General features: G+C 46.8%; 1 protein-coding gene and 1 non-coding gene across 3 annotated transcripts; both read right to left on the minus strand.

Moving 5' to 3' along the window:
- Positions 1-7,507: 7,507 nt before the first annotated feature.
- epha7 (eph receptor A7) lies at positions 7,508-98,510 on the minus strand. Of its 2 annotated transcripts, none has more exons than XM_056294582.1 (17): positions 98,350-98,510; positions 96,596-96,660; positions 95,148-95,817; positions 76,333-76,488; positions 62,082-62,417; positions 26,811-26,935; positions 25,220-25,388; positions 19,560-19,668; positions 18,279-18,334; positions 16,240-16,353; positions 15,578-15,763; positions 14,422-14,483; positions 13,986-14,195; positions 13,485-13,634; positions 9,185-9,378; positions 8,299-8,454; positions 7,508-7,622 (listed from the first exon to the last, which is right to left on the minus strand). In XM_056294582.1, exons 1-17 carry the CDS (start codon positions 98,504-98,506, stop codon positions 7,508-7,510), a joined length of 3,030 nt encoding a protein of 1,009 aa, XP_056150557.1. In that variant the 5' UTR covers positions 98,507-98,510. The 2 variants fall into 2 exon arrangements, with proteins under 2 accessions (XP_056150557.1, XP_056150556.1); XM_056294581.1 differs by having other exon boundaries at positions 16,240-16,365.
- A 24,140-nt stretch (positions 98,511-122,650) lies between these two features.
- trnas-gcu (transfer RNA serine (anticodon GCU)) lies at positions 122,651-122,732 on the minus strand. The gene has a single exon. It is a non-coding gene; the product is annotated as a tRNA-Ser (tRNA).
- Positions 122,733-144,179: the final 21,447 nt, after the last annotated feature.

Below are 144,179 nucleotides of genomic sequence, written 5' to 3' on the forward strand. Positions count from 1 at the left end.
TCCGGGGAGGGTGACGACTGTAAACTACTAATAAGACCCATTAGCCCTTCTAACCCTTTAGCCGAGCGGTTAGTGACGTCGCCTTGTGGCGCAGTACACCTCGTATCGAATCCCGCACCGGGCAAGAAAATAACCGGTTACACAGATTACACACAACATTAGATCTACTCAAAATGGTCTATTTATGTTTGGGTACACACACACAATCTACTCACAATGATGTTAACTGATTCAGTAAATGACACAACAGCAATAATATTTTCCTCATTTTGACAGTTCCCCAAATTCCAGTTATTGGCTTTCAAATTAATATTAATCAAAAGTATTTTGGGAGAGACCAGAGTCCCACATGTGGTGACGTGAGAGATGAATCCCTGTAGTTTGACCTTACATGTACCACAAAGCGGTGCTGGTTCCAGCATGTGTATGCATACTGAGTAACGGGAGTTGGAAGCCATTAATGGTAATGATTTTAAATCGTGTAAACAGGCACTTCAGACTGAACTTGCTTTGTGAGAACCGTCTGGAGTCAAAATGACTGTAAACAATAACATCTGCAAAAACCATCATTGCTCTCATGTGGCAGCAATGATGAATCTTCACAAAGCACGCACAACACATTTGAGGATCTCAGCTCCTTCCCCGGATCCTCGGATCGCCTCTGTGTGACGGCAGCTCAGCACCAACAGAAAAAGTGTGCAAAGCCAACACTGCATCTGTACATACCAAATTATACACCGATCATTCAAAGCATTAACACCACTGACAGGTCAGTGAATAACACTGATTATCTCATGACAGTGGCACCTGTCAAGGGGTGGGCTATATTAGGCGGCAAGTGAGCAGTCAGTTCTTGAAGTTGATGTGTTGGAAGCAGGTCAGCTGTAAGGAGCTGAGCGACTTTGACAAGGGGCGAACTGCGATGGCTGGACAACTGGGTCAGAACACCTCCAAAACGGCAGGTCTTGTGGGGTGTTCCTGGTATGCAGTAGTCAGTAGCTACCCGAAGAAGGACAACCGGTGAACCGATGACAGGGTTATGGACTTATGGACGCCCAAGGCTCATTGATGCGCATGGGGAGCGAAGGCTAGCCCGTCTGATCTGATCCCACAGAAGAGCTTCTGTAGCTCAAATTGCTGAAAAAGTTAATGCTGGCTATGATAGACAGGTGTCAGAACACACAGTGCATCACAGCTTGCTGCGTATGGGGCTGTGTAGCTGCAGACCGGTCAGCGTGCCCATGATGATGACCCCCGTCCACGACCGAAAACACCTACAATGGTCACGTGAGCGTAGCAACTGGACCTTGGACCAATGGAAGAGGGTGGCCTGGTCTGATGAATCACGTTTTCCTTTACGTCATGTGGACGGCCGGGTACGTGTGTGTCATTTACCTGGGGAAGAGATGGCACCAGGATGCACTATGGGAAGAAGGCGAGCCGGTGGAGGCAGCGTGATGCTCTGGGCAATGTTCTGCTGGGAAACCTTGGGTCCTGGCATTCATGTGGATGTTACTTCGACACGTACCACCTACCTAACCATCGTTGCAGACCAGCTACACCCCTTCGTGGCGACGGTATGCCCTGATGGCAGTGGCCTCGGGTGGTTTTAATGTTCCGGCTGGTTGGTGTATTTCCCCCACAGATCACACAGGAGCTGTGGAAGGTGTTGGCTTTGCTGTATCTCACTGTGCTGTGATCCGTTCCCCCCTCACCATCCAACAGGCACACCATTTATTCACACAACGGTCAGTGTTATCGAATCCTACGGGGTAAACCCATATCACCAGACAAAAGACATGCAGTCGGGGACCCCCTACAGGTCGGCCGCTCCTACACCTTCCCACGGTGTGTGGCCCACGTGAGGAGAAACATCTCAGCTTGGGACCACCGATCACCACGCGCAGTAAGATCAGCAATTCAGCGTCATCGCCTGTCAAAAGGCGAGGTGATTAACAGCCCGCATCAAGACACAATATAATATAATATAATATAATATAATATAATATAGCCCTGTGATTGGTCTGGCAGCCTGTCCAGGGTGTCTCCCCGCCTGCCGTCCAATGACTGCTGGGATAGACTCCAGCATCCCCGCGACCCTGAGAGCAGGATAAGCGCTTTGGATAATGGATGGACAACATAATATAATCCATCTGTACCATTATCTTCACTGACTTTTATCTGACACTCATATCCAGACCAACTTACAAGAAAAAAGAAGGGGGGTCTTGCTCATGGGCACGTGGGCAGGACCGTTGCTGAAGTAGTCAAGTCTTCTTCGACTTGCGTTACTAACCAGTCAGTCAGTCCATCTGCAGAACCAGACACCGGCCCTCAGATAAGAAACTTGGACCGAAACGTTTTTTTTTCCTGTTCTTCTCTTGCTGCGAGCGTCGCCTACCCAGACATTCCTCTCCCCGCTGTAAACGCTGCAGCGCGGAGTAACAGGCTGCACCATACCAGTTTATGGGAAGTGACACACGTGGGAGGAAGCCACATTTGTGTGGGAGCCAAAACACGTTCCCTGTTGTGTTCCCCCGCCACGGCCGAGCCGTCTCCGAGACAGGATGGTGGGATTCGGAAAGACTTGTGAAAATAAATATTAGAATAGCTGAGAGATATAATCTGTGGAAATCCATTAGAGCGCCTTCGTTAAATTCTCGTTGCACGAGGTTTAATATGCAAGACGGGGAGGCTTGCAAGACTGTTCAGGGTTTCTTTCTTTTTTTTTTGGTTGTAAATACTCAGACGTGTCTTATGTATGAATGTACTTACAAGTGTGCAAATATGCATACACATGCACAAACACTCGCACTGTCACTCACACACACACACACACACACACCACCGACACGACTGTTTGCACTCGTGATTAACCAGAATATGTTCGACAACACAAATACTACAATGGATGCCAAGAAATTCTATAGAGATTGTATTATATTTCCAAAAATATATGTACAGTCTATTACAAAGGTTACAAAGCAAAAAGAATTGTCTATGTAACAAGAAATTGTCTAATTAAATGATTTAACAGTTCTGCTGTTGGGGAAAATACTTTTGACCAGTGAATATTTCTCAATACTTTCATCACAGAAAAATAAATAATAAATTGAAAATTTGCAATTACTGTACAATAAACTAAAAATGTCAAAGTCAAAACAAACTAGAGATGGAAATCCTATCGGCTGTCTTTGGTCCTAAATGAAACATTATGTACAACTGAAATCTTGTGGGTGACAATAATCATCTGCGCGTGAGATAGAAAAATATAGTGCATTTTCAATGTATTCAGAGCTCACTACCGAGTAATATGTGTAAAAAAACAATATAAATAAAATGTACAGTTTTTACAATTAGAACATATACAAAGTTTCCCTCGAATCTCTTGATCTTTCTGACACAATCAACAGTGCTGAACTCTTTGGAAATACCCCATCGACCTCGCCGGGCGGCGTGCGCGACTTCCAACAGTTGAAGCACATTTTGAACAAAAACAGCCTGATATTCTGTCGTTTCACCGTTTAATCCTCAACCCCATCCACCTTTCACATCTTAACAGGTTTGCCTTTCGCCGTTTTTTTGTTTGTTGCTGAAATAGAGCCGTGACAACCCCCCTTCCACCCCCAGGACCCCCCCCCCAATTGTTTCCCAGAGTCAAGCCACCTGAACTTCAAAATGGGTATGAAACAAACTAAAATAGCAGCGTGACTTTATATATATATATATATATATATATATATATATGGTGAATCGATCGTATCCTGGTCTTAATCTCAATTTGGCTCAAATGACTGTCTCTGCAGGGCCCCCAGCACAGACAGAGGGACGGAAAGGCATTCAGCCCAGGGGTGTGAGAGCCACCGGGGGCCAGCGATTTAAGATCAGAGCCGGTGGGGGCAGAAGCGAGAGAGAGAGAGAGAGAGAGAGAGAGAGAGAGAGAGAGAGAGAGAGAGAGAGAGAGAGAGAGAGAGAGAGAGAGAGAGAGAGAGAGAGAGACTGACTGCTGCCTGTGAACTGGGGGCGTTTAGTGCTGACTGAATGACTTTACGCTGGTATTCAATTCAAAGGTTTGGCCCGGACCCAACTGCTGAGCTTTGCTGTATGGATAAAGAGTTGGGTGTGTGACACGGGCCCCGGAGCCGGTCAAAGCTGATTTCTGGCGTCCCTCATCCTGGGGGGGGCTGAGGAGGGAGGGGTCCCCCTTTGGATAAACCACAATGACAACAGATCTGTGAGAGAATGGAGGCTAATGGTTTTACACCTGCACAGAGCCCACGAGCTCAAGGTTTGACTTTCGGAAGACTTCCCTGCTTCCTCTATGAATGGGAAATTTAAAAAAAAAAAAAAAAAGAAGAAGAAAGGAATGGGAAATGAATTTTGCTTTGAAAATATTAATTTGTCTATCAGGTCACAGCAGCAGCCAGCTTTTTCAATATGAGAAGCTATTATGGCGTTCTGTGGCGAACACCAGCCCTCTTTACATGAGAATTGAATTAACTGCCTTTGCCTCCTCCTAATGGAAACGAAATGAGAAAACCATCTGTACGAGTAAAGAACGTTAAAAACATATTCACAGAGATAACATTCATTTTTTCTGAACATTAGAAGTGGAGATGGATGGCACCATATAAATTGATTGGCTTTTACAGCGCAACATTTTTTCTTCTTCTTTAATAGAGCCCCCGCTCGTCTCTCCGCTCCGTAGAAAACGGACGGGAGAGACAGATGAGGAGTCTCAGGGGACACTTCGGTGCAGGTCCCATCACACTGGCACCGATGAGGGATGAGCGAAGACACGTCACATGACACAGGAGCTCAACCACCCGCTATAGAGTTGGTATTGGTGGGTTTTTTTTATTTTTATTATTACAGCATAATCTGGGCTACCAAAAACAAAACAAAACCGTCTGACTCGGGCTGAAATCGGTTGGTCCTGCCGTTTCATCCTGAAACATGGTGCAGAGCCTCGCTTATAAGGGAGCGCGCCTCCCAGATCCCCACAACATGGCGAGGACAATGATGATGACATCACCGGCGTTGTCATCAGTGTCATCGAGCGTTCGAGCATGCCATAGGCCGCCGAGTCGCCACCGTTTTTTGATGAGACAGCAGCACACCTGCTTACCTACAACACTCCCCGCCCATCATGTTTACAAAGGCCCCTGATTCTTCGTTGTTGTTTGTTTTTTTATTATTATTTTCCCCCCCAAAGTGTTGTCACAGCACAACACGCTCAATACCTAGCACCTTAAAATCTCATTACGAGGACCAGGTAATTATTGCTCTGTTTAGTCGACCCCGTCTCCCTGTCCCCCCACCCACCCACCCACGACGCTGACTGTGTCAATCGTGGCATCAAATCACGTTCACGCACTTGATTTCATTGCTTCGAGTCCCAGACTACAGGGTACACCAGGCTGAAAGTCCCAGACTAGAGGGTACCATGCTGCAAGTCCCAGACTAGAGGGTACCATGCTGCAAGTCCCAGACTAGAGGGTACCATGCTGCAAGTCCCAGAATAGAGGGTACCATGCTGCAAGTCCCAGACTAGAGGGTACCACGCTGCAAGTCCCAGACTAGAGGGTACCACGCTGCAAGTCCCAGACTAGAGGGTACCATGCTGCAAGTCCCAGACTAGAGGGTACCATGCTGCAAGTCCCAGAATAGAGGGTACCATGCTGCAAGTCCCAGAATAGAGGGTACCATGCTGCAAGTCCCAGACTAGAGGGTACCACGCTGCAAGTCCCAGACTAGAGGGTACCATGCTGCAAGTCCCAGACTAGAGGGTACCACGCTGCAAGTCCCAGACTAGAGGGTACACCATGCTGCAAGTCCCAGACTAGAGGGTACCATGCTGCAAGTCCCAGACTAGAGGGTACCACGCTGCAAGTCCCAGACTAGAGGGTACACCATGCTGCAAGTCCCAGACTAGAGGGTACCACACTGAAAGTGAACTAACAACACCAATAAGGAGCTCGCTCCCGTCACCCCCCTTTGAAATAAGACCACATTCCTAACAGGACCGCAAAAAGCATTGCCATTGAATTGCCTAAAATAGCGGCAATGCTAACTGACTCTAGAACACATTTTAAGGCAGGTTTACTTCTACGGCCGACAACCCCCCCCCCCCCCCAGGAACGCCCTCCGCGTCTGCAGCCGGACAACACGGTGTGCAACATGGTATTTTAGGCAAAATGATGGCAACAAAATTCACGGTGGCCAAAGACTTGATACAATCCTTTCCAAAATAGTGCCAAAACGTTTCACTGAAGAACCGAACAAAGGACATCTGTTTCTGATCGAGAACGGCAGACAGCAACGTCAAGCATTTACCACGTCCAAGACCAAGACGAAGCAGACCGGTACTCTGATATAAAAGTCCACGTTTCAACCTGAAAACAGCTCCCGCGTCCAAGTCCCGTCGGTTGACGCGTCACTCCAAAAAACGCCAACGTACAAAATTCGTCACGTTTTGTCACAAAACTTGGAGCGTCCGCGTTGCGGGGGAGGACGACCCCCCCCCCCCTTAAAAAGAAAACCCACGTGGATCCCCCACCCGATCCCCCCGAGCCGAGGAGCGGGGCGGCGCTTTTTGCGACACCACATGGAGGAAAGCACGACTCGCTCGCCGCAAACAAGTAAAAGAAAGAAAGAAAAGAAAAGACGGCCCCGAGCATGTCTTCGACGCAAATGCCGCCAAAAAGTACCTTTAAAGTCAAGTCAGTCGCCATCCAAAAGTTCATTTTCCACATTCTCAGATATGAGAGAGAGAGAGAGAGAGAGAGCGAGAGAGAGAGAGAGATTACCCTGTTGTCAAGTCCAAGTAGAAGAGAAAAAATTGAGGAAGATAAAAAGGAAAAACTATCGTATGAACCACGACACGTGGCCGGCACAAAAATTAACACGCTAGAAAAAAAATACTGAAAACCACCGCAAGGGGACATGTTGTTTTTGTTGTTTTGTTTTTTTTAAGCTTTTTTTCTTTTTTTTTCTTTTTTTCTGTAAAGGAAATCCATATTCATGGTGTGCACGTAAATCAGTCATTAAGTTAAAGGATCAAGGTAATAAGCGTCAAAAACTCCTCTGCGTTGCTCCGTTTGATATGTGGCTGAGTTCCTAAGCGCTTCCACACGAGTCCTCTTGTCCAGGTAGGTTTATCCCGTACGTTCCCCTCTTTTTCTCTTTGCCCTTTTCCTCTGCCATACAGTGCCCTCTGTAGGAGGAGAAGGAGGAGGAGGAAGGGGTTGGAGGATGTGGCGGTGGGGGTTTTGTTGGCGGACCAAAATCCTTCGGTGAGGAGGCGGCAAAGGAATGATTTCACTCCAGACACACCCGGAAGAGTCAGACATAACAGACGCCGTTGCACTTTGACGGCTATCCCGTTTTTCTATCTGCCCAAACACTGCTGCAGAAAGCTCTGGTAGCCTCGTTGTCCAAGGCGGGGCGGCGGCGGGGAGGGGGACGGGGTTAAGGGGTGGGGTGGGGTGGGGGGCGGTGTGTTCCATCACACCTGGATGCCCGTCCCGTGGAGGTGGAGCATCTGCGCTCTCATAGTCTGTATGCTGCTCATGATCTTCTTCTGATGGCCCACCAGAGTGATTCCCAAGCTCATCACATCCCTGCAAGACAGGACGTAAGCCCATACATCAGCGCACTGTACCATACACCCGTGCAAAACCAAGTCAGACTCATAGCTGGGGGTATTTAATTAATTTTGAAAAATGAATCAGAGAAAAAAATAAACAGGATTACTACCCAGCGCAGGCGTTGGTAAAATGAATCACAACGGAGGATGCTCAAACGTATCCTCACAACTCTGAACACACATCTCTTATTTTCTCTGTTCTTATCAATACTGCAGACAGGGCTGGGCGATACTGCCACAAGTAAGTATCACAACATTTCTGACTGAATATGTTCAATATCGATAATGTGATTATAATGACTACTGCCCCTTTCGTAAGATATTTACACAGAAGTAAATTGATGAGAAATGGTCATTAATAAAGTGGATATGATGTCCAAGCAGGTAGAGACGTTCATTGCTCATTTCAATGGGCTAAAACAGTCGAATAAGTTCAGAAAATTGTCCCACTTTACTGTAATGCAGCTTTTAAGACCCGGGACTGACAACATTTATGTCGTATCACCATATTACCAGAACCACATCACGATATTGATACGATATCAAGAAATCGAATACGCAGGTCTAACTGCAGACACTATCAACATTATTATTAACTACCATTAACCGCTCCTATTGATGTTTAACACCTTAAATAACCACCAACGTACTCAATCGACATCCTGGCCACGGACTCCAGGGAGCTGTAGCCGGCCGCTGTGAAGTTGTCCCGGTACCTCTCCATCTTGATGGCCTCCAGCCACTCGCCCACCGAGCAGAACGCGGTGAAGTCGGGTGTGCTCTGATCTAACAGTGGACTGATGGGTCTGCAGGAAGAGCAGAGATGTTCAGCGTACGTCTTTACAAGAGGAAAAAGGGAAACGTTTGCCCAGAAAACACCATCAAGTCGCAATTAGACAAAAGAAGGCGTGCAGCGGTGCAGTAAATTATGAGCGGGGAACCAAACAGCTGATTTTGAGGCTTCAATCAACACCTAAGTTCACAAGCGATTGCAGCCCCTCATCTCTCCTTCACACTATATCGGTATATTATTCACAAAATATCTGTTGAATCAATTCTGGGTTTTTCCCAATGGTCATTACAGCCTCCATGGAAGGAAATGCTTTTTTTCTTCTTCTTTAAACCAGTTTCCAACTCAATTCTGTGCAAACAGTGCGAAGAGCAGAAATCATTTGACAAGCGTCTGCGTGGGGTTCGGAGCTACGACAGCATGTGAAAGTCGCAGGAACTCTTTACAGGGGTTGATTTATAAAGCCTGTCTATTGACTAAAAAGCCATGGAAGCAGCTTTTAGTTATTGATTTTCTGGGGTTGGGCTTCCATCTGTGATCTACTGTAGAACAGGCCAATGATCTGCAGATGCTCTGGATCACCCGCTGATGCAGTCCAATAAAAGTCATGAAGTTTTACCTCATAAAACTACGTTTTAAAAAGGAGGACATGTCAGTCTTCGGTTCATTCAGAAATGATTTGCTGTTTCTATCACACGCCGCGCTGTGCAGTCGGTGGTGACGTCTAACCGGCAAGGGCGCCTCACCTTGTGCATGTTCCCACTGGGGTTTTCAGCGTGTTGGGGTTACGAATCATCTTGTCGAGGATGCCGACGATCTGGTCGAACTTGGGCCGCTCAGCCCTGTCTTTCTGCCAGCAGTCCAACATTAGCTGGTGCAGGCCTGGGGGGCAGTCCATGGGGGCGGGGAGGCGGTATCCCTCCTCTATCGCCTTAATGACCTGGAAAAATCCAAAACAGGACCGAGTGTTAGGTATCGGTTGCTGCCAAGCTGGCACAGTGTAAACGAGTTACCACCCTCTGTGCACATTTCTTTTTTTGGGGGGGGGGGGATTCCCCCCCTTCTTTTTCTCCCCAATTGTATCCGGTCGATTACAGGACTCTTCCGAGCTGTCCCGGTTGCTGCTCCAACCCCTCTGCTGATCTGGGGAGGGCTGCAGACTACCACACGCCTCCTCCGATACATATGGAGTCGCCAGCCACTTCTTTTCACCTGACAGTGAGGAGTTTCACCAGGGGGACGTAGCATGTGGGAGGATCACGCTATTCCCCCCCCCCCCAGTTCCCCCTCCCCCCCCGAACAGGCGCCCCGACCGACCAGATGAGGCGCTAGTGCAGCAACTAGGACACATACCCACATCCGGCTTCCCACCCGCAGACACGAACCGCCGATCCCCGTTGGTAGGCGATGGAACAGACCGCTATGCTAGCTGGACGCCCCCTCTGTGCACATTTCACGTTGTTTAATCACAATATTTGAAGAGAAGGCCTGACGGGATGTGACAGCTCTGTGAAGGTCTTGTTACAGCGACTGGGGACATATTGTCTTCTTAATACTTAATCTCGAATAATATCCGATATGAATGCTAGTGTACAGTATAAATACTGTAGTATTGACACTATAGTTTTGTGTTCTAATGCAATGAGCATACATCTAATGAGATGCGAAGGCCATAATGCACTAAATAAAAGCAGGAATTGACACAGCAAAACAAACAGAACTGAATCCATCTATGCTGGCAGCTCCATCATATTAGATAGTGAGAACCAATATCTAATTTTTTGGTCATAACTTGCCACTATCACTCAATTCTTATGGACATCGATAGCATTTTTTCCCCATCTGCTACCCTGTAATACTGCACTTACATACAGTTCAGTTATTTATTTTCTATTGTTCTGTTATCAGGAGTGCATCTATCAACATCACTATCAATGTTATCTACAGAAGTACTTGCAGCATGAGGTTTATACACAGAAAAGTCCAGATTTTTTATTTATATATGTATAGTGATTTGTTGCCTTCTTAATTTTGTGTTACGCCTAAGTGTCACACGTGAGCATCAGTCCAGCTCAGATTCCTCGTCTGTGAAAACCCACCTTGGCGAACAGAAAAGACTGCGATTTGATTTGATTTCTGATTCGGCAGGCACGGCGGAGGGAGGACGGCGGTTTCAGGGGAGCGTCCCGTGTCTATCATACCAATGGATCAAAGTCAAATTAATTAAAGCAAACAGCGGGGCCTGTTTTCCCCCTGACTCATTTCCCGCGTTGTTTATGTGTCTCTGCAAAAGGCTGCATTTACGCAGCTCTAATGAATAATAATAATAATAATAATAATAATAAAAGAGCCATCTGCGTAGTCTTTAAACCCGATCTGATCCTGCACCGCATCCTGCACACAGTTCAGCGCCGAGTTCATTGACAGTCTATACTGTGAGAACACCGGGTGCAGCGGGCACCTTTGGTTTCAGCCCGCACCCCCCACCCCACCCCCCCCCTTTTTTTCCTGTGGATGTGAGGCCGTGTTTTCCTGCATATATATTCGTCGGCTCTTCCTGTCAGGACCGCTCAAAGGAGAACGAGCCAAGGAGGGAAACGTGTCAAAGCCCCGCAACTGCTGCAAAACACACAAAAAAATGCAAATATTGTTCTTCCCGCGTCCCCCCCAGAGGAGATGTTTGCCGACGTCTTGACAGAGCACAAAAATCTCTGACATTGACGTCTGTCAAGAAGCGGAGCGTCAACCCCCCCCCCCCCCACCACACACACACACCACACACCCCACTTTATAATGCCCGGTAATCTTGTTTAGCATCTCCAACACGTGACTGCTCAATCAGCAGTGTCTCGGGCCGGGAGGGGTTGAGAATCATAATCATACTTGGCGGAGGGGAGCGCTACTTGTCCTCTGCGTGGCACCTTGTGTGTGTGCGCTTGTGCGTACATCTGTGTACATGTGTGTCATGCAGGGCTCTTAAGGCCGACACACTTACCCAGCCATCATCGATCAAAATGCACGGGCGTCTGACAAAAAGAAATGGTTTCATGCGGTGTGGCTCAGTCGGAGTCCCGCGGCAGCTGGTACGAGCCCGCGGGTAAAACGGGCGACGGTGCCCGTTGAGATCTGCTGACTAAATCACCACTGCTCTTCGTGACATTTTGTAAATAGAGTTGTTGTTGTGTCGGTCCTGTGCTTTGGAGGATCTGGAAAATGCAGCGAGCTGCAGGAATTATCCACTACAATTTACCACAACCTTGATTTTTTTTTTTGGACCCCCCCCCCACCTTTTTTTTCTCCCCAATTGCACTTGGCCAATTACCCCACTATTCCGAGCCATCCCGATCTCTGCTCCCCCGCCTCTGCCGATCCGGGGAGGGCTGCGGACTACCACATGCCTCCTCTGATACATGTGGAGTACACTGTACAGTGAGGAGTTTCACCAGGGGACGTAGCGCATGGGAGGATGATGCTATTCCCCCTAGTCCCCCCCCCCCCCCCGAACAGGCGCCCCGACCGACCAGAGGAGGCGCCGGTGCAGCGACCAGGATACATACCCACATCTGGCTTCCCACCTGCAGACAGGGCCAACTTTGTCTGTAAGGGACACCCGACCAAGCCTTAGGTAGCATGGGGATTTGAACCACCGATCCACATGTTGGTGGGAGTAGACTGCCAAGCTACCCGGATGCCCTTTTAATATATTTCTGAAGTTTTCGAAAACAAACAGAGCAAGTCTTGTGTATGCATTGCTAGTGCTTGATGTGCACCACTGAAGGGTTACCCCAGACGGTGTAATTTCCCCTTCTGCAGGCGGTGAATGTGTTTTACCTTTATCTATTTCGGTTTCTCTTAACAAAGCAATGAGAGCAATTCAAACTGCAGTTAATGCATGACCAAGAAAATAGCTGTGGGACTGTTTCAGCTCTGCCATTCACGTTGGTCCCCATTTTCACAAACTCATCATCAGTGTTCAAAGCTGTTCGAATAAAATCATTTTTTGTGTCATTATCATTATTGTTGTTATTTTTATTATAATCTACACTGGCTGTAACGTTTCTTTTTTATGCAGGATTTTTACAATTAGGGGCTCATTTCAAGCCAAACCCTGTGACTATGCCATATAAGGGTGAAAGCAAAGTGCGAAGTCATATCAGGACTTTTAAACTAATTACACCCAAGGTTATCGTCTGGCCGCTTTGTCCCCATCACGGTCCTCTGAGAGCTTAAAATGTGAGATTTTTTTTTATTATTATTATCTGTGATTTCCTCACTTTTGTGCGGGGTGGCTTAATTGGTGTTTAATCTAGTCAGATCACACACACGGCATTTTCTCTGGAGGATGGCTGTCATTTGGTTTGGCACTGGGACTGAGTTTGTACTTGTTCACATGGCAATTCCTGAGCAAAATGTATGAAAACCTATTATAACTTTGTCTTTTGGAAATTAATACGCAATATATCGGTTAGGGCAAAATGCCAACTGAAAAAGACGTAAGAGCCCAACGCTAAATTGGTATGAAAATTCATAATTCATGGTGTTGGCATCAAAGTGCTATAATCCAAAGCCCTCAAAACACCTCGACTCTCCTTTTCCGTCTCCAGCGCCATGCTACCGCACTGGAATTACAATTTCTTACATGTGAGATTTCTGCACAAACGAAGCCCAGTGAAAAGCACGTGGTCAAGGGTGATAAATGGACATTAAGTGGTGATGCAGTGAAGAAAGGTTACCGTCACACGCCTCCTTTTACCTCTGTGACAATCTCACAAACACATACGCGGGTCGAACAGAAGACTGTTCATCTTTCAGCGATGCTAAATAAAAGCATCTTAGTGTTACCTTGGGGGGGGGGGGTTAAACATGAACAGAATTTGTTTATGTCCTGCACTTCCTACCATTATCAAAATTTGGGATGACCCGCCAGGTGACAAACAACGCCCTTGACGCCCTTGGAATTATGTTTATGCGGCAGTCAGTCACTCGGCATGATGGGAGACATGTCGTGTGGGTAAATAAATGACTTTGTATCAGGTGGCAACTCACGTCTTGATTGGACATGTCCCAGTAAGGCCGCTCCCCATAGGACATGACCTCCCACATGACAATGCCGTAACTCCACACATCACTGGCGGAGGTGAATTTACGATACTGGATGGCTTCTGTCGCAGTCCACCGGACAGGTATTTTTCCACCCTGTTCAGTGAAATACAGGTCAGTGGCTGGAGTAAAGATCACACTCACAACATCCTGCATCTTCCCCTAAAACATCAATTAGAGAGTTTCAACGTTACACACAGGGGTTGGGGGTAAAAACCAAAAGCAAACAGCCTCTCTGACAAACTCTGGCAGGATATATCACTGGTCTTGCATTCTGAAGGAGTCGGAGAGGTGTGTATAAGCATGCCCACACACAAACTTGGGCTCTATTTTCATGCATTCGCTGTGTCTCCATTTGAAAATTCCAGGGGAGCTGTCGGTGTCTGGGGAGGGGCGGGGGGGGGGGGGAAGAGAGAAAGCAATATGGGGCTTGTTTAATTGACTCACAGTTGTTGTGTAGACAGCCTCAGGATCGTCGTCTATCACCCTTGACAGGCCGAAGTCCGACACTTTACATACAAGATTACTGTTGACGAGGATGTTCCGGGCGGCCAGATCTCGATGGACGTATCCCATATCGGAGAGATATCTCATTCCAGCTGCAATGCCCCGCAGCATCCCCACCAACTGGATGACTGTGAACTGTCCATCGTGTTTCTGCATGGCACAGGGAAAAACAAGCCGGGTCAGCCATCTTCACTGACCACGAGGGGAATTTAGGTCATGGCACTGCAGCAGGCGCGAGGACAGGATTCATTAAATTCAATGTGATGTGCGAGTCCTGCTGCTGAGCTGTTCTTGAGTGAGACTTTCGAGAAAAGACAAATGCAAAGAGCAGTCTGTGTACGAATGCGGCCTCCTGTATTTTGAGAGCAAGACTCACCCTGAGGAAGGCATCCAGCGAGCCGTTCTCCATGTATTCAATCACTATCATTACCGGCTTTCCTGAAAAAGGGCAGATAACAAATGGAGTGTTTTAATTGACACATAATTATTGTTTGCTTGTACAAGCATCTCCGTAAATGACTGTATTGAAACACTGGGTTAGTTTTCAAGTTATTCTTAGCTGTGCGTTTCATTAGCTTTTAATTAAAAGTTACCATCTGTTACTTTTATTACTGTCTCAATGAGAGAATGTAAAACAAGGAGTATGGCTCATCTAATTAGATACAATGTCACTCTTGTGGTAATTTATCCTACTGCAACTAAATATACTTTCACCCAAAACACTATCTTATAGTATTTTTAAACATCCTTTTGGCATCAAAATGGCTGTTTTTGACAAAACTGCAGTAAAAGCAAGGTGAAAAAAACTATATAATTCAATGTATATTCATTGTGGATTTAATTGACTTTGTACCGTAACACAATATGTGTCACTTAAAACACTTCCAACAGGAAATTGAAAATACCTATAGGTTGCAGTAACTTCGCTTAGCGTACATTCTTGATAACAGTAAGTCTAGACCTAAGCCACTTCAGACTATCTGGTGATCCTGGAGGTGGATTTTTGGATTTACAGAGCCAAAGTGGCACAGTTCAATATCATGGGATGATGGGAGTAAACAAAAGAACTGGTTAAACACTTTGACATTCGATTTCACAGCATTACAATGGGAATGAGTGAAGTTTGATCGGTATAAGTTGGTCGTCCTTTGTGTGGAGTTTGCATGTTCTCCCCGTGTCTCCGCTGATTTCCTCCCACAGTCCAAAGACATATAGGTCAGGTGAATCGGCCGTATTAAATTGTCCCTAGGTGTGAATGTGTGTGTGTGTCGGCCCTGTGATGGCCTGGCGGCCTGTCCAGGGTGTCTCCCCGCCTGCCGCCCAATGACTGCTGGGATAGGCTCCAGCATCCCGCGACCCTGAGAGCAGGATAAGCGGTTGGGATAATGGACGGATGGTTAAGTTGATCCCTATGGCCGTGATCACTATGGTATAAGTGGTCTGCGCTGCAGATGTCAGTAAAAATGTGTGCAGTATATCTGCATTGACGTCACCTTCAAAAGTGCGCTCCCTTGCATTTTTCAGTTAATTACCTCTTGTCACCACTCCTTCCAGGTGAACCACATTGGGATGGTCGAACTGGCCCATAATGCTGGCCTCGCACAGGAAGTCCCGCCTCTGTTTCTCTGTGTAGCCCACTTTCAACGTCTTGATGGCGACTGACACGTCCCTCTTCCCGGGGAGCTTCAGACGGCCACTGCAGACCTCCCCAAACTCTCCTGTGATGGATAGAACAAGTCATGATAGGGAAAGGGGGGTGAGATGAAGAAGAAAAAAAAATCAAGCACTTCACAATGACAAATTTACTGGTGTATTTTGAGACAAAACAGCTGTGCTGGTGGAGAAAATAAATTGGTGTGTGACATCTTGTTGTACTCGGGGGAGAGTAACCAAGACCTATAATGAGACATGCGAGAGATGCATAGATGCTGTCAGTGACCAACTCCCCCCAAAAACCCACGTGGCAGCAGTTTTTCAGCTCTAGGTATCTTCTCATCAGCCTCCACAAAACATGCAGCCCACACATTAATTGCAATGAACCCCCCCCCTTTTTTTTTCAAATTGTGCTATCAATACAGAATGTACAGAGCCGCGTCCCCGTTCAAGGTGTAAATATCTAGCTGTCACTGTGATGTATGAGAGCTCGGCGGCACTGAGCAGAGGAGAGCCCAGAGATGTGGCGTGTTGCGCTCACCTGCTCCGATAACCCGCTCGATTTTAATGCAGGAGGCGTCCAGTTCCTTGGCAAACTGATGGACAGCCCGGTTCGGGTCCTCGTAGGTTTCGGGGTCAATGTACGTTTTGGTGCCTGGAAATTTAACTGTAGAAAGGTAAGAGGATTACTGTTACGATTAAATATGCACACCGCACAACGCCGGGGGCGCTCGACAGGCAAGCGATTACCGAGACCGGCGATTCGTACAGCCAACTGACGCAAAGCAGCTACGCCAGTCAGAAAGGTCCGTGTGTGCAGGAAAATTCATTACAAAAGAGGAGCTGAGATTTAAGCGCCCCCCCCAAGCTGGCATTTTTTATTGTCTTTTATTTTTCTGTAAGGCTAGACAGCTACCTTGTGATTCAAATGACCTCAATCCAAAAACATATGCCTCTTAAAAAAAAAAAAAAAAAAAACTCAGCAGGAGGTCAACATGCCAGCCATGTTGATTTGTAGACCAGTTGTTTTACGGTTTCACATTGTCTGATATATATCTGCACTTGAATGTACGGCCAATTTTAAATCACTGGCAAGAAAACAGAGCAAGTGATGTTTTAGATTTTTAGTGGCAGAGGAATATTAAAAGCGGCGAAACAGACGTGGTAGAACAGATTACAGAGAAGAAGAAAAAACGAACGTGGCAGTGTTTTAACACACAACTGAGTTAGCCGCCACATTAGGCGCTATTAGATTAACTCCCTCCGCCTGGGGACTCAAACGCCACGCGTTCTATATTCTTTTCAAAACAATATCACCTGTCAGCGTTCACATTTAATGAGCTACTACAACCACGATGCACTGGGTATAAGCAGGAACGGGCAGGCCAGAACAATGTAATGGAATTGCTCGTAGCTCCCGGCACACCGGGCCAGCCCGACGGGCATGGTTGCCGCATTTGGCAACGCCACGGCGGCCGATCCGACGGCGTAAATACGACATCGTGCTACGGCAAGGAGCGCTGCCAGCTGAGATTTCCCTCTACTCGCTCCTATAATTGCTCCGTCCATCTGAGATGTCAGCGGCTCTGACAGGAAACAGCTTACTGTGACCCCCCCCTCCCACACACACACCGAACAAATTGGGTCTACATGTTGGATTCGCGAACTGTCTAGCTCGCGCTGCCCCGGTGTACTCTCGTCATCTGATATTGTGATATCGCTGCAGAGTACCCCCGCCCCCATTTACGGCAAACCCTTCTTGTTTCGGTACCCGCAGTGTGTTTTTTAGCAGGTGGACCCATGTGTGGCTGAGGGCCGATCTGTCAGATACTTAGCGGTGGCAAACTAGGGCTCGCCCAGTACTGGCTGCGGCTCACTTTGTGACACCCGGTGACCTTTTCATTCCAAATCAGCAGTTTGCCTACAGCGCGGATCATTACGGCTCCACTCGGGCAGCTGTCTGCAGCCGCATCTCCAGGGGCATCATTAAGGGGGTTGGTGTATCGGTGTGGGGAAAAAAAGCTCTTCTTCTTAACGGCTATAAGGAGCCAAGAAGGAACCCTTGGAAACTGAGCAAACTATGCACACGCCTCAGCCCTGCCAGGAGCCGTGTGTCCCTCCTGGAAAGGAGTCTGTGTTGAGACTTTTTACATTTTTAATGCGGGTTGCATCCTCAAGGGGTCGACCCGTGCTCTGTCTATATATGATGGGCAAACATATTCTTGTTGGTTTTTTTTTTTTTTTTTTTGGTTTAGTGACTTCACGTCTTCATCTGGAAGGACTGGCATGTCCCGATCAGCGGACAGGTTTTAGTTAGCCTGGTTGTCTCCAGATTTGACTCGAATTCAGATCATAAAATGTTAAAAAACACACAAACTAATGTGATTCTCTCCAGTGTGTTGTAATTGAGATGTTTAAGTTTGTGTGCATGTGCATATCCGTGTGCATTTGCATGTGTTTGTATGTGTATCTTCTTGTTTGTGTACTTCTCTGAATGTGTATTTGTGTGTGTGTGTGTGTGTGTGTGTGTGTGTGTGTGTGTGTATGGTGGTGTTTAAACTGATGAAAGCAGGCACTCACACTGAAAGTAGAGCTCTTCATCTCCCTCCTGATCTGCCTTGCTGTACCCGCAGTGCCTTCACAGGGGAGGAGAGAGAGCGAGAGAGAGAGGGAAAGAGAGGAGAGAGGAGGGGGAGAGAGAGTGAGAGGGGGGAGAGTGGGGGGGGGAGTGAAGGGGGGGGTGAGAGGGGGGGGGGGGTCACAGAATCAACTAATTGTACGGCAGAAATAAACACCCTATTTAACAAGAATTTCAGTGCTGCAACTAATGCCAGTCAAGACAAGTCTCTTAAGACAACCAGCTGAGCGGGACGAGCTATGAATCATGGGAAACCATCTCAGCAAAAGCCCGCTGCTGTGATCCACTGTGGGTCGCAGAGTTGGGCTCCCTTTGGCAATACCATCTAACATATAAAATGATACACACATGCGCTGTAAAGGGCTGTTCAACATGTCTGGTGATATTAATTTGTAATATCACAGCCCTGAGGGCTCCCTGCAGCATGCAGTTTAGTGCACAGGGCTGGTCTCTGAAAACAAACTGCAAAAAAAAAAAAAAAAAAAACCAAGCTGTGTGGGAAGGCCTATAATGAAGCAGGAGTGACGGACATGCAGTTAGACTGATGTATTGTGCATGAAAGTGCACATGTGTAGTGTGTGTCCACGCCGCCTGGATTGCACATGCCTTGAAAGAGCCCCGTGGGAGGCAGGCTCTGATGAAGTGATATCCACGGGGATGAAAACAACCATGAAGCATGTGAGGGAATGGCCGTAATGACTGCTGAAGGATACTGAGGGGCTGAGGCTTGGTCAGGAAGTGTGTGTGTGTGTGAGAGTGTGTGTGTGTGTGTGTGTGAGTGAGATGGGGTGGGGTGGGGGGGCAGAAAGCGCTGCTATACTTCAATCTGACTGTCCAGCACGCACGCACGCACACACACACACACACACACACACACACACAGATGGACACATGTGGAGCTAAGCTCTTATCATTCTGGAGTACTTGTACCATAATGGCTGCATTTCACAAAAGAAGGGAGAGTGGAAAAAAGAAAAATAAATAAAAATACAGAAATGTGTTTTTCTTCACAATGCGTGCAGGAAATGACCCCAAAAAAAAAAAAAGAAAAGAAAAGATGAATCACAAGTCATTAGCACAGCATGCCACAGGATGACGGGTGGGTGGGTGCGGGCGGCCCCGCGGCTGTGTGGGGGTGGGGTGTTTCTGTGAGTGACAGAAAAGCTAACCGACAAGCGGAGACTCACAGGAGCGGAGAGTCAATGGGGCCCGCGAGAGCGTACCTTCTCCCGATGATGAAGCCGAACACCATGAACACCAGGATGATGGTCCCCGCCACGGCCACCACCGCGATGATGATGACGGGGTTCTGCTCGCTGGAGACGATGGCGGCTGGGGAGAGGGGAAACAGACACACACACGCACGCACACACACACACACACACACACACAAACAGGGGGATGCAAAAAACATGAATTCACAGCGACGCACAGTATGAACTTTCAGTACATCAAAGGCAGGGATCTGCAGGACATAATGGCGCCCAATGAGCGGCGGAGAGAGACTGAGCATTTCCTCCCTCTCTCTCCTATCCTCTGAGAGAGAGAGAGTATGAGGGAGTGAAGAAGAGGAGAGGAGGAGGGACAGTTCTATTTTTGAACCTTCCTCATACACACGGCTCTACTGTTTCAGAAAGTGGGCTTAATGGTCCCAGACGGCGACGGCGTTGCCCTTCATCTCAAACAAAGACACATTCAGGTTGGAGTGTTTCCCACTCAGCGCTCTTAGAGCGGTCAGACTGTTTGCATTGACAAACTGCCGATCGGCTCAGAAGAACGGGTTCCACCTGAGCACCGTATATAACACCACGGTGTGTGTGTGTGTGTGTGTGTGTGTGAGAGAGTGTGAGTTATTCATGCATTTTAAATCAAGCGGGTCGACACTGTATAAATATTTTGGAAAGTGAGTAATGACTTTTGTGGCCCAACGTCGTCTCGAGGTTCGTAAGAGAGCGGCGTAGCCTCGGCGAGGAGAAGGAATGTAGGACGGTGCGGCCAGCTGCTCCTCATATCAGCTCGGAATACCTCACCCATCATCAATGTTGGGAGGAATTCAAGGCCTTCAATTGTCGTGTAGTGTCACGTATCGCTCTCTGGACCCCTCGTATGTTATGGATTTCACCAGAGGAGAGGACTCTGTTGCATGGTAACTCAACGACGGCGGTAAACTTCCACTACAGAGCAGGGTGGCGCCGTTCTGCTCTGCAGTGCACAGCTCTGCAGGTTGTATAAATGTGTGTTGCATGTGTGAATAAATGCATCCGTTTCCCCCCCTTTTTCTCCCCAGTCGTATTCGCTCAATCACCCCACTCTTCCGATCCGCCCCCTCTGCCGATCCTGGGAAGTCTGCAGACCACCACATGCCTCCTCCGATACATGTGGAGTCGCCAGCCGCTTCTTTTCACCTGACAGTGAGGAGTTTCGCCAGGAGGGGGATGTAGCGCGTGGGGGGAGATCATGCTATTCTCCCCAGTCCCCCACCCCCCCCCCCGCCTGAACAGACTCCCTGACTGACCAGAGGAGGCGCTAGCGCAGCGACCAGGACACACACCCGCATCCGGCTTCCCACCCACAGACACGGCCAATTGTGTGTGTAGGGATGCCCGACCAAGCCGGAGGTAACACGGGGATTCAAACTTGTGATCCCTGTGTTGGTAGGTAATGTATGCCTTTTACCATGCGGCGTACGCTTACCTGCTGAAGGAAGGAGAGAAAAGGAAAGAGAGAGCGAGAGAAAGGTGCAGCAACTTAAAAACCGGAACGATTTATGCATCCCATTTTTTTCCTTCCACTACGGTGTTGTGAACTGTGATAACCCACAACAAGTGAAATGCAAATACTTCAGCCGCTTACCGAAATCCACGACGCCGAGCGAGACAAGTACACCACATGTAACGGGACGGATTCTGCTCCAGATGAGCTTATTCTCATGACTGCACTTTGAGCTTCTGCTTAGTCATTTTCCCCATAAAGTTTTATTAGTGTGAAATAGAGGCAAATTGTTTCTGCTTACTTGAAAGCTCACCGTTTCCTGGGCTATTATGGCAGTAGCGCTCCATTAAAAAAGAAAGAAAGAAAGAAAAGTGTTTTCAAATAGTCACAATTTGTCTTAACCGGGGATGTCTGGTTGTTTGACACCCTGTGTTATTCATTGCAGTCACACCTCATGTCAACTTTGTGTCACTGCCGGGGCACCCGGGTAGTGTGGCGGTCTATTCCGTTGCCTAGCAACACGGGGATTGCCGGTTCGAATCCCTGTGTTGCCTCCGGCTTGGTCAGGCGTCCCCACAGACACAATTGGCTGTGTCTGCGGGTGGGAAGTCGGATGTGGGTAAGTGTTCTGGTCGCTGCACTAGCGCCTCCTCTGGTCGGTCGGGGTGCCTGTTTGGGGGGGGGGGGACTGGGGGGGAATAGCGTGATCCTCCCACGCGCTACGTCCCCCTGGTGAAACTCCTCACTGCCAGGTGAAAAGAAGTGGCTGGCGACTCCACATGTATCGGAGGAGGCATGTGGTAGTCTGCAGCCCTCCCTGGATTGGCAGAGAGGGTGGTGCAGCGACCAGGATGGCCCGGAAGAGTGGGGTAATTGGACGGATACGTCCATCCATTATCCAAGCCGCTTATCCCAATCTGGGTCGCTGGAAGCTGGAGCCTATCCCAAGAGTCAAGGGGCGGCAGGCGGGGAGACACCCTGGACAGGCCACCAGTACATTACAGAGCCGACACATTCACACCCAGGGACAATTGGGGAGAAACGGGGGGGGGACAACTTTGTGTCACTGCCTTTAGAGCGGTTGTATAAAACCCCTGGAAACATTTATACATATATATCAGGCCTGCACAATGTTGTTACAGCATTGTCATCGCAATGTGGGCATGCAAAATAGTCACATGGCAGCACGTGCTGCATCTTTCTGCTGCTTGATGGTACAAAAGGGAAACTCACACGAGTCTCATTTCCCACTGCTCATCTACAAGAGAAGTCTTGCAGATGAGTAAGGGAGGTTGTTGCTCATGAGTGGCATGCAGGCTCATGCACAGCTAACCACCAATCACAATCACTCTTGATCGGTTTATCAAACAGCCAAAGTAGGCCCCGCCAACTGCCGACCACAACCTGAGAGTGAGCGAGGAAGAGGGGGGGGGGGAAGAAAAAAGATTTGTCTGCAAAACAAAAAGCAGTTTGTTCAAATCATCTTTAAGTCCAGGTGTTTTTTTCCCCCCTCTTCTCGCATTCATTGATGATTTTATTTTGGTGAAGTGAAGACAGACTACATAGTGTGAACTGTGGACTGTGTGTATTTTGGAGCGTTTATTTCCAACCCGTATCAGGATGCACGTTTGTCCGCTGTTGATCGTTCTCTGCCTGCTGTGCGCCGGGCGTGCACAGCAGTTTCCCTCTCTCACGGTAGGATGGCCAGATATTTACACACTAATCTCTACAATTCAGCTTTTATTATTATTATTATTTTCTATGCAGATGCACCCCCTAAAAAAAAAACCCAATCCCAAATCATCCTAGAATGATTAAGTCTTTCCAAATAGAGCTATTCCAAGTCATCTGGGGAAAATTCCTGTATTTTTTCATATCACAATCGTAGAAAACATTGCAGAAAAATAAAATATCAAAATGTGAGTTTTTTCAATGACATATAGTATATATATGTGTGTGTGTGTGTGTGTGTGTGCGTGCGTGTATATATATATATATATATATATATATATATATATATATATATATATATATATATACACTACCGTTCAAAAGTTTGGGATCACCCAAACAATTTTGTGTTTTCCATGAAAAGTCACACTTATTCACCACCATATGTTGTGAAATGAATAGAAAATAGAGTCAAGACATTGACAAGGTTAGAAATAATGATTTGTATTTGAAATAAGATTTTTTTTACATCAAACTTTGCTTTCGTCAAAGAATCCTCCATTTGCAGCAATTACAGCATTGCAGACCTTTGGCATTCTAGCTGTTAATTTGTTGAGGTAATCTGGAGAAATTGCACCCCACGCTTCCAGAAGCAGCTCCCACAAGTTGGATTGGTTGGATGGGCACTTCTTTGAGCAGATTGAGTTTCTGGAGCATCACATTTGTGGGGTCAATTAAACGCTCAAAATGGCCAGAAAAAGAGAACTTTCATCTGAAACTCGACAGTCTATTCTTGTTCTTAGAAATGAAGGCTATTCCATGCGAGAAATTGCTAAGAAATTGAAGATTTCCTACACCGGTGTGTACTACTCCCTTCAGAGGACAGCACAAACAGGCTCTAACCAGAGTAGAAAAAGAAGTTGGAGGCCGCGTTGCACAACTGAGCAAGAAGATAAGTACATTAGAGTCTCTAGTTTGAGAAACAGACGCCTCACAGGTCCCCAACTGGCATCTTCATTAAATAGTACCTGTTAGAGCCTGTTTGTGCTTCTGGAAGCGTGGGGTGCAATTTCTCCAGATTACCTCAACAAATTAACAGCTAGAATGCCAAAGGTCTGCAATGCTGTAATTGCTGCAAATGGAGGATTCTTTGACGAAAGCAAAGTTTGATGTAAAAAAAATCTTATTTCAAATACAAATCATTATTTCTAACCTTGTCAATGTCTTGACTCTATTTTCTATTCATTTCACAACATATGGTGGTGAATAAGTGTGACTTTTCATGGAAAACACGAAATTGTTTGGGTGATCCCAAACTTTTGAACGGTAGTGTATATATCAGGAACACTACTTGTCATTTCACTTCATATAGATATGTGTGTGTGTGTGTGTGTGTGTGTGTGTGTGTGTGTGTGTGTGTGTGTGTGTGTGTGTGTGAAATATACATGAAAAATTGTATGAAAATAATATATATTAAATATATATGCATATACATTATATAAACACATGTATATACATTATACATAATGTATGTATACAATGTGTATGAATATATATATATATACACATTAGCAGATGATGAGTGCGCGACACACGAAACAAGCTTGTACTGCTATGTATTAAAAGTTTTTTCCCTATATATACAGTATGTTGTAGGGATTACACTCCATTAGCAGCCATAATACTGAGCAGTCTATCGTGTGTCTCTGAAGTGATGCTAAAACTGTATGGAATGTGGTAACTACAACTTACTTCCTGGTCTGCCTCAGCCGTCGGTTTGGCCACATCCAAATCAGCTAAATTGTATAAGAAAATGTGAATAACAATGCGACATACAGCTGTCGTATCAAAAGCCACTGAATGCTTGAGACAAAGAAACCGATCCATAAATTGTCCAGCACAGGTTCAGACACAAATAACCTCTCGGTATCATGGCTGCTAATGGCTTGTTATCCCTACAACACATGTACAGACATTATGTGGGACATTGTGTTCTGTTTCCCTTTATGAAAAATTAAGAATGTCAAAACAATATACTATTCCATCAGGGTGAACTGGCCGTGTTCTGCCTAGAGCTGACAGTTCATGAACATAGGTAGGGATTGGCAGGAGGGGGGAGCAGGAGCCCCCCACCCCTACACCCATGCCCTCTAGTAGTACACATGAAATGGCAGCATCATTCTGTTCTAGGTTCGTACTGCACGTCCCAATGCCAACTATTCTTTCTTTACATGCTGCCAGTTCGAACCCAGTGGCCACGTTATAAAGCAAATCTGTGTGACTCAATCAAACTTCTTCTGACATCACTCCTTATTTTGTCCACCGGCTTAGAAGACAACACAGTGTTCAACTCTCCACCAATGGCTAGGGCAGCGCTGCAGCAGCAGTACTGCAACATGCGATGGAAGGGCTGACTTCTAACATGACTGCAGACTGTGTGTGTGTGTGTGTGTGTGTGTGTGTGTGTGTGTTTGTCTGTGTTGTGTGTGTGTCTGTCTACCTGTGGCTTCTTCCTTGGTGGTAATCTCTAGCCTGGGGCCGTAGGTGCCGTAGCCCGCTGCTGTAAAAGCCCTGATCTGGAAGACGTAGGCTGTACTTGGCTTCAGGTTGTTCACCGTGGCTGATGTCGACTTGGACTTGACCGTCGAGTAGATGCGGTCCTTCTGGTCCTGGACAAGAAACAGATGCCGTTTTATATCAAAACATGAGATGGCCACATATGTTTGGGGAAAAAAAAAAAAAAAATTGACAACCAACAACTTCATATATTTGCTGGTGTGTATTTCAAACATGTTACTGGATATAATTTGATCTTGAGCTGTTTTTCAGGTATTTGTTGAAGGAATTAAGTTTAAAAATGTTATACTGTATGTCAATGTAATATGAGACCATTCAAATGAGCGAGCTTGAAGCGTAGTGGCAACTTTGGCTGGGTGGTTATTCAATATTATTGCATATCGTTTTTCAACAGATGAAATTAGGATATTGTCATAACACGAGACACGATTTTGTGGTTTAAATTAACAATTGCACAAATATTTTGCCTAAAACTTCTCACAGAATGAGTTCTGAGATATTTGAGGGGGTATTATTTGAAACCAGGTTTTGGCTTTCTATTACACTTTACTGTATCAGATACATATCATGACCAATATCGACATCATGGAGACAGCCCCTGTGATTATCATGACGATAATAATACCGTCCATGCTGCACAACACTAGTGGTAACAAAACTGGTTGTTATTTTGGCACCGTGTTGTGTTTCAATTTTCGGCGTTTCAGTTCATAATCCACGTCGGACTCCTCGCCGCAGCTCAATAGCTCTGTCATACACAGCAGTTAAGGGCATCAGAAAACGTCTTTTTCATCAGGCGAGAAGCAGTTGGACGCACAAGCCGCATGCACTGTGTGCTTTGCCGCTGATCTGTAAATGGTTTGCTCGGCAAAAGCCCAAATAGAATGCCAGGCTCTGTTAGCGGTGTTGTCGGCGTTTCCAATTTTCCACTTCTGCAGCTGGGCAGAACACGGCCGACGTACGTGACGGAGGAGGCTGAGCGTGGGAGAGAGAAGTCGTGGCGAGCAGGAGTCGCAACGCAGCCTCGCTGCCATCGCCGCCATCTCCGCCTTTGATTGTCTGGGTTAAGATTGCTCCATAAAACCCCGCTGATATGTTCAGTTATTAAAATAAAAAAACAAAAGAGAAACAGAGTGTAGTCTATGCGACAGGAGAGCAGATAACGATAATAGATTGGCAATTCTCGCCGTGAGAGTGCATGCGCAAGCATGTGCGTGGGGGCGGCGGTGAAGGACTACAGGCTGATTAAAATCTTATGAGCATCTCATTCATTATTGCAATTATAAGACAAAGAAGGTGCTCGCAGATTCTTGTGAATTCCACTCACAGATGCATGCAGATAGAATACAGAATGAAGCATTGGCAAAACAGCAACTGTGAAGCTGAGAGATGGGGGGGGGGGGGGGGGGCTCTGAAAGAATGGCGGTTGTTCAGGCGGGCACAGAGCCATCGACACAAACATCCTAAACAGACTGCGTATCGGCGGAAAAGAGAGCTTATTGTAGAAAACTCACTTTTTCGTAGTACTTGATTTCGTATTCTGTGATGACCCCGTTGGGCTGCTGGGGCTCCTGCCAGGAGAGCTGGACGCTCCGCTGCTGCACCTTCTCCTTGATGACCTCGCTGACCTGGGATGGAGCTGTTTAAACAAGGACACGTCAACGAAAGGCAGGGTGGAAGATAAAGCCTACTCCGCACACACATGCACACACACACACACACACAGGGCCAATCAGCTCTGCACACAGGGGCTCTACACTCCTCCATGATTGCCCCACACACACACACAACACTCAGCGGCCCTGTGTGCCTCCGCCAGTTAGCTGATGAATATTCACACGGACACTCCTAAATGTTTACAACACATGATCGAAATTTTAATTACAGTGCAAACAGTGGAGGATAGCGTTATCCCAGTCAGAGTAAAACTGCAACACGTAGATTATGAATGACAATTGGGCCGAATTAATTCCAACAACGCGGGCAGAACAAGCAGAAACTTATTCTCCCTAATGACGGAGGTATTCAGAGCGCCGTTTAGAGAGACACAGATGCACCGGCGACCTTATGGCACCAGCTATACGCATGGCAATTATCTGTTATTCTTTGCATTTCTATTTTGGCTTACTGCCTGGATTAAGTGGTGGCCTACTTAGAAATGTTAAACATACACACTACCCTTCCATTTTTTTTCTCAAATGTGCCAGAGCAAAGGAAGCTAAGGTCGCTGAACTCAATCGACTTGTGCAGATGAAGCCTTCGCCTACACTTTCATGCATTAAAGATAGCCATATGGCTCTATCACAAGCTCTCTATCTGCTCCCTTTACTGCTGCTGCAGCTACCAGGAGTGCTATCGCTAACACGACAGTAGTGGTATTACTAGGGATACTGCAATTAGCTGTAGCCTACTGTTATAAAAACTAGTGCTTCCACTGTTGATGCTATTACTACTATTGCTGTTTTGGTGACGACTGTCGGTACTACTCCATCAAATACTGGTGCTGCTGTTACTAATAATACTGCTTCGAAGGTATAATCCGTAACGGCATGCACCACCACAGCTATGTGGAGCAATACGAGTGCTCTGCTGGCAATAGGAAACAGGACATGTCTCGCCATCGGGTCACCACTGTGTGTTTGGTTGAGAAATGGAGACGACTGAAAGCAAATTGAAAGCAATATGACACTGACTGGCTTTTCTCATTTGCATGTAATAAAGTGAGCGATGGTTATGAAGTCTGACCAAAACAACTGCACAAGTGGAGGGGACAGCTGCTGTGTGCACCAGCTCCAGACTGTACCTTTAAAATGGGGAAAAAAGACAACGCATACCAAATTTCTTATGAAGTACAGATTCTTTTTTGGGGGGGGGGGATTTTCCCCCTTTTCCCCACCAAGTGTATCCGGCCAATTACTCCACCCTTCCGAGCCATCCCGGTTGCTGCTCCACCCCCTCTGCTGATCCGGGGAGGGCTGCAGACTACCACATGCCTCCCCCGATACATGTGGAGTCACCAGCCGCTTCTTTTCACTTGACAGCGAGGAGTTTTGCCAGGGGGACGTAGCATGTGGGAGGATCACGCTATTCCCCCCGGTTCCCCCTTCCCCCCAAACAGGGCCCCCGGCCGACCAGAGGAGGCGCTAGTGTAGCGACCAGCACACACACCCACATCCGGCTTCCCACCCGCAGACACGGCTGATTGTGTCTGTAGGGATGCCCAACCAAGCCGGAGGTAACACAGGGATTCGAACCGGCGATCCCCATGTTGGTAGGCAATGGAATAGACCGCTATGCTTCACCTTTTCGATGCCGACTACAATTATGCTCAGTAGAAATCTGTCCTACACCAAAATCCTGTCAGTACACACACAACAGGATTTTGCCCAACTGTATCTGGGAATATCAAGAGGACAAGGATGTAAAGGGATTCAGGCAATAACAGACATCTTTGTACAGACTACCATGTCTACAAAGGCAGCAATAGTAAATGTGCATGTATAAAACACGTGCACAATAGACATTCTGTGGATAGTGGGTCTCTCCTACACACTACTCACAAACTTGGTCTTGCATTGGTCTGCATCATATCACACTGACAACAGAATATATTAAAAGACTTTACACAGAACCGAGTGATGACCTTCGTAGGTGGTATTTAGCTTTCAGGTATTTTCAAGCTGCCTCATCCAATGCAACTTGTAGTGAGTCCAGCAGCGGATCAAACTTGAGTCTCGACATTGCCATATCACTATATCCAATAACCGTTTAGTCTGACACTATCAGTAAAGCTTCATAATGTGTTTTTATCTTCTAATTTGAGGAGTTTCATGGTTTTTGAGGAACCGCTAAAGGCAACAGAACATTGCACACATTAACACTCGAGCAAACACACGGGGAAATGAAGAGATTGTTAGAAAGGCGCTCTGTGGGACATACGGAGCTGCCGATATGTCTGTGCCATGTTCAGTGACCCGGCGGGAGCGGACCTCTGCAGCCCCTAATGCGGCCTGACCCCGGATTGTTTTAAGATGACCTGCCACTAATGACTCCGGCTGGATTAAAGCCTCCTTAGGCCTCGCTGGCATCCTTGACAGTAATGCTCACGACAGTGGACACCAGAGACTTTGTCAAAGGGGGGGGGGGGGTAAAAAATGACTGTTGTGACATGTCCCTCATAATCCACCCAAAATACGCGAACAATGTATCCTTTTCAACAAAGCTGGGCGGTCAAAAGGGGGCATTAAGTTTTCATTCCCGAGGCACAACAAGCGGTTAACACAGATTAACCAAGTCAAAATAGACCGCTCGCTCTGCACTTGTTCGGGGACAGTAAGAACCAGTAACACGGGAAGGGGGGCTGCAGCTCCCCCTAGTGGTGGGTGCAGCCCCCCCCCCCCAGTAGTAGCAGGTGGCTGTGTAACGTCTTAGACCCAACAGTATGTCTAACTTTTCCTAACGTACAAATGCTAAAAAATAAAACATACCTTTATTTTATACAGCGGGTTCGGGCTGCGTGGAACGTACATGTTTAGGAATAAAGTGAGTAAACACTCCGTTCCAAATCTGCTACACACACCTTACAAACAAAACAATGACGTCATACTGTAGCGACCGGGGGAGGCGGTCGCTCTGACTGTTGGCGGTTCTGTGCTGGGGAGAGTGCAATGGCTGATGGGACTGTTAATGTTAAGATTTAAAATTCTGTTTTAATGGTGTGGTGTTCATGTTGTGGTTATTCTTGTGTTGTTGTTTTGTTTACTGACTAACTGGCTGTAGGACCATGACTGGTGTCGCCACTTGGGATATGGGGGGGGGACTCATTACGTTGTTGTCAGTTCTGGTCCGTTCTGGCCGGTGTGAATAGAAGAGCATTCCCGGGGTTATGCGGTGTATGGGGGCACGGGAAAAGATCTCTGCCCCTCGACTCATTGTTCCACGCCGGCTCGCCACAATACCTTTCGTTTTAGTTGGCAGCCCCCCTACTTAAAACATCTTGCCGCGCACCTGCTAAGAACCTTGTTTTTCACCAACTTGTCTCTAGTTGGGAGTTTAGAGCAAAGAGAAGATGTGCCATGCCTGGTTATTTTGATTTTACTGCTTTTATGATCGACCAATTGCTCCTCCCCCCATTCTACAGAGTGCTCTTTGTACAGGCATTAATCATTCTCTGAAAGACGTGGGTAGATAGACACTATTTAAAGTTACACTCATGCAGGTAAGACCGTCTGGGCTATGATAAATGGAGACTCCTACCAACCCCGCCTCTTTGGTCAGCGGGTCACATCGACCGTGTTTGTTTTTGGGTTTTCATCATGTAGTGCCGGCGCCCGTCTCTGCTCTAAGTGGGACACTTCGGCTGATGTTCCTCTCAGCGCTTCTACAAAATCTATTCAGGAAGTGTGAAATTGGGAGATTTTTTTTTGGAAGCCGTTATCTCTTATTTTGGTTTTTTTTTTGTCGCAATGAAGAAGCAGTTAAAAGTTGAGAAGAAGAAAGTTAATGCGGTCATGCACAGGTCAAGCGAGTCTTGTGATCGTTGGCCCCATGAAACCTGCTAAAAACAATCAGTGTTCACTTTCAAAGCAGCACCAGGTAACTTTTGGGACTCCAGAAACGTCTTTTGCGTCAACTTTGCTCTTTTTTTTTTTAAATTCACAGTGCAATAATAACATTTATCTAAAGACTATCGTGGATAAAGAGGTGTGGTGTTCAGAGATAATAATAATGATAATGTATAGCGCTTTTCTAGACACCCAAAGTGCTTCACATTGAAGGGGGGGAAACTCACCTCACCACCACCATGTGTAGCACCGCCTGGGTGACGCACGGCAGCCATTTTGCACCAGAATGCTCACCCCACATCAGCTTGAGGTGGAGAGGGAGGAATCATTGAGTCAGTTACACTGGGGATGATTAGGTGGCCAGATGGAGAGCCAGGTTGGGAATTTTGCCAGGACACCGGGGAACCTCCTGCTCTTTGTGATAAGTGCCATGGGATCTTTAATGACCACAGTGAGTCAGGACCTCGGTTTAACGTCTCATCCGAAAGACGGCATCTCCTACAGCACAGTGTCCCTGTCACTGCGCTGGGGATTTGATACTTGTTGTTTTTATTAGGGCCAGAGGGAAGACTGCCCCCTACTGGCCCATCAACATCACTTCCGGTAGCAACTAAATTTTCCCGGGAAGTCTCCCATCCAAGTACTAGCCAAGCCCACACCTGCTTAGCCTCCGTCACTCGGCAGAAGTAAGTTACATGCTGGTATGGCTGCCGGCAAATGAGAAACGAGATGAGGTAAAGTTAAACTGCTATGCTTGTATGTGTGCATACAGAGAACAAGGCCTCTGGGGAACTGATCTGAACGGCGACTGTGTCATTCTCCTATAGCTATCATATTATGTGGCCAAAATGAATTTAATGATGACATGTTAAAGTGAAAAAAATTACCTGGCACCGCTTTAAAAAGGGGCATAGATGAGTGAACAGGTTCCATCTTAATATTTAACAAAAAATACCCCAAACCGGCAGTAATGACTTGAGCCATCAGAAACAGCGAGATGTATGCCGAACTACTTAAAAACACAGCTTCTTCCTCCCTCCTGAGTGAGACGCAGCCCCAGTCGCCAGAGCTGCCCTATTTGCCCCCCTTTGGCCCCACAGCTCCGGCGGCAACGAGGTAGCCAGTTCCTCTTCCTCATCCTCTTCCATTAGTCCTCCGCGGGTGACGACTACCGTGTTTCCTTAGTGATCATTAGATCGCTGAACAGTATTAGCAAGTGAGAGGTTTCACCGGGCCGAGTGGCGGGACGCTCCGGAAAAGGTGGTTTTCAAAGCGAGCAGGAGGAACTTCGCCAGATTTTATAAAAGCAGACATTTGTGTTCCGTAGGGCTGAGAATGAGGAACTCTATGGGACATTTGTGAGCAGATTCCATGAAATGAAATGGAAAAATGTATTTTTATGTTTTTGCCCTGTTTTTATCTGGACTTAACTTACATCTGTTTAACTCGATAGTTGAAGAAAATGGAAAAAAAACTAAAGAACCTCGTGAACCCGGCTTCTGAGTCATTCGCTCATAAATTGACAGTTTGTATTTTGACTCGCACTTAGCTGTTCCAGCTTGATTTTCTAGGTTGTCGGTTAGCTAAAAACATGACTCAGATGAGCTAACTTTAGCTCTGTTGAACCGGTGCAAAGGCATCTATTTTAAAATGTCAATGCTGAAGAAAAAGCAGGAGCAGAAGAAGAAGAAGAAGAAGAAAGCCACTTTATTTTGTCAATGTAGGTTACAATGAATTTGTTCTCTGCATGTAACCAATCCTATTGTATAAGAGCAGTAGGCAGCTGCAGCGCCCGGGGACCAACTGCAGTTCTTCTTTGCATTGCCTTGCTCAGGGGCACAGACAGGAGTATCAACCCTATCATGCATGTCTTTTTGATGGTGGGAGGAAACCGGAGCACCTGGAGGAAACCCATGCAGACACGGGGAGAACATGCCAACTCCACAAAGAAAGGACCTGGGATGACCTGGGGTTCGAACCCAGGACCTTCTTGCTGTGAAGCAACAGCACTTTGTCATTGTAACCTATGACATAATAAAGTGGCTTTCTTAAGTCTGGCTATGATGTAAATAATACGTAATGTTAGCTATTCAAGTGAAAATTTGTAGTCAATACTAGACCTACCTCCAATTACAAACTTAAGACAATGATCCCGTATCGTTCTGTTCACAACAACATCACACAACAGTTGTGCTTCACATCTATGACGTTACGTGTCCTTGTTGTGTTAATAAGAATAACATTTTTCCTTTTCTTGACAAATACAATGATGAACGTCATCTCGCAGTTGTGGGCATACACTATTAAAAATATCCAATGATTAGATTGGGAGCTAGATTGAGAGAAGATGAGCAATCTTCTGTCGCCAAACTGAAATTAGACAATAGCATATCAATGTCCACATTCTTCTAAAAAGGCCCAGCCATTATTGGCTGTCAGCTAAATCAAACTCCCTCCCCTCACAAAAATCCCACCCAATGGGACCATTCTGTTTCATTTGGAAATATGACATCAAAATCGTGGCAGTTTGTGATGCACTAAATGCGGTTTTATGAGACTTTTTATTTCTAAAGGAAGCCTTTCCTTTCAGGTCCTCTGGTGCCGCCTGTCACCCCAGTGGATTAGCCAGCCAGCGCTCTGTGACAGCCATTAATGACACAGTTAAATATCATGGCCACCAGAACCAATCAGCCACTCGCCGACTTTTAACATACCTGTGGGGCTTAGTGTGGCAGAAAATTGCATAATTGTTATGCCAGCCTTAAAGAGACTGTTTGGGAAAAGGCATTTGTGCGTTCATCTTGCAGTATTAAAAAATGTGCCAGTGACCCCTTAGACTTTTTCCTGTAAAGCTAACTGATCCAGAAGCCAGCCGGCTCTGCATTTGAATATCTTATGAATACATTAGATACTGGTGGTTTTTTAATATCCTCTCCTTTCACTCGGCTTGCTGATTACAGCTCGGCGTCGGAGGAGGGAGGAAATGCAGAGCGGAGGTAGTTCATTACATAAGCACCGTTCTCTGGCTCTCTGCTTAGCTCATGGACCATTCTGATGCGATAAACTCGCACATTAATTGCTGGCGTATTTCAGTTGTGCTCGAGGATCTCTCGCCTACGCCATACCGGCTGGGTCGAAGTGCACAAGATGGCGTTGCGTCTAAAAGCTTTCGAGAAGGTTTTCTAATTAATTTGGGTTAGAGATTGCAGTTTCTTTTCAGAAAAGTGATACGAAAATTTTGAGGCTATGATTGTGTGCACAAGTTTACTTTAGGATATTAACCAGAGAATGAACATGCCACAGACTCAAATATGCAACAAATTGGTGTTATACACCACAATCTGTGATCGGTGAAGTATTGTCACTTTACTCACAGCTTCTATACACTTCAAGTTACTGGACTGAAGACATTTTTTTGGTTCCTCGTGTACCTGAGTAATCTTTCAACCAAAGGACTAAAAGTACGACACGGATCGACATGAGCCCTCAATGTCCTCCAAGGCTGTAAATGTCTACAGCATTTTCGCCATATAACACAATTAGATCCACAGTTTGTGTGATTATACTACGCCAAATACCCTCTGGGAAAGGGGTTTGACTGCAAGTCTCCTCAGTTTCTTCTTGTTGTACTGCAAAGTTGGACATATACGATTCATTTTGTCAGGGCATTGGACTTTAATGGGTTTGAGCTCTTTTTTTTAACCATTTTTTCCAGAAGCCTATGAACACATCAAGATCGGCGACAGTATATGGTCCCAGCCAGGGCTGACACTAACGAGGTATGACATAATCAAGATTACTTCCACTTGACACCGTGGCTCCCATAAGAGAAAAAAGGGCCTGGTATTAAACGGTGGCAGCTCAAGAGAAATGGGCATTCGAGCGGTTGGTGAAAGGACAAAACTATAACGCCCGTGTGTGTGTGTGCGCGCGCGTGGGTTAACACATGTCGGTGTGTGTCCATTTAAGTGGTTCTGTCTCTTTTTTGTGTGTGAACGCTCATTTTTGTGCCAGTTTCTTTCAGCACCTATATGTATGTGAGTGAGTGCAACGGTGTATGTGTGTGGCTGTGTGTGTATATGTGTGGACTTGTCAGTCTGCCTGTATGTATCTTTGTGTGCAGGACCCCATAGACATTGTTTATAAAGGCAGTTCATGCTATTGTCACCCCAGGTACTCACAATCTGCCTGGCTGAGGAGCTAGGAGCAGACTGAGGCCAGCAGTGAATGCTATTCGCTCACTCACTCACTCACTCACTCACTCACTCACTCACTCACTCACTCGGCCATGTACCTTGAACGAACACGAATACAGAGAAGGAAAGGAGATTTCCCTTTGGCGCTGTGTGCACTCTGAGCAGGCTCAGTGAGTCAGGTAATAAAATATGGAGGCCAATAATATACCCAGGCTTTGATGAATTTGGCGGGTACTATCTGGATAAGCATGACAAGTTTCCGACTCTTGGGCTGCCAAGTCGGTGTCTTCTTTGCCGGTGGCAACAAGTCTCCGAGCAGCAATGTATTTCACCAGCTTCCACCGCCCGGTGCTCTGTCACCTTTGGTTAGGCCCATGCAGGGAGATAGTGAAGTGGACCGGCGCAGACTTGAATTGTTCAGCCCCGTTAAGTAATGCTTTCATTTTGCGACGGATCAAGGCTTCAGCTTTCATGCGGCTGACATCCCTGAGTGGAGTCTTTTGTAACAGAGAAATTTCCGAGGCTCTTCTACCCGCCGCTATATCGGGGACGACTAGCACTGCCACTCCGATCTGATCACTCAGCGTGCTAAGTCTCTTTCAAGGCATTCATTAGGAAGATCATGTGGATTTTAGCTGTACATAGAGGCTACAGCTGCGCTGTCTCATCCATCAAAGCCGAACGGCATAATTTATTGGAACACTTCTAAAGCACAGATGATTCTAATTCATTGTGAACGCTTCAAGTGGAGGTGTATGAAATACCCTTGAACCGAGCGTGTTTGAAAATAGAGTTTTAAATAGACTGGTGGCGGACAGAGCACACGCTGCATAACAATGCTGGTCTGGGCAGGGACACCTTTAGTGGCCATGCAGGGGGAGGTCAAAGGCGGCTCAATTTGAAAGCAATTAGCCGGGCGTGATTTGGAGGAGACCCAGGCGGGGTCTTTCATGTTCCATAGGGCTGACAGCACCGGAGCTGATGGGATGATTATTAATACGTATCTGATGCTTCACTACTGACAGCTCGACGGGGCCATCAAATTTCACCTCATTATTTCCCAGTTCAAGGACCTTTAAAAAGCTCCACCGCCATATATTCATTTCTATTCTCTGGATCAACAGAGAGATACCAAATCCAATTTTCTTTCCCCCTGGAACTCTTATGAAGTCTAATAGTCTAGTGTGTATTTTGACAGAGATGTGCTTATTTTTCAGTGTCCTCAAACAGCAACGGCATATTTTTTTTCACTTTTACAGGAAACGCATTAATCTATCATCAAGAATCGCTTCAAGTAATCATAAACTCTCTCCGGTCCTTCCTGTGTTGCAGAGAGGAAATCTGTTCCTTTTTTTTTTTTTTTTTTTTGTGCAGGTGGCTGAGTGCATCACCCACATTGAGCAGCATAAGTATAGCCTTGTGCATGACTGCAGAGCAAAGAGCCAAGAGCCAGAACCACACTGGAGGGTCAGAGAGGGAAACTGCATTCATGCTACACTGACATGTATGCACAATGTGCCCCGCACATGACTGCACCTCCAGTATTTCCTGACAAGGAGTTCGTTTAACACCCGCGGTGACGTTTCCCCATTCTTTGCTCGTCCATCTAATATCAGGAACGGCCGACTGCTTGTGTAGCAGATGCAGAAATCATCGGTCAGCTTTGTTACATAATTGTTTTAGCCCAGCAGGGCCACCCTGTCTATTGAGAAGTCGCTCAATTCCACTGCGCCAGTGTCCAAATTAGGGTGCAGGTCTGGCAGGCTATCATCAGAGGCTCTTAGCTACTCTGCGATTCCTTCAAGTAGACGTGAATGGGACAGGAACAGACATATTTATCTTCCCTCATGTAGGGCAAGAATAATCTCAACCTTCTTGTATCATGGCCTTAATTCCCATCATCATGTAGCGGTAATGGTGATGTATAGGAGAAGAATAATGTCATGTCAACCTCTTCCTAAAAAGAGTCAGGCGTTCAACGCATATTAAGGGAACAATGGTACATTATCCTCAAGTGTTTTGGTGGAAAATTGGCGACGTTTTAAAAGGTCATGTTAATTTTCGTGACTGATGGGAAACAGCGAGATGACTACAGTTACAGTGAAATATTAAGGGAAGCTACGCAGTGACATGCAGTTTAAACAAGGCTGCGTACTACTGCTTAGCCGGGCCAAAACCCCGCGTTCACCACCGATGCAAAATTGAGGCTTTTTATGTAAAATCCTCAAATAAGGAAACACAGAGCCCAATTTTATGTAATGAACGTCACCAGCTGCCAAGTCAGGGTTTTTGTTGACTTATTCTGGCAATCATAATTATGGTGACACTAAACAGCAGGACCACATGTGTGTGTGTGTGTGTGTGTGTGTGGGCGGGCGGTGGCACGGAAGAAAGTGGGGCTGTCAGTATAGTGTAAACTCTGGGAGACGCCGGCTCGTTTCAGGGAGTTTATTAAAGATAACCCACCAAGTATAAATTCCTTGTATGTATAAATTAAACTTGGCTGATAAAACCAATTCTGATCTCGACTTCGATACTAAACGACAAAATCAAACATCGAGAAGCTCGGTGGATTTGTAAATAAATCCCCGCTTTCGCTCGGAGGACTGTTTTCTATCTGAACCCACTTAATTAGAGAAACTGGAAGATGCACGGCCAGATAGCTCCCCCGTTCCTAATTGCCGAATTTCCCCAAGATCCAAAGAATTCACTTGACTAGACGGCCCGATGAAGTCACGGAGATGTGCCACGCTTGTCCAAATCCTCTTTGCCGGTGAGCCGTACGATGATGACACTATCTTACGCCGGCACACAGAATGCCACAGAGAATACACGGCGAAACAAACGCATGGCGGCTGGATGAGAAATGAAAGTGCCTGGCCTTGCACTAACACCGACGCTTGGCTTCGGTTATCCGCCGCCTCGCTGACCTCTGTGGTACGAGCAGCTTCGGGGCATGTCTTTTCAAACACACGACCGGGCTAAGCAGAGATATGCGCCTGCATACAAAGTGGCTTCATCGTTTATCTTAATAAAACAAATATTTCCCTGTGTGAAAAGGCACGGCGCTGATTATGACAGAAAATCCCGGTGCAGTGGCTGTTGAGTATTTACAGGGGCAGGTAATCAGCCAAAAGGCCCTCTGCCTCTCTGCTGCCGTTAAATGTCAAAGCGTAGCCTGAGGCCCGTGGCGTTTGCGTTTCAAGCCCTGATTGGGCATCTTAGCGGTGCCGGGATTGAAAAGTGAGATAATTCATGAGAAAAAGCAGTGTGCTGCCGACTGACGGGGCACAGCGGGTCGGAGTCTTGCGGCACTGCTATTATTCTAAGGTTTCGTGCCTTATAGTCACACTTATCTGTGGCTTCCTGCAGAGGCCGACGCTTTCCTCCCCGCATTCTCATTCCCTTATCGTCAGCACATAAATCTCTGTTTGGCATCAGACGTGAACAATATTAAGATTTTTGAATTAAAAACTAAGCCAGCATTGCGTGGAATGGGGGGTGAGGAGTGGAAGGGGATGGAGGAAGCCGGTGGAGTTGGGTGTGTGTGTGTGTGTGTGTGCGGGGGGGGGGGGGGGTGTCTGATTGCTGAGGGTTGGCATCATAAACATTCATTTATTAGAGAAATACCTCTGTCATCAGGAAGATGATCATATTAATCAGCGCTCATATGCTCTTTAATCACAGTCTTGGACAGGATCCATCCCAGGGAAATCATATCCAGGGTCCTTCCAGCCGTGTCCGCAATTTTGCATGGAAGTAGTCTGGCTTGCTTGGGCGCACTCTCCTGATTGCCAGCAGATCTAGGCCGAGCCCGCAGCTCTCCGAGAAGCCATACAATGCATGAGGATTACAGCCCAAAAGGTAAGCCGGCACAGAAAACGACCTTGCTCCATAGTGCTGTGGACAGCTTTGTGCGTGCACGCGTATGTAGTATACACAGTGTACGCCTATAAGCGATGCATAGGTCGACCCACAAACCGGAGGGTCCCGCGGGTTGACCTGTGGTTCAGGCGGGTTCGGGTAAGCTTACTAGAAAATACCACGTGTTCGGGCGAGCGGGTCAAAAAGTGACAAAAGCAGCATTCCGAGTAAGTTATAAATAATGTACAGAAACACTGTGTGCAATAGGCTAGGCTATGGGCTATGCATTACTGGCCCACCTCCCCCCCTCCTGGTCAAACACACATACACACGCAAGCGGGCAGCTTTATCACCAATTTGCAATGTGTTTTTGGTCAAATAAATGTGTTTTAGAGCGTTGAGGCTTCACCAACGAGAATGAGTTTTTTGCCTCAGTGTAATCTGTAGCTTTTGCTTACACCGCCAACGCTTGTTTTTTTTGGTCAGAAAGAAGAGGCTTGCATGTGTGTGTGAGAGAGGAAGAGAGAGGAAGAGACAGAGTTAACGTCTTTAATGATAGGTTACTTGCAGAGTCAGTGTCAAGGGGGGGCATTTGTGAGCCATGCCCCTCCAAATTAGTTATTGTGCCCCCCCAAGCAGCAGGCCAAGGCTTTGATGCCAAACTTTGTGTTTTATTAATTAATTTATATTTACCATATTAAAAGTGAAAAACGTTTCGCCAAATGAAATAAAAACAAAAATAAGAAAAGAAAAACAAACACACCTTGTTGTCATATTTGCATAAGGTCACATTTGGGGAAGGAGTATGCTCATTGGTCTGGTACCATCTTGACCTATGACCTGCTGGTTTCATTTGTTGTCATTACGTCAAGATAAACAGGTAACGTACAGTGAGCAAGTCAGTAAATCAGCAAATCAGAAAAATCAAATCAGCAAATCAGACTGCACTTCGAACAGAGAAAAATGAACGGAAGAGATTGGTGACTCGGTGCCGCTTCTTCAAGGCATCCTCCGGCTCCACCATCTAAAGAGGGCGCAAATGTGTCCAGCACCTCCACCTCTGAAGAACAAGAGCTGCCTTTTGTGAGCAGCCATTACCACAGATGACTAGACTTGCTAGCCCTTGGCTAACAGGTTGGACTCTAGTGGCACAGTGGTTAGTGCTGCTGCCTAACAACAAGAAGGTCCTGGGTTCGAACCCCAGGGTTGTCCAATCTTGGGGGTCATCCCAGATCATCCTCTGTGTGGAGTTTGCATGTTCTCCCCGTGTCTGCGTGGGTTTTTCTCCAGGTGCTCCGGTTTCCCCCACCATCAAAAAGACGTGCATGTTAGGGTTAATACTCCTGTCTGTGCCCCTGACCGAGGCATGGCAAGACAAACTGGAGTTGGTCCCTGGGTGCTGCACAGCGGCTGCCCACTGCTCCTAGCTACACAGCTAGGGTGGGTTAAATGCAGAGCATAATTACCCCACGGAATTAATAAAGTATATCAAAATCAAATTATGCACCTGCTAGCTTAAGCGCTAGCTGTGTAACTTCCACATGTTAGGGACCTGTCATGATCGCCTATAATTGAGTGCGAAGTTGCTAAACAGCTTTTTAGCTCACAAAAACAATCACAGCCAATCGAGGGGGACCCTCTCAAAGCACCACACACATTGGATCGTGATGCCTAGACCGCTTTCAAACATGCCTTAACATTTGGCGCCCCCACAGCAATGTGCAAGAATTCCACTCTGAGAATCGTACTTTCAGACCACAGACGAGCAATGCTCCAAAAAAGAAGGGTCCCGGTTGGGCCAACTAGCGTTGGAAAGAGACTTCACCTGAAAATAACCAACTGAGTGGAAGGACACCATTCTTAGGAGGCTCAGTACCAACACTCGCTGCCTGCAACTCTTGTAAAGGTAAGCCATGTGTTTAATTCACTTTATGATGCCAGCCTTGGCTTTCATGATCACACAAAGGGCTGAAATATTTTTGGGTATGTCTGAATTTAGTCGGTAAGAGTTGAATATGTAGTCTATTTCAAATGATGTTCTAATGGCGTGAACAGTGCAGTGTGTATGTGTACATGTGTGTGTGTGTGTAAGACAGAGACTTTGCAGCATGTTTTGAATTTGGAACTGGGTTGGTGTGTTGGTTGTTGATGGCAAACTTGTATTATCAAGCATTTATATCATAGATTGAGTTTTTGTACACCCCCCCTCCCCCCGGGCGGTTCCCTAATGCCCCCCAGATTAGATTTGCTCTGATGCCGGCTCTGTTTGTATTTAGTAGCCTAGACACAGATGCTATTAGGCTAAGACACAATAGGCGATGCCTCGCAATCAGTGTACTGTGCTGGGCAAACAGCCCAAACACAAAATAGTGCAGCATTGCTCACTTTGCTGCATGCAGCCTCGGCTAAATTTGGAGGTTTGCAGGTCGGGTTGGGTTCGGGCAGTTAATTAATGCATATTTTAGCGGGTCAAGTGGTGCGGATTGGCTCTCATAACGGGTCGGTTGGGTGCGGGTATTAAAAAACCCTGACCCCGTGCATCACTAACACTGCTTGGCCCTGCATCTTGAATATGTCAATAGGTTCAGACTGGCATACTGTAGTTACTACGGCCACTGGCAAATAAACAAACTGGATGACACTACTATTCACACTAAAACGGGGCAAAAATTTACTGTATATTTAGGCGGTGGACCTTAACCAAGGGGCATATATAGTGTCATTCTGTTGTTGTACTTATTCTAATGCCTTATTGATGCAAACAAACTATAGAAATGAGATGCAATATATGAATAATGCTGTATTCCTGGACTCCAACTGTGTTTACTGTAATGGAAAGGTTTGTTTTTTTGCTATATGTCTCAGTAGACCTCTTCGTCAAATGAGTTTGAGGGTATTTGTGCGTTCGTCTAGGAGGAAAATCCCCGAAAAACTATTCAGCATAAAATTTTATATATATATATATATATATATATATATATATATATATATATATATATATATAAAAAATCAACTCAACAACAATCCACTGCACAGACACAAGCTGTGACAATCTAACCGTCATTCTCGGGGAGATTGCCTTTTCCTTTTCTTGTTTACGGAAGCGGGGGAAATTAGAAAGTAAAATCGGAGCCGGTCTGGGTAACCCTTTCAGAATCGTAATGACCGGTAAATGCTGGGTAACAGAGTCACAGAAAAGAGCCCGACATCCAATATTCACCTTTTATTCACGTTTAACAGCTGATTACTTTTATCCTTGTGAGGCCGACAATTCAAAATACCTGTTTGTCACAATATGATTTGTGAATTTACCTCATACAACGTCCCATGTACATTATATTAAACACCATATCATAATGACTAGGAGGCAAACTAGAGAAACCTCAATTTACTCAGTCATTATAGTCTCAATGGCATCTATTTAACGCGTACTATAGTATCATTTGAGTATCTGAGTAATGCGTGGCCTGTAATTAAAATGTTTACCAAAGTTTCTGATGACGCAACAAGCCCCGACATCCCCACGAGTCTGACTTCCCAACATTCAAAGGTGTGTTATGCAGGTAAGCACAGGCAATAACGCTTAGGTCACACTCGCGCTAGTAGTTGGGAGATCTGCTCCAGCTTTATTGGTCTCGCCATAAATCCCATGCTGATCCCATAAATGCCTCTTTTTAAAGCTCCACCTAGCCAACACTTCATCCTGCCTCATACTTTCTGTCTCCACCTCCTCCATGCCAAAACAGAAACGGCTTATGGAGGTGATAATGACCTCACATGGAAGTCGCAACAGTCAAAGCAGGCGCCGGGGCCAAGCATGCCCGCCATTCTTATGAATAACAGCATCAGCCAGCCTGACTGGACACCATCAAGTATTTAAAAAAAATTATTCAATCAAAAAGCAAGCAGGGCAATACTGCACTAAGTGCGGCTGCTGGTGATAATGGACAAGGCTGGAGCGCCCAACCTGACTCAGGAGCAGCCTCATCATCATCATCATCATCATCATTGATCATGGGTGGCACGGTGGCGCAGTGGTTAGCGCTGTTGCCTCACAGCGAGAAGGTCCTGGGTTCGAACCCTGGGGTTCTCCAACCTTGGGGGATCATCCCAGGTCGTCATCTGTGTGGACTTTGCATTTCTCCCTGTGTCTGCGGCGGGGTTTCTTCGGGTGCTCCGGTTTCCCCCACCATCAAAAAGACATGCATGTTAGGGATAATACTCCTGTCTGTGCCCCTGACCCGGAGGCATGGCAAGACGCACTGGAGCTGGTCCCCGGGTGCTGCACGGCGGCTGCCCACTGCTCCTAGCTACACAGCTAGGATGGGGTAAATGCAGAGCACAATTTCCCTACGGGGATCAATAGTATATCAACTTCAAAATCTTATCAATGGGGACTGCCAGCTGATGTTGGGGGCTACTGCGGTCTTGACGCACAACGCCCAGAGACTCCAGACGGGCCTGGCGCTCCTCTCCTTCCACTGCAGCCACAGAGCATGTGAGACACAAAAGCCTACTTAGCGGCTGACTGTAGTTTTGGGATGGGCCTGTTGTTTCTGTCATCAGCGGTGAGCGCCTCTATCACTCATCCGTCTGCCGTGAGCTCGCTTGATGTCTTCTTTATGTTCGGATGAACAGCGAAATGACAGGGCTTGAGGGAAACCAGACGGCAACACACACACGCTTACGACAGGGTGTGCCTTGCGACTCATTACAAACATTTTTCACACAAAAACATAGCCCAAACATACTTATCCTGAGGAAAGTTCGCCGTACATGCCGCGTTGCTCGTCCATGGAAAAAACAAAGGCACGGAAAGAAAAAAAGAAGTGTTGATCCTTTAAATGACTGACCCCCCTGTCAGCCAAGTCTAATGTGTGTGTGTTCTATTAGCTTAAGGAGGCAGCTAACTGATTAAGATTAATGACTCGTAAGCACACAAAGTGACACGGAGAGAGACTCGCTCGCTGTGCGGATAAAACAAAATATCTCACGCATTCTTGAAACACTTTCAGACTTGGTTTGCCACAACTCGCCGCATACAACAATCTGTTTAGATCAAATAACTGTAACTATGATTTATTATCAAGCCTGACGGAAAAGCTGCTCGCATTGCTGGGGGAACCCAATGGGGGTCTTTTATATTTGACCGAGGGGGAGGTTGGGTATCAGGCAAACGGTAGCAGAAAGAACGGATTATTCCCAGACTCGGGGCAACCCCCCCCACCTACCCCGCTTCCCCCATCCCACCTACACACCCACCTCTGCCCCCCCCCCCAGCGCCTTCTCCTCCTCCTCAGGCACAATTGCAGATTTCAAACGGCACCAACCTAAAACTGTGCTGAGTGATTGGCGACCTGTAGCAACAAAAACCCCCGCTCTCAGGTTGCTTGGTTTAGCCCAGCGCAGAGCAGCGCCGGCTCTCTCTCTGCCCTACAAAGGCACCTCAACAACGTCCTTTATTCCACTGATATCCCAAACCCCACCCTACCGCTGCTTTCCCGAGGTACGGGACGGGCCGTAATCACCGGGCAGGAGAAACAGGCTCACCGCATGGAGCGAGGCGCAGCAGCTCAGCTACACCTACTGGATAAACAAGTCCACTCCATTTCCCTAGAAAACAGGTGACCTAATCCTCTTTACCATTGTTTTCTCAGAGAGAGGATGACCATAATGCGAGGGGCTGGCAGGCAACCCTGCCATCTCTCAGCTGGTGAAATTGGCGAAGCTGTACCGCTGGAAGTCGAATGACCTTTCGACCCGAGGAAAGGAGCCGCAGGAGGTCGCGCTACAAAGGTGAGAGGGCGTTTGCCGTTCTACCTGGGCGACTGTTTCAAATTTATTCACAAAGGCTGGCAGTTAAAATCAGAAACCTCATCCCAAGATGTTCATTTGTCTACCAACACGGGGATCGCCGGTTCGAATCCCCGTGTTACCTCTGGCTTGGTCGGGCATCCCTACAGACACAACTGGCCCTGTCTGTGGGTGGGAAGCCGGATGTGGGTATGTGTCCTGGTCACTGCACTAGCGTGATCCTCCCACGCGCTATGTCCCCCCGGTGAAACTCTTCACTGTCAGGTGAAAAGAAGCAGCTGGCGACTCCACATGTATTGGAGGAGGCATTTGGTAGTCTGCAGCCCTCCCTGGATTAGCGGGGAGGAGGTAGAGACCGGGACGGCTCGGAAAATAGGGTAATTGGCCAAGTACAATTGGGGAGAAAAAAAAAAAGGGGGGGGGGGCGCGGCTCACTCTACCCTCATGTATTTTGTACTACATATCGTATGTGAAGTTATCTAGTGTTCCTGTGGCCTGTGAACAATGCTTCTTTCAAGCGAACTGAGTTCACCGTCATTATAATGTCATTATCAAAAGATAATTACTCTTGGAAATCATCTTGGAAAACAATTTTACAACGCAAATCTACGTTTTCTCTTGCAGCGTAATGTTGTTCTGCCAAAAGATATAATGGACCTGATAATGACCTTCTTTACTTTGGCTGGTGACTGAAGTACACCGCATGTTGCACAATACCACCTCATCAATGTCACCATCATCATCATCATCATGGATTTTGCTTTCCCATATATGATATATAAAAGAGAAAACTGATGGAATGTCAAGAGTCCACCAGCGGAGCCTGGGAGGGAAGGAAACACAGAGGCTGAAAGACGAGTCCAAGCTTTAGTTCCCGGAATCACCAACATCACAAGCAACCCCAAATAAGGACGGCAGAGGTCATGGCCAATTCATGCCCTCGCAGCACTGCGGCGACTACAGACCAGTCGCATAACAGCAAAGTGCCTGAAAAATACACACAGTTAAGATCCAATAAACGGTGTGGGAAGGGATCTCGGAAAACAAGCACCCAGAGATCAAAAGCGGATATAATCCCAGAAATTCGCTGTCTTCAGTATTTGCGAGCCAGTTGAAAACGCCACCATAAGCCGAGCGACGCCATCACGTGCCGGGCTCAACAGGCTGCGAGCCGTGGCATTAGACAATCCACAGAGGGTATATATGGCGATGACGCTTATTAAACATGCAATGTTTTCTCATTTGGGGTTTTCGGTGGTTTTTGTGGCGAGATTATTGCGAGCTACTTAAAATGACAGGGCCGGGGGACACGGTCAAATAAAACCGAGGGCCGGGCAGATGACTCAGCCTCTCTGCAGGGCAACGACGAGGCCGACTGGAAAATACCGAAACGCGAGGGGGAGGCGAAGCACGAAGAGAGACCGCCGGACCCCTTGAAGTCGACAGGCTGATTAAAGTTTGGAGATTGGCCAGACACAAAAGCTCAATCTGTCCTTACTTAAAAAAAAAAAAAAAAACAGAATTGTATTTCTATTTTCTTTGGGGGCGGGGGGGGACGCAGGTACAGTACGAATAGAAGCCTTTGTTGAAATGGATTCTTTATGGAGGAAAGGGGAGCGATTTTTTTTTCTTCTTTACAATTTCCAACAGAAAGAAAGAAATAATCATAAAACACTGGTCAAATAAATTCCCAGCAGCCTCAACATGGAAGTAATCAGGGATTCAGATGCCTCAAAGGCTTTGTGATGTCTTCTTTAAAATGACTTAGCCTAAGTTAACTGCCATTACTTACACGGGGACAATTAAGGACAGAAATCACCAAAAAAAAAAAAAAAAAGTGCCCCAGCCACCCCAGCCAGTTCTTTTGTGTATCTGTCTGAACCGACTTAATCCTTCACCATTAAAGTGAAGAGGAGTTCGTCAAGCCATTCATACCAATATATCCTCCCGCGTTCTACAGCCTCGTAGGCCCGTTGTGGATTCAGGGAGACAGCAGGGGAGGAGGAGGAGGAGGAGGAGGAAGGGGGGGGGTCTGTTTGTGATGCAGATTCTCTACCACGTGAGGACCACCAGCAATGCTGAGTATACACACACACACGCTCGCACCCACCTGCACAAACCCCCCCACAATCTCATATTTACATGCACACACACTGTAGTACTGCAGATATACACATACATACATACAAATAGACACACACACATGCACACGCACACTATTAAGCACATTGCACAGAACAAACGCACACAATGTATCTCCATACGCTTAATACTACAACAGCACGTCTCTTAACAATGGTCAAAGAGGATAACGCCGCCACCTGAAACGGGACAAAAGCAGCTTAAGGTTGTGTGGCAAGCGCGGCGACAGAGGGCCCCTAAATTGAGAGATCAAGAAAACACGTTGATTAAGACAAAGCAAGGCGTCACATCATCGTCAGCCATTGTGTATCGGCAACAGGATTTGCCATTACTGTAATTGGCGATGTGGTTTTTTTTTTTTCTTCTTCCTTCTTAGGCAGCCGGGCAGTGAAAGAGACAGGTTTAAGGCTTAGTGGGAGGGCCGAACAACCGTTTGCTTTCCAGGGCGTCGGGGCTTCTCCCAAACCCCATCCCAATTACCCCGCTAACAATGACAGACAGCAGCTTTTGCCTCTCCCGGTGTCAGACGGTATGTTTACTTAGCATAACCCCAAATCCACTTTGTCGCCAGTTTAATTGGAGAGTAGCGACTTATTATGATGCAAATACGGGGCATGTTCGCACAATCTGAAGTAAGCCACCTCCAGTGAGCCGGAGGTAGTAAACTGACAAGGTCTTCCTGGCAGACGGTCGGACCGGTTCTCCTTCCCACCTGCAGGATAATACACATACGCTCAGGGGGTAACGCCGTGCGGCGCTCTGCAGAGCGCTGTCATGATCGCGAGTTCCTCCCGCTTGGAAACGCTGACGAGCACGCTTTGGACCCGTCCGGGACACGTGATCCGGCGGGATTTCACCCCAGCCGGCCCGCAGAAGGTACTCTCCTCCTAACAGGGCAGATTAACAAACCCGTTAAGGCCGCAACCCGATCGGCGTTATGTCACCGAGTCGTGAAATTTAATTTAGCGTTCTAGATAAAAACAACACATAAACGACAGACCCACCATCCTCCCTGAGACAACAGACAATCGACCCCCCGGGTGAAAGCGCGGAGGCCCCCCGGGGCCGTCGGTGTCATCCCTGATCCAGACGACCATCTTGCCAAAATATATTGGTCTTCATCCTGGTCGTGACATACTTTTTGGCAGCATTCGGTGGCTCGTCACCAGCACGATGGGGGGAGATGATTTGGGAGGATTTTGCAAATTTAATTATCTCTGTCTCCGAGGACACCAGCTTCTCCAAGTTTCATTTAGATCTAATCTTTCTTCAGGGAACACTCTTCAGCACACATCGCGGACGAACACCGCTCCACGGAGGCTGCTGCGTCTCTCATACCACGGGACATCTAGAAGACGCTGGTTGGGTTAGTTGCAGGGGGTGGTGTGGTGTGGTGTGGTGGGGTGGGGCAGGGGGGGGGGGGTCTGCTGAGCTAGATACCAAAAGGCCTTCATGTTTCCAAAACAAACAAACGGCGATGAAACCTGAACAACGCAGCCAGCTGACGCCAGCAAATATGATGCGTTCAATTCCCGGGTGCTTTCCAGACGACAACCCGTCTGAGAGCTTCATGTCTTGACCCCAAACGGGGCAATTAAGATGTTTCCGCCTAAAATAAGTTGTAAACAAAAAACAAAAAAACCAGTGTTCCCCCCCCAGTGTTCTTTCCTGTTCCTTTTTATTTGCCCTCAACCATCTCCTCAAAATCACAAAGGTTAAGTGGGCAGTTATTTTTTGGCGGCAGCACTTGTTGAAGCTACGTGACTGCTTTCACTGAGACCTGAATTTTTAAAAAAAATCAATTTTACTTACAGCTGACCGAGCCTCCGCAACACCCCGACCCCCCTAAATAATAATAATAATAATAAAATACAAAACAAAACCGGTCGCCGTCAGGGATGAACCCTCGCCACCGCTGCAGAGGTTGTTCATCCGGACACTGATGCACCGAGACTCCACGGAGCCTGTGGCTGCATTACACTGTCACAGCACACACACACACACACGTGCATGCACATACTTGTGTGCATGCACACACAAACACACACACACACACACACACTTCAGTGCATAGACGCATGCACACACACACAAACACTTGTGTGCGTGCACACGTGCACAGACACGTGTATGCACACACACACACACACATACACACATGTGCATGCACACACACACGTACACACTTGTGTGCATACACACACACAAACACACACACACACACTTGTGTGCATGCACACTTGTGTGCATACACACACAAACACACACTTCAGTGCATAGACACACACACACACACTTGTGTGTATGCACGCACACAAACACTATGCACGCACACAAACACTTGTGTGCGTGCACACGTGCACAGACACGTGTATGCACACACACCACACACACACACACACACACACGTGTATGCAAACTTTTGTGCACACACACACACACACGCGTGCGCGCGTGAGGCCTAACTCACCCTGGCCCCAGATGTGAAGCCCATCTGCTGCACAGCCAGTACTTGTGTCCAGGCGGCTGCTTGGCCGCCGTAATCTTTTTTTGTTGTTGTTTTTTAAACACCAAATCATTAAGAGCAGCCCACCAGATGGCTGTCACATATCCCCGCCGCTCTGATAAAGGCAAAGGGAACGATACCGGTTACGGGAGCCTGAGAAGCCGCGAAGCCGGAGCGTCGACGAAGGCGGCTTGAGGAACGAAGCAGGTGTGCAAAGAGGAAACCGAAGTCGCCGTCGGACCGAGAAGGGCTTTGAGGCGACAGCTTTTGGTGGTCAAAAGGTCGCCCGTAATTACCGGCAGCCTTTCCAGCCAGAGACGGCACAAATGAAGTTTGAAGTGCTCTGGATTTTTTTCCCCCTTTTTTTTCTTCCTCCTCCCTCGAAGCCGAAGTGGCCTGCCACAACTCATTATGATTTCCAAGTGTGATGATCTGAATAAAGGGGAGTGGGTGAGGCAGGGGGCTGAAGACATAATTAGTTTTCCTCACTGCAGGAGACTGTATGCTGATGAGACAATGAAAGACTGCAGAAGCTGAGCTGTCAATCTCGCGCCATTCTTTTATCTCACAAAGCACCAGTGAAGAACGCTCACCACCCAATCACCCCCACCACCACCACCGAAACCGAAACACACTAGTGTAACACGACAACAAAAATCTCCGGAATCAGTAAACATTTTGCAGTTCTCAGCGGATCGAATGAATGAAAGAAGAAGAAAGACGGGGGTAAAAAAAAAAAATCTCTCCCGAGGTTTCTGTAACGCAATCTGGTCTGAGCGGGACGGTCCTCTGTCGAGAGGCCGCAGCCGCGGGCTCAGCTAGACGGGCAAACAGCCAGCAAATACATCTAACGCCAGGTCGACGCTGTCATTTCCCACCGGTTGATGGATGAAACTTTTCAGCGTCGCCAGCCAACGCTGTCGGAGCTGGGAGAGATCCCTCCGCACAAAATACCGCCGCTTACAGGAACCGGCGATCAAAGTCGTAAAGAAATTCCTCGGCCGAGTCGACCGGGGAATGTTTCTCGATTCTTACTGGTTTTTCACCTTTTTTTTTTTTCTATAGCCGGAGGAATTCACTACCACCGGGCACCTAGGACATGCGATGCTGTGTGAGTTTTATTACCCTTGGAAGTTCTTTTAACTCCTTCGGCAGGAAATGAAACACTCCAATGCCCCTAATGGAAAAGCGTAGAGGCCATTTCCCAGCCGGGGCTGTGACATGCCCTGGCATGTGTTCCATATGGAGGGAGGGTCTGGAGTCACAGGTGCATGCTGACAGTGCGTGTGAGAGAGAGAGAGAGAGAGAGAGAGAGAGAGAGAGAGAGAGAGAGAGAGAGGAGAGAGAGAGAGAGAGAGAGAGAGAGAGAGAGAGAGAGAGAGAGAGAGAGAGAGAGAGAGAGAGAGAGAGAGAGAGAGAGAGAGAGAGAGAGTGAGAGAGAGAGAGAGAGAGAGAGAGAGAGAGAGAGAGAGAGAGAGAGAGAGAGAGAGAGAGAGAGAGAGAGAGAGAGAGATGTTTCAGTGTCTACTAAGACCTTAGAGTCACCCTTGGGCAGTAAGGGAGAACTGCTGCATACCAGAAGTAAAGCCAGCCTGTTTCACTCACCAATCGCTGCAAGTACTTTCACTGCAGAACTCATTTTAAACCAAAATATAAAGCAATATTTATCATGCGAGCACCGATGGTGTTCAATAAACTAAAATAGACTTCTTCTTTTTTCCCCCCACAGCCAAAAGATAAGCATTTCAGTAAGGATCATGCATGGCGCTGACTACAAGCCCACGTCCTCATCACAATAAAAGCTTTGTCTCCGGCTCTGGGAACACTGTGCGCCCTGCGGGGCCTTTTATCAGCGCTAAAAACATCTTCGTTGCAGCGTCTCTCCTTCGCGGGGTCACACCCTTATTTATCCTTCGCTTCATCACGCCGTGCACAAGGCCGACTCGCTTAATTAGTGGCCGTCGCTGATTGACATCAGTCAGTAAGTGTCCTGACAAAAACCCACAAGGAACACAGCTTCGTTTTGGTCGCCGGTGACACTTCCCAATCAAACGCACCCCCGCAGGTCTGTCACTTCACCAGGCTCATAATCTGCAACCTCGAGGCGTCTACGGAGAGGTGCCATGTCGAACAACAGGCCCTCACTTCTCTGTTCTGCTCTCATCTTTATGTCTAACATGCAGCATCCTAGAAAGCTTCATGCTACGACTGTAGTATACAGTTAGTACAGGTATATAGTATATACAAGGCTCAGCGTTTTCGGGTTTTACTGATTTTCACTGAAAAATACCCAGATTTTTACCTGGATATTATGTTTCCACGGATCCAAAAGTTGTTCCTGTTCATGTGAGGTTGTTACTTGTCCTCTTGTGGCAAAATTCGGCATGCTGGATGGCTTTGAAAAATAAAAACCGAAAATGCTGAGCCTTGAGTGTTTGTGTGTGTGTGTGTGTGTATATATATATATATACACTACCGTTCAAAAGTTTGGGATCACCCAAACAATTTCGTGTTTTCCATGAAAAGTCACACTTATTCACCACCATATGTTGTGAAATGAATAGAAAATAGAGTCAAGACATTGACAAGGTTAGAAATAATGATTTGTATTTGAAATAAGATTTTTTTTACATCAAAATTTGCTTTCGTCAAAGAATCCTCCATTTGCAGCAATTACAGCATTGCAGACCTTTGGCATTCTAGCTGTTAATTTGTTGAGGTAATGTGGAGAAATTGCACCCCACGCTTCCAGAAGCAGCTCCCACAAGTTGGATTGGTTGGATGGGCACTTCTTTGAGCAGATTGAGTTTCTGGAGCATCACATTTGTGGGGTCAATTAAACGCTCAAAATGGCCAGAAAAAGAGAACTTTCATCTGAAACTCGACAGTCTATTCTTGTTCTTAGAAATGAAGGCTATTCCATGCGAGAAATTGCTAAGAAATTGAAGATTTCCTACACCGGTGTGTACTACTCCCTTCAGAGGACAGCACAAACAGGCTCTAACAGGTACTATTTAATGAAGATGCCAGTTGGGGACCTGTGAGGCGTCTGTTTCTCAAACTAGAGACTCTAATGTACTTATCTTCTTGCTCAGTTGTGCAACGCGGCCTCCCACTTCTTTTTCTACTCTGGTTAGAGCCTGTTTGTGCTGTCCTCTGAAGGGAGTAGTACACACCGGTGTAGGAAATCTTCAATTTCTTAGCAATTTCTCGCATGGAATAGCCTTCATTTCTAAGAACAAGAATAGACTGTCGAGTTTCAGATGAAAGTTCTCTTTTTCTGGCCATTTTGAGCGTTTAATTGACCCCACAAATGTGATGCTCCAGAAACTCAATCTGCTCAAAGAAGTGCCCATCCAACCAATCCAACTTGTGGGAGCTGCTTCTGGAAGCGTGGGGTGCAATTTCTCCAGATTACCTCAACAAATTAACAGCTAGAATGCCAAAGGTCTGCAATGCTGTAATTGCTGCAAATGGAGGATTCTTTGACGAAAGCAAAGTTTGATGTAAAAAAATCTTATTTCAAATACAAATCATTATTTCTAACCTTGTCAATGTCTTGACTCTATTTTCTATTCATTTCACAACATATGGTGGTGAATAAGTGTGACTTTTCATGGAAAACACAAAATTGTTTGGGTGATCCCAAACTTTTGAACGGTAGTGTATATATATATTATATATAGTATGTGGATATATACTACTACTCTAGTTTATAGATTAGATTATATAGTAACTACAGCTAAATAGGTGGGTGGCACGGTGGCCCGGTGGTTAGTGCTGTAGCCTCACAGCAAGACAGTCCTGGGTTCGAACCCCGGGCTGTCCCAGGTCCTTTCTGTGCGGAGTTTGCATGTTCTCCCCTGTGTCTGCGCGGGGTTCTTCCCACTGTCAAAAAGACATGCATGTTAGGGTTAATACTCTCGTCTATGCCCCCGAGCAAGGCAACGGAATGAAGAACTGGAGTCGGTCCCCGGGCGCTGCAGCTGCCCAATGCTCCTATACAATAGGATAGGTTGCGTGTAGAGGATGAACTCGTAACAATACAGTGACAAAATAAAGTGTCTTTCTAGGATCAGGCATGAGGGTTTATCTGCTGTTGCCTCGAACAATCTTACTGTCTCATAGTGCCTGCATGCTCATTCCTATCCTCATTCATTAAATCCACCACGAGGAGCTTTGGATCGTTGTTGGCTTTGCACGGCCCTGCGGATAAAAACAAATTTTTTTTTAAATGGTGGTTTCGCGGGAGAATGCGTTCATTATGGTAAAGATCTACAACTCACCCCCTCATAGCTGGTGCATTTGTTTTGAAGAGAAGCTACAGAGACGTAGGGGTGTTTGCAAAACATACAGCAATGAGATAAGGTATCTCTAATCCTGGTTTTGTATCCCGTCTGGAGTGCCGTGAATCTTTCAGTCAAATTTTGTGGCGAATGTAACCAGGAGACAATCGTGATAGAGTGCTATCTAACCTCCTCTCTGATGGTCTCATTTAAATAAAGTCATACGCATCAGACTTAGGATGCAGTGGGAAAACTTACCGACTTTGAGACGTGCAAACATAAAAAGATGCCCGCTTATGTTATTTTGGACATACTATGGACGCCTAAAACGGGTGTGATCAGTAGACGGCTCTTAACCAGCGGATGCCACGGATGTCTGAAGTGCATGCCAGTTATATTAAGGGATAGAGTGCGAGTAAAAACATTCCAGCGAGCCTTGGACCACTACAAACACATCGAGGCGGGGGGAACTGCTTAAGCCTACTCTTCAAGCTGACTGCACCGATCCCAAGTACACTTCACTCCTCACTTTCTGAGCAAACCGCCGGTGTTTCAGAAATGAAGACTGAGGTTCTTTCACTCCCATGCTCACAGTGCCTATATACAGACCAAAAAAAGTGTGAATGAATCATGTCCATCCAGGCTTGACGGAAGCTTGTGTAACATCTCCCATTATAGGCATTTGAATGATGACCCTACCAAGCGAAGTGGGGATTTGGGTGTTTTGCAGAAGGAAACTTCGAAATCGTGGCATTTTCAGGAAATGAACCCGAAACATTGCACTTATCGGTTGGCTGCAGCTCAGACCCATTCACACAGATAAGGGAAGTGTATGTGTTCAAACATTTGTCGAGCGTCCAAACTTCCTGCCTTGTGTCTTGAGGATACCAGTTTGTTTGCACATGTTCCTTGGATATCCAAGAATGTATTTATGTGTACACAAATCCCGTATCCTGACTAGCCACAACAAAACTTGTTTTGTGTGGGCAGAGTCCCACAAAATGCGTCGTCCGATGCCTTGCCTCCTAAAATAAGACCAGCTGAGTTTCGCAAAACAAGGCCAGCTGAGTTTCGCAAAAAAAGGGCAGCTGAGTTTTGGGAGATAGAAAAGACTGGACCGAAAAAATAAGTGATTGCAGAAAGGTGAGGAACTGGCTTGAAAACAGCCAAACTGCTGCAGTGAAGGTAAACAGTAGAGTTACTGCCAAAACAAAAACTTGGCCTCGTTCTCTGTTTGCCGCCGTGCAGGGCGTTGAATAATTAAAGGCTTCTCCGTGTCTGCTTCAGGGAAACACAACCTATAGGCAGAAGCTGCATTAGAGTAAGTGTTCCTTCTCAACTTCCACAGACTTCTGAGCGAAAGCATCACACGCTTGCAGCAACTCTTCAGACAGCCGCCCCTTCCTCTCAACCGATCACAAAGACTAACAAATTGGGCTGATAACTTGCTCTCCATGAACGCAAGACGGGGATGCAGCTAATCCTCGGAAAAGACGGCAAAATGAAACAGCAAAACCTGAGTATCAAAGAGCGAAGATTACTCCCTTTCTTATTATACGTGTGGTTAATGACTTTTCGCCAAACCCTTTCGCAACAGCATCGGCGCCATGAGAAACACGCCAGAATTCGATTAACAAGATGACGCCTCATTTATGACTTCTGGTATGCTGCGATTTGGGTGGATTACATCTGATTGATATTTCCTGGCAAGGTACCCAGCTAGCACAGCCAAGACAAAGAGGCGCACCTGCTACTCACTTGCCGGGGTACGGGGATGTTATTTGCCACGTGTGTGTGCGTGCGGGTGCATACACGTGTGCGTGTCTCTGGGTGTGCATGTGCAGGTGTTGCTTCTGCTTACCCCCCCCCCCCCCGAGCGGCGGCGATGATCTCGGCAGTGCAATTCGGCGAGTGTGTGTCTCAAAGTACACATGTTCCCGTCGTGTTGCTCTGACAGGTTGTAGGAACCCAGAGGATGGACTTTGCCACTGGCCGTCCAACGCCTCAGACAGGGTACCGGCTCAAAAGGGGGGAAAGAGGAGGAAGAGCGCAGCTTCTATGAGGGGGGCTCATTCAAGCACGGCAGATTCAGGGGGATTTAGGGGGCTCGTCTGCCAGCAATAAAAGGCTGAAACAGGATACTTGGTGAGATTAATTACCTAGATAGGCCACGATAATGCCATTTAAATGGGAAAGTAATTAAAGTGCACCTTCCATGAAAATTATTCATTGCTGACAGATTGGGTGACAGACAAATCAGGAGGCATTTACAGAAAGCTACAGGTTAAGTGCTCTGAGCTGGTGCTCTGAGACCACCACAGTTTTATTGCAGCTGTTGATTCCTACTGCTTTGCCCAGCTCTCATCAAATTACGGCGAGCATGTGGAGTAAAGGGGGGGGGGGGACCCTGCGGAAAGAATGGGCTCCCAGGTAACGTAAAACCAGGGAACAAATGCTACAAAGAAGGGATCCGCTTAACTAGAAAATTACACTGCCTGGCACCGGTCAGTGGGGACTCTTTGGAATCAATCATTCCATTCTGTTTAAGGCCACCATGACAGATTACAACACAAAGGGAATAAATCAATGGCCCCACTGTTCCTCAAAGTGTTACTTTCACAAATGTATCGAACAATATCCATTTGGCGGTGATAAAGTGTCAATAAAGTGGCCGTATCGATTACCATTGAGGAACGGAGGCTATCGGGTCGCGAGGACACTCGCCTGTTAAAAGATTCCAAAACCAAATTTTCCCACAATTTTAGGTTGTTGTTGTTTTTTTGTGCCAGGAAGCACTGACATAACGATCAGACGAATATCATCTTGCTTACGGAAACACAGACACACATCCGATTGTGAATAGTGAAATATCGAGCAGCCTAACGGCGCTGCTGCGAAGCGGGGAACCGGCTTCTCATGCGAAGCCAGGCCGGCGCGGCTTTGCAGATGAAAGCATGACGCTAAGCTCACGTTCCTGCGTGCCTGAACTGCATTTCCTCCTTTTCCCCCTTGTTTTCACTGTGAAGATAGCAGCAAAGGGAATAGCCCGTTGTTCTCGTTGAATGTTTAAGTAGGTTTGGACTTAAGGGGGGGGGGGGGGGCTGCAACTTCCTCTGAAGTTTGCGCGGTGCTGCACAACAAACCATGAGACGGAAAGGCTAAAAATAGACACACGTTCGCCCGCAGCCGGCCATTGATTTGAAAACTCGCCCGTCAAGTAATCTTGTAATTCTTTCTAACGGCTAACATATTATCAGCAAATCCCCCCACACACACACACGCGCTCACTTTTTTTTCTTTGAGAAGGACACTAAATATTTGGAATAATAAACATTTCATTATGTTGACCCATTTCAAGACAATTCCAGCTCATCTCCAGAGTTTAAATAATACATTTAGCCAAGTCATACCCATTTGCCAGTCTGACTCACAAAAAAAAGAACAAGCACCGAATACTTCGGAGCACATCTGTGGTGCACAGTGCTCCGTGCTACCGGCTAACACCAGCAGTCAGCATTGAAATCAATTTCCACAGGATCTCCGTCTCTCTCACTCATTAGACTGTTTACACCTCTCCTGATCACACCTAATCCATGTTTTACACACACACACACACACACACACTGTAACACACACTGGCATTTACAAACACACACACACACACACACACACACACACACACACACATACACACACATACAGAAAAGAACATACAAACAGGGCATCCGGGTCGCGTAGCGCTCTATTCTGTTGTCTACCAACATGGGGATCGCCGGTTCGAATCCCCCTGTTACCTCTGGCTTGGTCGGGCGTCACTGCAGGCACAATTGGCCATGTTTGCAGGTGGGAAGCTGGATGTGGGTATGTGTCCGGGTCGCTGCACTAGCGCCTCCTCTGGTCAGCCGGGCTGCCTGTTCAGGGAGGCGGGGGAAACTGGGGGGATCCTCCCGTGCGCTCCGTCTGCCTGGTGAAACTCCTCACTGTCAGGTGAAAAGAAGCGGCTGGCGACTCCACATGTATCGGAGGAGGCATGTGGTAGTCTGCAGCCCTCCCCGGATAATTGGCCTAATACAATTGGGGAGAAAAAAAAAGGGGGGGGGGGTGGGATCCGCCAAAAAAACAACCCCCCCCCCTAAAAACCCATACACCAACACATTCCCAACCAGAGATCTCATCGTCCTACTTGCTACATGTCCTTTGCACCCTTCCCCACAGCATCTTTACGTCCCTCCGGCTCAGAGATATGAACGCTCACTTGAATATATATTAATGGTTATTCTATGAGCAATGCTCAATCGCAAGCATGCTGGCAGAACAAAAGGCCCTGTTTACGAGGGCGCTCCAAGAGAGCTGAGGAACAAGAGGCCACGGAGGACACCTCTGCAGCTTTGTTAACTCACAATGGAGCGCTGATTGAAACGCACTCTCAACTTTCACCGTGCGTGAAAAAAAAAAAAAGAGAGAGCCCCAAATCTACAGGGACACCAATTTCCATTCACCCGGTGGGAGGACGGAGCCGGAGAAATCAAGCTTATGAACTCCTAGCCTCCACTTAAACTCGTTTAAGACAGAGCTGAGAGGTAATTAGGTTTCTGGGAACAATAAGCACTCAGCACCTTGTGCAGCTCCAACCTCACTCCAGACATTTCCTTTGGTGTAATTAGGGGAGGTGTGAATTCCTCATCAGATGGATCACCATCTGTATTCATGCACTGCATGTTCATCCCCCCCCACCACCACCACCACCACCGGTACCATGCTACAGTCCTGTGAATGCTGATTATCATGCAGGAGATAAAGATGAAGAGAGATGGAGGAGATGGAGGTCTCTCTTTCTCCTTTTTTTTTTTTTGAAGGCTCTCCTCATCACTGCAGGGCTCTGCCGCCTCACCAGCAAAGGTTAATCAATTCTGAATGATGAGCCGTAAAGGGTTTAACAATGCGGTCATTCTCTAATGAGTGGCGCCGCACGCTTGCTCGAGAAGGTCCGACTGTTTTAGGAAAGCTCCGCTGTTCCAATTACGACGCGCTCGAGCATCCTCCGATGGCCCAGGGAGCACCGGACACACGGACGAGGCCAGCGAACAAGCCTGTGAGCCCTGCGGCAAAGAGCTAATTTCTGCTTCAAGATGGAAAACAAGACAGAGCGGTCGCGTGGGCCTCGCCGACTTACCGGAGCCCGTTTTGATTTGCATAAAAGCCAAGTCATTTGCATCTTTCCATATTCTGCATTATACTATTGCTAATGACTATTATGATGATCAAGTAATCTAAGTGTTGTATTTAAGGGGGGGGTGGCACGGTGGTGCAGTGTTTCGCGCAGTCGCCTCAAAGCAAGAAGGTCCTGTGTTCGAGCCCTGGGGTAGTACAACCTTGGGGGGTCGTCCCGGGTCGTCCTCTGTGTGGAGTTTGCATGTTCTCCCTGTGTCTGCGTGGGTTTCCTCCGGGTGCTCCGGGTTCCTCCCACAGTCCAAAGACATGTAGGTCAGGTGAATCGGCCGTACTAAATTGTCCCTAGGTGTGAATTTGTGTGTGTCGGCCCTGTGATGGCCCGGCGGCCTGTCCAGGGTGTCTCCCCGCCTGCCACCCAATGACTGCTGGGATAGGCTCCAGCATCCCTGCGACCCTGAGAGCAGGATAAGCGGTTTGGATAATGGCTGGATGGATAATTAAGAGGAACAATGAAACATAAGATTCAATTTACACTCCCTTCCCAACTGTTGCTCATTGTAATGTTACACATCTCTGTCTGTCATCTGCTTTTTATTTTCTGGTCCATGTTCTCATGTCCTTGTTTTACCACATCTGCCCGTTTCATTCCATCCTCTAATGAAAAGTCTGCAGGACGCCTTCTATTGACTCATTACAGCGTGGACGTTGTGCTGTTGTTGTAAACAAGTTCAGCTTTGCAATGCTTGCAGACTGCTGCATTGTCTTTGTGTTTTAGCCAACAGTGGTCCAAAACTTTGCACATTTCCTGGTGTTGTTTGGCTGCTCTCCCGCCTCTTCTTTATGCTCATCTTTGCTTTCCTCCATTTTCTCAACTCGAAAAAAATCCACTTATCATCTTCGCACAACAGCAATTGCGGTCATTTTATATCCCCTGGTATGATGTATAGACATGCTTAAAGAGACGAAATGCGGGACGTCCGGGTGGCATGGCAGTGGCTCGAATCCCCGTGTTACCCCTGGCTTGGTCGGGCGTCCCTAAAGACACAATTGGCCGTGTCTGTGGGTGGGAAGCCGGATGTGGGTCTGTGTCCTGGTCGCTGCACTAGCACCTCCTCTGGTCGGTTGGGGCACCTGTTCGGGGGGGGGGACTGGGGGGAATGGTGTGATCCTCCCATGCGCTACGCCCCCCTGGTGAAACTCCCGACTGTCAGGTGAAAAGAAGCGGCTGGCGACTGAAAGTGGGGTAATTGACTGGATACAATTGAGGGGAAAAAGGGGGAACACCCCCCCAAAAAAGAGATCAAATGAAATTGTAATTGAGTATTTTTTGTAATCACGTAAATTAAGTAACTGGATTACGTGTGACGGGCCTATTCCTTATTAGACATATTAACCTGTATGGTAGGACAGTCTCATCTGTCAAGGAAATCTATCAGGTCATCGTTTGATAATTTGGGTTATAGCTTTTTGAATAGTAACACACACTGGCAGAGGTAAACGTCACCCTGGCAAAGCACGCACACAGCCTTCTTCACAATAGCTGATGGCTGAATATACTGCAGGGTTAGCAGAGTAATTGTCTGTTGTCAACATGCCACGTGTAATTAGAAGTGACTGGAAAAGAGCATGTGTTAAGTGTTTTTTTTGGGTTCTTTCTAGCCCCCCCCCCCCCGCAGGTCTCCCCTCTACCATCGTCCTTGTGTCCTTGGCCAGGCAACCCCTCAGCACATTCCAGCTTGTGTCTCTGTCACGAACCATGCCACCAGGCATACATCATCCCCAACAGCTAAGCCCCGACGCATGCACTGTTCAATTCATCCTCTCTTGTTCTCTCTCTCACACACGAACACAAATACACACACACACACACACACACGAACACACACACACATCTTATGACGTGCAATTATTATGAAATGTGGTTTCCTTTGCTATTTTCTCTTTTTCATATGAGCAGAAAAAGAAAAACTGGCACTATGACTGAGTCATGTGCTAAAACATGACCTCTGAGGATTTGTGACACAGAGGAATGGCGTATGAGCACCCGGGGTTAATACCACACTAAAACTCTGACGCGAGGACGAGTGTGAGTGACCGAACTGGTATTCTGCCTGAAAATAAAGGAGGAGATCATGGACTGACATCCAGTGAAGCCTGCTGAAAGCCATCGTCAGCGAGGGCAGTGACAAACGGTCCCGCTACCTCTCTCCCTTCAGCGCCTGTGTAGTCGGTATACTGTTCTGGGCTGACTGTGTTTCCCGGACCCTCGGGCGTGCCAGAGGAATCTTGTTTGGTAGATCCATAGAAATAATGAATAAAATGCCTTTGGAGTTCATCGCCAGCGAAATGCAGCATTTTAATTAGAGCGGGTTCCCATGGGGGTAAGCAAGCTTAAGGTACGCCTGGGAGCCAGCTCCATCGCTAGGCTAATAATAGTTGCCACGGCTGCACTGATACACACTTTAAATTAATCTGGTTAATATGCAAACTGGAAATGTTATGGAACAAATCAAAGTATAGTCATTAATGCTAATTGGGCGTCATTAAGGTGCTTTTCAAGTGTAAGGTTTTCAGAATTAGAACTGTCAATCTCTCTCAATGCCCTTTTTTCCCCCTCCCTCAGCTTGCGGAAAGCGTGAAGTCCATTCTACTGTTATTTTACACACAGTTTACATTGTCTTGTGTGTGCACTGATTTTGGCCAAACGCTGAATGAACATTATCAACTCCAGTTTATCCGGTGATGGTACTACACCACGTCCAGCTATCCAGCTTAGGGTTTATTCTAAGTATTTAACATCTAAATGGTAGATGGGACTGCATTTACATAGAGCTTTTCTAGTCTTCCAACCACTCAAAGTGCTTTACAGTGGATGCCTCACATTCACATACTGATGGCGGAGGCTGCCATGCAAGGCACCAACCTGCTCATCGGGAGCAATTATAGGTTCAGTGTCTTGCTCAAGCACACTTCTAAATTCTTTCTGCCGGAGCCGGGGATCGAACCAGCAATCTTCTGATTACTAGACGACCCGCTCTACCTCCTGAGCAATGCCGGCCTTACTACAGTAGGTCGATCTATAACAGTAGGTCGATCTACAACAGTAAGTCAACCACACAGGCACTTCCAACCCTTAAAGTACAACTCAGAAAAGTACTTTGTGCGTTACTCTTCAGGGAAAAGTAATACCGCAACAATCACCGACAGCAGGGCCACAAAACGCACGACAGGCGGCTCTTACCTGCTTGACCGGTCGCGATGCTGACCGCCGCGAACAGCCTCTGGGTGCGACTCAGGTCGGACACCCCGTTGACGGCCTCCACCTCGAAGGTGTAGTTGGCGTGGGCCAGCAGGTCCATGATGGTCACATAGGTGTCCACCAACCCCGCCTGCTGGGGGGAGAATCCCACGTTCCCCCCGCACGGCACACATTCCTCCGGTTCCCAGCTGCAGCGCCGGCATATAATCCTGTAGGTGACGTCGTTGCGTCCGCCCGTGTCGGCCGGCGGGCTCCACTCCAGGCTGACGGTGGTCTGGTTGATGTTGTAGACCAGGTTCTGTGGTGCCGAGGGAGGCCCTGTCAGGAGCGGACAAAGAGGGAGACAGAGTTAAATAAATGGGGCTAAAGTGACAGCTATACGGGTGCACTGACTGGATCTGCGATTTCACCGCGCTCTGAAAAACGCTATGGGACATGCCAGCTCACAGCCCCTACAGCCAAGCACTGACACTCAATTATAATAGGACTCCAGAAAAAAAAAAGAGAGAAAGTAGTCCAGGTACACTAGAGAGAGAGAGTTGCACTCTGGCAGGGCCAAGGTCATTTTAATAAGGGCTGTGGAATAACAGCAGAGTCTCCTGGAAGATGCCTCCTCCACTCGTAGGCCACAGGACACTTTTTCCATGGGAGAAGAGTTTGTCATCTGTCATGAGTGCTGAAAATTTCTATTTAAGTAAAAGTACTGCAACTTATCGATGATTTGCTCGAGCGCAAGAACGTATTGAGAAACCTACTCAAGTATGAGTAAATAAGCATGTTTCTGAAAAACTACTCGATTACTTACTGAGTTACTTTTGCACTTTTCTACAAACAAACATCTGTAGATCTAAAAATATGGGAATACTCTTTAGCTGACAGAGCCCGTGTGATTGGAAACAACCTAGACAAATCTCCAAAAACATCCAGCATCAATAAGACCCACACAAATTCTTTATTTCGCCATTAGTCGGATTTACTTTACTCTGTAATGGTAAGTAAAATATTATTTTTATCTTACTTAACCTTTATTTAACCAGGGAGAGTCCCATTGAGATTAACAATCTCTTTTTCAAGGGAGACCTGGCCAAGACAGGCAGCAGCATAAATAAAAACACATAGCAACAGACGGACAACACAAAAGGAGACAAACAAATAAAAAAAATGAGACGTTTCTGGGAATCGGTTGCGTAACCAGGTAAATTAAAAACACTGACATCCCAAGGAATCTGCCTCTACTTCTTTCATTTTGGATTTAAAAGCGTTTGACAAATCAAATCGTTGAGTTTCGAGCCATTCTGCATGACGAGGGTGCAGAATACACAAACGCCCTTTTTCTAACTTCCATACGGGCATGTATGTAGGACAGACAGCACAAAGAAGTCTTGAGAATGCAAAGAGTGTGCGGCACTTTTCTGCAGGATAAAGACCCAGAAAGTGTGGGAACAGACCGAGAACTGCCTTACATATAAAGCCGTACCCATGTTAAGAACCTACGGGTGGCCAGAGCACGCCATCCTACCCATGAGTATCACAGAAAAACGGCGATGCCGAATACTTTTTTTATCAATCAACTCCCCATTATGTTGAAAAAAACAGGACTTGCAGAGTGAGAGGACGTGTACTTCATTACTTTCCACCTCTGTCATCTATGAATCACCTTTTAAGGAGATGGCACACAGATCTAAATTCCCCCAGCCCAAGCAACCCCCACCCGGGTCTCATGTCACCTCCATCAACACCACCCTGCACACTCATGCACACATGCATGCACACACTTGTGCACATACACGTACTCCAAAATGAGCTAAACAGCAGTTGTTGATTCGTCCAGATGGACCGAGGGGGTCTTGGTTACTTACTTAGAGACTGAAAAGCATCAGAAGTGTGGTTGAAATGATAATGACAGAGTCTTGCGGTGTGTAGAAAACCAGCTGTTTGAAGGCAAGGTCTCTCTCCCTCCCTCTCTCCCACCCCCCCCCTCTCCCGTTCTGTGCTTCCAAGACTAAGAACTACCCAACAGAGGAAAAACGCCGTTTATGATTTCACTTCTCGACATATCACACACACAAGACTCTTAAAGTTACCTTCTAAAAATAACTGAGGCAGACTGAAAGTCTGACTCAACCAAAAGAATTTCTAGGCACGGGATTAAAACGCCGATTATCACCCCAAAAATAACTGCCATGTAGGAAGCCGCTCGGTGTGAGACGACTGCCGGCTCCGCGGCCCCGGTACGGCGATGGAGAGTGCACCACGTCCGCACAACGGCAAAGAGATCAACTCGTGTCATAAAGCAGCGGATAACAAATCACTGTTTTTACCATTCCAGTTCCTCGCCATGTTTTTTTTATAACCCAGATGTTGAGACGCATGAATCTGGCATGCGCACCATTTCCCCACTAACGCAGCGAGGATTACGACCTGTGTTCTTTGTTTACGAGCGTTTTAAAAACGTCTTCGATTTGTTTGCAGGGAGCCACACTTTTAAACGTCTCAGTTTTTCACGCGAAACCCTCTTTTGAGGGGACCCCTCCTCACCTCATCTGAAACTGCCACATTAACGCACAAATAAGTGATGCATATGCAGAGCCACACTATTTGGACTCATTAAAAGTGTACTTTTTTTGTTTTCCCCCCTCGTGTAATGACCATGGGAGAGGACGGGCTCAGCGGGGGGCATCAATATTGATGGTTACCGGGGGAGACGGAGACTGCAGACTCGGGAGATGAAACGCACACCTGCGACAGGTGAAGAGGACAGGAGTGACTTCAGCGCTTTGAACCTCCCGTCCCAGACAAAAGGAAAGTGTGCCAGCATACTCAGACTCAAACACACACCTCCGCTCATGCATACACCGCTGCAAATGCTGCGCACACACACACACACACACACTAAGTGCAGACAGGCGTGAATAAATACACTTACACACACACACACGCGTGTGTGTTCTCACATGCTCGAGCAAGTGTTCACACCTACACATCTGTAAACACACACAGTCACCCATTCGTGTCGTGTCAGTTACATTCAAATGAAACACACACAAGCACACCTACACATCTGTGAACCAGACACACACACACACACACACAAGACATCCTCACACATGTGCATGTGCAGATACACAAACAAACGTGCACACCTGTTTATTATGAGACACAAACACACACACACACACACATACAACGCTCTCCAAGAAATGGCCAGGACACCTCTTTTGTACCGCTCATTTCCGTGGCCATGGTTACCAGAGATAACATCTCATTTTGCTTGTGCCTGTCTCACGCTGGTCTCAGGTGTCAGAGATCAAAGCTGTGATTTGTGAGATACACGGCGGCGGGATGGAAATGAGATTAGACTGACCCCGAGTCGGGACCGCTGGCTTTCTACACCAGACGGCAGGCAGCAAGCCTTCCCTTTCTGTCAAGAAGAGCCTTAAAAACGCACTTTTACGACATCCCTGTGATGAGCCCGGACTCTTAACCCCCCCCCCCCCCCCCCGAGTCACTGGTTCGGACCCGTACCAGTGTTTCTGATCAGACTTGATATCTCATACTTTTTACCCTTCAAGTGTTTTTTTCTTTTTGTTTCTCAGCAGAGGTCCAGGGCCGGATTGCTGGGACACTGTGTTTGGGCCCCGAGTCAAAGTGGAATACAACTAACTGGGGGAACTGCAAGGACAGCCTGACACTTGGTTATAACACCACCCAGATACCCCCGTCCACACCGAATCCCTTGCCCGGGTAATCAAGTAATGACTGTAATAAATCACTGTTGCTACTTTACATATGATAAATTATAAATACACATGCACTGAACATGCACGCATGTACAAATTGTGTTTTTTTTTTTGGGGTCGTCGTGGTCTATCCTTTTGCCTACCAAACGCGAGGATCGTCGGTTCGAATCCCCCGTTACCTCCGGCTTGGTCGGGCGTCCCTACAGACACAATTGGCTGTGTCTGCGGGTGGGAAAGCCGGATGTGGGCATGTGTCCTGGTCACTTCACCAGCACCTCCTCTGGTCTGTCGGGGGTGCCTGTTCGGAGGGGGGGGGGGGGGGTAACTGGGGAGAATAGCGTGATCCTCCCATGCGCTATGTCCTCCTGGTGAAACTCCTCACTGTCAAGTGAAAAGAAGCGGCTGGCGACTCCACGTGTATCGGAGGAGGCATGTGGTAGTCTGCAGTGACCAGGATGGCTTGGAAGAGTGGGGGTAATTGGCCGGATACAACTGGGGAGAAAAGGGTGGGATATTTCCCATGTGGCCCTGCACTACATAACCCTAAATCAAACCACTGTAACTGCAGTTGTCATTGCTACAGCGGGGGCATAGTTTGCGATGAGCAAGTTGGGAAATCGAAACAGTGCGTCTGCACTCAAAGAAGGTTGAATCAGTTCATTTGGATACAACGTCAATAAACGTTGTATCCAAATGAACCGATTCAACCGTCTTCGATTCCCTTACCTGGATTATTGAGCATGCATCAAGACATTGTGTATGCACTGCATGCCAAAAAAAAAATCACACTTCGTATAAGCACTGCACGACATATTCAAGTTGTGTTATTAGCTCAGAATGTGATTCCGCAGTCCTCGCTGGTCACGTGGTTTCTGAGACACAACCGTCACCGAGCAGACAGAAAAAAGAAAAATCTGTTTGTAGCAGAGAAGGGGGTGAGACAAGAGGAGATAAGATTTTGGAGGAGGGTATTTAAGTTTGGGATTCCACCCTTCCATCCATTATCCAAGCCGCCTATCCTGCTCTCAGGGTCGCAGGGATGCTGCAGCCTATCCCAGCAGTCACTGGTCGGCAGGTGTGGAGATGCTCTGGACAGGCCGCCAGGCCATCACAGGGCCCACACACACACATTCACATAGGGACAATTTAGTACGGCCGATTCACCTGACCTACATGTCTTTGGACTGTGGGAGGAAACCGGAGCACCCGGAGAAAACCCACACAGACATGGGGAGAACATGCAAACTCCACACGGAGGACGACCCCGAAGGTTGGACTACCCCGGGGCTCGAACCCAGGACCTTCTTGCTGTGAGGCGACCGCAGTAACCACTGCACTACTGTGCCGTCCTAAGTTTGGGATTTTCTTTTTGAACATTTTGTTTTAAATAAACTGTGTTATTATCATCACACCTACCTCTTAATTCTCCCTCCTCCACTGGGTCTCTGTTTCCCAGCATGCACTGCTTTCCAGGGTTCGCCTGACCAAACTCCTCTGCCCCTCGAACCTACCGGCAACGCGGGCTCTCAACAGATCCCCAGTCCCTTCATCGTCTGTCTGCTGATCCTGATAGCTGAAGGGCTTGCCACTCTCTCTCCCTTACTCTATCTCTCTTTTAACCCCCCCCCCGTGTCTCTCACTCCCTCTGTCTGTCTCATCTCCTCATGTTCTCCCCTCTCAACCCCTCCTTCCCAGTCAAGTTTCATTTCACGGATTAGCCCTGCCTAGCCCTCGCAGTCTGAAACGTCCCAATCACTTGCTAGCTCCTCTCCAATTCTGCGTGCAGACGGTGTGTTGTTGTTGTTGTTGCACATGGCCGTGCACACACAAAATATGCTCATGTTCACTTTATGTGCATGTACGACGCATCCTGTCCCTTTATGCATTTCATTTGTATGCAGTTTTAATGCCTGTTCCTTCAAATCTAAAGCCTGAACCTGGGATTTTGTTGCTGAGGAAAAAAAAAGAAGAAAAAAAACAACACAAAAAAAAGAGTCAAAGCGACGCTCTCTCACTCCGCCAGCGCGACGACAACAACCGAGCCGCCAATCGAACTGCATTACCCAGTCCTCGTAATAATAAGCTACCATAGAAAAATCCTTGATAGAGGCAGATGGTTTTTCTTCTTCTTAGGTTATGATGTGAAGCCGGTCTCAACTCAACGCAGAGCAGAGACCTGAGTAAATCCAGGCTTAGAGCACAGGAATCCAGCGCTTATCAGCCGCGAGAAGTGCCCCGGGCCGCCCGAAACCAACCACAGCCTATTAGCTAGCTGCGCTCTAATTGGAGAGATTTGTGGTGGGGGTGGTGGGTGAGGCGGGGGGGGGGGCAATAGGGGTGAGCAGTATTCAAATCGCCCATGAGGTAATCCTCAGCCTACAAATGCAGTATGACCCCAACCCCCCCCCCCAACCCCAACCAACCCCTTCTTGACCTGGCCTCTAATGGTGCGGATGGAGTCGAACCTGTTGAGAGGGGAGCCATGCAGAAGAGTCGAGGGTTGACAATGTAAAGGAGTGGGGGTGGTGTGTGTGTATATGTGTGTGTGTGTCTCCCCTACATTCCAATCCCCTTCCCACATCACCTAGCAACCGCAGGCAGGACGGACCCTCCGAGGGATGTCAACTTGTTGAGGTGGCAAATTTGAGTGAGGGTACATACAAGGGTGGGGTGGGATGCAGTGGAGGTGGGGGTGGTGGTGTGGTGTGGGGGGTCGCAACTGCCCTTCTCAGCCCCTTGCTTAGCGCCAGCACTGCTCACAGCTGTTGCATGATTGATGCCCACTCCCAAACCTGTCAACAACTCCAGTCTGTGCCCTGCCTCTGGAGAAATGCCTCCCAGCCACCTCCACCACACACCAGCCACCGCTACACACACACACACATCTCCCAGCCACCTCAACCACACACCACCCCTACACACACACACACACACACGCGCACACACATGCCTCCCAGCCACCTCCACCACATACTACCCACACACACACACACACACTTCCCTTGAATGTCTCATTTTCTCCCCACTTTGCATATGAATGGTATGGTGGGCAGATAGTCTGCAAACAAAAGCAGTTTTTTTTGGGGGGGGGGGTTGTTTTTCTTTTTTGTCCCCTCGACACACACCGCTTGGGAGACAATGCCTTTGGAGATGCTGTGGGATTGCTGTTTTTGTTTTTTCGTGAAGCCTCCTTGCACATCTTTATTCAGAATAGATTTGGGCTTTTTTCTTCTTTTTTTTTTTGAATGTCCGCCACTACATCTTCATCTCACTTCCTCTCAGATCTCCGCCTCGCAGACGTACCCCCTAATCCCTACGTGCCAGAGATCTGTCTCCCTGTTTGGTTAAGGCCTGCGATACGGCGGCTTTTACAAACCCCTGTTTAAAAAAGAACCTGTCAGTCAAGTTATTTGTTCAGGCAGTGCAAATTCAATTTCCATCACTATTCATTCCCGCTCCGGATCAGGCTGGAAAGAGGGAATCAGGGTGACTATTGGCCATACTGACTTAATCCAACAACGAAGGAGGAAATGCACGTTCCCGAAAGCCAGGCGGCGATTCCGCCGGGTGACTGGGGGGAGAAATTCATGCAACTTGAAAATACATATTTGCATATAATGGCAAAGGGGCTTATTATGTATAAACTCAGCGTTAATGAAAATGAATAATGGGGTGCACATTAAGCAACTTTGGAAATTAATGTGCCGCTCTGCCAAGGTGATTCTCCGTAGGGGCAACAGTCGTGTGATGTTTGCCTACTGCATAAGCGTTGCGCCCTTGATCGAGGGTATTGTGTGAAGCGGGGTGGTTGGGAAGGAGGGTTGTGAATCCGGCTCGCACAATAACGGCGTCTTTAACAATGTGAGTGTTTGCGTGGTGTACGGGGCACATTGTTTTGCCGGTTCGTGGTTCATTTCCAGGCAATACTTCCCTCCCTGGACTGCTCAGCCCGTGTCAGGTCCTTGTTGCGTTGCGCTACAAGAGGTAATGAAGTTAAAAGGGAATCCGTGCTGGGGTTAAACGGCAAGACTGGGAGAGATGAGATGAACTTCCCATCCCCGAGGGGGTAAATTGAGTGCAACGTTAAAATTATTTAACAATTTGGACCATTGTTGGGTTTTTTTTTTTTGGCAGAAATTTGTCACAACACCGGTTTCTTGGGTCATTTGGGTCTGAAATAAATTTACATGAGCCAGAAAGATAATAAAGATAAAATAATAAACTACTTTGGAAATTGACATAAATTCAGACTCCTTTCTGCTCAAGTGTGTTTCAGGAATCAGGAACACTTATTTGTCATTTCCCCCAGTCCACAGCGGTGCAACACAAAGACAAAAACACACATCCAAACTACAAGAACACATATTTCCAACATATCAAAAAAATAATTCACTGTCCAAGAGAGCGAATGCCAGCCAGGATGACTGTCGGAACTGCCGGTCTGCATGGGCTAGCAGTTAGCTTAGCCTACCCCGCTTCCGCGTCCTGTCAGACTGCCCTCGGTGTTTCCTCCTTGGGCGTAGCTCCAGGCATGGCCGCGGACTCTGGGCCCACCGGACGCTGCAGACCAGGCTCCCCCGGCCGATCCAACACCAGCTCTCCCAGCCAGACACCCCCGACACACCTCTCCGCACGCCACACGACAACACTAAAACCACAGTCAATGCTAGGCGATACCGCTGCCAGACCGCCCTCGGTGTTACCGGAACTGCCGGTCTGCATGAGCTAGCAGTTAGCTTAGCCTGGCCTGCTTCTGCGTCCTGTCAGACCGCCCTCGGTGTTTCCTCTTCGGGAGCAGCTCCAAACAGGGCCGTGGTCCCTGGGCCCACAGGGCGCAGCAGACCAAGCTCTCCCAGCCGATCCAGCGCCAGCTCTCCCAGCCATCAAATGAAGACATAAACTTGGACAAAGACGCTGCATGGACGGTACTGGGTTAGGCCGCCACAAACGTAAGTTCGCGCCGCCACCTTCCCACACCGGTACTGGGTGAGGCTGCTGCAAACATGAATTCGCGCCGCCGTCTTCCAGACATCTTTCATGTCTGCAGAGGACATACATGCACCGATACACAGGATGTGATGTAACAATTCATGTCCAACATCCAGAGCGAGCATTTAAACAGAGGCCCAGTCTGGACATGGAACATGAAGCGACTGTGCTCCATGTTCCATGTCCAGATCAAATGTACCAATGTCTTACTGATTACAGGGGAACGCTGGTGTTTAAATTCACAACTCTGCTGACCCATTTGACAGGCCGCATTACGCCCCTGCTGTCACGCCATAATCACAAACGTGCAGTCACATCATCTACTGAAAACAAGGACTTGGCATAGCTGCACCCTCCTCGACGGCTGCAGGACCCTAAGCGATGTGCGCTGCCTTGACATTTAAGAACACAATGTGCAAATTTGGTTGAGGTTAGGTTTGTTAAGGTGCCAAGTCGCAGAGATTTAAGCCTTTTTATATCATTTCGAAATTTCAATACGGTCGGCGAATTTTTCTAAAATGATCTGAAAACGCTATTGTGGATAGAAATGTTTACATCCGTTTTCGTCATGCAAACATCTCTTTGATCATATGAGTTTTTTTTTTTATTTCCCCCCTTTTCTCTCCAATTTTCACCTGGCCAATTACCCCACTCTTCCGAGCCATCCCGTTCGCTGCTCCACCCCCTCTGCCGATCCGGGGAGGGATGAGGACTACCACATGCCTCCTCCGATACATGTGAAGTCGCCAGCTGCTTCTTTTCACCTGACAGTGAAGAGTTTCGCCAGGGGGACGTAGCGCGTGGGAGGATCACGCTATTCCCCCCAGTTCCCCCTCCCCCCTGAACAGACACCTCGACCGACCACAGGCGGTGCTAGTGCAGCGACCAGGACACATACCCACATCCGGCTTCCCACCCGCAGACACGGCCAATTGTGTCCGTAGGGATGCTCGACCAAGCTGGAGGTAACACTGGGATTCGAACCAGCGATCCTCGTGTTGGTAGGCAATGGAACAGACCGCCACACTACCCGGACGCCCCCCAATCATCGGAGTTTTAATGCACTCTGATTTGCGTCGTACCCCATGCAGACTATGTGCATTTGTGATTATGGTGTGCAAGCACCCATATTCACCCAAATACCTCAACCAATAGCTGGGCTTGGCTGTGTGAGTGCAGGCGCGCCATTGCCACTAACAAGCAGACGCCTCCCTTCAATGTCATTTGGCCCACAACACAGGCACTCAAGAAGGCTAAGTAGTATATCATTGTTTTTTTTTTCTTGCAAGAAATAGGCTTGCAAATTGTGTTTTGTCACTTGTTGTTTACGAAGCACAGAAAATTGGCATGCCACGGTACCACTGAACACTAGGAAAACGAGCTATTTTTGGGGGCATTCGCCAAGTAATTTATGGCTGAGGCAAACACTTTTGGCTACCAGCGTTGCACAACAATACAGGTGCACTTGGGTTATTTAGAGGTCAATTGACAGAGTTTGATGCAGGATGAAACAGGTGTAGATTCAACAGCACACCTTTCCAAAAGCCCATCAACCAAAACAGGGAGCACTTTCTCATGAAATTTACAACATTAAAAAAAGCCCCGTGGCCTTGGACCAGCTTGCAGTCGAGTCGGCCCTGGGCTATTCCCACCTTCACAAGCCAAACCAGCTCCAACACTCTGATTGGTTAACACACAGCAGCCAACTCTTGTCCACACACACATGCACAGACACACACACTCGCACATCTGCTCAAGGACCCACACACACACACACACACACACACAGCTCTGGCTTACTTTGGGTGTGTGTTGAGAAAGTACGAGCAGGCGGGATATGAAACAGCCGCACTGACAGCAAACACAACTGACTGCTTTAGGTCTTCTGAATAAACAAGAACAAAATATTAAAACAGATTAGTGTGGTCTGAATGACTTCTTTGTTCTCTCTCTCTCTCTCTCTGTCTCTCTCTGTCTCTAATTTGCTCAAAATTAATTACTCAGTTGGCTGTTTAGCAGTATGAAGTCACTGGGATGATCAGTGAGGCTGGAACACCCGTGTCATATATCATCAGTATAGAGCACAACAGAAGTTTTTGACTTGTGATTTAGGGCCTTACAGTCCTGGTTTTATAAATGGGTAAAGCATGATACGTCTTTCCAAAAACAACAGAGACTCACCAGCTTAAACACTGATAAACCCTATATATATATATGTATATATATATATGTGTGTGTGTGTATATATATACACACAAATACATATATACACATACATATATATACACACACATATACATACATATATGTATACACATATATATACATGTACACACACACACACACACACATATATATATATATATAAAATCCAGTGAGTCAAGTAAATACTTTATGAGACAGTAAAGCCTGTTTCATGCCATAAGCAATCACCAGCTGTATATACGTATCTTGTACTGCTATGTATTAAAAGCTTTTTTTCCTACATCTATATTGATATTTCGCTCCTCATTTGTTGAGCACTTTTATCAACACCATTGATGGTTTCCTGGGGGAAATTATATACATATATATATATATATATATATATACACACTACCGTTCAAAAGTTTGGGATCACATTGAAATGTCCATATTTTTGAATGAAAAGCACTGTACTTTTCAATGAAGATAACTTTAAACTAGTCTTAACTTTAAAGAAATACACTCTATACATTGCTAATGTGGTAAATGACTATTCTAGCTGCAAATGTCTGGTTTTTGGTGCAATATCTACATAGGTGTATAGAGGCCCATTTCAAGCAACTATCACTCCAGTGTTCTAATGGTACAATGTGTTTGCTCATTGGCTCAGAAGGCTAATTGATGATTAGAAAACCCTTGTGCAATCATGTTCACACATCTGAAAACAGTTTAGCTCGTTACAGAAGCTACAAAACTGACCTTCCTTTGAGCAGATTGAGTTTCTGGAGCATCACATTTGTGGGGTCAATTAAACGCTCAAAATGGCCAGAAAAAGAGAACTTTCATCTGAAACTCGACAGTCTATTCTTGTTCTTAGAAATGAAGGCTATTCCATGCGAGAAATTGCTAAGAAATTGAAGATTTCCTACACCGGTGTGTACTACTCCCTTCAGAGGACAGCACAAACAGGCTCTAACCAGAGTAGAAAAAGAAGTGGGAGGCCGCGTTGCACAACTGAGCAAGAAGATAAGTACATTAGAGTCTCTAGTTTGAGAAACAGACGCCTCACAGGTCCCCAACTGGCATCTTCATTAAATAGTACCCGCAAAACACCAGTGTCAACATCTACAGTGAAGAGGCGGCTGCGGGATTCTGGGCTTCAGGGCAGAGTGGCAAAGAAAAAGCCATATCTGAGACTGACCAATACAAGAAAAAGATTAAGATGGGCAAAAGAACACAGACATTGGACAGAGGAAGACTGGAAAAAAGTGTTGTGGACGGATGAATCCAAGTTTGAGGTGTTTGGATCACAAAGAAGAACGTTTGTGAGACGCAGAACAAATGAAAAGATGCTGGAAGAATGCCTGACGCCATCTGTTAAGCATGGTGGAGGTAATGTGATGGTCTGGGGTTGCTTTGGTGCTGGTAAGGTGGGAAATTTGTACAGGGTAAAAGGGATTCTGAATAAGGAAGGCTATCACTCCATTTTGCAACGCCATGCCATACCCAGTGGACAGCGCTTGATTGGAGCCAATTTCATCCTACAACAGGACAATGACCCTAAACACACCTCCAAATTGTGCAAGAACTATTTAGAGCAGAAGCAGGCAGCTGGTATTCTATCGGTAATGGAGTGGCCAGTGCAGTCACCAGATCTGAACCCCATTGAGCTGTTGTGGGAGCAGCTTGACCGTATGGTACGCAAGAAGTGCCCATCCAACCAATCCAACTTGTGGGAGCTGCTTCTGGAAGCGTGGGGTGCAATTTCTCCAGATTACCTCAACAAATTAACAGCTAGAATGCCAAAGGTCTGCAATGCTGTAATTGCTGCAAATGGAGGATTCTTTGACGAAAGCAAAGTTTGATGTAAAAAAAATCTTATTTCAAATACAAATCATTATTTCTAACCTTGTCAATGTCTTGACTCTATTTTCTATTCATTTCACAACATATGGTGGTGAATAAGTGTGACTTTTCATGGAAAACACAAAATTGTTTGGGTGATCCCAAACTTTTGAACGGTAGTGTATATATAGAGCGTTTTTTCCCGAAACCGTCAATGGTGTTGTGAGTGCTCAACTAATGGGGAGCGGAATATCAACACAGATGTTGATATTTATATATAAATAGATAGCTAGCTAGATAGAAAGATAGATATAGATATCTATATATAAAACATGCAATACTTTATATTCCATCACAGATTCAGGCACCTCTGTTGAATTTTATAAAGTATCTGGGGACATGTAACACCAAAAGTAATTTAGAAAACACTCCAGTTACAAAGACCATTTTGTGTGTTATTTCATGTCTATACTATTGCACGTAGATTGATCTTTAAATTTTTAATGTATTGCTCATTCTGAAAGTCACTTTGCAACAGGTGTGTGTGCATGTCATATTACTTTCAAACATGGTGCCATGGTTTATGGGCCTGTAGGCTGGCGATTCTCGGCTGTTACCTGAGCTGCTTGTATGTGTGTGTCTGCTGTTGTACTTTACATGGTATGTTGTTCGATCCACACATGATTTTTCTTGATTTGTGTCATTTTTTTTTTGTCATCATGATTTCTGAAAGCATAACCGTTACAATGCCAGTTAGCAATCGTGTCAGTTGCTCAGGTTAAGAGCCAGAGCAAGGCGCCGTCACTGCCAGCCAGGGTGAGGGGTTTATTCTCAGTAAAGTTCTGCCTCAGTGTAGCTCTATGGGTAAAGCGTATGAAAGTTGGTGGCAGATCTGGGGGGGGCGAGAGAGAGAGAAAGAGAGAGAGAGAAAAGAGAAAAACAGCAGCACTTTGGAATCAAATGCTTTGGGAACAGATCTTGGAAGCAAATTATCCCCGCCCTCAAAAAAAAAATGGTTCCCCCGGTCTGTATAAATAAGCCATCAATGACTGTCACACAACTGCTACATTGACCAGGACAAATAGAGACACGGAGTGCTGCCTGTATGGGCGGCTGCCCAGTGCAACGACTGCAGCTGCAATCTTTTTGACAGGAAATGGCAAATTGCTCCACTCATCGTTAGCAACCAGCAAAGACACAGAACAGACACACGAGCCTGCAAACATAATTACGTTAACATACTGGGAAGCAGCGCTACCAGTAAGGCTCTGGAGAGCTTAGGGAAACGATTTCGGGGCTTTCCTGAGAAAATGAAACTCCATATTGAACATATTTGGTGTGGGCAGGGCTCCTGTCCAGAAAGTGTGAGCGGGTGTTCCTGTGTGTGTGTGTGTGTGTATGCGCGTGTGGTTGTTTAAGTCTAGCTCCCCGTCGTGGTCTGTGCTGTGTTTACTTAGCAACACGGCGGTACTTACTCGTGCACGCCACAGACGGCGGGTCAGAGAGCGCTCGGTAGTAGCCATCCTCGCAGTCGCACCGCCAGGATCCCTCACGGTCGTTGAAGCTGTGCGCGGGGCAGCGGGAGCACTGGAGGTCCTGGGACGAAGACTTGTAGAACCCACGACCGCAAGCTAAGGAGGTCAAAGGGGAGAGAGAGAGAGAGAGGGAGGGGGGGAGACATTTTGAGATAAAGCGAAGGTTCAAATCGTACCTTAATTCCCATCATAATGAGGGCATGCCGCAACAAACCAGTACGCCGGTGTTCAAGTCTTGAGGCAGGTCGTATTTGGATCAACCTGTCCCTCAGGCTTAATCAGCAGACTCATCAGACAGATAATAAAGCATAACATCACCATGCGATGAAAAAAAAAAAACGCTTCATTAATTCTTTCCTGTCTCTGTGTCAAAAAAAGAAGTGCAAGGTGTTGTTTGTAACAGACATTTCTTAAAAGAGCCATTGTTCGACAGCGCGGTGAGACATATAGAACAAAAAACAAAGACAATGGCAGGTAAATGGATGACTTCAGTATATTATCTGTGGCAAAACAGATGATCTCATCACAGCATCAGCCAGGACCGAAATGAAATGAAGGACACGCTGTTTTGCAAGCGTCACCGTCTGTGTGGCCAAAAAGTAATTAACCGAGTGTTTCATTCATACTAATCAGCGAAAATCGGTCATTAATTTCTATGTTAAAATCAAGCCAATTAACATCGGGATGACAGAGAATCAATCACACCAGTGATGTCAGACAGGGAGCAAATGGGAGACAGAAATGCAGCCTTGCAAATAAGTGAAGGACCCAATACTGGTAATGGGCCCTTCCAAAAGCGGCCTTGGTACAGCAAAATTGTACGTGGATGGCAATTCCTGCATCGTGAGTCCCTCTGCAGACCACCCACTGCACTACTGTGGAGATGCAGAACTTTAATATGCTGCGCTGCACACTTCCAGATAAGCTTTGTACCGCATACTATTTAATTGCCTGGAATATGTAGATACCGAAGTCAAGTTTAGTCAAGTCCATTTTGTTTGTATAGCCCAATATCGCAAATTAGTAATTTGCCTCAGGGGGCTTTACAGCAATAAAACATCCTGTCATTAGACTCTCGTGTCAAATAAGGAACAACTCCCTGATATAATGAAGAAACCTCAGGGAGACTGACAGAGGAGGGATTGCTCTCCCAAGATGGACAGATGTGCGATGGATGTTGTGTTTACACAATTTACATAACACAACACTGAAAGAGGATAACAGAATTATGATGGAATTTTTTTTTTGGGGTGGGGGTTTCCCCCTTTTTCTCCCCAACTGTACCCGGCCAATCACCCCACTCTTCTGAACTGTCTTGGTCGCTGCTCCACCCCCTCTTCCGATCCAGATAGAGCTGCAGACTACCACATGCCTCCTCCGATACATGTGGAGTCGCCAGCCGCTTCTTTCACCTGACAGTGAGGAGTTTCGTCAGGGGGGACGTAGCGCGTAGCGAGTTCCCCCTCCCCCCCTGAACAGGCGCCTCCGACCGACCAGAGGAGCCGCTAGCATGCGACCAGGACACACCCACATCCGGCTTCCCGCCCGCAGACACGGCCAATCGCGTCTGTAGGGACGCCCGACCAAGCCGGAGGTAACACGGGGATTCGAACCGGCGATCTCCGTGTTGGTAGGCAAGAGTAGACCACTACTCTACCCGGATGCCCCATAATGGAATCACAGTATATATGAATATATATGAAGAACATAATGAGGAGGATGGGTTGGGAAATTCTCTTGAATGCAAGGCTGTACGTCTTGTTTGCTGCTGTCATTTGTGTTTTCTGCTGCTGTTGTTGTGTTGTTTTTTTTGCACATGAACTGGGTGAAAAGATCTTTACAAAGGCAACAGCCAGCAAAACACTGAATAGACAAGAGCTTGCTCACTTGCACACTGCCCTGGATACGAGCAGCAGCCAGATGACTAAGATTTAAATGTTAATGACAAATCATAAATCGCCAGCCTGAAACCACGGTGACTCACAGAAACAGCTGAATCATGAGCATTCGCCGAGTTCACTTTTAAGCAGTGGTAAATGGGGAAATGTCTACTTTGGGTGTGGGATCGGCTAATCCGCAGTGACCCGCTGTTTGTGGAAATCTGAGCTAAGCCTGGCACAGAAGCACAATCTAGGCCAAACAATTTCCCCATACGATCTGCGCGGGATCTATACTTCTGTAAATAGCTCTGCATGCAAACTATCAAATTATAGGGGAAAATGCATTTTTCATGAGCCACCGGGGAAATGGCCAATCGTTCTCGCACGAGCTTCGCCCTGTTTCACATCTTTGTTACACCATTCATTTATTTATTTATTTGGGGGATTCAAAAGGAGATTGGCGGCTACCTCTGCGGCGGTCCCGAAATAGGAAGGATGCCGGAATCTGGGTTTCCTCATTTTAACACCTCCGCGGCAGTTTGAAGAGGCGGCTGAAGCACGGGGTATTCCCGTTTCAGCAACAGGAAAGTCCTGTCATTTTCTATTTACCGCATGGCAACGGCCTTGTGAAACAAGAGCTTTCTTCTTTAATTTTTTTTTAAAAAGAAGAAAGAATTTCATCTCTAATTTTTTTTTTTACCTGAGAGAGCAAAAGTGACTGAAAACAGGGCTTCGCGGGGTGAAAAGTACTCGCCGGCGGACTGAAACATGTACTATGAGCCTGCAAGCATTTCTTATTTAGTCGTACTTAGCCCCTCTTATCATGTATACAGTTCTGTTGTGCGATAAGGTTCGGCAAACACAGCGGGGACACATGTCTTGCTGCACTATCTGACATGGTAAATATTCTCCGTGTGGGCGTCTGTGTTGATAATGACACGACTCGGCTGGCACCCGCAGGTTAAAGATTGGCCAGACGTTGCCGTTTAAGAGTCTGCTTTCTCCTGGCATGCATGGCTGTTTAAACATCCTGATACGCCGGCCCATCTGTTTGCCTTCCGCTGCCCAGAGAGCTCATCCCCCGGGTGGGTCAGCATGCAGACAGGAAAGCCCGGCCCAGGTCTACCTCCAACAGGTACTGTCGCTTGTACGTATCAGAGGCTCCACAGCCCAGATGAAGACGAGCGCGAGCCTCTGACGTGACACAGCCTTACGAAAGTCAACACGTCTCCATCTTAATTGTTTGCATGCAGAACAAAGTCTACACCCCCCCCCCCCGCGACACTTTTTGTTTTTTGGTGACAGCCCCTGTGTTTATCAATGCGTCTGACTGGGGTTTGGCATCCGGAAATGTTTACAGAGGCAACAAGGCGGCAAATTGGGCCTCAAAACCCATCGTCTGTATGACACGGGTAGCTAAGTATTTCTGCAGTCGCCGTCCTCTCCCCTCCACTGGCAGTCCACTGACTGACAAGTACAAACACAGCCGTTCCCCGCCTCTCGCGTTCTTGTCCCAGCAGCGCTTACGCTCTCGGTGACTTTCCCTTCCTGGCACCAGATGCTGAGAAGTCGGCCTCTTGCTGAGATGTTGAAGCATGGGGTAAAACCGCATGATAAGAATAGTGATAGGCTTCAGTTTTTTCCCTACGGCAACACCTTTCCCTCCAAAACAAGGATATCTATGTAGCGACTAAAGCTGACCAGTTCTCTTGGTGTTGGTATGATAGCCGACACAGGCGGCTTTCATCGCCGCGTATGGTAACGACCGGCGAGATGACTGGCACATTACCGAAGCATTAAGGGTGAAAAACAATGATGCACAAACGCATTAAAACAGACTATAGAAGCCTCCTCGCCGACCGCGCAACTTGCACTTACTCAACAGCCGGCTTTCCGGGGTGACTCGTTTCCACATTCGTGAGGATGAGTGTTTAGCAGGTGGCTACTTGAAAAGATGTGAGTAACTTCGTTCGTCTGGCACACGGATAAAGGCCGACTAATTTGTGCCTGTGTTTGTTGACACTAACCAACTTAAAGGGGGAGGGGGGGACACACACAAAGAGACAGACATAACAGCTCCCTCATTTACGGCACTGAGAAATTTGTCATTCCTCCGAGATGCAGGTTTGAGGTTAAACAGAGAAAAAGGGTGGTGGTTGTGTGTGTGTGTGTGTGTGTGTGTGTGTGTGTGGGGGGGGGGCGTAATGGAGTCATCCATTCTGGCCGGCTCCATAGCAGACTACAGGGCCAGCATCTGTAATTTCCTTTCCAGTGGTCAAGTGTTTTCACTCAGCGACGGGAGGAAAAAACATCGCCGGAGTCAGCGTTTTCATCTACGCACAGAAGAAGAGATGGGGGAGCGGCGAGGTCCTCGGAGCACCACAATAAAGACGGCGAGTCCAGCACTTCTGCGATTTCAGTGCACTCCATCTGAAACCAGCGCAGGCCAACGGAGGAGCACGATCAAAGACGCGTCTTATCTTATTCCGACACGCATACAAACGCGCGCGCCAAACAAAAGGAGGAGATGGATTTCTGTCTTCTTTTTTTGTTTTTAAGATGCTGGTTTGTTTATTTATTTATTTATCTCGTCCGAGCCAAGCTTCTTAACATTCTTGAGCTGCGTCCAGATGCTGTGGCTGTTTTGGTCATGGCCGACAGCGAGGCTGCAGTGACCTCTTATGACAGCCTGACATATCCCTTCCGGCCTAAATTAGAAAATAATTACTTCCCTTGTCTGGGGTTGATGTCTTGGCAGTCTTTCCTTTCTTTCTTTTTTTTTCTTTCTCCAGTTAATCTTGTCCTTTTTTACTGACAAATCGCTTTCCAAAAATTGCCCACGAGAGTATTAGCATGTAGCGCTGTGCAATATGGAAATTGATGACCACAGGGGTATTTCTACAGTATCTTTATATATTGCGATGTCTTTTTACACATATGAAACATTAAGAAGATACAGTATATAATTGGAATTAATGTGAAGGAGAATTGCCTAAAAACCCTCAAGGGGCTTGAAAAGTGATAGTCTCCAGGTAGCATGCTACAGGAAACAATCACAGCAATGCGGTACGCACAATTTGTGTGTATCTATCAATAATTCCAGATATAGAGAAAGATGGAGACACAGTTCAGCACAGCGCCCGACAACAATGCATCCCATAAACACCCATGTTACAGCAGTACAATGAACCAGTAATAGTCACAAGACATACATCAAGAACACTTATGATACATGCAAGTATACACAAACACTAAAACTAAAACTAAACACTATTAACGGACTAAAAACAGACACTCCTGATATGGCTTAAGAGTTTTCTTTGTTTGGGAGGGGGTCCCCCCCCCCTTTTCTCCCCAACCGTACCCGGCCAACCGCTCCACTCTTCCGAGCCTCCACCCCCTCTGCTGATCTGGGGAGGGCTGCAGACTATCACATGCCTCCTCCGATACGCGTGGAGTCACGAGCCGCTTCTTTTCACCTGACAGTGAGGAGTTTCGCCAGGAGGAACGTAGTGCACGGGAGGATTACGCTATCCCCCCCCCCCGAACAGGCGCCCCAACCGACCACAGGAGGCTCTAGTGCAGCGACCAGGACACATACCCACATCCAGCTTCCCTCCCGCAGACACAGCCAATTGTGTCTAGGGACGCCCGACCTAGCCGGAGGTACCACGGGGATTCAAACCGGAGATCTCCGTGTTGGTAGGCAACACCATAGACCGCTACACTACCCAGACGCCCCAGCTTAAGAGTTTTCATGAGTCAAGAAAGATAAAGGAGAAAATAAACGCAAATATATATACATAACTGTTAAAAGAACCACTCAACGGGAGGGAAAGTGCTCAACAAATAAGGAGCAAAATAATCCAGTGAGTCAAGTAAATTCTTTTTGAGACAGTACAAGCCTGTTTCATGCCATAAGCAATCATATAATATATATATATATATATATAAATTCTTTATGAGACAGTACAAGCCTGTTTCATGCCATAAGCAGTCTCTGGCTGTCAATAAGCCTACTCGAGAAAGAACTTTCTCTCTCGAGTAGATTTATTGAGAGTTTACAATATTGACACTGAAATCACCAATTAGATAACAGTTTTTCCCGTCTTTAGAAATAATAGAGAACATTTGCTAAGTTAGTATTGAATACAGACAAACTGGAGCTAGGTGGTCTATAGATACACGCCGTAAAAGTCTGGTGGGCTTCAACAGTCACAGCCTCAGCAGAAAAGGTAAACTACTTTTCAATATCATGTCTTTGTAGACCAGGCTACGGTTGAGATATAAGGAGACACCCCCACCCATTTGATCTTCTCCGCATCTGCACATATGCTTATAGTTGTTAAATTCATACAAATCAGCATTGTGTTTAGTCTACCAGGTTTCAGTTAGCCCTATTACACTAAAAGAGAAGTCGAGGTTGGCCCAACAAAGGCATAAAGAATCATATGCAAAAACACCACATGTAAAAATCCATCTGTGGTTCCTCACATTATAATTAATTTAGACCGGTCGGGTCCAGGTTGGTCACAGGAAGCCAACAGTAAACAAATTTTGTTAGGAGACAGAGGAGGGGAGAAAAAATGCATATTTTTCTTGGCAGCAATCTGTTTTCTATCTAAATAAAATGAAAGAAAACTAGTTTTTGAGTCAATGCAAGCAATGCAATGATTTAATTGTGTTAAAAAAAAAATCACTGAAATGATATTTAACGCTGTCATGCCTTGGCTGTTTCTTTTGGTTATTAATAGGCCGTGACTGAAGACAGAAAAGGGGAATGTTCCATTGATGAACCATACAGAAAGAATTGTTATTAATGAGGTCATTAATGAGGTAATGAGAATTTTACACCGCTCAAAATACTTGGTAGGTCTGGGGCCAAAAAGTATTTCCACAGATACGTCACAACATTAAGAAGTTTGGAAACCCCTGAAAATTTCAAAATTGCGTATCACGATATAACAATATCTAAACGTTGGCCCAATACAGTATCACTGCCGCTCAGTTCGATTCCCATTACAGGAAAGTGTTTTGAATGTACTCACAAAATCACATGATATGAGAAAAACAAGCCGTCCCTGCTTACAACCTTCGACTCTAAACACGGCTGCCATCCTTATTCAGCATCGCACATATATGGAGGGGGACTAGAGGGTCCGGCGGACCAGCAGAAACATTAAGTTTAAGCTGCACTGGAGATTCCGAGGGAGCTGCTTAAAGGAGCTGTGTGGTGCAGGAGGGTCCCCCTCCCCGTGTTAAAAAAAACTGCGAGAGCCCAAGCGAGATGAACTAGCCTCCGTGATGAGGCCTGTCAGGGCCCCGGCCCTCCTCCCCCTCCCCACCGGCCCCCTGGCCACCCTCCCGTCCGGCCTGATTATGTGTTAAATCCGCCCGCGTGTCGGGATGGATGTGGAAAGAATGCGAGGCGGAATGAGCGGCGCAGGGGCTGCGGAGACCCAGAGAGAGCAGCCGGGAAGATAGCACCCCATTAGAGTGATAAAGGAGGCAGAGGAGGGGCCAGCAGCCGACAGGACCAACATGCAAGCCCGGGCCGCTGATGAATGCCAGGTGGAACAGGTCAAGCGCGATAAAGGAAACGGTTTATTTTCTTATTTTGAAAAAAAAAAGAAAAGGGGAAAAAAAAGTTGCTTCTCCCTTATAAACAGTCGGCATGGCCTGGCCACCGTCGCTGCTCCGATTGGGAAATGTCTTTATAAATATCAGCTATAAACACACACGGCCCTGTTAAGATGGGAGGCCTGTCGCCTGTGGTTTGTGTAAGAATGTTCCACCCGAGTGTCTTTTCCTCCAGTTGTCTTGCTGCAGATTTTTTGACATCTGGTGCCAAGCTGACCTGGGTGCGTACACGTATAAACCCAGCGCCTTTACTCGCCAAAACTCGTTGTCTGATCACCTCTCGCAATTTCACGTCGACACTGGCGTACACGTTCTCTGCCGACAAATTCAAAATGCCCCGTGTTAAGCTGCAGGGTCACACAACTGAGAAGTGCAGTTTAAGAATCCTCTTGACTGGCGTCTGGTTCATTGGTTTATACTTCTTAAGTTTCATTTTCGGGGCATATGATTATGACCATACCCCCGTACAACACAACTGGAGCAAGACGTCCAACAGGCTTTGAAAAGCTCATTTCTACTGCATTAACGTTGCTTAATGGGTACGCGGCTCTGATTAAATGCTACTTGAGTTGGTATCTTGACTTTTAGGTCTACTTGGGAAAACCCATCAAACCCCTATTTACTGGCATTCGGAGGCGTGCTGTACAATGGCAGCATCTCTTGTGGATTAAAGCCCGTGGTACTTTCCACAGCACTTTAGGGGGGAGTCTTTCTTGTGACTAATTTCGCAGCAACGCAAGCAGATGTGTGCAAAGCAATAGCTGGATAAATTCCTCAAACTTGAAAACACCAAGAGTGGCCAATTTATCTTATCTTGCCAGTGATGCGTCCACTTTTGAGGCTGTTCAAGTTTTAGACATGAAAAATGGAGGACACTTCAAAAGGAAAGCATGATGATTTTGTTTTAAAAAAAAGAGAAGCCCATCTTGATCATTTTACCACGTCATAAAAAGTGGTGCAACTATCACCTCCACATGCAGTGATGTAAACAGGCACACGCCCTGCATCTGTGACACGTTAAATTCCAAAAGGACGCGGTATACTCACTTGTGAACAAAAAGTCCGCATTGATATCGTCGAAATAAACAAAAGAGATCTCGCCACCGGTCACCATCTTCTAACCGCTTCCAGTCATTGCGACATGCTACTTTAGCCCGCAACAAGCTCGCCGCACAGATTCCATTTCAACGATCGAGGCTACACCCGGTACTGGTAAATAAACTCACATGTCAACTGCCCCTCATGTGGGTGTTGACCGATGACCTAAGGCTTTACGCAGGGCATTACAATTCATTCTGGTGGTACTGTGGCGCTACAGACACCGTTTTGTTTTATGTGAATAATGTTTTTTTTTTTGTGGGTTTTTCTCCCCAATTGCACCTGGCCAATTACCCCACTCTTGTGAGGCTTACCGGTTGCTACTCCAGCCCCTCTGCCGATCCGGGGAGGGCTGTGGACTACCACGCGTCTCCTCCGATACATGTGGAGTCGCCAGCCGCTTCTTTTCACCTGACAGTGAGGAGTTTCGCCAGGGGGACGTAGCGCGTGGGAGGATCATGCTATTCCCCCCCCCCGAACAGGCACCCCGGTGCTAGTGCAGCAACCAGGACATATACCCGCATACAGCTTCCCACCTGCAGACATGGCCAATTGTGTCTGCAGGGACACCCGACCAAGCCGGAGATAACACGGGGATTCGAACCGGCGATCCCCATGTTGGTAGGCAACGGAATAGACCGCCACACCACCCGGACGCCCCTATTTGAATAATGTTTTGTTCACATGTGTTATACTCAACCCTCTTATTTGCTAATTGATTTTGGTGCTATTATGTTGCCAGGGACACCATTTTGTTTATTTTGTTGCATTTCATGATGATGCAACATTGTTTTATAAATAACGTTTTCAGATTTGGGATTTTATTTGTGTAATTTTCAGATACACTTTCAACACATACATGAATATGCCCATAATCATAACTACATATAACATCAAACGCCAGTTTAACACTACAATTTGTCCCCCCCCAAAAAAATAAATTATTGGGGACCCACTCAGTTTCCCTGGGACCCCCTCAAATGTCCAGCTGTGGGTCCCGGGGACTCACTTCATTGAAAACCTGTTTACATCACTGACATGTCTAATGTTGTTAAGCACCACACAGTATTCTAACAATGTAGAGGTGACTGTATGCATACTGGAGGACAGGCCTACAAGCTGGCTTTGCATTCGTTTAACGTACCCTTAAAGCAGGCAAATATTTAACCCACACTATAACATGCACAGTTTAAACTGGTTGAATGGGAGCATGAAAGTCCCAGTGGGCATGACAGCCAAATGCCTTATTTGCCAGAAATTCAGTGTATTCAACCAACAATTCAAATATTTAACCGTGTTCCAATGTGCTTAGCCTGGGTCTGATCAGAGGAGTTAACACAGGAGGCAGAGGGTATTTCTAGACCTCTCTGCCGTCTTGACGGATCCTGCTGAACCTTTTTCAAAATCTCCTTTTTCATTTCAGAGAAGAAGAAGCCGAACAGCTGGGGATTTTGCCTGCAGACATGTTAATCTCCCACCTAAGAGACGCGAGGCGCCTACTCAGTGCCGAGGAAGAGCGGCGGAGATACAGTTTCAATGTCAAACTCCTCCAAGCAAGCTCATTTCAAACACCTACTCTTCCTGCGGGCTACAGTTGGGAGGCAAAGCTACAACCATGGCTACGATGAGGAAAGAGAGACGGGATGGGTGGGGGTAAAAAAAAAGAAGAAAAGAAGATCTGATTAAATGAGCTTATGAAACACTAGCTTAAATGGTTAAAGAATCCGATATCACATCGTGCTTCACCCTCCCTCCAACCCCACGCATGGTTGGAGTGGCTGTGCCTAGCTGGTGCTGCAACTCCACACGTACAGACAACCGCTCCATTCATCCGAGGTACCTGTGCTTAGCAGGAGATAAGTAGCTTTCCACCAGAAACAAAGAGAAGATTAGCATTCCCTTACACTGTGTTGGAGGGCACTCGGCTTTGCCCTCTACACAAGGAAAACCCCGCAGAAGTGCCTGCATGGATGCACCCAGTAATGATCAAAGTCGCCCGCTGATTAACTTATACTTAGATAATAGCCGCTGCTTATATAGGATGGTGCCGTAACTAACGCCGTCACCGACCAGGCCACGTTCTATGTTGACACTTAAAACCGGGCCCAAGCGACGCCCAAGTCGAACAAACCTTTTCGCCTCGGTATTTTTCCTGTTTCTGACCGAGCCGATCGAAGTCAGAGCAACAGGAGTACCTGGGAGCGGGAGCGGGAGCAGAGATGCTTTGACAAAGACGGTTATCCTCTGTAGAAAAGGGGCATCACCGGGCGCGCTCTTAACTATCACGACAAATCTGACCGTTGCAAAGAACGGAGTTGAGGTTCTCCCGACTCAAGTTATAAAGGCAGTGACGTGCAGTGAGGTCCATGGCTAGGTAGGCAGTCAACTACATTTATTTGTGCCAGAGAGGCACAAGCAGACTCCGCCTCAGCAGCCTGCATTCACGAATGCTAGCTTTGGGAGCAAGCCATCCTGCATAGGGCATGCCTTTTACTGATAAAACAAGTTTTACATGATTTTTTTAAATTATTTTTTACAACAATCTTAACAAAGAACAGCTAATAAATATTTTTTGGTAACTATCATGACATTTCTTTTTTTTTTCTTATTAGCCTGGGTGAGGCACTGCCTACCCTGCCTCCCCTGACTGCACATCACTGCTTAAAGGTCCCATGAAATGTATTTTCAGTCTTGTTAACTCCATTATCTACACCTCAACTTCATTTTTTGTGTTTATAAGAATGTTTTTCTCTCGCTTGACAAATACAGTAATTTCTTAGTTACGTCACTCTGCACTTGTGGGCGTCACTCTGAACTTGTGGGCGTACGCTAACAAAACTGTCCAACGAATTGATGCGACGGAGAGATGAGTGATCTTCTATCGCCAAATTGAAACAAGCCAATAGCGTGTCTGCGTTCTTCTAAAAATGCCCATTATTGGTTGTCAGTCAAACCAAACTCCCCCGCCTCACAAAATCCCACCTGACGGTTCCTTTTCCTCCATGTATACATCAAATCATAGACGTTTGCGGTGCACTAAATGCCACTTTTCATGGGACTTTTAAAAAAAATATGCATAAGGGGAAAAAAAGGACTAAAATCATGTGAAAATAGGACAATTTCACAACCTCCTCCGAAAGACAACTCCCTGGGCTGCGATGGAAATGCCACTGCTAGCAAAAGACATTATACACAACAAACATGAGCATCTGTTTGTCCTCTATTCAGCTCCTTGACTAATTCCCCCCATGGAAACCGAAGTGGAAAAAAAAAAGGGGTGCATTTTAAGATTAAACATCTTACATCAGACAATTTATAGCCTCACATTCTGCCTGAACACTGGCTGTACCTCATGTCCGCATAAAATATGTCTTCTTCCGAAGAGCTCCCCCCCTTCTTGAAGTCATCATGCGGTGTGAAATTTTCCAAATGGATTCTCAGCGGCGCAGAAAAGTGTCCCTGCCTAATCGTCTTTTGTTTAGTTCATTTAACTCAACTTGGTAACCGGAGAAAGGGGCCCTGAAGGCCAGCCAGCTAGGCGGCTACCTTTAAAAGGAGGATGTGGTCAGCTCTAAGAAAGACGTCCTACAAAAAGACATCAGAGAGAAGAGGAGACTGCTTTCTGGGGGATAAAGGCAGGGTCCAAAGGTCTGAGCAAACCAAAGCCCCCTGCAGCCGCAGCGAAATCACCACTGAAATTGTCCCCAGTCAGCAACTAAGCATTATCTCCGAATTGTGCCAATGCCTACCAACCCTCCTGACCCAAACACACCCACCACCCCACACACACACACAGACACACACACACCAATCCCACCCCCCCATCCCCACCCCATCCCACTGCTGTGACCGAAAGAACTGGAACAATGTCAAACCAGCCGCTGGTCCCTGCTGTGGCCGGGCCCCTGTGGCTTCCCCCCCGACACACAAAGGCGCCTCCTTACCCTCAGATGCCCATGAGTGCTGGTGCACATCTAGGCTGCTTTTCTTGCATGTTGGATATCAGGGCTGTGTCGTTCAGTTTACCCAATTTCAGCCAACTCCGGTGTCAGCTGAGGAACGCTTGGCTGCAGATTTATAAACTCTGAGAATTGCCATTCTCGCATAAAAAACATTTTTATCCATGAGAGTAGCGCTACTCTGTCTGAGCGATCAGGTACAATCTTTTGGTTTTGAGCGAAAAGGTTTAGACTGCTTGGGCTGTTACCTTTCTATCAATCAATCAATCAATCGACTTTACTGTCCCAAACCGGAAATATGAGTCACTGTTAGGAGACGATCATATTACACAGTAAGACTGGCTTACACTTACAGTGACAGTGCTGTAAAGGGTCGCAGTACCAGCGGGGTATTGCCATTCCAAGATGAATATACTTAGAGCTGAAATCTGGGGCTTTTCCCCTTGGACCATGCAGTCAGGTTACAAATATCAACTGGTATCTTTATCATGGTTGCACTTTCCATATTGACATTTTTGACCGGGTAGGTCGAACATTGGTGGAACAGCAAACACGTTCCTACTGAAACAGCAAACCTGACTGAAGTACGATAACAGCGTCTACCATTTAATCCACCAACTCATCTACCAATACAACAGTGTTCCCATACGGTTTGTAATACATTAGACTGTCTGTATTAGCTTTGGTCCAAGGATCCATTTTTACAAGGGTGGGAACTGCTTACTGTCTGCTACACCTTGTTTGTGGTTCTCACTAACAGGGAGGGACAGATAAGGGAAATTATGGATTTCAGCTTTATATTCCTGATGGAGTAATAACTCAAGTAGAGAGGAATGTCGGCCTGCATTCAAAAAGATGCTCCTATATTCCTCGGTGCCGTGTCTTCAGCCTCATCTAATCCTCTGCCATGAGAAAAGCGAGCGTCTCCTGCTTCTCATTAGCGGAGAGCAAAGCCCGGTTCCTTCCTCACAAAATGTAAAGGGTAAAGAACGCCCGCAATCGCGACTTGGCGATCTGTGCTAAACGCCATTCATTTACGGGTCCAGATCCAATGCCCCTTTTAAATATACACTGTCGCTTCTGACGGAGAAATTAAAGAGCAAAAATGAAATATCCACCCTGGAAACATACAAAAAGCGCTGGCTTGAGATCCTGCCAGGCGTCCGTTCTGAGGGATCCAACTGTCCTTGTCAACAGATCAAATTAAATACAAATGTTTCATTTTTCAAAAGAAAAAAAAAAACCCTAACTCACTGGGAGATTCATTTCCATAGACATTTGGCTCATCAGATACCGGTCTCGGGGTTTTATTCAAAAACAAGACTAATTCATACGATGAGCTCAGACATGAAGGAGTGGAGGCAATGAAAAAACAAGGCTTGTCAAGTCACAAGTCGTGGCATGATCGCTTATTTGCTCCAGCTGGTTTTCAATTCAACAGATATCATAGAGCGATACAGACGGATCAGAAAAGTGGGCTAAAACACACAACTTACACATGGCCAAATGTTCCTGGGAAAAAGAGAGAAAAAAAAGTGCGGACGGCCGGTGTCTGGTCATCGGTAATAGGTTTGTCTTTCACCTGTGTTGATAAGCTGCAGACACCGAATCCTGCATATATGAATATAAAGTGGTTGATGGTATATCTTAATCCATTCAGCAGTTGTAGGGGCACACACCTTATTCAGGAGACACTACTGTAAGGCCCAACTGCATTTCAACTCTGACCGCAAATCTCGTAGCCCAGCTTCCCGAATACCAGCTTGCTATTCATTTTGTTTCTACGATGTTATTTCAGCTCAAGATCAAAAAACAAAACAAAGAAGAAGAAAAAAAAAACGTGGGTAGCACCGGCCAACAGTGAACAAGTCTTGGAATATGACCTGCCAATCCAAATTAGAGACCTCACGCCACACCGCCCGAATAGACAGCATAAAAATAAACATTCCTCGTTCTCACACAAACAAAGACATATGGGGGTGATTACACAGGAGAGGGACTTTGTTATCCGCCACATAGAAGACCTCTGTGACTGTGTGTCAGATAGCGTTATTTCCAAGGTGATGCCGGGGTCCACGTTCGGCCATGCATAAGGTCAGTGAATATTAACTTCATTTACACATGGCTGCAGACAGCCGCGGCCCCACAATGGAGGCCTGCCTGTCGCGCCTGGTAACGTGAGCACCCCGGCTGACAGGACACTGTCAAGATGGAAGATGGATGATCGCAGCAGTTGACCCCCGATCACCAAAGGAGTCACCTCTCCGGCCCCCCTTCCCTCCACCTCCCCCCTGCATGACAAAAGAGACTCTCCCGGTGCCGCAGCCCTCATCTCCACTTGCACTAACAGGTTCAGACATCTCCATCGATCCCCGTTTTTCATACCTCTTGCAATTGTGGGCCTTGCCCTCTTTAGCTATCCAAACTGTGGAGCAGATGTCTTTTTGGTAATTGTTCGCCCGCTGACTGGTTTGAGAGGGACGAGATCAGACAAGCGAACACTGTGTCAAAAGACAACGTCTTTGGTGTTCAGCGGCGTGTCCCCATGGCATGAGGGTGAAAGTGATATGTGACCACACTGCGGGGCGAGGGGGGTTTGGGCTCGGCACCTTGAGAGGCAGCGGGGAGGGCCCTGTTGTTGGCGGGGCGGCCCCTCTGGGAGGCTGCAGAGTGCTCTTTCTCTCTCCATGCTTCAATATTCATTTAAGAGGAAAATCGATAACTTATTACATAACTTCACACTTTTCTCACCGCTTCCACCCAGTGCAGGGAGAGTGGGACTTGCAATGTGCTTAGGAAGGCTCTGTAGCATGAAAACCGACTATTTTTCCCAGTGACTTGGCGTTTCAGTTGAGAGTAATCTGTTACACAGCGGCTACACATCTTTGTGAACAGAATCAGGGAGGCTGAATAAGTACACCCACCCGCCGCGCATGTGTGTGTGCTTATTTATCTGAGTTTTGTTAGATATCGAAGATTTTGGTTTTTTGCAATCATCCAAGCTACACCTGAGGCTTGGCCAGTCTCTTCCAAATCCTCCCAAAAGTGATCCATTTTTTTTTTTGACAGGAGGAAACGGTCCCATATAGAATGGCCCGTCTGTGTCTATCAGTCTACCTGCCAGGCCAAACAACAAGCAGGAAAAACCCTGGCCTGTGGAAGAATGCAACTATTCACAGTAAGCAGACACTGGCAGTGACAACACTAGCTACCATCCATCACCAAATTATTTTAATCTTGAGTGATTTTAGTCCATTTGGGTCTCCTGTGGATTTGTTGTGTACCCATCATTTGCATAATTAAGCTCTGGAGCAGTTGTAACAGACAGCCATTTGGTACATTAAATTCACACCTTATCAATCAAGGGAGCGTCGAGATGCATGAGGACCTCCTGACTTCTTGCTTCCTGGCTTCATTTGAAATGCTAACTGCCGTCTCCCCTGGGCCGCAGAGCCGGGCCCGGCCGCTCCTGGCTGACTGGTATCTCCCATACACCTTGGAGGCTGTGGTCGAAACCCCAAAGCCGTTCGGCCCATCCCTCCGGGGGTCAACCATCAATCAGCTTCTGACTAACTTCTGTCCAACTCGCTGACAGTCAAGATGGATGGTGCCAGCATCTACAGGATGCTGTCCGATTAATTCTCTTGTTATCACGTACTGTTAGCAGTGCGATTAGCCGTGTTTTATCTGTTTACCCCAGAAAGCGACTTCTCCGTTAAAAAAAAAAAGAAAAGAAAAAGCGAGACTAGGGTCAACAGTTAATCATTGCTCAGGCAGTAGTTACTTAGTACCACAATGACGGGATGTGTCAAAAATTGGACAACATACATTCCCGGGATTGAGCAAAACAAAGGCACCAATGTCTTCCCACAAGGGCCTTCTCTTTCTGAACGACTCAGTGGCTCCATTGCAATGAGTGAACAGCATCAGCCGATGAATGGGCACTATTTTAGCACCACGCAGCGCGACGCAAAAATGAACCCTGTGCAGGCTGCAGGACACTTCAACTGGCCCTTTTTCTTAAGCGCCCATTACACTGGGACCAGTGAGCGAGGCGGGAGAAGAGGAGTGACATTTAACCGCCTCGCTTTGCTACACAAAGAGTTAAAGAGAGACAGAGGACTGAAAAGACGAGCAGTCCCTCTCCGCTGACGGTGATGAATGAGGGGATCACAAGTTTTTTTTTTGTTTTTTTTTTTAAGGGAGGAGGCCCCTGCTTCCACATAAAGGACTCCTCAAATGACATGACTGACAGCTTGGCTCACTTCCTCCACCTGCGACACCCCCGCCTAATATTTCTCCGGCCGCCATGTAGCAATCATGCGCCGTTGCAAATACTAGGGGAAAAAAAATAGGACAGTGGTGGATAACCAGGGTTCTCCGAGGGGACGTCGGAGTAGAAAGTAGCTGTACTGTCACAGAACCTGGACAGGCTGGTTCGAGGCCCGAAGGAGCCCCGGACCTCAGATCTTTTATCGGTCACAGCCACTTGGATTTATTGCACCGGTATAAGATGGGCAAGAAACAGTTTGAATAGCTTTTTGATTTGTTCTAGGGAAACTACTGAATGGACAATTTAATGTCACCAGAGCCGAGGGGTGGGGGTAGGGGAAACTGCTGATGGTGCACCTTGATTCTTATTTTATTTAGATTAACTATGCCTTAATACAAAGGCCGCTCATGCCTCAGTGGAGATAAAACTCATGATGGCGCACCGAGGGGACCGGAATTTGATCCACAAACACAGGTTGTTCATTTTTTCTCCCCGTCAGGACCCCTTTAAAAGCATTACAGTATAATGGTAAGTTCATTGTACCGGTGTGTGTATCAATGGCCATTTGTTTTCGCTGACAACTGAATGGGTTTGCCGCAGGTAGACGCAACAGTCTTCTACACTCGGAGTTTTTTTTTTTTAAACTCAACCCGTTAAGAACAGGATTTGTTAACATGCATTCAGTCATTCTAGCTACGATAACTACAACAGAAATGACTTTGGATGAGTTTTTGGGCTTTTTTTTAACCTACATACCGAACTGTATATTTCATCTATGCATACTTGCATAACAAGAACAACAGGAACACCTTGGTGTTTTGATGCTGCGATAACCTCCCACTACTTTGGATACATAACTTGAGGCAGGCTGTGTTCCTCTAAATTGTATGACCTAATATATTTTTTGAGACTCACCTTCCCCGGTGTGACATAAAAGCTTATCTGCCAGTAGCACTAATTTGTACTTAGACACATTCCCTTCAGTTATTACTGGGTTGTATCCCGTAAGCTGCTTAGATGGAAGTTGTCCATTTATGAAAGGGGAAAAAAAAAACCCAGTCTAAGGTCCGTGACCTGCGTCGTCCCCTTTAAATCCACAATGATTTATATCTCTCAACTCAGGTGGCCACCGAAAACAAATCCCGTGAGAAATCAGAGTGACAGAAAGCATTTCTTTGCTAATTGCCACGGCACAATCCTGCAGAACATGCGCGACACAACGCCACCAAATACCAAAATGCACATCCACTAAGGCTGTAATTGCACTTCCTGTTAGGCTCCTTCATAAATATCCTGAGGCCTAAATGCCACAGGATGGCGGCTATTTGTTTTCCTACTCTGTCAGGGTCATTTGGCCAGGGCAGAGAGATACTGAAGGACTGCCTGGACTTCCTCCAGACCTGTGTATTCTGCGAGTGATTGTCTTGGCTTGCTGCCAATAAGGGAGAGGGGAGCTCAAGCTGAGAAAGCACTGAGCTAAACTGGAGTGTAAATTATTATTTAATCCCAGTGTCAACAGAACCATGGCTATAAATTAAGAGCCCGGCAATCAAACAATTAGCATGGGCTGCGTTTATTTTGCCAAGGGCGCCTGGCCTCTGTACTCTGTCCATTTTAACTGCTGTCATATCAGCTAGTCGACTCCTGTTTTCCTACAGAACCATGCAGCGTACCCCGAGTTGTCATTTACCTACTTAGCATAATCAAAACACACACACTTGTTTTTGCTGGCTTGTATTTTCCAGTGTAAAATTTTAGATGCCCCCCCCCCTTACTGATAAATGAGGGAGGTTAATTCAACAGGAGACATGTCCAAGAAAATATGAATGGGTAAAATTTAATTACTAATAGAATGTGATAGCTTGGGAATCTGTGGTGAAGGTGAATAACAGTGCAGACACTCACGTTCGCATGCATCGCCCTTCTGATGAAATCCCGCTTTGCATATACATTTCCCTATGGGCACCAGCCATTCTCCTTCGGCACTGCAGTGCATCTTTGGTGAGTTATCGGCCTCCTCCTCGGCATCACTCACACAACTGCCCTCGACCTCGACCAGTGACGAGAACTCTGATCCAGTCACCGTGTCTGGGAATGTGGCCAGATTCTCAATGATAGACCAACACTTCTTGTAATAAACTTTGACAGAGACCAGGGCGATGCACGCCCCTACATCCTGGAAGGCGAGGTAGAAACCCCGTCTGGATAGGGGACCAATTATGCGCACTTCTGTATTAAGCTTCATCTTCCTCTCTCCCAGGTCACCCTGGGTGAAGCTTTCATCTGCTGCAATTGTGTCAATTTTCACATACTGGCTCTCTCGTAAATTCCTGCCAACCTCTGAATCGGTTTCCTGGTAATACAAGTTGAATGTCTCCTTGCAAGACCCTACCACACCGGGTAGGCTGTTACAATCCCTCAAGGTGAACTTGAGTTCCACAAAAATCCTCTGGGCATCCCCCTTCTCGATCCAGTTAGTCCGAAGCCAGTTATTCTGATTGGACTCCATGACCTGGCAAACCTGGTATGTGCGAATGGGAGTATAGTTTTCGTCCAACCCGCTTATCTCTTCCCACTAGAAAGCAGTGAACAAAAAGCATGGATTTAGGTGAGTGAATCAAGTCCATTCTGCAAGCTCTTAAAATGAATGAAATTATGTTAACAGGAAATACAGTGGATTGTGAGTTGGAGCGCAGTCATCCAAATGAGGTAGACCCAGACATGTCTAATAATTGGCAATAAAGATTAAACCGGAGGTCATTACAGTGGAATGCCAGCAACAAATTGAAGGTGTATTACTGTGACATTGAGAATAATCAATGACGAAAAGCTACAAAATCAATACTAATTTCAGACATGGGTGAGAAATGTGATTCAAATAATGTTGTATTTACAATCTAAAACAGCAGCTTATATGCTATAAACAAACATTAACTGCATTTTAAAACACGCGAATAAATCTTTTAATCAGTTAATATTCCATTTTAGCCACTTTGGTCGAGTTTTTACTTCTTAAAAGTTTCAAGTCTCAAAGGAGGTTGCCTAACTAACTGCTCTGCTTATGTCATTTCAAGGCCTCTGCGCAGACTACCAAAAGAAAGAGCAAAAGCTTAGAAGATGGATGCTATTTCACATTCTTTGTCTGCTTTTCAAGGAAATATATAAGAGAAAAAAAATTCCACAAAAAATGCAGCATATACTGCTAGTTAGCATGGTGACCGACTTTGTTTTGACCCCCACATACCCACCCATATCATTATTCATAATTCAGATACGCAAGACATCCAAGGGCTGGAAAATTAGATCGATTATCTTGTCCATGAGAAAGTAACACTGAAATTCTGCAGGCTTACCCCATTGGGAGGATAGGAGATCCACTCGAGCTCTGTTTGCTGTGCCTTGGAATCCAACAGAATCACTAGTGACGGGAAATGAAGAAGCAGGTGGTTAAATCTCAATAAAGGGAATTACTGATAGGTCAGGCATCTATAGCGTATATGCCCATGACCTAATTTCTACTTGCAAGCAGCCAAAGCAAAACATGCAATCTAGTATGCTGCAAACAGCAAGGCAGGTTCTTGGATAGGGCAGAAATAGCCTTTGACACGATTACAAATACAACTTCTGCACTAAACAGTTCCTGTAAGGGGCACACACTCCACAAACAGGGAATTGGAATATATCATGGGCCAAACCATGCCATGTCTATCATTTGACTACAATTTGAGGGAATTCGGCACACGTTGGCATCGAGTGGCCGCAAAGGTAGAGGACTTCTCTTCTCTAATTGAGACTTTTCGTTATCATGGGCATTTCGACACAGCCAATTAAAACTCGTGTCAAAGTCCTCCAGAGGGAAGTTCGTGCGCTATGAGGCCAAAGGGCAACACCTGTCTCCCTCCTTCTGACACAATGCGTGTTGTGAGCTCAAGGTGGCTTTAAAACTGTTCCGAACGCATCTGATGATCACATTTATTCATTAGTCTGGATTTGCGCCAACATGTGTAGTTAAACGGGGATGAACCCAGCTCGGTCTCTCTGTGCAAACGCGCAATCGAGCATTTCTTTCAATACAGCGGCATCGGACACGAGAAGGCACCGGGACAAGTGCGCACGCAGAATCGGCCCGATCTCACTGGGAACGGCGTCATTTTTCGATCTGCAAAATCAGCTGCAGCCTATTTATTGCAACCCAAGTCAGCAACTCAAAGCATGCCGAGGTCCGCTGTCGGGGGAATTACTGCGTCGTAGTTCTGCCGGCAGCAAACAAAAAATAAATAAAACAAATCAACGTTTACGTTGGCTTTTCCATAAATGGAGATGCAATCTCGTCTAAATCGTTCGAACATCGATTGTATTATTATCAATTAACACGCCTAGTTACTCGCCGCTCCCCCCCCCCAATCGATCTAGTTTTAAGATCGCGTGCGTAATTTCTCCCGAGCGTCTGCGCGCGGTGAATTCGGCCAACTTGCACGGTCCCTTTTTTCTTCTTCTTCTTCTTCGTCGCGGCGGCGGCGAGCAACGCGCACGGCACGAGAGAAGAAAGGAGAGGTCCCCATCGCCTCCCGACGTTTTACTGTAACCTTCTAGAAGACAACTCGGTAAGGCCGAAACTGAGGAGAAGCGGCGCCCCGGGTCGGATTTGGAAGGTTTACTCCTGACGATTTATCGATTCCCCCCCCCCCCCGGTTGCCAGTGCGAAACGACCGGCGAGACTGACGGCGTCTTTGTATCGAAATATAACGGACAACGAGCGCGCGTGTGTGCGCGCGCCACGGCGTGTTGCCACCGCGCGTAACGCGCCGTTAAGGTCGCCGGTAACAGCGCGGTGATGAACGGCACTGTCACCCCCCCCATACGTCGACGCTAAGGTGGCCGCCTGCCACGAATTAACCCCCCCCCCAAAAAAACCCATCCTTTAACTTTTGACGAAAATCAAACGCCGATCGCTCGCGTCTCGACGATGACAACAACGCCAAAAGTGCTCCGATTTAGACGCCGCGAAAGCCCGCTTGCCTCACTTTCTTTTGGGGGAGTCTAAACGTGACTGTTAATAAAAGGGGGCAAAGGATGGGTTGAAGAGTCCCAACTCTTTAAAACTCACCCTCTTTCGCATTCTGCGCTCTCCCGGTGTCTACGAGACAAGACAGGTGAAGGCAAAACGTAATCCACAAACACGGGGCCGACGTGGACACCATGGTGGGCAGCTGGGATTCTGTCTGGACCGCGCTCGCTTTCCCACCGCTTCGCCTGCTTCCCATTGACGACGGCGCACCAGCTTCTATGTACAAACCCGTCCACTGTTCCCCTCTCAAATAGCGTCGGCGGCGGCGGGGCGGGGGCTGCGGCGCAAGGCACGTCACTCAAACGGACCGACGGGGGCAACCGTCCATTCACGCCGCGCGCAGCGCACACGTCACGTCTCCTCTCCGCCAATGAACGCGGTCCGCCACGGTCTCCCCGCCCCCCCCTCATGTAGGCGCAAGTCCGAGACGTCGTCGTAACTTCAGATGGGCTGTTGTTGTTGGAGGCGTACGAGACGTACGCACACACACAAGGCATCGTATCTAAAGGACATATTTCCTTTAAATGTCTGTTTTTGTTATTAAATACCGTCATTATTATTATTATTATTCAAACTCCCTTAGCTCCCTTTTGCTGTTGCTGCGTATTGCCTCGTGCCGATCCGCGCGAGCCAGACCAGGACAAATTCCGTGTCATGTGCAGAAACACACGTGTTATTACACTGTGCCTGTCACACTGTACTGAACGCAACACAGCGTGGGTGCCGAAATGTGCTGTCGTTCTGCTTAAGGTGCAGTATATCTTCGAGTAAAGTAGTGTTTGCAACTGCTTGAGAGACACACATTTTGTCCAATGAGCCTGACAGGGATTTTGGTACCACTGGGGGTGAGTCACTGTCTGTAAACAAAACAACAGGGAACATAAGGAGTTTTTATTTAGCTGCTGGATTCTCATGACTGATGGGGGTTTGCCTTTTGATGTTCGTGCCAAATGTTGTTTTTGATGGTAAAGCATTAAGTGGTTTGTTTATCTGCGGAAGGTCACCTTAAGAAAGGGAAAAGCCCCCCCGCTGACTGAGACAGACCGTTGGGACGAAGGTCCTTGATTTATTATTGTGTTTGCTGCTTGACAGAGTTTTACCATAAAGATAGAACTTCTGCAGGCTTAAATAGTACTGCTTGGAAGATTTAAACACACACACACACACACACACACACACACACACACACGCGCGTGTGTGTGTGAGTGTGTGTGCGTGCAACCACATATGCTTTAACATGTTTAAATATATTTTAAATATATTTTGATTTATTTTTTATTGAATATGCAAATATATTTATATGATTTGTATATATATAATATATCGCTTATATATTCATATTTATCATAAAGTAATTTCTGTCCTGTCTAATGGCTTGGCGTAGCTATATTTTAGAATTAAACACACACAAAAAAAACCCATTATACCTTTACATATACTGCATTGGCTGCAGATCACTAATTAATCTCCATTAACTTTCAACAAGCAAAACAGCTGTAATTATGCCCCACAAATATTGATTAATAAACGGAGTACATAAAAATGGACAGAGGAGCCCCCTCCAAGCTTTATTTACCTCTGTTGCTTTTTGTTTGGTTTTGTTTGTCCTGTTCATTATGCAAATTAATCTTAATCCGTTCTGCCCTTGATTCATGACCAAGTCCTCCCGTTACACTGTATCCCAATTACTGGAGAACCAACCTGGCTCGGCGTCACCTTTATCCCACGTCACTTCCACGCTCGCTGTCACTTCCACATAAACAACCTGCCAAAAGAAAAAACCCAAAAAAACCATAAACAACCTGCCTCTAATCAGCAAACACCAAGACGGTGTGTGAAACCGAATCAGGGCTTCGGTTTCAGACTGTTTAGATAAACGATGGTGCGCGGCGGCCATGATACAGTACACATACATTATGCACCACTTTTGTTTGGGTTTCAATCAAGAATGCTTGAATATTCATAAGCGTTTGTTATTTTGCTCTCAAACGTTGGCTTGCATCCCCCGTTCCGGGCACGGCAGATTTTCCTAAGCGTGTCCCGCGCTTCCCACAGTGCATTTCTTCAGATTTATTCGAATGGCCGCGTGAGTAGTAGCGTTTCTGCACAAACACACGTACATTAAAGGATGATCTGTAGTCGTGTTGTTAACACTCCGGCAAGCTCGGCGAGAGCCGTAACCGCTTCGCCACCAACCTGAGACGTTCCGTTAAATGAGAAGCTGTCCTCGCATCTCATCCAAACATGCTCTGCGTTGCCATGGTATATTCTAATTAGAGCATCCCCGTTAGCCCCACACGGCGTTCATATGGAAGTGACAGTTAGCATCAGAGGTGTTTTGTTCAGTGTTGACAGTAATGAAGCTGGTATCATCTCTCCCTTGGACAAACTGATTAGTTAACGGCGGAAAACCGTGGTGGCTGACATGCAGGAAAAGTCTGTCACGGCTTCGTAACCTTTTTTTCTTTTCTTTTTTCAAATGTCTCCTTGCACACACACACGTGGGCTTCTTCAGGAGTGGCCTTTAAGAAGTAGCGCAGGGTGGAATCAGTGGTCTGCCAGAGTGGCTAATAATGACGAGGGAGTGGCTGTGGAGAAGGAGCAGCTGTCGCTCAAAGACAAACTCTGGAGTGTTGAAGCAAACCAAGGGTCTGTCAGTTCGCAGCTGGCAATAACAGTCTTTTGAGGACACTTCCCCAGAAGTACATATAGGCGACAATGTGACAAGAATCGTTTGGGCCAAAGGCCAGCTCTCAAGCTTCAGCAGATTTCAACAGTGTGCAGTCGATGAACATCACGTTGCTACTTTGACTCCTTCACGCCGTAAGGATGAGGTGCGTGGTAAACCTACCTCAACGTGGTTAAATCTCATTTTAATGGGGGCGCCCGGGTAGCGTAGCGGTCTATTCCGTTGCCTACCAACACGGGGGTCAGCGGTTCGAATCCCCGTGTTACCTCCGGCTTGGTCGGGCGGGTGGGAAGCCGGATGTGGGTATGTGTCCTGGTCACTGCACCGGCGCCTCCTCTGGTCGGTCAGGGTGCCTGTTCTGGGGGGGGGATAAGCGTGATCCTCCCACGTGCTACGTCCCCCTGGTGAAACTCCTCACTGTCAGGTGAAAAGAAGCGGCTGGCGATGCCACATGTATCGGAGGAGGCATGTGGTAGGCTGCAGCCATCCCTGGATCGGTAGAGGGGGTGGAGCAGTGACCGGGACAGCTCGGCGGAAGAGTGGGATAATTGGCCGCCTACAACTGGGGAGAAAGGGAGGGGGAGAGAGAGAGAGAGAGAGGGGGGGGGGATTGAAAGGAAAAAAAAACTCATTTTAATTTGCAGAAGGGCTAAACCACCTATACACTTCATTTTTGTTTACAGTGCTTCCTGTTAGCCTTATGATGACCTCTGATCTGAGATCAGCGCTTATTTCCTATTTTATTCACAGCTGACTGCAATTTGCACACATACACACGTGTGTGTGCACAGCATATACCCACACAACCACACGCACATTTTTTTTAAATTGCATGTTTGCACACGTACACATGTGCTCACTCACAAGACTACATGCGCGTGTTCATGTGTGCGCACACACATGCAATTTTCTCTACACGGATAAAACTTGCAGTGAAACCTCTCCGAGATTCAACCGACATTCTCACCAGCAGGCAGCAACAAGCACTCCTCCATCTCCCCTCCCTCCAGGCCTGAATTACACCGCCTTAGCGTGAGAGACCCAATGACTTGCTGAGATGCTTAAAGAAGTCATGAATACTTATGTATACAGTCCCGCCTTGTTCCCCTTGAACCTCTGGCTGTGTTGGTAAGTACTGAGCAGCCCCTCCGCAGCTGGCGGGACGCACTAGAAGCTGATCCTGACATCCAGGCTGGGCGGGGGCCAATCTGAAGTCTGCCTGTCATGCCCTGGAGGAAAACACCACCCAGAGTTTTTAATGGAGACCATGAGAAACAGCCCAGAGGCCACTGTCAAGCAGCGGTTTGGTTGTGCAAGCCGGCAATTTGGTTCTTTTTATAGCTCGGTAATACGGAATGCCCGTCCCTTAGGAAATCTCGAGTGTTGAAAAATCAGCTGGCATTGTTGTGGGGCAGCTCGAAACCCATTTGCACCTGACACCGTTTTGTTGATATAATCACATTCTTGTCGGAGTCGGGGCTCTGGTTGAAGTTTTAAAATGCAAAGTACCAGGGGAGGGGTAATCGCCGCACCAGACAGCTTCCTCCTGTGTTTAAACTGATACATGCCCAGGGTCACAATTACGAGAACTGGTTCATCAGAAGACACCAAGCTAGGCCGGAAACGCACGGCACTCTGTGATCCAATTAGTCAATTCAAAGGGGAAAAAAAGGCAAACCTGTTTATTAAGCAAATTCCTCTCCGACACGCCGCTGCGGAGTCACACCAGGAATTCCAACACTTCTGTCGTTGTTTTACAATTACAGATATCAACCGCCGTGTTTTTGTCACAGCACAAAACTGCCTGGTACTCTCACGCTCAGCTAAGTACTGAAATAACCCCAATACCGAAAACAGTATTGAAATATAGCACCTTTTTTGGGGGTGGGGGACCAACCACTCCACTTACAGCATCTGCCAGCCGTGTCCGTAGGGATGCCCGACCAAGCCGGAGGCGACACACACGGGGATTCGAACCAGCGATCCCCGTGTTGGTAGGATGACGGAATAGACCGCTACGCTACCCGGACGGCCGAAATACAGCGCTTCCGATGCCGAAATTAAACTTTTACAGCTTGACTTCATGAAGACCCTCAGCAGGGATGCTCGTTGGAAACACAGCAGGACAAATGGGATCCCCAACGAGTCCACGTCCTCCCTGTCGGGGGGGGGGGGGGGAGAGAGAGAGAGAGAGAGAGAGACATGATTGATGCTTTCATGTTTAAAATAATCAACTTTTTAGAAACTCCCGTTTTAATGTGATCAGCCGGCGCTGGCGAAGATTAATTAAAGAACCGATTCATCCGCCTCACGCACGCGAGACAGCTGTTAGGAACCAATTTCAGTTTAATCTGGGTTCAGGGCCGTTCCTCTGCTCTTAACTAATTTAGGCCTTTTACGTTTATTAAAGAACTCCGTCTTATTAGGATTTTATTCAACTATTTGCAGACCCTGACATTTAAGTCCACTCCTTCTCTGGCACCTGGGGTCTTCTCTGTCAAGACTCGTTCATTTCCTGCGCCGCTGGTTTTTTTGGGTGGGGGAACGCGTTTGTGGGACGGCTGAAATGAATGTTGACAAATGACGATCTCCAGACCTCGTGGGTTTCTCGGAGACCCGTGCGGTCAGTTCTGCCTCCCAAAATTCCAGAGCGGTGATGGGGGTCGGCTTTTCCTCCGTGATTGTGTTGCCTGTTTATTTAGGGATGATTAAAATGGCTTCCCTTTACCTTGTCTAGAATTATATAATTAGGAGACCTCTCCGCGAGGCACGGCAGCGGTGACCTTAGAGAAACCCGAGCAGCTCACGTTCGAAAGGCAAATGTGCCGCGTCCACGGCGAAGCGTCTCACAAACCGCCGCTGAAGGACCGTCGCTTTAGGGATCGTTTCTATTGGCAGAGCGTCATACGCGTCCGTGGCCCGTGGCGTGGAGCACTGCTTCAGCGTGGCGGCTTGCATGTGCGGTGGGCCAAAACGATGTAAGCGTTTCATGGGCGAAGGCCGGATTGAGTATCGAAGCCCCGCGCCTCTCCCAGGTACCGCGCGGCGGGCAGACTGTCAGTCTGTTGGGTTCACCGCCGAGATCCAAATGTAGCAACAGCATCACGTTACCTGACTGTCTCCCATAAATTAACATCCGCGGAGAGCAGCCAGTTTTGGGTGGGGGTCAGTTAGGATTTCAACTGCATGAAAAGGAGGAGAAGGTTCGCCGCCCCCCCCCACCCGCCTGCCCGCCCCCACCACCACCTTGAATGTGAAGGATGCCCAGCAGAAAGGTGTTTTATTTCACTGTTTCTCCAGCTGCCTGTGCTGAAATGCTGACAGCATCCAGTTTGGCCTGCAGCCCCCCCCCCCCACCCCGCCCCGGCCGGTGTTGTCCAACTGCTGTCCGCAACCCAGACAGAGCCTACTGCCCTGCTGTCTGGCCGGCACCCGTGACCCCTGAGAAATACATGTCCTCTCTCACAATTGCTCTTTAATCAGCTGCCCACACAATACATTTTCCACATTCTTGCGAGGCCGTTTAAAAGTTTGGGGAAATTAACCCTCGACGCCCATCTCCGGTGTCGAGCTCGCCGCCATGGCTGCTTTTCACAAGAGGAAAAAGCTGCGGCGTGGCTCTTTGTTCTTTGTCAACGCGGCACCCGAGACCAATGGGCTGTGCAACTTGGAAATAGGTTCATATCAGGGGAGCGCGCAGAATCAACATGGCCGACAGCATGCAAATGCACATCGTCTGCTGCAAAAAACAACATGCAAATAAGCCGCCGCTCCGGCTGTCAGTCTTAGAAACACCGCTAGAGGCACGTTCAAGTCCTGCAAATACCTGCAACGGTTACGAAACCTCGACTCAGATATTTTTGGCACGGTGCACAGCGAGATGTGCACTCTGATGGGAGTTTCATCCGACACGCATCGTTTTACCGTTAACCCCTGTGTCCACCAAGCCAAGCTGACGAAGGTCACGTTTGCAATCACAGCGGCCTCCGGAACAAGAGGCCATCATGATGAGCAAACAGGCTCATCAGGGACTGCGGACGCAATCGAGCGTTGGTGGGATCGTATTCCAATTAAAGGTCCAATCCCTAATTCGAATGTAAACAAAAGGGTCGCCCCCGCTACCAAAACACAAAACCACGATTGGAAGCTGCTGTCGCTCTCAAGGTGATGGACAGGTCTCTTCATACAAGGACGCCGAACAACAACTAAATCTGAATGGGGGGGGGGGGTTGGACCCCCTCCCCCCCATTTCCCCATTCCTCTGAGCCATCCCGGTCGCTGCTCCACCCCCTCTGCCGATCCGGGGAGGGCTGCACACTACCAGAAGCCTCCACAGATACATGTGGAGTCACCAGCCGCTTCCTTTCACCTGACAGTGAGGAGTTTCGCCAGGGGGATGTAGGGCGTGGGAGGATCATGCTATTCCCCGCAGTTCCCCTTCCCCCCTGAACCGGTGCCTCGACCAACCAGAGGAAGCGTTAGTGCAGCGACCAGGACGCATACCCACACCAGTCAATTGTATCTGTAGGGGCGTCCGACCAAGCCGGAGGTAACGCGGGGATTCGATCCGACGATCCCCGCGTTGGTCGGCAGCGGAATAGACCGCCACGCCACCCGGACGCCCCTAAATCTGAGTTTTTAATGTGTCCTGACACCATAAAAGGTTTGTTTGCTTTGGTTTTCTCACAAGCCAGGCCCATATTTTCAATTCCCCACCCGTTCAGAGAATACACAAAACGCTTTATTTCCAAACTATAACTCAAACTTCTCAATTACGCTCATGAATACACCTCCACCTCAACTTTACACGTTCAGCTGAATTACAGTTTGGGACTGTAATTCTCATCACGCCGAGTTTACACGTAAGTAGGCGGCGTAAGTGTAATTTGGAAGATGATCTCAGAAACCGCCAGGTAATGAATCCCAGCACAGCGCCATTGGTAGCGTGTCAAGATTTTACCACTGGAATTAAATTAAATTAACATAAAACAGAGTCGATGTCAAAGCTCCATCATCTGTAAATGTGCTCTGTAGCCACGAGCTCTCAGACGGGCCTACTGCCTCCATTAATAACGGGAAGGCCTCGGGAGAAACTTTGCCATTATATCATTACATCAATCTATTCTCCTCCCCTGAACTCCTTCAGCGTCGGCCCCTCGTCTCAACCACATCGGCGGCGACCGAGATGGAAAACCTGGGCAGGCAGGTAGTCGTCCTTTTAACGCCATCTCTAACCTGTGTAAGTATTAACGACGCCACTGGCCAGCTCCAACCCTTTCTCCTCCTCTCCGTCATTAAAGTGGCCGCGTGCACTTTTGACTCCAGAACTTGGTTCAATTGTTCCTTTCGGGAAACAAAAAGGGCTTATGTAAGATTTAAGGGGATCAGCCCACATCTCGCCCCTCGCTCCTCTATTCCGTTTCATCTGCTGATCAGGTTAATTCTTCACTGGGGGTAAAGGAGCGGGGAGGGATGCTGCGTGAAACGCCGCTTTTGAAGTGAAGTGTGTGGGGGGGGGGGGGTGGGGGGGGTGGACAGAGATCATGTTCGTCTCCGTCTGTGCGTTCTTGGAGCTCTCTCTCTCTCACACACACACACACTTGCACAACATATGCACACATGCGGAAGGATGCCTCTGTTGAAATTCCTGTCTCCGTCAGTTTTCCGTCTCCATCTCCACCTGTTCGTCTAGTTTCTGGTCCGTCCCTCTCTGTCTGTCTGTCTGTTACCCACCCACCTACTTTCCTTTCCTTTCTTTCTGTGATCTGCATTTGTCTCGCTCTGCGATGCCAGCACATAGAAGAGACAATCCATATTTGTAGTATGGTGCCCCCTGTTTGAAGGCCACTCTGATTTCTTTCTGCGAGTAATGTCAGGCCTTCTCGAAGTCCCGACCTCGGTCCGCGTCCGGAGCGAACAGCAAGTCAGTCCGGACCCAGCTCGTGCGTCGTGTTATGAATACAATATGCTGTGAAGTGTTTTGTGTGTTGCTGCTGCCGAGTTCACACACAAACGTTACACCAGAGAATTTGATTTGGGGTGGGGGCGCGAAGCTTTTATTGCAGCTTTTACTTACAGTAAAATAACGAGTACAGTTGCCATCAACTCGACAACTCGAGTAAGGCTATCTTCACTTCATCTGGTTCACTGTTGCACCTCAGTTCACTGTCGCGCCTCTGCTCTGTTGTGTGTGTGTGTGTGTGTGTGTGTGTGTGTGTGTGTGTGTGTGTGTGAGTCTCCTGGATCGCTATCTTGTCATGGTGGAGAAGCTTCTGTGTACCAATGATCCCAAGAGCTATGCTGTCCAGAGCTTGGCTCCTGGTAGGGTCACCAAAGGCGGACAGGTCAAGGGGGAGGTTCCAGATGAAGCGCGATCCAACAAAGACCTCAATGGCGGAACTGGCAGAAGATGTTTCCAGGTCACAACGGCAGTGAAGTCGGATGAAGGCTGCAACAGAGGGTGGTCCCCAATTGTCTTGGTTCTCCATGCCATTGGACTCTGGCCACCCCCTGCCAAGAACCGTTTGGTGGCTGTAGATGCATCAGCCTCTCTACGTAAAAAGCTGTCATGCACAGTTGTCCTCCTGCAAGGATCCCCACAAGGACCTAGAAGGAGGACAGTCATACTCGACCCCGAGTGACTGCCGATCGTGTGTGTGTGTGTGTGTGTGTGTGTTTGCTTTATGTGTGCAGGAGTGTATGAGAGTGCGTGTGATAGGAGAGATCAGTTGCCTGCCCAGTTGCCTGCTTCATATTTGGTCCAAATCTTGGTGGTTTACTTTGAGCTATCGGTGAGATGCAGCTGGCGATGTATTTTTGTGGCATCCAGTGTAAATGATAGCTGAGTGATGCCAGAGCCTTGGGGCCTCGGGGCCTCGCAGTGAAATCCACCGCTCTCTAACACCGACCTACTAAAGAATAGAGGGGCCGAGCCCCGCCCTCATTGAAACACAGAGAGCAGAGGAGAGAAACCTGCACGACCATCAATGACAGTAATGAGTAGCCGACTGGTACAGGAGTTTTCGTCAGGGTTACAGCCAACCAGAGGCATAGGAGGGTGGGTCTTCGCAGAACATTATAAAAGTAATAACTTATAGCAACATTTATAAGTGAGTTGATTACATTTTATTTTGTTATTGCCAATTGTTCCAGACCTCCGACCTTGAATAAAAATCAGATGTGGAGCTTTGAGTAACAAGTTGGAGAACCCTTGGTATAGATGTTCTCAGCTTAAGGCCTGAGATACGCGTGGCTTTGCAGCGTTTGTTGTGCACGTCCTCAGAAAGTAACGCTACGCGTCCGCAAGATGCAATACGCACATGAACGGTAGGGGCAGTACGGGGACATGACAGAGTCAGGGGTCAGTAAGCGCGTCAGCAGCAACAGTTTTGAAGACAAGTATCAATTTGTTCTTACACAACCATGGGATTTTTTTTATAGCCCTGATGTTTGTCTCAGAGACCAGTGTAGAACTTGGGTAACCCCTGAATTTAGACATCGATTGGCTAACGATAATGTCTTTGCAGGCCTGGGTGATGGCTCATTGCAAAAGGTAGAGAATAGATGTTAAGAGGAAGGAATTACAAATAACCATCATGATTGCTACCGACTGTCACGACAACTTGAGGGCTAAAAAAAAGTCCATGGGTGCGTAAAAACAAATTTACCCATAGTAACGACTGATACATGAGGCCCCAAGTCCGCAATTAACCACATCTACACAATGTGTCATTGCCGCCGCACATTGGCAGAACGAGAGAAACATACTCGCCATTGTCACGACGAGCATCATTTATCAGGGACATTTATTTGTCATTTCATTCCATGCACCTGCGCACATGAAATGAAATGAAATATCGGTTTCCTCCAGTCCACAGCAGTGCAACACAAAGACAAAAACACTTATCCAAACTACAAGAACACATATATCCAAACTTTTTTCCCCCCCACTGTCCATGAGAGCGAACGCCAGGATGACCGTCTGAACCGCCGGTCTGCATGGGCTAGCAGTTAGCTTAGCCTGCTCCGCTTCCGGGGCCTTACAACAGCCGTTGTTGCCTCTTCTGCCGTGATCTCAGAATTAACAAAATAGTAACTGTCATTGCACGATCCGTATTACAAAATTGTTATTAACCAGAAAGTTCCTGTTTTTTAAGCCTCCATACGTAATAATTTGTGAACTAAATCCTTTTTGAGCACTTTATGGACTTATAAATGAAATATTTACACATCATTTTTTCAGTAAGTCAGGCACGTCTGGATAACTAGCGTTACTTCTTCTTTTCTTTGTTTCTTTTTAAAATGTACCTACAGTTAGTTCCCTTTAAGAATGAAAGTTGAAGATGCCCGTTTCAGTTTTGCTCGATCTGCACAATCGACGCTAGAGGCAGTTTTGCCTTTTAGGAAACATTCCTGCAAACGACGGTAAGGGAAAAGAATCTGTGATTTCCAGGCAGAGAAGCCGCTTTTCAACAACGTTATAAACAATAGCGGTGACAGGAAGTAGAGGCATTTTCGCGCGGGCGTTGAACAAATCGGGTTTCCGGTATGGATCGGACAATGACAGTAACCTCCTCGAGTATATTTTGAATCTTTGAATAGAGATTGTTTATTTGTTTCTGTAAAAAAATGTTCCTTTGCTTTTTTACTTCCCCTATTGTAAGTTTTCATTATTTTTTCACTTTTCTTGTGCCCCCTGTCTATGTTTTGTTCTTGCTGGTTTATTCAAAAAAGAAAAAACAAAACTCCGAGTTTCGCCACGTGGCAAATCCGGAAGTTCCATTTATATCATTAGTTCTCTGGTGTGCCCTCTAGTGGAATCCTCCAGTAACACGCAAAGTACACAGGCAAGTATGTGGAGAATTCCACTCACGACATAGCCGGTTGTCTACGCGAATGCCTGGTTAAAAAGCAAGTATATCTCCACTCTTAGATTTGACACGCTGACCCTTGGGCTAAGCCTAACCCTATCCTAACACTGGCCTTGTCTTTGTTTGTGTCTGCTGATGTCTGCATGTGAGAGAAGTTCTCAGATAAACATTTGACATGATATATTTCTGGGTTGTCATATCATTTGTCCTGTCAAGATTCCTGTTAGCATGGTTAGGATCAGGGTTAGCGCAAGGTCAACTCATTTGCATAAATCGGGATGTGCATCTTTGTTCACATTTTCATTCATTTTATAGGAAGTACTTTCCACTCTAAATTCTCATTCTCAGTCCACATTAGAAGTGTGGCAGGCCTTGTTAGCATGTACACATAATCTAAGACCATTTTCAAGGGAGGATATTTCCAAATCTTTGTCTTTGTTTATTTATTTATTCTGCTTTTTTTTCTTACCAATTCTTGTGAATACTGTATCGTGAGGACCAACCATTTAAATTGTGAGCTTGTTAGGGTTTTTCTGCAGGCTGTATGGCTCAGATCCATTATTCCATGAAACTTTACTTCTCCGCTAACATAGACTATAAATATTTTATGCTGTGTTGGAACAACCCACCAAGTCAAGTCCCTTCTTTGTGCAAATTCACTTCAAAAATGAGATTCTGAAATTTGATATATGAATGAAGGGCTGACTGTCATGAATTTTGGTCCTGTGAAAAGCTTGCTCGCTGTTATTTCAGTCAAGGTCTCGTCAAATACGAAGTCTAATTTTTCAGTTATAACCAAGTGTTAAATTCTTTCTTTATGTATTTATTTATTGGATTTCCACCTCTTTTTCTCCCCAGTTGTACTTGGCCAATTACCCCACTCTTCCGAGCCGTCCCAATCGCTGCTTCACCCCCTTTGCCGATCCGGGGAGTGCTGCAGACTACCACATGCCCCCTCCGATACATGCGGAGTCACCTGTCGCTTCTTTTCACCAGACAGAGGAGTTTCGCCAAGGGGACGTAGCTCTGGGAGTATCACGCTATTACCCCCAGTTCCCCCTCCTCCCTGAACAGGCGCCCCGACCGACCAGAGGCAGCACTAGTGCAGCGACCAGGACACATACCTACATCCGGCTTCCCACCCACAGACACAGCCAATTGTGTCTGTAGGGACGCCTGACCAAGCCAAGCATTTGGATTTTATGTGTGAAAGCATGTGCCCAATTCATCTCTCTGCAAAACCTCGCCTTCCTACCCGCTGTCTGACTTCATCACAGAAAAAAAAAAACAGGCTTACTTCGTTCTGACAGCCATGTTAAAAAAACAAGAAACAAAAAAACAAAAACAAAGTCACACACAAGTTAACAAGTGGCAAATTTCCGCATGCTAATTCAAACGCCCCGGGAAGTGGGCATGCAAGAGTGACCTCTTCCAGAGTCAAAGTACGCCACTAGCATATTAATGCCAACCTAAACACACACTCAAGGGCTAAATTATAATGGTGCACAGCAGTATCCTCCACACTCTAATCAAAATGATATACTGCTTAAGATTTGTTTTTGCTGCACTGCTCCGTCAGCTGGGGAGGTCAGTGTTGTAAGGTATAATTGTGAAGCAGCGTTTATGGGGAAGGGCTTGCTCTTGTGGGGGAAAATACTTTATAAAATAACAATCTCTACATAACCCCAGGTGTTAGCTTGCATCCTTGGAAAAGCAAAAGTGACACCGGGCCACAAGGAAAATGGCGCTCATTCATCCAAAGATGATTTATAAACTCGCCATTTGTTATTGTGCAGAATAAAAACAACTGAATTAGAATTCATGATTCCTCATAGATGGAGTTGAATCTTTGGCCTTATGGGTGCTATATATACGGCTCCAGACGAGCCAACAGAGCCAGATGGGGTGACAGGTGGGCGTTGACATCTAATGCTTTTGTGGCTTGCTAACTTTTCCCTCGTTGTTAGCATTCTCCGTGCATGGCTGCTTCTCCAGAGAGGGTTTAGATGACTGTTTTCATTGGAATTAGCTGTCTTTTAGCATCAGGTTTAGTTTATTTGTCCGTAGACACGCATGAAAATCACAGCAAAAATACAACCTGTGTGGTTCAGGCTAAGAAACCTCAATTTGTCTTCTACAAAAAGGAAAATAATCTCTCGCCAAAGCTGAAGAGTGGTGGTTTTAGATGAAATATAGACGCAGATAAACTGGGCACAGTGACAACACTACTTCATACGAATGGAGAACGGTACTCAAACAAGTAAATTCATGAATAACAAGTACAGACATTGAGATACAAACACCCAGATGCAGGGTACTGAGAGGGCACAGCTACGCACACGTGTGTGTGTGTGTGTGTGCATATGTGTGTGCACTTGTGCATGTGTGTGTATGTGTGCATGCTTGTGTGTGTGTACATGTATGTGCATGCTTGTGCACGTGTGTGTGCATGTGTGTGAGAGAGTGAGAGAGTGTGAGAGAGCAAGAGAAAGAGTGAAAGAGAGAGAGGCAGAGAGCGAGAGAGCATGATAGAGTGTGAGAGAGAGAGCAAGAGAACCGGAGAGGGGGGGAGGAGAGCGAGACAAAGAGTGAGATAAAAAGAGAGAGAGGGAGAGAGTGTGAGAGTTTGAGCAAAAGAGCGAGAGAGAGTGATAGAGTGTGAGAGAGAGAGTAATAGTGTGTGAGAGAGAGAGAAAGAAAGCAAGAGAAAGAGTGAGGGGGGGAGGGAGAGCAAGAGGAGAGAGAGAAAAGAAGTAGAAGGGTGTACTATATGGTTCAGAGACAACACCGACAGAGAGGATTTGTGTAGTGAAAGTCAATAAAAGGATATAACAAGTGAACTGCATCAGCTTATTAGGGGCGCTGAGAACGCGGTGGCTCAAAATGTTGTTCACAAAGTGTTTGAAACGTCGACGCCACGAACTCTTCACCGTAGCACCGGACACGGACCTAAAAGCCCGTAACTGAGCATTACCGAGGTCAGTAATTTGCCCTACATCTGGGATTACACTATTTGCAAGACATAACAGGATCATTTTGCAGTACAATCACCCCGCACCCTGCTGAAATATTTACCGCCAAATACCAAGTCGGAGTGCTCTGCTCAGCAGATACGGTAGCTTTCAAACTGACGGCCTCCATTTCACCGTATTACAAAATCAGCCGACACGTATTTCGGACTAGAGGGAACTTGCCCACAGAGTCGAGATACACTCACAAAACCGAACCAGTCATGCCATGAGCAAACTGTTTTCACACCGTCCCAGACATGGCTGCCAATCACACAAATCTTAACGGTGACAGACAGACGGACGGACGGACGGACGGACGGACAGACAGACAGACAGACAGACAGACAGACAGACAGACAGACAGACAGACAGACAGACAGACAGATTCGATAAAGGACAGGTTGTTAAAATCCCTAATATTTGCACTGCAACAGTTTTGGTGGGAAATAACCTGGAGATGGCTGCCAAGGTGATATCTCCACCACCAGGACACATGGTCAGTTGTGTACCTCAGCATCACAGGGTGTTTCGGCCTTTTATCACAAGACACCCTCTGCTGAGGCAGGCCCACCACAGGTTGATAGATAGATGGACGGACGGACGGACGGACGGACGGACGGACGGACGGACAGACAGACAGACAGACAGACAGACAGACAGACAGACAGACAGACAGACAGACAGATTATGAGCGTTTCAGAAAAAAAGGAGTTTTAACCTCGGATGCTTCCGTACGGGTCAGAGGGTTTAGGTCTTCCGCATCTCGTGACCCCCGTCTGAACTCAGTCTGCGTGGACAGGAACGCCGTCCCCCCCGGGCCGGACGGGAGAACGTGAACTCTTCCGAGGCAATAAAAAAGTGACAGTGTGATTTGTGACCAAGATGGAGAACACGAGGCATGCGCTCGACATAAAACGAGATTAAGATAGTAATCAGTTTATGACTCCGTAAAAAAAAAAAAAAAAAGGCTTGAAAAGGGGCCTTGAAAGCGGGCCGGGCCAGAGCCGGGGTTGACACCGCGAGGCATGAGACCCGAGTTTAAAATAATTGGAAGAGCCCGTCGCTCATACAATGGTATCAGATAATTGAATCTCAAAAACAATCGTGTCTCGCGTCTTCTTATGTCCGATCCGACATGTGAAATCGGAAACTGCCACTCTCGTGCACAAAGGCCGTGGGACAGACGTGCGCCTTTCTCTTCTTCGTTTTTATTATTTCCAGAGATATCACAACAATCAGGGGGGGATTAGAAAACTCCATGTTATGAAGAAGATTAGAGGTTCAACTCTTCCTCTCAGGTGCTTTTTGCTTTATAAGAAGCCCGTCTGACAAAGGAACCATGGGGGAAACCCCCCCCCCCGCTCTTTTATGGGCTTAAACCGCCCTTAAATTATATTTTACGTTAAATTGAAATCGTGTTTCCTTGACATAACAGATAGGGCCTCGTGAAGACGTGATAAGTCACTTTAACAGATCATCAACCCTCTAGTAGCGCAGCGGCGTCCCCTCCCCTTCGCGTCGGTGGGGTTTTGTAAGGTAATGTACCGCCCTTGTCAAAGCTAGCCAAAATGGAGTGACAGCCCACGACATCTATTAGACCCCCCACTCCCCCCCTCCTCCTCCTCAGCATCTCCCATTCAATCTCTCCATTACAGTTTATGAAGATGAGGTGCGGGAAGAAAAAAGAACAGCGATGTTTTGAAAATGCCCCCCCCCCCCTCCACCGTTCCTTCGCACAATAATGGTTTTCCAGGCCCCCGGGCCAGCCATCAGTGTAGCTGCCACATCACCTCATGATAGTCGACGATAATCCCCAACAGTCTTTCAACCGCGCTGTCCCGTGTCCAACGTTTCGCCGTTATGTTAAATTGTGACAGAGTCGGCGTTCTCAAACGCAACGGCTGCCTCCCCCCGCTCGCTTGTCGGGACACGATGACGATGGTGATGATGATGCCGAGCTGCAGCTTTTTACGGCCTGATGATTATTATTGAATATGTGATGACTTAAGGCGAGAAAAACACAGCTGAGCGAGGCTTGGATACAAGTCCTGCACAGGCACGTCGATCGAGGCCTCTCCCCGCGCCGCCACGCTGAGAACCTGTTTCAAAACGCAGCCTACGTATGCAGGTCGCGTCCATCCATGTCTCCTGTCCAGGGTCAAACAGAGCTAGCCGCTGTGACTCCAGCGCGGGGAGACTATTTGTCCGGGCGTACATTTCTGACTGTGTTTTTGTTGCCTCCTCAGGAATGACCAGTCAACTTGTGGCATTTGGCACAGGCACTGATGTGGCCTCCCCAGGTGGTGACGTATGCAGACGGATTGGTTCTTATTTTGAGATACTTTACTGACCCCCGTGGGGAGATTACGCCCTGCATTTAACCCATCCTAGCTGTGTAGCTAGGAGCAGTGGGCAGCCGCCGTGCAGCGCCCGGGGACCGACTCCAGTTCTTCTTGCCACGCCTTGCTCAGGGGCACAGATACCCTAACATGCATGTCTTTTTGATGGTGGGGGAAACCGGAGGAACCTGAGAAAACCCAGACACGGGGAGAACACGCAAATTCCACACAGAGGACGAACTGGGATGACCCCCAAGGATGGACAACCCCGGGGTTTGAACCCAGGACCTTCTTGCTGTGAGGCGACAGCGCTAACCACTGCACCACGTGCCGCCAATTTGATAGGGAATTGATTGATAGGGACTATACGGCAGAATACTACCCGGATATTCCCTTGCATTAAAAGAAAAGGATTAAAAAAAGAAAATTCCTTTCAGAACCACTGTTTTGTTCAGTTTGCTGTCTAGTTTAATGGGTCTGTTCAGGGAGAAAACGCCCTCCCTTCAAAGCAAACCTTCGGCTGTTAGCGTCTCCTGTCCCTCACACTCGTCTGCTGCTATCTCTTCTCATCTTTCAGATCCTGATAGATATCTCGCTCAGCATTCTTTCCTTTCATGACCTGCCACAGAGCCTCAACCATGGAGGTGCAAGCTGTCAAGAGAGGGCGCGTCCAGTTTCCTTGTCTTTCTCTCTCACCCGTACAATCTGCACCCCGAGAGTAGTGCGTTTGTTGTGTTTTGGGGTTTTTTTTTGCTAATTTTTTTTTAGATCCCGCAAACTGCTCCAGATTTTCTCTCGCCTCTCGTCACGACATGTGCGGGCTCGAGGACGCCGTTATAAGACGCACACAACCCACCGGTCTCAATATGTGGTGGGGTGGGGGGTGACACAAGATTGAAGTTTGGACTTTTCATCGCAAAATGCTGCCACCGCTATCTTTTCATCTGTGGGCTTACAGCTCCAGAACTGGAGCACAGACGCAGGAAATAGATATTGTCGCTTTCCTGCCCCCCCCCCTTTAATTTTGATTGCAGGTCATGTTTTCCTAGCGCACACTGTGCCGCGGGTGAGGAGTGTTCACAACTGCTGACTGCTGAGGGTGTTCACGAGCCTGCACTCACAGTCCATCAAAGGAGAGGGGGAGCAAAAACAGGCCAACGTGTATTCTCATTATTTGCAGAAGAATGTGGCATCTGGAAGGGAGAGGACACGCGCTTATCTGGCAAAGGAAAACATGCCAGATGACAAACCCGGCCTACTTGGAGGGCCGCCATGTTGACGGAGATATTTGAGCAATGTTTGAACATAGTGTTCTGTTTTTTGGGGGGTTTTTTTGCATCTCACATCCATTTATTCTCTGGAATAAACATGGGCCGGCGTCTAACCATTAATCTCTCTGGTAAATGAGGAACCTGTGAGGATGTGACTTGGGATGACTGAACCGACTGAACTTCTGCGAGTTTCCATGACTTCTCCATTACTTTTAGCCTTCATTTCCATCCCCAAAAGAAGCCACATTTGTAGAGGTGCCACTGAAAACACTACATCAGTCTGTATTTAAAATACCATTGAAATGAGCCACGCTAGAGGCCTAGGTAGCGTAGCGGTCTATTCCATTGCCTACCAACCCTGGGGTTAGTGAAACTCCTCACTGTCAGGTGAAAAGAAGCGGCTGGCAACTCCATGTGTCGGAGGAGGCATGTGGTAGTCTGCAGCCCTCCCCGGGTCGGCGGAGGGGGCGGAGCAGCGACCGGGAAGGCCCGGAAAGAGTAGGGTAATTGGCCGGATACAATAGGGATAGGGGTGAGAACGGGGGGGAATCTGGAAAAGAAATGAGCCACTCTACTCTCGAAATTTTTTGCAAGCCATATTTTGTACTTGTCCATTCAAAAACACAGTGTTGAGTCTGCACTGTAATGTATATTGCTGACGACACAGCTTGCGAGGTGAGATGAAAGCTAGCCAATGGAAACACATGCTAGCATACCGAGACATATTTAGTCAATCATTAGAGTTGATACTTTAAAAAAAAAAAAAATTCCGTAACTTTTCCAGGTTTTTCATGACTGCATGAACTCTGCTTTGAAACGGGGGTCTATAGTCAATTCAATTCAATTTATTGTCATTAAAAACAATGTGCAGGCACATGTTACCTTCAGGTCGTTACCACCACAGGGTCTAAACAGTACCAACCAAAAAACCATTTGCACTGATGGAACAACAGAATCAGATTCATGAAAAAGTAATACCCAGCAAAAAATAAATCACTTCAAAGGAATCTGTGTTAATGTGCCAATGAAAGTTGTAATCAATCAAGTTAAAAATGCCTTTCCCTGAAAGGTATACTGTTGGTACAGGTGTGCACCGTTTCATCACTGCCTGCAACAACTAGTTGCTTAACCATGCACGGCATGAGCAGTGGCAGACATTATTCTGCACAAAGATAATTATAAGTCACCGGCGATAATTGTGTTCCTCATCTTTTTATTGGTGGCAGCTGGCACAAATCATGATTTTACTCACGTTTGGATGATTTCATGGATGTGGATGGAATTAATGAGTGGTTTACAACTGGCAAAAACACACTATTGACCAGGGAATCCCTGATTCTTTACTCAGTCACGAATCCGTCGCCTGTTGTCACTCCCCTACTTAGATAAAAATCATGTGAGTCTCAAATTTTATCATGGGAACGCTGTGAGCAATAATTGGAAACCAAACAGCGAGCATGCAGTGCTGCTGGGAGATTTGCCGCCATATTGAAACAAGCTCTGGGCCCGGGCTCCCGCTGCTGGGAGGCTTTAGGAAAGTCTTACAGTAAGTAAAGACTTGTGTGTCCAAGACAAACCGCGTAGACACTTCCCCCCATTACTTCCTTTCTCCTTTTCTTTTTTTGTTTCGAGCCATACAGGCCCACCAAAGAACGCTGGTAGCTCAAAGGACAATAGACTCCCTGTTTAGTTAACATTTGTCAGGTTTGCTAAATAGAATAGAGGCAAGGGGAGGAGGCTGGGGGTGTTGGGGGGGGGGGAGTAAAGCGGACTCGCAGGACCTCCTTCCATTCGTGCTCCCTGCATGGAGCTTTTCCACACATGGCCTCTAAGGGAGTGAATGTTGTTCTAAACTGCACTGGCGATGCTTCCTATAACCTGTCATTGGACCATAACGGCCTATTTGCATCCTGTGTGTTTTGTTGGTTTTTTTTTTGTTAAACCACTATCCGTTAGAGATTTGCATTCCGTTCGCCTAATTTTCCTAACAGGTGGCAATATTTTGTGGCTGTGCATTGGATACTGTCTCCACAGTATGAGCCATTTCTTCCTCACGTATCTCCTCCTGTGACTCACAAACATGATTGTGGTTGCCCTAAGTGCCGTGTCTGGCTTGTTCCATGTAATCGACAAGGCAAGGTGTGCCAATTACTCCTCAGGTTGACTCACAGAGTTGTGACGCCATGGCCATTTGCATCTGGTTCAGCTATGAGAAGGTACATATATGGCCAAGGCTTCAAAGTGCTGGAGAACATAATTGTCTTCTGCAGTTCAGCAACTCTGAGGGAATAGTATAATTGGAGATTGAGTAAGAACGATTCAGGAAGTCAAAGGCCTTGGTCTGGCTTTGCGAAACGTTTTCGATATTGTTAACAAGAGTAAGAACCGAACGGTGACCGACTGGAATGGAATTGAGATGACTTTAGTTAAGAAAGTCACGGATGGTATTGTTTTATGTCGTATACTGTCGTATATTGTACTGAAGTGTAAAGCCTTTCGGGACTACCTTGTGAATTTGGGCTATAAAAACAACTTGATGAGACTTACAGACACAATTGGCCGTGTCTGCGGGTGGAAAGCCAGATGTGGGTACGTGTCCTGGTCGCTGCACTCGCGCCTCCTCTGATCAGTTGGGGCGCCTGTTTGGGGGGGAACTGGGGGGGAATAGCGGGATCCTCCCACGCACTATGTCCCCCTAGTGAAACTCCTCGCTGTCAGGTGAAAAAAGCGGCTGGCGACTCCACATGTATCGGAGGAGGCGTGTGGTCGTCTGCAGCCCTCCCCGGATCGGCAGAGGGGGGCGGAGCAGCGACCGGGACGGTTCGGAAGCAGGGGCGGGGGGAGGCAGATGATTTTGACTGACAGTAATGAGTATCATTGCCTCGTCCAATCAATGCTAAGAAAGAAGGGACACTGTTATTGAAGGATATTGCGTCATACTATGGTATGTACTACACACACAAACACTGTTATACGCATGGCTTCTTCACAAGTTGTGATTTATATTGTTTTTGCTCCCACTTGAGTCTGCCTAATACCGTATTTCATGTTATCTTATACCCCAGTTTGTAAAAGTGCTTTGGTAGTTATCAGCTAAATGAATTAAGCTACTTATTATTGTTAAAAAAAAGTCCATTTAAATTCTTTATTGTCCAATAAATTGTATGTCTTCGAACCCTCTGGGTGATTATTACATGACGCCAATCCTGGATTGATTTTTTTTCCCAATTCTCAAGGAAGAGGGCAGCAATCACTTCTTTACTAAATGAGTAAAATCATCACAAACACACGTTTCTGGGAGTCGCAGCTCAACCCCTCTTCATATACTGAATAAATAGATCGCAGAGTAGCACCTAAGCCATCTGATTAGACAATGATTATTTCATTACAAACGCCATCGCTGCTGGGAACGAAACAGGACAGTGAAATTGAGTTTGTCACCTCACTGCGTGACCCTGAACTGCAACGTGCTACACTGGCTTTTCATACAATTAATCCAAACCCAATAAGCTCCCTGAGAATATAATTGTATTTTCATGTTTGAGTATCCGTGATTTTATTTTTTAAAAAAATCAGGTTCATAGGAATGTGATGGAGCAAACAGTGGGTGTATTGCAGTCTGGATAAGACGTTACAATAATGAGCATGACACTTGGGAGTCCTGGTAAATCACCCCAGGGAGGGATGCCACGCTCCCATTCACGCTACATCGCTCAGAGAGACCCCAATGATGTCTGCCGGATCAGACGCTCGAGCCTTAACTCCCATTGGTCACATGGCACTTATCTCAAAGAGGATTATCATTAACCTCTGCATACTGGACAAATTCCCTTGCCCTGGCTCTCTCATTGTCTCCACCTAATTATCCCCAAGTTTAATTGGCTACATAAATCACTGCTCTTGCCCTAACAACTTTGGTGTGGGGTGGATGTCTTCAACTAAATAGGCGGAGGATATTGAATTGCCAGGTCTTCTTGATGTATTGGGAGAAATGGAAAGATTAAGGTTACCAGCACTGGGATTTAAAAAAATTTTTTTTTTATTGTTTTCAGTCTTTGCCTCTCTGAGTTCGACATGACCAGGATTCCATTAAGTCCCTATCAAGCTCGCTGAAGTCAAATTGGAGCATTAAGGGGCTGTGTTTCAAGGTGTTACGAGAATATCCATATCGGCGGTGAGTACAGTCTTGCGAGACCCAGACATCAAGATGATAATTTGACCTGGAGGTCCAGGGGAAGTTTCCTCATCTTACTCTATCTTGTGCAGCTGGACCTCTGCCTCATCAACCTCATGGAGGTCTGGAGAAATTCAAGCAAAAATATTGGTTGGAAAAGGGCAGGAGGGCTGTCTTCACACTTCAAACCAATGAAGTTAAAAGAGAGGGCGGGGCCTCCCGCTGGTGCTCCCCCATGTACCAACACGTTCACATCCTATGGCATCGTATCTTGACACTGTTGTCAAAGTTTTGACATATGATGCACAAGGTACCCTTCAACATCTATGTAGAGACATGGCAGGTGACTCCAATATGAAACTACTCCGCTGGTTATGAATACTAACGACACAGGTTACTATTAGGTAGTAGTGAAGGTTAGGGCTAGATTAAGGTAAGGGTTTGGGTTAAGGTCAAGGTTAGGTTAGGATTGAGGTCAAGGTTCGGTTAGAGTTTGGGTTAAGGTCAAGGTTAGGTTAGGGTTTGGGTTAAGGTCAAGGTTAGGTTAGGTTAGGGATAGGTTAGGACTTGAATTAAGGTCAAGGTTAGGTTAGGGTTAAAGTTAGGGATAGGTTAGGTTAGGGTTAGCGTTTGGGTTAATTTCAAGGTTAGGTTAGGGTTAAAGTTAAGATAGTATTAAGGTTAGGGTTAGGATTTGGATTAAGGTTAAATCTAAGATAGGGTTAAGGTTAGGGATAGGTTAGGATTTGGATTAAAGTTAAGTCTAGGCTAGGGTTAAGGTTAGGGATAGGTTAGGATTTGGATTAAGGTTAAGTCTAGGCTAGGGTTAAGGTTAGGGATAGGTTAGCAAGCAAGCAAGTAAGTTTATTTATATAGCACATTTTATACACAGGACAATTCTGAGTGCCTTACACAGATAACAGAAAAGGAACTACCATATAAACATAATTAAAAGAGAGTACATAAAAACAAATAGGAACAATCATATATAAAATATGATTAAAATAGTACAAAGTAAATAGTGTTAAGGTTAGGGTTAAGGTTCTTTTTTATACTCCTCTGAGCCCCGTAGGGAAATTATGCTCTAAATTTAACCCATGCTAGCTGTGTAGCTAGGAGCAGTGGGCAGCCGCCCTGCAGCACCCGGGGACCAACTGCAGTTCGTCTTGTCATGCCTTGGTCAGGGACACAGACAGGAGTATTAACCCTATCATGCATGTCTTTTTGATGGTGGGGGAAAGCGGAGCACCCAGAGAAAACCCACCGCAGACAAGGGGAAAACATGCAAACTCCACACACACTGTAAAAATCTTTTGTTAGGATTTATTTACTTGCAAAAAAATAATTCTGTGCTCCAAATCACACATTCAGAAGTGGGACACAAATATAAATCCATTAACTATTGCTAAAAATCACACAAGTTATAAAATTAGCCATAAACAATGTTTAGCTTTTTAAGTTCCTGAAAACTGCTGCTGCAACATGTACTTTCACACCCCTGTGCAACATTTATCTAGTTTACCTGTTCAACACTTAATTTAACAAGCGTTTTAATAAATACAAGCAGAGTTAAAAGTTTGTTCTTACATTTGGGACTTGATGCAAAAAGGGAGTTTTTTGTGGCACATGCCACTGTAGGAGGTGGACAGCCCTTTTTGGCTGTGTGGGGTTTCCTATGCATTTTTGCAGGGGCCACACATACATAATAGTTGAGGCAACTAAGGGATCTATGTTACCTGAACTACTCTGACTATACGGATTAGTTGGGCACAGTTTAAACTTGATATTTCAATTACACCGAGCATTTTAGTTGAACTGACTTAGGAAAATGAGCTGGGGTGGCTAAAACCTCAAATCCTTTTTTTTCAGTGCAGAGGATGACCTGAGATGACCCCCCAAGGTTGGACTACCCCGGGGTTCAAACCCAGGACCTTCTTGCTGTGAGGCGACAGCGCTAACCACTGCGCCACCCAAAACTAAATGTGACGACGAGGATGGGATTCGAACCCACGCGTGCAGAGCACAATGGATTAGCAGTCCATCGCCTTAACCACTCGGCCACCTCGTCTGTAGGAGGCTGGGTTTAGTTTTTTTACTTTATGGTTGGGTTAGGGTTAGATTAAGGTTAGTTATGGTTTCTTTCTCATACAAACGCTGAAGGGTACCTTCAAATATCGACACTTTGTCAACAGTGTCGATATATCACGCCATGTGTTAAGAATGGGGCCATGTAATGTCCTGTCAACAACAACTTGTTTCACACTAGCAAAACTTTGGCTCGGATGAGATGACATTCCAAAGAAAAGAGTCAATTCCCACACACACTTATCACCTCTGCACTGATTTATGGAAAAGGCTCAACGTTTCAGCCACAAGGACCTTTCTCAAGACACGTCAGTTGCACAGTGACTCGGTGCTTAAATACAGCCCATAATAGCATGACGGTCCACAGCTGTGTTGGAGGTGTGTCCATGATCACATCCACAACCGCTTATTCATATAACATTCCCTCAACTGTCAAAACATGCATTATCGATAGCCGTACACATGTCCGGTGAACAACCTACCCAACCCACTGCCGAATCCCCAAAACAGATTTTTTTATAATTAACCGGTTTTGTATAAAAAAAAATTCATACCATGAACTTCTTGGAGATGGACTTCTTTCACCTCTTGTTTTGTTGGGTTGCCAAGAGTTGGCCTAAGTCCTGCCCCTTTTCTATTTGATTACTTTGACTGATTTGAGCCCTTTGACCCCCCCCACCACCACCACATACAACATGAATGCACGCGTCTTTTTTCTTTGTTTTCTGTTTTCCTTTTATGTTGGGTGGGCCTGTCCTCCCAAAACTGTGTTTTGGGGTATATATATATATACATATATATATGTATGTATATATATATATATATATATATATTTTTTTTTTTTTTTTTTCAAGACATAGCTGAAGGAAGTCTGCACTATAAAAATGCCCCATGGGGTCCTAACTTTAGATTCATCCATGTACAAATACACATAAAAAAAAAATGTAAAATTTGTTTGTTTTTTTTTAAATTAAAAAAAAAAACATATAGTATAATGTTTTTTTTTCTGTGGCATTTGTATAATGCAGACTTCGACTATGTCTTAAATATATATACCACTAATCTGAGGTTAATTATAAAAAATCTATTTTGGGGAATTGGCAGTAAGTTGTTGGTAGGTTGTACACAGGACATGTGTTCAACATGTGCACAATGACATATATTGTATGTTTTGAGTTACGGGAATGTTATATGAATGAGGTGATAAGTTTGTGTGGGAATTGACTCCTTTCCTTGGAATTGGATCTTCTGAGGGAATTGATTCCCTGCACCACAAAAGAAACAAATCAAGTGGTGGTTGTGTTATCTTCTACTCATCTAAGATGAGATGACAACCACAACAACTCCATCCAAAGCTTTACATGTTTTCCTCATTTGCAGCAAAACCCTCTAATTTAATAACAAAATTAAACACAAACATAAATTATTACTGTTGGTGTAGCTAAGACAAATAAGGAAACTTATTTCTACCCAAACAGGAAAACTAACTACAGGTGCCATTTCCAGAGGCAGGCATTTTTAAACTCACAGCCAATCGACTGGCTGCCTCAGGATTTCTGAGGTCTCATTATCCCAATTATGTTGACGAGATTTTCTCTTGACCACCCGTCAGCCTGACAGAGATGGAGAGGTCTGGCTACACGAGATTACGTCTCAATCTTGTTGTTTCTCCTCTAAATGTTATGCGGCGTTCAATGTGGGCTGGGCCAAATGTTTGACTCCACCCACATTGAACACTGATCACTTCCCACTTCCACTAACCACTTCCCATCCATTCCTGTATCCTTCAAATTCCCCTGAGGATCATGTCAAAGGTATCAAGCAGGAAAAAAAAAGTGTGTCTTAATCGGACCTAACCCACACAAATAAAATATAGACAATGGAAGTAAATAAGACTGTCATTATGCCTTACGCCCAGCCATCCATCCACTATCTAAACCACTTATCCTGCTCTCAGGGTCGCGGGGATGCTGGAGCCTATCCCAGCAATCATTGGGCAGCAGGCGGGGAGACACCCTGGACAGGCCGCCAGGCCCACACACGCGCATGTCGTATGTGAATGTACTTTGTAATATTCATGTTAGACCAGTGCAGTGGTGTATTTATATATAACCGACTACCGCACCGATGTTAGCATTGCGTTAATTAGCACCCTAGCTAGCTACTACTACTACTACTACTACTACTACTACTACTACTACTTTCGGCTGCTCCCGTTAGGGGTCACCATAGCGGATCATCCGTTTCCATCTCTTCCTGTCCTCTGCATCTTCCTCTGTCACACCAGCCACCTGCATGTTCTCCCTCACCACACCCATAAACCTCCTCTTTGGCCTTCCTCTTCTCCTCTTCCCTGGCAGCTCCATATTCAGCATCCTTCTCCCAATATACCCAGCATCTCTCCTCCACACATGTCCAAACCATCTCAATCTTGCCTCTCTTGCTTTGTCTCCAAACTGTCCAACCTGAGCGGTCCCTCTAATATACTCGTTCCTAATCCTGTCCTTCTTCGTCACTCCCAGTGAAAATCTTATCATCTTCAACTCTGCCACCTCCAGCTCCGCCTCCTGTCTTTTTGTCAGTGCCACTGTCTCCAAACCATATAACATAGCTGGTCTCACAACCATCTTGTAAACCTTCCCTTTAACTCTTGCTGGTACCCTTCTGTCACACATCACTCCTGACACTCTTCTCCACCCACTCCACCCTGCCTGCACTCTCTTCTTCACTTCTCTCCTGCACTCCCAGATACTTTGGACGGTTGACCCCAAGTATTTAAACTCATACACCTTCGTCACCTCTACTCCTTGCATCCTCACATTTCACTGTCCTCCCTCTCATTCACGCATATGTATTCCGTCCTGCTCCTACTGATTTTCATTCCTCTTCTCTCCAGTGCATACCTCCACCTCTCCAGTCTCTCCTCAACCTGCACCCTACTCTCACTACAGATCAACATGTCATCCGCAAACACCATAGTCCATGGAGACTCCTGCCTGATCTCGTTCGTCAACCTGCCCATCACCATTGCAAACAAGAAAGGGTTCAGAGCCGATCCTTGATGTAATCCCACCTCCACCTTGAATCCATCTGTCATTCCAACCGCACACTTCACCACTGTCACACTTCCCTCATATACATATCCTGCACCACTCCTACATACTTCTCTGCCACTCCCGACTTCCTCATAAAATACCACACCTCCTCTCTCGGCCCCCTGTCATAAGCTTTCTCTAAATCCACAAAGACACCATGTGACTCCTTCTGACCTTCTCTATACTTCTCCATCAACATTCTCAAAGCAAACATCACATCTGTGGTGCTCTTTCGTAGCATGAAACCATACTGCTGCTCGCTAATCATCACCTCTCCTCTTAACCTAGCTTCTATTACGCTTTCCCATATCTTCATGCTGTGGCTGATTAACTTTATACCTCTGTAGTTGATACAGTTCTGCGCATCGCCCGTATTCTTGAAAATCGGTACCAGTATGCTTCTTCTCCACTCCTCAGGCATCCTCTCACTTTCTAAGATTGTGTTAAACAATCTAGTTAAAAACCCCACTGCCATCTCTCCTAAACATCTCCATACCTCCACAGGTATGTCATCTGGACCAACTGCCTTTCCACTCTTCACCCTCTTCATAGCTGCCCTCACTTCCTCCTTGTTAATCCACCGCGCTTCCTGATTCACTATCCCCACATCATCCAACCTTCTCTCGCTCTCATTTTCTTCATTCACCAGCCCCTCAAAGTACTCCTTCCACCTTCTCAGCACACTCTCCTCGCTTGTCAGCACATCTCCATCTCTATTCTTGATCACCGTAACCTGTTGCACATCCTTCCCAGCTCGGCCCCTCTGTCTAGCCAATCGGTACATGTCCTTTTCTCCTTCCTTAGTGTCTAACACCTCATACAACTCACCATACGCCGTTTCCTTTGCCTTTGCCACCTCTCTCTTCGCTTTACACTGCATCTCTTTGTACTCCTGTCTACTTTCTTCATCTCTCTGACTATCCCACTTCTTCTTTGCCAGTCTCTTCCTCTGTATACTTTGCTGTACTTCCTCATTCCACCACCAAGTCTCCTTGTCTTCCTTCCTCTGTCCTGATGACACACCAAGCACCTTCCTAGCTGTCTCCCTCATTATTTCTGCGGTGCTTGTCCAGCCATCCGGCAACTCTTCACTACCACCCAGTGCCTGTCTTAACTCTTCCCTGAACTCCACACAACAGTCTTCCTTCTTCAACTTCCACCATTTGATCTTCAGCTCTGCCTTTGCTCGCTTCCTCTTCTTGGTCTCCAAAGTCATCCTACAAACCACCATCCGATGCTGCCAAGCTACGTTCCCCCCTGTCACCACCTTGCAGTCTCCAAACCCTTTCAGATTGCGCCTTCTACATAGGATATAGTCCACCTGTGTGCACTTTTCTCCACTCTTGTACGTCACCCTGTGTTCCTCTCTCTTCTTGAAATATATATTCACCACAGCCATTTCCATCCTTTTCGCAAAATCCACCACCATCTGTCCTTCCACATTTCTCTCCTTGACACCATACCTACCCATTACCTCCTCATCACCTCTGTTCCGTTCACAAACAAGCCCATTGAAGTCCACTCCAATCACCACTCTCTCCTACTTGGGACACTCTCCACCACTTCATCCAACTCATGTGAGCTAGCTAATTGCTCACAATGAGGGAATCTTGTTTGGACAAATTTGCCTACTCCAGCCCAGGTCTACATGTACAGTTATGTAATCTATTTGATCGTTGATTTTCTGTTTCTTTAATGTATGCCTTGTTGTGTCTGGCTGGCTCTGAATGTGTATTGTCGATGCAAACGGCCCCTACCTAAGTTACACATAGCGAGTATTCATATAGCCTACACATAATGTATATACAATAATGAAAATAAATGCCTATTGCTTATTTCATGCATTTGTAATTATCATGCCTTTTATGTGTATGCTCATTTTCTTTGATGCATAGAGGCACTTAAGTGTATTATCAGAGGGCGAGAGCCCCAAAATAGAAAAATGCAGCAGCAGTCAACTTCATCATTACCCCTTCTGCTCATACTGCTCAATATATGGTCAACAACCACATCAAAGGTCATTAATTATTCAGTGAAGCACAGAGGTATTATTTCTTTTTTGGCTTATTGAATATATTTGATTTAATGTTGTTTTGATTTGCCCTTTTTTTAAAGTTACAGCAGAGTGCATTTAATTTAATTTTATTACTTGTTATTTTACTGTTCGATCATAAAGTTTGGCTGGATTTGTAGGAATTCGACACACATTTATTGTCGCTATTGCATGGCAACAATAATCAACAAAGCAATCAGTAACAGTTTCTGAAGCACCTGACATACAATCAGCATCCAGTGGCCCCTAAAAAGCCGCGATGCCCCTTAAGACTACCCAGATGCCCCTCGAGAGCACCCAGAGGCCCCTCAAGAGCACCCAGATGCCCCTCGAGAACACCCACAGGCCCTTAAACAGCACCCAGATGTACCTAAACAGCACCCAGAGGCCCCTCAAGAGCACCCAGATGCCCCTCGAGAGTGCCCAGATGCCCTAAAACAGCTCCCAGGTGCACCTCGAGAGCACCCAGATTCCCCTCAAGCGCTAACTCTTTTTAAGCAGGCAAAAGGTATATTCCAAATATACCGGTGTAATATGATTTCTGGGCTGCAGTGTTCATAATTTAATATTTCATGCAGTATGTGAGATTGTCATTGCACATTTTTATAAATACAGCTTAAAGAACTAACAGGCTGGAGTTCAATGATGAGTTAAACCCAGTGCACTAATTCACACAGATGAAAGGTACTGTAGCAAATTCAGGGGTCAGCCGGGAAGTGAACCCGGGTCGCCCACACCATGGGCAACTTGGCTAAAGAGTCATGCTCCTTCACGCCTCTGGGCGCACGCACTACCGATGGCCTCGCGGTCGCACCATCCCACTTCTGACACCAATGTAGCAAATTAAGGGGGCAGCCGGGAAGTGAACTCGGATTGGGCAACTGCGCTAACCAGTCAACTAAAGGGTTCGACCCGTTAGCCAAGGGCTAACGAGTCTAGTCATCCGTGGTCACTTTCCAGTTTGACATTAACAGGGTCTAGATTAGGAAACATCTGGAACTGGCCAACTAGATGTTCACGTGGGATCTCCTGTAATAGATGTGTACTGTTGTTACCAACTAAATCTTTACTCTTAAATGGCAGAGGTTTGGACAGTTTATTTTTAAACCAACAAGATTTGTAATTATTACTGCCGTTAATTACAGGGGTGTTCATTCAGTGGAGACTGCATTTTGAAAAAGTTTTTACAAAAAAGAAATTCCAATGTCAGTATATTAAAACTGAGTCCTAATAATGTTATTGACTGCTGCATAGAAATTATATTTAACCACTTATCCTGCTCTCAGGGATGCGGGGCTGCTGGAGCCTATCCCAGCAGCCACTGGGTGGCAGGTGGGGAGACACCCTGGATAGGCCGCCAGTCCATCACAGGGCTGACACACATACACATTCACCTCTAGGGACAATTTTTCTAGTAATGCCGATTCACCTGACCTACATGTCTTTAGACTGTGGGTGGAAACCGGAGCACCTGGAGGAGACCCACGCAGACACAGGGAGAACACGCAAACTCCACACAGAGGACAACCCGGGATGACCCCCAAGGTTGGACTACCCTGGGGCTTGAACACAGGACCTTCTTGCTGTGAGGCGACTTCGCTAACTACTGCACCACCGCGCCGCCTGTTTTTTGTCATCAAGTTGAACAATGTAAAATAAACAGTGAGATTAAACAGAAATGAGTACATTTTCTATAAGATACTGTCTACTCTTACTTAGTTTTGCAGATTTGCCACAAACCTTACTAGCTATAACAGGAGACTTCGGTAAATTGTTTTGTGGTTCAGTATAATTGATACATACAAATGACAAGTTAGAAAACCAAACTTAATATGTCTCTTCTGATGCTTGGTTGTTAATGTTAAGGGACAACTTATAATATTATTTGCGTATAAGTTATGTATGCAAGAAGTATATGATGACATTGAATAGGGTCTTTTAATGAATAATCTACATTCTGACAAATATAAATGTCATCAGTGTGTAGCACCTGTGTCACTATAAAGACAGCTAGAAGCCACTGGACCAGTTCTAGGCTCGGAGGGAGTGGTGTGTCAATTAAGTGGTAGACCAGAGACAGCGGATAAAGTATAAACAAGCCGGCAATTTTAATAAACAACAGCGCTAAATAACACACACACACACAAAAGGTATTGACAAGGTTGGCTACACAAAACCAGGTGAGTTACCAGTTTCTTATTTAACCCTTTCTATAATTTAGAATAGGTTATTTCAAGTTTTTAGGTTGATTTAATCAACTTCAGTTCTTCTAAGTTTTAGACGTCTATTTATATCACTAATTTTAAGTTTAGATCTATTTATTTTATCTTGAGTTAACTCTATTTTCTTTTTCAGGTGCGGATGACCGGTAAGTATAATCTCCTTTTTTCCGGGTATGAGGTAAGTGTAACCACATGGAGGCGGTGCAGATGAGGTGAGCCAGATGTCCTTTCAACAGGTAAGAGTTGCTTTGGTGGGGCTCGCCATCTAGTGGCCGTGTGTGCGCCGTCCTCACGTGCACGCACAGAAGAACCCGTCGTCGTGGTAGTCCTGAGAAAACCTGGCCTGCATAACAGGCCATACACAAAACAGTCCTCTCATCAACAGTCCATAACCAACAAATCGATACGAACAATATTTCGCCACACAACGGAAATACATTTGGACTTTGTCCTTATAATGGTTCTGCTTGTGACGTTAGCTAGCTTACTGTACTTTTCCAGGCTAGAGCGGTTAGCTGCTTTCACAGGCTAGCACAGTTAGCTGCTTTCACAGGCTAGCACAGTTAGCTACTTTCGCAGGCTAGCACAGTTAGCTACTTTCACAGGCTAGCACAGTTAGCTACTTTCACAGGCTAGCACACGCAATGAAATTCGATATAAACTATAACAAAACTCACCAAAACTGTTCTGTGGCTCTCCCACAGGCACAACATCGGTTTTTATAAGCATCTATCTTCACTTTTCAGATGTTTCTGAGAGGTTTCCATCGAACGATCAGCAGATATCTTGTCCTGTTTGCTCCCGGTCGTGGCAAGTTCGATCTGGGTTTTACCGAGCAGGGCTCGCGCAGCTAGTTTTTTTTTTACATTTATTGCACAAAGTGAACAGTACAAATTTATCACAATATATTAAAACATTCATACAGTACTGTTCCTTTCACAAAATAACTGAATTATACAATATACAGTTATACAGTTACACTCACAGTTATACTCACGCACCGAGCTCGTTCTGGCTGCGTGAGCCAGGCGCACGCCGCACACGGCATCTTAAGGGGGACGTGAGGGTTGGATTAAAGGGATTGTCAAAACATTTTTAACCTCACATGAAATTAATATCAACCAAATGGTATGGATTTCAGTTGTTTTTAGGTACACTATTTATTATTATCAATTATTTATGTGTGTATCAATTGTTATTTATTTATTTATTTATTTATTACTCTATGGCTATTTATTATATAATCTCAACCCTGGGTTACAAATGTCTTCCTGTGATTTGATTATTGTATATACATTGATATTAAACGTAGTGCCAGATATGTGCCATAAACAAAATGAACTGACTTAGAGCAACAATTTCACGGATGAATTTATTGCACATTAAAACAGCAGTAGGCTGCAGACTACCACATGCCTCCTCCAACACATGTGGAGTCGCCAGCCTCTTCTTTTCACCTGACAGTGACGAGTTTCATGAGGGGGACGTAGCGCGTGGGAGGATCACGCTATCCCCCCCCCCCCAGTTCCCCCTCCCCTTTGAACAGGCGCCCCGACAGGCCAGAGGAGGTGCTAGTGCGCCACCCACGTCCAGCTTCCCTCCCACAGACACGTCCGACCAAGTCGGGGGTAACGGGGATTCGAACCGCCGATCCCCATGTTGATAGGCAGCGGAATAGCCCGCCACTCCACCTGGACACCCGCAGTAGAAATATTTTAGGATCTATCAATACACAGACAGAGGTGGGCCAAGGCCAAGGTGAGCTTAAACGTCCTAAGACGGATGTACATACTGTAACATGCATGGATAATTAGACTCGCCAGCCCTTGGCTAACGGGTCAGACCCTTTAGTCGACTGGTTAACGTAGTCGCCCGTGGTGTGGGAGACACAGGTTCGCGTCCCGGCTGTGGTGGTTCCAGGGCTGCCCCCCCCCCCGACCTTGCTACACTGGTGTCAGAAGTGGGATGGTGAGACCTTGAGGCAATCGGAAGCATGGGTGCCCAGAGGCGTGAGGGAGCTGATATCCTGAAGCGTAGGGACACGCTTCCCGGAGGAGGCGGGTGGTGTAACGTACACGGATAAACAGACTCTGGTTTTGTCAACTACTTTGGTTTTCTTGGCCTTCCTTCTTTTGTCTGAACGAGGTATAAAGCTTCAATGCAGTCGGCATGGCCAGGGGTCGATCTGAGAGGGGATGGATGCAAAACCAAGCCATAGTAAAACTGTCATCCCCCTTTCCATTCCCTTAATCATGCTATGGTATAGCTCATATAATATGGTGGGATAGGCTCCAGCATCCGCGCGACCCTGAGAGCAGGATAAGTGGTTTGGATTATGGATAGACGGGTGGATGGATGAATGGGTGGATGGCACATACGTTCTGTGCACATTGTAGTGAATGGATGTTGTAACAAAATTGATGTAAAAGTATGGGTATAGACCATACGACCAGAGATTTTTTTTTTCTGAGCTCTCAAATAGTTTTTAAATGCCTGCTTGGTCATGAATATGTAGGCCATCCCCCCCCCCCACACACACACACCACCACCACCACCAGGACCCCCATCACCATCCTACTGAAAAATGTTCACCAATCGACCACTGAGTGTTGCTCACTACGTTGCTTATCCTTCGATAGCGACGTGATAAGGCTTTCGGTGCGGCCCTCGAAGAGGTGTTACATACATTCACACCCGTCCGTAGAGTACACATGCTGCGCCTGGTAAAGGATCACTCTCTCGGGTGGTGTGATTATTGCTTGGCTTAACCCTACAACGAGGTCTGAGAGAGGATTTCTGAACCTGTGGATGTTGCAGCAGTGGGGAGTGTAAGTCTAGTTATGGGTCAGGTTTCCAGTGAGCAGAGTATCAACGCGGTGAATATGGTACCAAACATGGACCAGAAATTGCGGGCTGGCATATGTGTCTATTTTCTCTCCACAACAGTTTCAAACGCTCTGAAGAGCCAACATCGGGAGGTTTCACTGCTCAGGTTAGACACAACCCGTGGTGTCTGTCTGAAATACACGGTGAGATTTGTCACAGTTGAAAGAAACCCATGTTTAGTAATGGCTCATAACCAGACGCTTTCTTTTTTGTTGCTTTGTGGCGCCTTTCACACTATGGGGGGTATTGTCTTATACTTTTGAGCATCTGCTCAAGATTTTCTTCAAGACAGGATTTTTTTTCTTTACTTTTCGGTTCCTTTCCAAGTCAGGAAGTCCAACTCTTAGGCGAACAGCACGAGAGCCTGGCTGTACGCGAGAGTATACATTGGCTAGTAGATTGCTTCTGACACATTCGTTACCAACTATCTTTGTGAAAGAAACCAATGAATAAAAATCAGAGGCTATTTGCTGTCCGGTCCTAAATGGTGAGGGACAGAAGAGGCTCTTTTAATCCATGTAATGGGTTATTGACTTTGACCCTCAAGGGGAATACATTTGAAAACCTAGGATGATGCTTTTACTTACACTGCAGTTCAGGCAATAGAACGGCTCTATTTTCGAACCTTTTCCCTCGTCTGTTTAGGATTCTGACACAATTCCCAATGAACTATTTCTTTTCAAGCCTGAACAAAATTGCCTCTAAACCCATGCACAGGGGTGATCGGTTGCTGCCTTGCTTCTCTCTCCAACTGCTACTGCTAATTCTGCTACTCGTGGTACAACTGCTCCTACTACTGCTGCAACAAACTACTACAAGCACTACCTCTACAACCAGTGACTAGTACTAGCATGGTTTCTGAGTACTACTGCTACTCGTACTAGTCCGTCTATTGCTAATACCTCTACTACAGCTATGAATACTAGTAACACTACTGCTACAGCTGCTATATGACTACAGCGAATACGGCTCCTGCCTCTGTTACTAATAGTACTAGTCACTGCTTTAACCACTGACATTATTACTAATACTCCTGATGGCTATTTACTACTAATATCACAAACCCTACTACTACACAAACCCTACTAATATCACAAATACTCCACTACTACTGCTAATGAGTACTATTACTCCTACTGCTAACATCGCTACTCCAATTATTACCACTATTTGCATGTTCTCCCCGTGTCTGTGTGGGTTTCCGCCAGGTGCTCCGGTTTCCCTCCACCATCAAAAAGACATGCATGTTAGGGTTAATACTCCTGTCTGCCCCTGAGCAAGGTAATGGAAAGAAGAAGAACTGGAGTTGGTCCCTGGGGGCTGCAGCTGCCCACCACTCCTATACAGTAGGATGGGTCAAATGCAGAGAACACATTCATTGTAACCTGTACAATGACAAAATAAAGTGGCTTTCTTCTATTACGAGTACTGCTCATATTACTACTGCTAGCAACCGTGCTTCTGCTACTACTGTTAACACCCCATCTGAACTACTATGACCACTGCCATTACAATATTACTACTGCTACTCCTACTACAGTGAATACTATATAGTAAAATGTCACCATTGCATACCAGTCAGCCATTGTTGTTAAAGTGTGATGCCACAGGATTGTCATCATAGACCTCTGCATGATCCAGAACGCAGTGGCGTGTCTGCTCCTCAACCAACCCAAAACAGCACATCACGCCGCTGTTCAAATCTCTCCACTGGCTACCAGTTGCTGCCTGCATCAAATTCAAAACCTTAATGCACGCTTACAAAACAGCAACTAAAACGGCTCCCACCTACCTGAACCCCCTCATTCAGGTCTACACTCAGTCCTGCTCACTATGCTCTGCCAATGAAAGGCACAGGTGTGGCGGTAGTGCCAGGTCTGGCACTTCTGCCACAACGGGGCCCTAAGTCACTAGCCAGTCTCATGTCTTCTGTAGTTCCCTGGTGGTGGAACGAGTTACCAAACTCCATTCGATCTGCTGAGTCCCTCTCCATCTTTAAGGAGAAGCTAAAGACCCAGCTCTTTCACAAACACCTCAACACCTGATGGTATTAATATATATAGTATATAAACAATCACTGCTATGCACCCTATGCATTGCCTTTGTGCACTGCCTGTTGACACCTATGTTCTATCGGACTTGAACCTAATTTTTCGGCATTTACGTTGTCGTCTCCTGACTAGATCCTTGCTTGTGTTGTATTAACTGTCAGTTGTACGTCGCTTTGGATAAACGCTTCTGCTAAATGAAACTAACACTGTAAATAGACAGAATTCATAGTCGTAGTCTTTCTTCTCAGATGAACGCAGAATTCAAACAGCCCCCTAGAAAGAAAGGTGCATGTAGTAAATACCAGCACAAGTTGCAGGCTTGTGTGTGTATTTGAGCAAGTCACAGAATGACTGCATGTCATATCATATCATATGAACTACACAGGACGTGAGAAAGTAAACCCTCTTTTGGGAGGATGCACAAAACCTGACGGCGTTCTCGGCATTGGTGAATTCTGAAGTTTCTGTCTCAAACGAATGAGACGTAAAAGCCTCTTCTGTGAGAAGTGTAAAAGTATTACGACATATTTTGCATCACAACTTTGGAAAAACAGGGTCACTAACCAAGGCATATACATTGAAAGTAAGACCGGTGATGTAAAACGTCCATAAGGAAAACCACCCATGGTCAGCCATTAGCACGCCATTTCCTGGAGTGCAGCGGCGCTCATGATTATGTTGATTGCCACAGTCAAAACCCCATATCAAATTCTGCTTTAATTATACAAAACAGGTGTTGCTAGGCAAGAGGCAGATAACAGAATCATCAACCGCCTTTGCCAAACAATGAACATAATGCGACAGATTTGTCCGTCATTTAAAAGACTTTGCATAATTATGCTCCTGTTGAATAATTCTCCATAATTACTCATGCGCTAATGCTCACCAAGAATAGAGTAGTGTTTAGGAAAACCATCAGGGCGGAAGTAGGGGTTTTTTTTTTTGTAATTGCCGTCCATTCTTTTCAACCTCCAATTTAAAAGGCCAAGTATATTTGAATTGACATTGTGTTTTCAAATTCTCATTTGGACATGGCATTGCTCGACAAAATGCAGAGAATGATATCAAATCCAGCTAATGAAAGAGAATCTGCTCACACTGGCCTATGGGGAATCGGGGTGGCGGCTGTTTGCAGCCTTCTTTTTCTCTTATCCATAATATATATATATATATATATATATATATATATGCTCTCATTTGGAGAAATTTTGACCTGAGCAGCAGTGATTTTCTTCTTGCATTTTTTATTTCTAACTTTAATCGACCGTTCAACGGCTGCTTAATGGTTAGTAAATGGTGCATTGCATTTTGAAAACCACTTAAAAACATCCTAATTCAAAAGCTGTGTATCTGTCAATGACTAAAAAAACAAAAACAAAACCGAGTCTTTTTGAAACTTGCAGTTTGGGAACTTATAGGATGTTTTCCCTAACAGCAGCAAGCAACACACCAAGGTGATTACACTGAGGTTTTGTGTTTTTTTTTTCCCTTGTCAAGTTAAGAGATGAATCCGGGTGTATTTGGCCTGCAGAAACTGCTTAAGCCATGGTCAAGGTCCAGTCAGTTCTTGGCAGCCCCGCCAGGCTCAGAGAGGTTTAGCTGAGGTGTTTTGGGGCCCCGGCATTGTCAATTTCTGATTCCTGTCTGAGTGAGGAAGAAGCAAACATAGGTGGGGTTTTTTTCCTCCCTCTCTCTCCCTCTCTTTTCCAGGAGAGGTGCCAACACCTGAAGGTAAACAACATACAGAAGGGCAGAGGGGTCAGGGCTGCGTCTGGACTCAGCGTCTCCCCACAGACTGAGGTTGTCAGAGCCTGGATCTGGCCTGTCTGGAAGCTCTGAGAGGAGCCGAGCCAACACCCCCCCCCACCACCACCACCACCCCAACCCCGATACCCAGGCGGGCTGACACCACGTCAAACGCCAGGGCAGGGACTGTCATGGGGAGCGGCTGCCTCCCGAGTCCCAAGCTCACTTTAGCATGCAGACCCCGTGCAGCGAGGCTCATGTTCGGGAGCCCCCCTCCCCCTTCTCCAGTCAGAGGCCGGCGGGCAGGCGGCGGGTCTAAGCAGTCGGCCAAATGGACCTATAATCCTCTGTAACCCTTCGAAACTCATGGTCGAGGAGTGAAGACAAGGGTGGTGCCCCGGACCCATCAAGGTTGGGGACATCTGGGACACGGTATCAGACATCTCATCTGTAGCCCCGCTGGTGCATTCCCACACATGCACAGAGAGTTCTGTGGAGGTACGCCGGGGCTGACATGGCAGAGAAATGTGTTATATATCTGCAGCTGGGAGGCAGCTCTGTCACCATAGCCACTATCAGTGTCAATGGAGGCCCTTAAAAACATATGAGGAGGGAATTGTGTTGGGGCGGGGCAAGCCCCACTGTATCAGTAAGCAACTACGTCAAGCAGAACTGAAGCCAATGCAAATGTTTTCTCACAACTATTGGCAAATACGTCAATGGCAAAATATGAACCCAGAGTCCTTTTCTCTCGTCCTCTGTCCTCGCTCCTTGATTCTGTCTGTTCTTATCCACATACATAATACATTTTCTTTTGACAACAGTGTGACAATTAGATGACAATACGACCAGCACCGGACAGTCAGACCAGAAACACACAAACTACATGTATGAACAAGAGTAAATTGAAGGTTAGAGACACTTGGCTCTTAGCCAGAAAATCAGTGGTTGAAATCCCACAACTGGGAAACTCTGGTTAGGTGGTAAAGTGATGGAGAAATCCTGACAACTGCTTGTGTGAGTGTGAAGGTCATTTCTGTATAAGACCATATGTGCTCATTTAACGCATTCCTCTGTGCAGAAAAAACCCCATCAGAAACCATTACAAGAATCCTGATGGTTTCCAATAGAGGAAACCATCAAAACCATCAGGCAGTCATCAACAATCATCATGTAATGCTTTCCATCAGAAACCAGTAACCTGATCTCGATGGTTTCCTATAGCACGCTACATGCTCTGGTGGTTTGCACTGGACATACCAAAACAAATAATCACATAAAACCAAAAACCATTACAATGTCCAACAGAACCCTTAAAACCATCAGGAAACGCTTATAGTGGTTTGCGATGGGTTTTTTTTCCCAGCATGCCTGGTTAAAAAAATGCATTTTAGAGCGTTGTCCTACTGTCGAGCACCAACTACACCTTGTAAGCTCAAACCAGTCAGCCGATTTCAGCCGGTGTCTCCCACCATTCACTGTCCTGACATATATGGGATGATCCATCAGACCTCGTCCCAACCAGTCAATGTCCTGTTTTGACATTCGTTAAATTTTCCTACCCTTTCTGAGTCTGAAAATATCCAAACAACTGTTTTCATGATATCTATTCCTTGCACGAGTGTTCATACACATGAAAACTCACCAAGAACTCCATTACATCAGGTAAACCATAGTTATATTTAAAAAGCCACTTTATTTTGTCATTGTACAGGTTACAATGAGATGTGTTCTCTGCATTTAACCCATCCTCCTATTGTACAGGAGCAGTTTGCAGCTGCAATGCCCGGGGACCAACTCCAGTTCTTCCTTCCATTGCCTTGCTCAGGGGCACAGACAGGAGTATTAACCCTAACATCCATCCATTATTCAACTAGGGTTGCGGGATGCTGGAGCCTACCCCAGCAGTCATTGGGCGGCAGGCGGGGAGACACCCTGGACAGGCTGCCAGTCCATCACAGGGCCGACACATTCACACCTAGGGGCAATTTCGTACGGCCGATTCACCTGACCTACATGCCTTTGAACTGTGGGCGGAAGCCCCATGCAGACACGGGGAGAACATGCAAACTCCACACAGAAGACGACCCGGGATGACCCTCAAGGTGGGACAACCCCGGGGTTCGAACCCAGGACCTCCTGGCTGTGAGGCAACAGTGCTGACCACTGAACCACCGTGCCGCCATATACATATTTATATTAATTTTCAGTCATAATGAAGTGTGTGTGTGTGTGTGTGTCTGTTGTTCATTGAAACCGAGAGCGGCTTAGTGGTATTAATCTCACCACCGACGAAAACAAAAGACTACTAACAAAAGCAAAGAAGAGAAAGTCGTGTACTCGTGTTCTGTGAAAATAAATCCAATCACTTACGCCCACGCATCCCGGCCATTTGCAAAGGCTCCATTTAAATGGGCACCATTGAACACACGACAGCGAGGTTACGTCACACTCCTCTGCACACACGAGCACAGGTTTAGAATAAACTCCATCTGTTTATTGTACGGTTCTTCGTGGGTTTTCATACCATTTTAGTGGAACGACAGAAGGGAAGATGTAACTGAATACAGTTCACTGCAGGTAATAGCATGTTTAAATCAATTACCGTGTATGTAGACAAGACAATCTGCAGGCCTACTGTCAATAAACTAAACGTGGGAGACAAGGGAACCGTCCGCATGTGTGCAATCGCGTTGTAAACAGAACAAGATGCCGCTTTACATGACATCAGCTCACACTCCAGGTTCATCCACCCATCCATCCATCATCTGGACCGCTTACCCTGCTCTCAGGGTCGCGGGGATGCTGGGGTCTATCCCAGCAGTCATTGGGCGGCAGCTGGGGAGACACCCGGGACAGGCCGCCCGGCCATCACAGGGCCGACTCACACACACATTCATACCTAGGGACGACTTAGCACGGCCGATTCCCCTGACCCACATGTCTTTGGACTGTGGGAGGAAACCGGAGCCCCCCGGAGGAATGCAAGGTTGGATTACCCCGGGGGCTCGAACCCAGGACCTTCTTGCTGTGAGGCGACCGCGCTCACCACTGCGCCACCGTGCCGCCACTCCAGGTTCAGTATCATATTATTCAGTTTGAGTTGTTTAGATGCTTTAGGAGGAAGACCTCTGCACAACAGTTCTTTATGTCCCCAACATGAGAAGGCTTTTGCCAGGTGATTTACTGTCATGGTATTATGTAAAGTTAATGAAAGTACTATTTGATATTTCAATATTGTGGTATACATCCATCTATCTATCTATCTATCTATCTATCTATCTATCTATCTATCTATCTATCTATCTATCTATCTATCTATCTATATATATATATATACATAGATATAGATATACACACATACACAGGTTATGCCATTGCACCGGTTGCTGCATGGTTTCTGCACAAACCACAAACCTCCAAAACAGCCTCTATAGCACAACTGCAAATACTACACAATGTCGAAGTGATAGTGCATACCCAAACAATAGGTCAAAGTTGCTTCTTTTTGTTGTTGTTGGAGATTTCCCCCCTTTTCTCCCCAATGATGTTAGGGAGCGCACACAGAACAGTTGTCGGTGCATACACAAAACTGGATTGGTTACTTCAGAGGGCGCTGTCCTAGTGTTACAAAGCCTGTCAAATTTTCCATTTTGGTTTATCGGTGCGGGCTGTGTGCACTTCCACTTTGTAACCGTTTTTCAGACGTGCTTCTAAAACATCAGGACTTTTAATACATCGGGACTTTTACTAGTCAGTTGGTCTAACAGGGCCGTGCCGCAGCGGTTAGCGCTGTCGCCTCACAGCAAGAAGGTCCTGGGTTTGAACCTCAGCGTTGTCCAACCTTGGGGGTCATCCCGGGTCGTCCTCTGTGTGGAGTTCGCACGTTCTCCCCGTGTCTGCGATGGGTTTTCTCCGGGCGCTCCGGTTTCCCCCACCATCAAAAAGACACGCACGTTAGGGTTAGCGCTCCTGTCTGAGCCCCTGACCGAGGCGTGGCAAGACGAAGTGGAGTTGGTCCCCCGGGCGCTGCACGGCGGCTGCCCACCGCTCCTAGCTACACAGCTAGCATGGGTTAAACGCAGAGAGAAATTTCCCCACGGGGATCAACAAAGCACCTCCGAATCTCAGAATCCAGTTGTACTTGACCAATCGGCCAATCACCCCACTCTTCCAGGCCGTCCCGGTCTCTGCTCCGCCCCCTCTGCCGATCCGGGGAGGGCTGCAGACTACCACATGCCTCCTCTGATACATGTGGAGTCACCAGCAGCTTCTTTTCACCTGACAGTGAGGAGTTTCGCCAGGAGGACGTAGCGCTTGGAAGGATCACGCTACCACCCCCCCCCTCCCGTACAGGCACCCCGACCGACCAGAGGGAGCACCAGTGCAGCTACCAGGTCACATACCCACATCCGGCTTCCCACCTGCAGACACTCTCAATTGTGTCTGTAGGGATGCCCGACCAAGCCGGCGGTAACACCACCACCACCACCTGGACACCCCAACAGGTAAGTTTTGTTGCTCATTTGTTTATTTATTACATTGTCTAGAAGTTGTAATGTTTGTAGAGTGGGAACTGTTCTTCAACCCCTGGTTCTTCTCAGCGTCGTCAAAAACTCTCCGATCAGGCTACGGCTAACCTTCCCAAACTCCAGAGTTTTTACCTGCAAATCACCTCCCCTCTCGGCGTGCGGCTCCCGACTCGGTTATACGACCCAGGGCCCTCTCGAGGGAGCCGGTGGCGGGAGCCCAATTACTTTTTTGCCCCTGTGATGTGATGTTAAGAGTGTGCAGCACTGCCCGGGGGCCCGTTGACCACGCTTGTGAATCCAGATCAAGTCCGGGTGTGTGACCTGAGTATCGGCATCCCCGGGATGGATTTCTGAGCTGTCTGCGCTCGGCCGCCGGAGCCGTCTTAGCGGCTCGCTTCGAAGCCGGGAGACTGACGGCGTCGACGCCGAACAAAACAAAGACGGTGACAGTTGTTTTTTGAAGTGCGCATCCCAACCTAATGGCGCGCTACCCAAATCAATTAGACGGTGAAGCTGCACATTTTGTTCGCCTGTGTGTGTGTGTGTGTGTGTTTTTGTGCGTCTCCCAGATCCAGCTGGCTGGCTGCAAGTGTGGTTGGAGGAGATTAGGTTTTGCTTGTGCAGCCGGCTCTAATGTGGGCAAGAGGACAAGCACCTCGACCTGACCTTTCCCCGTCCCTAGTGGGACCGTGATTGTCCTGCAAATCACAGACATGGCAAGGAGCATGTTTGAGCAAGGGCTTAACAGCTCAGGGGTCCTGCAGGACGGCACTTGACGACTTTTCAGAGACAGAGTGAGGCGTGTAGGATGAAACAGCTTCTCCTCCGCCACCCCTCGCCATACAGATGCGGATGTTTCCCCGGGCTGCCCCGTTGCCATGGCGTGTGATTAGCTCGTCATGTCGGAACGCTAAAAGCCCTAACCGGACAAAAGACGGCGATCCAGTCCTGCCGGGTCCTCTTCATCTTCATTAGCAGCCACGCCGGAAACGCACACGCCCGCGGTAGTCAAGACGAAGGAACTCGAAGTCTGTGAGACAAACTCGATGGGAAAACGATGGCGATTTTCAACATTATGTCCATATGGTGTAGGGCTAACACGCCATTAGCAGCTGTAACAGCCCTTCTGTGTGCTTATGAAACGGGGTCGTAATTTTGCAGAGAAGCGCCCGCTGGTGATGTCGCTGGTGAACAGTCCACGAATGTGAAAACTGCAACCCCTCTCATCCTGGTTTAACTTATGTAAAGTACCCTGAAATGCACTCTATAAATAACATTTATTATTATTATTATTACTACTTCTACCTACCTACCTACCTACCTACCTACCTGTCTATCTGTCTGTCTGCCTGCCTGCCTGCCTGCCTGCCTGCCTGCCTATCTATCTATCTATCTATCTATCTATCTATCTATCTATCTATCTATCTATCTATCTATCTATCTATCTATCTATCTATCTATCTATCTATCTATCTATCTATCTATCTATCTATCTATCTATCTAACTAACTAACTGGGCAACACGGTGGCCCAGTGGTTAGCACTGTTGCCTCGCAGCAAGAAGGTCCTGGGTTCGAACTCCAGGCCGTCCCAGGTTCTTTCTGTGTGGAGTTTCCATGTCCTCCCCGTGTCTGCGTGGGTTTCCTCCGGGTGCTCCGGTTTCCTCCCACCATCAAAAAGACACGCACGTTAGAGTTAATACTCCTGCCTGTGCCCCTGAGCAAGGCAATGGAAAGGAGAGCTGGCGCTGGTCCCCGGCTGCTGCAGCTGCCCACTGTTCCTGTACAACAGGATGGGTTAAATGCAGAGAACACATTTCACTGTAACCCGTATAATGATGAAATAAAGTGGCTGGCTGGCTAAAGAATGTTGAAAATCATGATTGTCTCCCTTTAATCATCAATCATTCATCCATCAGTCCATCCATCCATTATCCGAACCGCTTATCCTGCTCTCAGGGTGGCGGGGATGCTGGAGCCTATCCCAGCAGTCATTGGGCTGCAGGTGGGGAGACACCCTGGACAGGCTGCCAGACCATCACATAGGGCCCACTCACACACACTCACTCACTCATACCCAGGGACAATTTTTCTAGTAATGCCGATTCACCTGACCTACACGTCTTTGGACTGTGGGAGGAAACCGGAGCCCCCGGAGGAAACCCACGCAGACACGGGGAGAACATGCAAACTCCACACAGAGGACGACCCCCCCCAAGGTTGGACTACCCCGGGGCTTGAACCCAGGACCATCTTGCTGCGATGCGACCGCGCTGACCACCGCGCCACCGTGCCGCCCGGTCCATCAATCCGTTTAACTTTGAATGAAAACAAGGTACAGTTGCTGAAAAGAGGCGAGTGACTTCAGGTGGATTCCTACTTTGTCATACAAGCCTGTTCGCCTGCAGTTACAGGTTCATTAAAACACAAGTCGCCTACCCATGGAGCAAGACGGCACACGTGTGCTCACCTCCGTGTGTTGAAGAAGGCGAATAGTAACGCAGAGTGTGCAGGGAGGGGGGCCGGGGCGGCTTTAGGTTGACCCCGGTCAGACACGAGTCCCGGTTCTGCCTTAGAAAGCGAATTGGCATGCACACGCGGCCTTCCCCCATCCGCCGGATCAAAAGGCCCGTTCCCGTTCAAAGCGGCCGTCAGGCTTCCAGCCGGGTTTACACCAGCTAACAAGAGAGGGCCCTAAACATGGCCCTGCTGGACTGATCGTTACCGACAGGCCCGACTGCCGCGCCCCGCGCCGCATTTTAACAACTCCACACGGGCCGCGGGTGATGGGCAGGTGATGAGAAGTTATTCCACCACCCCCCCTGCCCCACCCCCCCTCCACCGCA

This window comes from Lampris incognitus, chromosome 15, assembly GCF_029633865.1.
Source record: "Lampris incognitus isolate fLamInc1 chromosome 15, fLamInc1.hap2, whole genome shotgun sequence".
In the NCBI taxonomy this organism is placed as follows: Eukaryota; Metazoa; Chordata; class Actinopteri; order Lampriformes; family Lampridae; genus Lampris; species Lampris incognitus.

Bases quoted from the DNA above. Each gene is read 5' to 3' on its own strand.
- epha7 (XM_056294581.1), bottom strand. From the start codon at position 98,506: ATGGGAAGCAGGCGAAGCGGTGGGAAAGCGAGCGCGGTCCAGACAGAA. The intron at 76,489-95,147 runs GTGAGTGTCTGC...TGACCTCCTTAG, and splicing joins GAAGGGCGATGCATGCGAAC to CTTGCGGTCGTGGGTTCTAC. The intron at 25,389-26,810 runs GTGAGTTTTCTA...TTTCTTGTCCAG, and splicing joins AAATCAAGTACTACGAAAAA to GACCAGAAGGACCGCATCTA.